The 144,179-nt window shown below is 43.3% G+C and overlaps 1 pseudogene; it reads left to right on the plus strand.

The window, feature by feature from the left end:
- The first annotated feature begins 105,985 nt into the window (after nt 1-105,985).
- Nucleotides 105,986-106,102, plus strand: LOC126261133 (5S ribosomal RNA; annotated as a pseudogene).
- The last annotated feature ends 38,077 nt before the right edge of the window (nt 106,103-144,179 follow it).

The following is a 144,179-nucleotide window of genomic DNA, read 5'->3' on the forward strand; positions in this document are numbered from 1 at the left end:
AATCCACAATTTTCTGCGCTACAATGATTCAAAATGAATATATATAGTGTATTGGGCCTCGTCTTGCGAGACGGGGGTAAAAAACGTCCGAAGCCTTCTGAAAGCATACAGAATAAACTGCTACGAAGCGTAGCATCGCTGGAAGACGGGCAGGTATGCAAGATTTCAAAGCCTGCTTGGACTCGGCGCAGTTTGGTTTGGATGGGAGTAAAGCAACCCGCTTGTTCCTCTGACAACGTGTCTGGGTAACAGGCAAGCATGGGCAGGTTGAAAGCGGAATGTGTACACCTTTGGTTGTTACTGCGATCGTTGAAATAGTGTCCATCTTCTAAAGACTTTAATTCACCGTAATTATAACCGGGTGTGTTATGCTGAGGAACGGTCTACAGATGTAAAATATGTAAGGCACAAAACATTAATCTCCCAGAGTAATGGCTTGGCTTCGTATTTTTGCGACCATGAAGATTTGCAGCATCTCAAGTGCGCTGATTTGATTGGCACTCTTTTAATCAAATGATATGTGCGTTCTAAGCAGTTACTACAATTCGTAGTTATCTCGTTGATACGGTCGTAATGGCGGCTATGAAAAACTCGCCCAAGACACTGACTACCGTTCATACAGCAAGACTCATCCTCATTTCGTTACAAAACCTTTTAATAACACATATAAAGGGTGACATTACAATAAACGAAAGACCATAACAAACTGTTAAGACAAAAAATAAATGATTATTTTCACTTAACAGTACAAGGCCAGGAGGAGAAAAGGTAAGGAATGAAGAGACACAAGAGGAAAGGCAGACAAAAGACGGAGGTCACGTCAAAGATACTGTAATTTATACCCCTTCCTCCAATTTCTGAAACACTGTGGATTCATATTTTAGAAATAAGACTCCTTTCTTTGTCATTATTGGCTCAAAGCATAATTAATTCGTTACAGTCAATAAAAGTAATTTTACCAACAAAAAACAAGAAAAATACTGTTTGTCGTTGTAAGATGCAACCGAATTCCTATCATGAGTTTCCTGTACATATCTGACTTCAATGGAATGAAGTGCGGTACATGTTTCAAATAAGATGGCGGCAGATTTTCACGCCAATAATCACTATGTACCGAAACCAACCGATGGAAGCGTGGCTCCTTCGGTTTTATTTCCTCAGTGCAGACACTTGGAGTGACTTCAGCGATAAACAGTGGTTCCTTGCAGCCAGCGTGACTGGGGAAGTATCGCTGACCATCCTACGCCGGTTCAGTCTGAGTGGTGGGGGAGCTGCCTGGCATTTAAGTTGGCCATTCTGCGGCGCGTCAGCCCAACACCCACTCGCCAAAAAGGTCTCGTGGCGCTGAGGTGAAGCAAGTTTCATGCGATGGCCACAAACTCCCTCTTTCAATGAACACGCCATCTGTTTTACTAAACTGGTTTCCAGAAATATAAAAATTATATGAGCCTTCTCATCCTATGCTCCTTATCGTTGGCGTCACGTAGGTCGATTCGGATAGCGGAGAAATTTAGTTTTGTGGGGGAAATTTTTTCTGTCAAATTTACTGGCTTTTTAATTATGTAGGCAATCAAATCGTGATTTCTGTTGTTTAGTTCTTCATCTCTTCTACAGGTCGAACCTGTACTTGAGTTCTATGTTAATTAACTATAGTAGTTATGGACACGTTGTAGAATGCCATTGAATATAGCATTCAGGATTTTGTTTTAGTTTAAATTTATATTATATTACAAATTTTCAGGAAACTTGCCCTAATGCCTGCTGTCTGGAAATTTGAGTTGAAATATAAAAAGTCAAGTAAGTTTCATTAAAAAAGAAACAAAATACTAACAAGCCAACAATTTCAGAAAGTTAAAAAGTATTTGGTACGAAACTTATTGCAATGTTTCTCAATATTTCATGGAATTATCACTACCTCCATTCTGCGCGCCATCGAATATAATATTTTACGGAGTATAAGACGCTACGGACTATAAATCGCACCTTACTTTTTAAGTAATTTTTTAAAATAACTAAAATTTTCATCATTTTTGTTATCAGACTGCAAAGCCAAACTAAAAGAAATTAGTTTATAAAACCAGACTGACCTTTAAAGTCCCTTAAAATCGCCATCTGAACTTTCTTCTCCTTGTTTTTCTTCCTCTTGGTCGTCATCGTTGTCCTCTTCTTGTACAAGATGGCCTTCACTGCCATCGGGAGCGTTACTTACGAGCCACATCAAATGTCAGAGGAGTTTCGTCCATATTCGCTATATGGCATGGTTGCACACTGGTTTTCTTTCGATGTTGAACAATAAAGCGATGGAAAGATAATATTTTCTCTTCGTACTCTTATCGTATTTTCTGAGATTTTTGGTTTTGTTCGCATGCCAAGTCCAAGATGCTTCATAAATCTGTAGCACCAAGCAACTTCAACCTCAAAGTCTGTTGGGTTCCACTGTAGCGTTAGCTTATGAGCGCGTGTATTTTAATCATTTTTCTATTAATTCCAATGCCATTTTGGCGATGTTCTTGCCTCTATTTCATTTCGTCATCTTTTAGTTTTGGTCATTTTGAATTCAATCCTGTATTCGCACATTTCGTCTTCCTCACTTTTTTCAGTTCGTCCTTACTAGCCCTCCAACAGCGAATTGTTTCTTCTGTTGGTGGAGGGCCGAAATGCTACACAGCTGCTCTGTTCCATTTTTCTGCATATGCTGTTACTTTCAATTTATAGTCCGCATCATATAAATACCTTTATTTTTCATTACGGAACTAGCTACTAACAAAAATATTGTGCTGTTAACAACTACTCAAATAAAGTTCATTGGCACCGTAGACTGCAGTAATGCTTCATAGGCTAGACAGTGTTCTGGTTTGTGAAGTCAGGGCGCGAGGGAGACAGTGTTAGTAAGCTTCTGAATCCTCGCAGCTCATGTTCGTCGCATCGGCGCATTGCTGCTGCCAGTTGAATCCAGTGTTGCCAGATAGAGATAGGTTACCCGCGGCATCGAATATACGGCCATTTTTAAGACTGGCGCGAATTTCAAATCAAAAACTGGAGGAGGAGGAGATTAGTGTTTAACGTCCCGTCGACAACGAGGTCATTAGAGACGGAGCACAAGCTCGGATTAGGGAAGGATGGGGAAGGAAATAGGCCGTGTCCTTTCAGAGGAACCATCCTGGCATTTGCCTGAAACGATTTAGGGAAACTACGGAAAACCTAAATCAGGATGCCCGGAGACGGGTTTGAACCGCCGTCCTCCCGAATTAGAGTCCAGTGTGCTAACCACTGGGCCACCTCGCTCAGTCAAATACTGGACATTTTACATTAATTTCGCGTATACGACGCACCTGAATTCTGATGGCAATTTTTCGAAGAAATAAGTGCGTCTTATAGTCCGTAAAATACCGTACCTAATGTTCTGCTTTGATCATTCTGAACCATGAACTGTCGATGGCCTGTAGCAGCCCCCACTAGTTACAGCGATTCCGTCGCGAAACCATAATTTTAAGTCCTGACGACAAGTTTCAATCGGATTGAGATTGGGACTGTTGCCAGGCCAAGTCAGCACACCTAATGCCGTGGTCAGTGAACCGTTTCCTAGTTATTCTGGCATTGTGACATGGGGCACAGTCTTTTTAAAAGATGCACTGATCGCTGCAATAAATGAGAGAAAGAGAGCAGAATTTCAGCTTTAAGACTTCTTCTTGGTACTTTTTGGTCTTAATGTTACCTGTTATGTTTGCAGACGCCAAATTCTATATCTCGCAATGCATCCCTACACCACGACACGAATGGGATGTTTCGCAATGGCAGTGGCCCATTCAGGCAATATGTCTTCGCCTAGTCAACGACGAGCAAACGTCGTTCAGAAAAAGCTTCTTTCTTGGAGTTCTCGCTCGCATTTTCACCTAATTTTTGTCTGACTGTTAGATCAGAAACTTCAGACCCTCAAGTTTTCAACACGGTATTTACACCTTTGTGATACGAAGACGATCTAGCAGAGAAAGACGGCAGATTCTACGACAGTCTTGATCAGTCAGTATAGTTTTAGGCCATTTCTTGAAGCAGTTTTGGCTGGCCCAGTTTCTTCATAATGCTTGCAGACTTTACGCGCACAAGAAATTGTAGCGACTCCACTTAGCAAGTATAACCGTCTTGCCCGAGTTTTATTGTGCTGTTCCTTTTAGTCGGGGACCAATCATCACGTTACGGTTCAAGAGACATTGTTTTCAAGACTGTCTTCCGTCTCAGCTCAGCTCCCTTTAAAAAAACTCTAAAGATAACTTCACAAACTCCAACAAACGCGGTTGGCAACTGATTTCAGCTCGAAGTTAGTTTTCATTTGTTATCGACTGTTTTTTTTTGAAATCACGAGTTGGGGGGAAGTTTTGTCTCAAATTTGTAGTTTATGGTCAGTGAGCAAAAACACGGAAGAGTTAAGTAACTGGTGCATTCACATTTCCGCGTCGTTTGTTTTGTTTCTTTCTTAATGTGTATACAATGGCGACTTCCGAGTACTTACTTTCACAAAATCCTTGAGTACATTCACGGTAACCCAGCACCATCTACGTACAGTTTCTCTAATCTAGGCTAGCAATAGTCCATGGCAGTACATTAAACTTGTGTAACTGTCACCTGTGGCCAAATACCTAAGGTTTGCAATCAGTACTGTAGCTCTAAAATCTTGGTCTTCCCATTGGATATGTGGTGCCACTACCCCCAAGAGTTCTTCGAATTACCCACGTGTCAGAATCCTTGAAGCCTTTCTGTCTTCAATATAAGAGCTCCCCCAACACAAAATTATAAGCTCCATGGGTTTCTCTTTGTAACAAAAACTTTCTGGACCACTTATGTCTTTTTTGGCTTAATTTCACTGATAAAATCCATTCCCATTACTGTAATGGTAATAGAAATGAAGAACGACGAATGTGTGTGCTTAGTAGAATTTGAAATTGTTCTCAATATAATAACTGCAGCAGTTAACAATAATTGTAAGTTTACCAATCTTATAACAGTTGCGAGTTAGCAACATTAACAACAGTTGTGTGTTTTTATTTGTAGGAGTTGGTTTTCAGTGGGAAAACGCATTTACGAGGGGCGTTTTAAAAGTCCGTGCAAAGTCCTAGAGATGGCACCACCGTCGCGTATCGAGGTCGTGTTTGGTTAGTAGCATCTTTGGAAAGAACGCAACCAAGTTTCAGCCATATTGGTCTATTTCCTTGTGTTTGTCATTCGTATGAATCAAGGAAGTCAAGTGATTCTCAAAAAAATGCACGAAAAAGAATTTTTTATGGTGATTAAGCATTACTTTATGAAAGGCAAAACGTCTCAGGAGACTAAAGAGAAGCTTCATAATCATTACGGTGACTCTGCACCTTCGATTAGAATAGTTTATAAGTGGTTTTAAAATTTTCGGAGTGGCCATATTGACACAAGTGATGCTGAACGTTCTGGACGGCCTGTGGAGGTTACGGCTCCAGAAATCATTGATAAAAATCCATGATATAGTGATGGCTGACAGAAGAGTTAGGGTGCGTGAGATTGCTAGTGCTGTGGGCATCTCGAATGAACGGGTACATAATATTTTGCATAAACATTTGGACGTGATAAAGCTATCCGCAAGATGGGTTTCGCGATTGCTCACGCTTGACCAAAAACGGAATCGTGTGAATTGTTGCAAGGTTTGTTTGCAGCTGTTCAGGAAGAATCCGCAGGACTTTAAGCATAGTTTCGTCACTGTGGACGAAACTTGGATACATTACTATATTCCTGAGACCAAACAACAATCTTAACAATGGGTTAACAAGGGAGAATCTGCACCAAAAATGGCGAAGACCATTCCTTCGGCTCGAAAGGTTATGGCGACTGTCTTTTGGGATTCGCAAGGGATAATCCTCATCGACTATCTGGGAAAGGGTAAATCTATTACAGGTGCATATCATTCATCGTTATTGGACCGTTTGAAAACCCAGCTGCAAGAAAAACGCCGGCCCGCATCTCGTGGTCGTGCGGTAGCGTTCTCGCTTCCCACGCCCGGGTTCGATTCCCGGCGGGGTCAGGGATTTTCTCTGCCTCGTGATGGCTGGGTGTTGTGTGCTGTCCTTAGGTTAGTTAGGTTTAAGTAGTTCTAAGTTCTAGGGGACTTATGACCACAGCAGTTGAGTCCCATAGTGCTCAGAGCCATTTGAAAAACGCCGGAGATTGGACCGCAAAAAAGTCCTTTTCCATCACGACAATGCACCAGCACACACCTCAGCATTTGTGGTCACAAAATTAAGGGAAATAGGATTCCACCTCGTTTCACATCCCCCCTATTCTCTAGACGTGGCTCCCTTGGACTATTATTTGTTCCCCAATTTGAAGAAATGGCTGCCGGGACAAAGATTTTATTCAACAGAGGAGGTGACTGCAGCAACTAATAGCTATTTTGCAGACTTCGACAATTCCTATTATTCGGAAAGGATCAACAAATTAGAACAGGGTTGGACGAAGTGTATAAGTCTAAAAGTAGACTATGTCGAAAAATAAGAGGTTTAGCCCAAACATGTAAGTAGTTTTTATTTTTGCACGGACTTTTCAAACGCCCCTCGTATACTTCAACAACAACAGTGTACTGCTGACTAATTACTAACAATGCATGTAAAACAGTGAAGTTTTTAAATCGTTGTCAGTCTCTTCATTTACTTCTAATATAAATACAAGATCTCTCATTTTCCAACAATGATAAATACATACTGCAAACAAAAAATAGAGGGATAACTCATTGATTTAGAACACCACAGCCAATGTACATGTGTTCTCTGTGTCTCATATTTGCAGCATTCTACCGCAAAAGGGCTCCGAATCACAGCATATAACGTGGCGGTGTGTGGCGTTATTAAGTCGATGCGTGAGAAACAGCGTGCTGTAATCTACTTTCTATGCCGACCATTGTGACCGAGCGGTTCCAGGCTCTTCACTCCGGAACCGCGCTGTTGCTACGGTTGCAGGTTCGAATCCTGATTCGGGCATGGATGTGTGTGATGTCCTTAGGTTAGTTAGGTTTAAGTAGTTCTAAGTTCTAGGGGACTGATGACCTTATATGTTGCCCATAGTGCTCAGAGCCATTTGAACCATTTTTCTACTTTCTACTTCGAAGAGTGCATCCTTCAGCATGACAATGCCAGACCACACACGAGCGCTGCGACATCAGCAACAAGCCGACGCTTTGGGTCATCGATCATACTCCATTCAGTCCGTAATTGGCTCCATCCAGATTTTCGTCTGTTTCCAAAACTTAAGGAACACCTTCGTCGACTTCGCTTCGACAGTGATGAAGCGGAGCAAGCAGAGGCAAGGTTTTCGTTCCGTCAACAAAGTGAAACATCCTACAGTGACGGTATCAACGAACTGGTCTCTCGTTGGGAGAAAAGTATTCGTTTCCATGGTGACTAAGGCGAGAAATAATATGTAAACATGAAGAATAAAAATGTAGAATTCTAATAACTTTTGGTTTACTTAAGAACTTTAGTTTTTACATAAAAAATTCAGAGACATCCCAGTCTTCAGGAAGTGTCGTCGAGCAGATGCGCAAAACTGTAGACCTATATCTCTGACGTCGATCTGTTGTAGAATTTTAGAACATATTTTTTGCTCGCGTGTCATGTCGTTTCTGGAAACCCAGAATCTACTCTGTAGGAATCAACATGGATTCCGGACACAGCGATCGTGTGAGATCCAACTCGATTTATTTATTCATGAGACCCAGAAAATATTAGATACAGGTTCCCAGGTAGATGGTATTTTCCTTGACTTCCGGAAGGCGTTCGATACAGTTCCGCACTGTCGCCTGATAAACAAAGTAAGAGCCTACGGAATATCAGACCAGCTGTGTGGCTGGATTGAAGAGTTTTTAGCAAACAGAACACAGCATGTTGTTCTCAATCGAGAGACGTCTACAGGCGTTAAAGTAACCTCTGGAGTGCTACAGGGGAGTGTTATGGGTCCATTGCTTTTCACAATATATATAAATGACCTAGTAGATAGTGTCGGAAGTTCCATGCGGCTTTTCGCGCATAATGCTGTAGTATGCAGAGAAGTTGCAGCATTAGAAAATTGTAGCGAAATGCAGGAAGACCTGCAGCGGATAGGCACTTGGTGCAGGGAGTGGCAACTGACCCTTAACATAGGCAAATGTAATGTATTGCGAATACATAGAAAGAAGGATCCTTTATTGTATGATTATATGATAGCGGAACAAACACTGGCAGCAGTTACTTCTGTAAAATATCTGGGAGTATGCGTACGGAACGATTTGAAGTGAAATGATGATATAAAATTAATTGTTGGTAAGGCAGGTGCCAGGTTGAGATTCATTGGGAGAGTCCTTAGAAAATGTAGTCCATCAACGAAGGAGGTGGCTTACAAAACACTCGTTCGACCTATACTTGAGTATTGCTCATCAGTGTGGGATCCGTACCAGATCGGGTTGACGGAGGAGATAGAGAAGATCCAAAGAAGAGCGACGCGTTTCGTCACAGGGTTATTAGGTAAGCGTGACAGCGTTACGGAGATGTTTAGCAAACTCAAGTGGCAGACTCTGCAAGAGAAGCGCTCTGCATCGCGGTGTAGCTTTCTGTCCAGGTTTCGAGAGGGTGCGTTTCTGGATGAGGTATCGAATATATTGCTTCCCCCTACTTATACCTCCCGAGGAGATCACGAATGTAAAATTAGAGAGATTCTAGCGCGCACGGACGCTTTCCGGCAGTCGTTCCTCCCGCGAACCATACGCGACTGCAACAAGAAAGGGAGGTAATGAGAGTGGCACGTAAAGTGCCCTCCGCCACACACCGTTGGGTGGCTTACGGAGTATAAATGTAGATGTAGACGTAGATGTAGATTAGGATGCCCTCTTAAAATGAATGAATATTGCAATAAATTTTCGAGAACTAATGCCAAAACTATTTTGTTAACTCTTCCTTAGTAAGCACTGGACTCTAGAAGAGTCTCCTGTTAATGGTCACAACCGACGCGCAACCGCGACGCAGGTAAAGTGTTACAGACACGTTCGCCCATCAATGGACCCGCAGAAACAGTGGTTCTAACCTGTAGCTGCACGGCGAGGCGGAGTGGCCATTGAGGCCGCCGCCTCGTCCAGTTTTGGAGTAAACGGAGCGCGCAGCTCGCGAGACCTGCCGCCCCAGAGCCGCGATATGCCCTTGTAGGGGCAGCGGCCAGCGCACGCACCTGCAAGCACGCACACACACACACACACACGCACACGCACACGCACACGCACACGCACACCTCCGATCACTGCTGCACCGGGGAACGCTGCAGCAGTAATTGGCTGCTGCAATTGCAGTGGAAGTTTCGGACGCAACGAACGTTGCGCAACGGCCAGGAATCGGGCCGCCTGCGCTTTGCGCCCGTAAGGAAAGCGGCGGGCGCCCGTTAACGAACCGAGCCGCCACTGTCTCCGGACACACCTGCCCGAGCTCCGTCCGCCAGATGCCGCCAAGAGTTCACTGCATTTGATTAGAGTCCCCGGCGCGCCAGTTTCGCAAGGCGTCAGTCGTGAAACCGCAGCTGACACTGCGGTAACCGCTTTTATTCTCCCGAGACCTTCCACTCTGCCGTAAATGGGGCCGGAATGTACGACAGAGCTCGTTCTCACGGGATCCTTTCTTTCCTTCTTTCTTTCCCCTCTGAGACATACATGTCCTGCGAGGAAGGACGTCGGGAAGTCCAAAAAACTTGAGAGTGGTTTGACTCATCTCAGAGTGCCAGTCTTCTCAGCACTCGCAGATTCTCTTCCCGCATCCACCACAAAAATATGAGAGACATTTTTCTTTTTTCCTGCCCCCTTCTATCTATCTATCTACATCCATACTCCGCAAGCCACCCGACGGTGTGTGGCGGAGGGTACCTTGAGTACCTCTATCGGTTCTCCCTTCTATTTCAGTCTCGTATTGCTCGTGGAAAGAAAGATTGTCGGTATGCCTCTGTGTGGGCTCTAATCTCTCTGATTTTATCCTCATGGTCTCTTCGCGAGATATACGTAGGAGGGAGCAATATACTGCTTGACTCCTCGGTGAAGGTATGTTCTCGAAACTTCAACAAAACCCCGTACCGAGCTACTGAGCGTCTCTCCTGCAGAGTCTTCCACTGGAGTTTATCTATCATCTCCGTGACGCTTTCGCGATTACTAAACGGTCCTGTAACGAAGCGCGCTCCTCTCCGTCGGATCTTCTCTATCTCTTCTATCAACCCTATCTGGTACGGATCCCACACCGGTGAGCAGTATTGAAGCAGTGGGCGAACAAGTGTACTGTAACCGACTTCCTTAGGATTCTTTCAATGAATGTCTGGCATCTGCTTTACCGACGATTAATTTTATGTGGTCATTCCATTTTAAATCACTCCTAATGCGTACTCCCAGATAATTTATGAAATTAACTGCTTCCAGTTGCTGACTTGCTATGTTGTAACTAAATGATAGAGGATCTTCCTTTCTATGTATTCGCAGCACATTACACTTGTCTACATTGAGATTCAGTTGCCATTCCCTGCACCATGCGTCAATTCGTTGGAGATCCTCCTGCATTTCAGTACAATTTTCCATTGTTACAACCTCTCGATATACTACAGCATCATCCGCAAAAAGCCTCAGTGAACTTCGGATGTTATCCACAAGGTCATTTATATATATTGTGAATAGCAACGGTCCCACGACACTCCCCTGCTGCACACCCGAAATCACTCTCACTTCGGAAGACTTCTCTCCATTGAGAATGACATGCTGCGTTCTGTTATCTAGGAACTCTTCAATCCAATCACATAATTGGTCTGATACTGAAGTGCTATACTATGAAGACGAAGCAGAAGGTGATTCAGTGGAAGATATCCCGATTAGTTAATCGCAAAATGGTCATAACACTTTGGAAATCTCCACGTCACCGGGAATATGTGCTTCATCTGTTTTCGATGAGTATTGCGAACCGGTTACTAAACGATTGGACTACGGCGCTATACACCTTGAAGTAAAAGTAAAGGCGGTAGCGCTAGCCAGGAATCATCCACATTGGTACTTACAAACACTGCAAAAGAATGGAGCAACAACAGCCCTGAAAAGGAAGAAGGACTTGAAATTGCGGGAAACTGAAACTGATATCGTTAAAGGAGGGACAAGATAAGACAAATACCAGGCGATAAATAAGTGGACATACGACCGATTTGTCGATTCTCGTTGTCGTAACGAGAATGTAACAACGAGAATACTTAAGGAGTGGGCTGCAGGTGCAGCGCTTCGATAACAGTACATTAAACTTGTATATCTGTCACTTGTTGCCAAATACCTAACGTTTACAACAGTACTGTAGCACTAAAATCTTTGTCTTCCCATTGGATATGTGATGCCACTACCCTCAACAGTTCTTCGAATTACCCACGTGTCAAAATTCTTGAAACCTTTTCATTCGCTGGGAAACCCTGTTCGGGAGTAGTTCGGCCGCCTGATGGAGGTCTTCCTATTTGACGCCACTTGGGCGGCTTGCGTGTCGATGAATATGAGATGAAATAACTAGGACAACGCAAACACTCAACCCCCGAGTAAAGAAAATCTCCGATCCGGCCGGGAATAGAAACCGGGGGCCCGCGATCTAGAAACCGCGACGCTAACAACTAAACGTTTGGCTGAAGAGCGGTTTTTCCGCTGCCAGCCCCTCCAACCCTTGGGAGAAACTGAAATAACAATAAAGAAAAAAAATTCACTGTCCTCCTTTCTTTCCCTCCTTTTCCCCTTCACTCCCTATCTTTCCTTACCCATTTTTCCCTTTCATATTATGGCCTTACCAACAGTTACAACTACTCACCTGTCTCCCTAACAACCACACCTTCTCCATCGATACTACCCACTAGTCCTTCAAATGTATAACGACACACTACTACCCTATTAAATGCCTAACCTTTTGCTCTCCGACGACAGATGATTTTGCTCACAGCTGATCCAGTTTAGGGCTTCATTTTCAAGATCACAGTTTTCTGCATAATATTTCAAATGTATTCTTATTGTTTTCTTTGCACATTTCAGTATTTATGTTTTAATATTTTTTTTTATAAAACCTTCATTTAACTCATCTTTACAAATTTTAAAATCACTTGCAAATATATCCCTTTTAATTGATTGGTTTTTAGTCTTTGTGTATATTACAATTCCCTTGGCTGGAGAAGAGATTGACTACTCCGCTGATAGTCCCTACCCCCCCCCCCCCCTCACAAACTCCCATAAAGGGATGAAGTCGACTAATTAACAATAATACATTAAATGAATTCGCAATTCCGAATGGAATGGAATGACGACAATGAAAATTTGTGCCGGACTGGGACCCGAGCTCGGATTTGCCACTTATCGCGAGCGGTCGCCTTACCATTTGGCTGTCCGTGCATGAATCACGGCCACACCTAAATCTCCATATGTTGTCAACGGATGTATGAATTCTCCGCCCTGCGAACTTTCCATCCCACTAGAAACCTGTGAACTCTCCACCTCATACCTGCGTCCAAAGTGTCCCATCCTACCAGCAGCCGGACCGTCCTAATCACCTAACTCTACCTGTCCCTGGACTCGGCCAAACTCCGCCCGCACAGTCCCGTCTGCCTGTTAGCATTGCTCAGTTTTCGTAGGCTTCAGATCGTGCCACTTGGATATTACCATCTCAGTAGCTGCGACATGGTAGTTTCAACGACAATTCGTGGTAAGCCTAGTTGCCACTATGAAGGTTATTCTTACACAGTGAAGAAAACGAAGGAAGATGGGACTGTGATTTGGCGCTGTTCAAAGTAGAAGGAGAAGCATTGCCGAGGAAAGCTTAAAACCAAGGATTCTACAGTGCTCTTTTCGCACGAGCTTCAATGTAGAGCTCCGGATGACGCAAGGTTGGAAGTGCATAGGTCTCCGAACCAGGCAAAGAAGAGGGCACGAGAGGAAAATACGTCTATTTCCAAAATGTATTCAGAGCAGCTAGGTAGCTTGCATAATCGAGGGTACAACTTTGTCACAGAAATGCCAGAGCAGCGAACAACAAAGAGGAAAATACGTCTATTTCCAAAATGTATTCAGAGCAACTAGGTAGCTTGCATAATCGAGGTTATGGCTTTGTGAAAGAAATGCCACAGCAGCAGACAACGAAGGGGACGTTATACAAGCAAAGGGCAAAGTCGCAGGGAAGTGAGAGGCATCCAGAGACAAGAGAAGAGACTGAAAGCAGAGCTATTAACTATGAATGATGGCAGCAGCTTCCTGTTAAACAACGATAAATCAGGAAGAGCAGGGACAGGGGCTCTAAGAAGTAAACGAGACTTTTTTTATGGAAGGTACGTTAAAGTGCTGTAGCAAACAGTTTTCACAGATATATGCAATTCATACAGATTTTGGAAGTAATAAAAATGAGACTAATATCTACCCAGTTGCATTTGCATTATTACCAAATAAAAGGAAAGAGAAATGCATCCGACTTTTCAGAAATGTGCTGGAAAATATTCCAGAATTGAACCCTGCAAGTGTGACTGTAGATTTTGAGTCAGCGGCGATTTCTGCAATTATACATATGTCACCAACTTCCTGAGTGCATGGATGCTATTTCCACATGAGAAAGACTCTCCGGAGGAAAGTACAGGATCTTGGACTTCCTCGCGAATATACAGAAAATGAAGAAGCGAGACAACAAATTCGCTTGTGTGTTGCGCTGGTGTTTCTACGGCCTGAAGATGTATGTGATGGCTGGCTGGAGATACATTCGCAGGCACCGGATGTTCCTAGGCTTTCTGACTTTTTCGACTGTATTGTAGAGAGATGGTTGGAAATTGAAGAAAACCCTGTCAGCCTTTGGAGCTGCTACAAACGGCTCCATCGAAGAACTAGCTCCGTAGAGGGCTGGCATAACAGAATTAATAATATGCTTTCCAATCCAAATCCTAAAATTAGTGATGTAATTACTTGCATGAAAACAGAAGCAGAAAATTCAGCGTGCGCGTTAATGAGAATAGAGCTAAATATAGAAGGTAAAAGAAAGAAAACAGTGTACATGAAACGGGGTAAAAGACTGGAGAAAATATTGAAATAGGACGAGGAGGATGGTGAGATAAGGGCTTGCTTGAAGGCTGTCTCTTACCTTCAGAAACTGGACTAAATAATGTATCAGAATATGTATATAAATAAAAAATATATGAAAAATAGCAATCTTTAAAAAAAATACAAAAAATTAAAACAAGATAAAAAAAATTACGAAGCTTATAAGCTGATTTTAGACACACCTAAACAACAATAAAATTACTTTTGCCATTTAGCCAGTCCAAAGCCTGGGTAAAGTGCGATGGGAATCAGATTATTTTTAAAAGTGTAGGTATGTGATTTCTAACGCTTCTAAACCCAAAACGCCACTAGTCCCATGCCTCAGTAGTGTTTACAAATTAACAGTTAAAATCAAGCTACACTACACATGTGTGAACATAATGGCACTTAATATTTCGGTGTATTTAATAAGTGCACTTTTATGAAAATATGTCTATTGACAATGACTGCTGTCTGGTGCTGTAAAAGAACTGAATCTTCTTTATCTACTGAAATATTCTAAAATCTATGTGAAGTCTTAAGTTGTTCTATCTACTGTCTTAATCGTACCAAGCGAGTTAGCGCAGTGGCTAACCAGTGCTCAATTATCTAGCCGTCCATAGTCTAATGTATTTGGTTTTCCTTGTTTAAGCAAATGCTGTGAAGGTTCCTTAAAGAGGTTATGGTAGCTTCCTCCCCCCTCCCGCACCACCGCCTCTCCCGTAACCAACAATCCGAGCGAAATCTAAATCTCTAATGACCACAACTGTAGACGTGACATGAAACACCAAACGCAAAATTGGCTTTCTCTAGGTTGTGATGATGAATAATCATATACTGAGCTAAAATTAAGCGTATCTTTGGAATGTAATCTTGCTTTTTGTGAGTTCCCATTCACCTTAGAAAGACGCGCACTAATGATGCAAAGATGAGACACCTGAGCTATTTAAATATTAAGTCATTGAATGACTTGGCTATAGTTGCCGTGATCAATTTCGAGCTCACACATAACTGTATAAATTTCCTATTTTGTTACCTACACCTCGAATATTTTGTTCTGCTTCAGACTGACGTTTACGCAGTGTTTTAGCTATGTATTTTGGAACCCATCGCGGGCTTCTGTCATCCTCACCAATTACCATCCTCACAAAATCATATATTTATTTACTAATTCCGATAGGACCATTCTTCCGTTTGAGGTGCTGTCTAGATAAGGTATTTCTGTTTACAGTTACACTTGTTCATAAGGTTTTAAGGTTTAAAAATTCAACCATTCTCGAAAACTTTGAACATATTTATATGCGTTGTTCGAACTTGTGTCTGTGGTAAAGAGATTACAACAAGAATAGTACAAGCTGTGATTTTTAATTGAATGTGTGCCATCCAAGTTCTAGAAACATTCTCACGCTGTGGCTGATACAGAACGAGTCAGACATTAACTGTTAGTTAACGCCTATTTTATCTCATTGTCTGTTAAACAAAAACGAATGATTTATGTTTGTTTTTAAATTTTTTTTCACTTCCTATTTTGTTGATTCAACTGTTAGATTTCCAAGACAGTCAAAGGCCACTGACAGATGTCAAAAAAGCAAATATTACTACTACTTTCATTGGATTCTTCTTCCTTTGCTCTTTCTTCAACTAATACACTTTCTTCTTTTGCATGACAGTTGTGAGCAAGATTTTCTACGTTTTCTTTAAGTCCTTCAGTTTTATCAAGTACCGCCTCCTTAATAGGTTGTTAATTTTTGTTACTCGTCAATTTTTTGATCATCTACAAATGCACTCTTGAGTTATAATGTTTTTGTGCCTTCTTTCATGTCCTTTGGGTCGAGTGCTTCTCTGACGTAAGTTTAACAAATTTTAGCATTGAACCATCCAACAAATGACCCTTCAAAAACCTGACCACAATTTATATGTTTATTTATTTATTCATTAATTTTGTGTTCCACTTCGGCAACGTCGCTGTGTATGTGTTCTAAACCAAATTTCTGCTTATTAAGAACCATTTTTTTTTTACGTTTAATCAGTAAAAACATAAACATATCAGAACTACTAACACTGGAATTGTTACATGTAACATATAGTGTGCCTAGTACCGTACGGCTTGAGCATGGTAGCTCGTGACCCCAGGGGATTAGTGGGCCCTTCCTCGACCTTTTCTGGGCCGAAATTTCACAGGGTAGAAATTTCACAGGGCGGAGAATACACGACACCGTCGTCAACCATGCTTCTGCATTTGGGTCTGGCTTTGAGTCGTGCACAGGCAGCCAAATGGTAAGACGACCGCTCGAGATAAGCAGGAAATCCGGGTTCGATTCCCTGTCCAGCACAATTTACATTGTCGTCATTCCATTCTACACCTCGTGGTTGTCCTTATTCGCAACTGAGAATTCATTTAATGTATTTCATAACAGCTGTAGTCGCCGCAGTACCTGTTTGCATCGTTAGCAGAATAACACAGGCACTGCAATATCGTAATTAACAATAAGGAGAAAAAGCTTTAATGTCAGCTTGTCGAGTCACTCGAAGATGGCGGCACAGTTTACAGTCGAAATATTATTGGCAGACAAAGTATGGTTATGGCAGAATTCCCGCAACTTTGTGGGTCAGTTAATACGCCGTGAGGACATTAAAATTCACCCGTCGCAAGAGTTCAAACGACCTTTCATCGGCATAACCGTTACGGCTATGTTCTTTCGGAAAAAGAAAGTTGTTGGCTTCGTACCGGTGGAAAAGACGCGTGTTGTGACACACTGCGAATTGTACACCGGTCGTCGAAAGAAGAGGCAGGTTACCGTCTAGTATCGTTCTCCTGCCTGACCACCAGCTGCTTCTTTAACTTGATAACTTCCACAGTGGTTCAAATTTGAGGTCATGGATCATCTATCCTGCAGACCAGATGTAATACCAAGCGTCATATTTTTCCATAGATGCAAAGTGATCAGGAGATTGATGTTGCGCTTCAAAGATGAACATCAGTGCGCCGTGACGGCATGGTACCACACACTGTCCAAGGACTTTCCGGAAGAGTGAGCAGAGAAACAATAACCTTATTACGACATGTCTATCAATCGCCTTTTTTGATTTTATTAGAAAATAGTCAATATAAGCAGCTGTGTGAAATTTGTATACACGCTCTTCGCGATATGCACAATGAAAATAAAATCGAGCTCTACCAGCTAATTTTGTCGATTTTCTTACCTTTTACTACAGGGTGTTCCTGCTGCCTGTTTGATTTCACTCCATCATGTTCGTTTCTTGCTTCCATCAGTTCCAAAATATCGTTACCGCTCTCCATTCCGTGAAGCTGTTGACTCTCTCATTGATGTTAAACTCACTCATTTTTCCCTTTATGTTGCGATAAAATGGCGCTACTGCAGACATCAGATGCATATTAAACACCGAGCGAGGTGGCGCAGTGGTTAGACACTGGACTCGCATTCGGGAGGACGACGGTTCAATCCCGCGTCCGGCCATCCTGATTTAGGTTTTCCGTGATTTCCCTAAATCGCTCCAGGCAAATGCCGGGATGGTTCCTTTGAAAGGGCACGGCCGACTTCCTTCCCCATCCTTCCCTAATCCGATGAGACCGATGACCTCGCTGTCTGGTCTCCTTCCCCAAACCAACCAACCAACCAACCATATTAAACAGAAAACGCCCAGTGGCATTCAAATGACAAGCTTCGCAATGATGACCGCAATTTCCCACATAGCTTTCTGGCGCTAAAGTTTACGGCCACGACGTTAGTATCTCATTAGCTTGCTTTGCTGGTGAATGCTGTCAGCTGTCGCTAATTACAATAAATCACACGTGAAAAATTTGCCTAATTATCTGCGAGAAGGGAAGCCTTTTTTTTCTTGAATGTTACAACACAATGAGTCATCTATTGTGGTGTCAGACATTGTGACACAATTTCTTGTCTTGTAGCGCTATAAGAAATAGTTGATTTCCCGTGGACAAGAGTAGAACCTACATATAGATACTTCATCATAATCGTTTGTAGATTCTGGTGTGTAAGATTTACACAGAACGATGTTTCTTCTCTTTCTGGACTTTCAGTCCACTTGCACCAGATGGTCAGTAGATATTTCTACTGCAGATAAATTTTGACTTTAGCTGATATGTGAGCCAATGGCAATCTTAGCTCAGGTCATCGCTGTAGTAAAATATTGCTGTGTCTCTACGATATGTTGTCTGTTAAATTTGCCAGATGTTGATAGTAAAAATCTCTCACCTTCCAAAGCGTCCATAAGCTAAAATCGCAGGCTGCCGATCCGAAGGTGAAACGGCAGCAACGGACGTTTGGATTTAAACATTGCCATCTACGACAAAGTACTTAGCAGAATTGACGTCACAGCCGCCAGCACGATTCTGTAAGGACAAGACAGACAATACTTGGCAATGGCGGAGAAGTAGTAGGCCGGAAGATTGTAGAATTTTAAATAAGTGACTCGGCCAGAAGCCCGAAAGAGATTTTAATAATACATACGGCCCCGAGACCACGGACTCCTACCGCCATTTCTAATACATTGATAGACAAGCTCACAGCGCAAAGTAGTAGTCATCCCCTTAAAAGAACACATCGGTCGTTTTGCAGCTATGTATATGACGTAGAGCTGGTACCAGGCCTTATTGTGAGCCTGCAACTGGTAACGTAACTCATGGCAGTGAAGTGGTTTCAAACGTGCCTGTAGTTTGCATGGAATCAGTGCAGTACTTCAAAAGGAGCTATCTTACACTGACGTGACAAAATTCATGGGACAGCCCCTAATATGATGTCGTCAGACCTCCTTTTGCCCGGAGTAGTACAGCAACCCGACGTGGCATGGTCTCAACAAGACGTTGGAAGTCCCCTGCAGAAATATTGAGCCATGCTGCCTCTACAGCCGTCCAAAATTGCGGAAGTGTTGCCAGTACAGGATTTTGTGCACGAAATGATCTCTCGATTATGTCCCATAAATGTTCGATGGGATTCACGATTCATGACGGGCGATCTGGGTGGGCAAACCATTCGCTCGCGTTGACCGGAATACTCGTCAAATCAGTCGCGAACAACTGCGTCCCAGTGAAACGGTGCACAGTCGCACGTAAAAAATTCCGTCGTTGTTTGGGAAAATGAAGTCCATGAATGCCTCTAAAAAGTCTCAAAGTAACCTAACATAAACATTTACATTCAGTGATCAGATCAGTTGGATCGGAGACATAGTGCTCAGAGCCATTTCAACCACTTTTTTTGGATCGGAGAACCCAGTACATTCCATGTAAATACAGCCCACACTATTACGGAGGCGTCACCAGGGCCTTGTCGACAACTTGAGTCCACGGCTTCTTGGAGTCTGCACCACACTCGAATCCTATCATCAGCTCTTACCAACTGAAATGGGGACTCATCTAACCAGGTCACGGTTCTCCAGTCGTCTACAGTCGAACCGATATGATCACGAGCCCACGAGAGGCGCTGCAGGCGATGAGGCGATGTCGTGCTATTAGCAACGGACTCGCATCACTCGCCTGCTGCCATAGCCCATAACGCAAAGTTTCGCCTCACTGTCCCGCCAGATATGCTCATCGTACGTCCGCTCGCCAGTCTTCGGAATGGTTTGATGCGGCTTGCCGCGAATTCCTCTTCTAAGCCAACCTCTTCATCACAGAGTAGCACTTGCAACCTACGACTGGATGTACTCCAGTCTCTGTCTTTCCCTACAGTTTTTGCCTTCTACAGCTCCTTCTAGTAGCATGGAAGTCATTCCCTCATGTCGTAATATATGACGTATCATCGAGTCCCTTCTCCTTATCAGTGTTTTCCACATATTCCTTTCCTCTCCGATTCTGCGCACAACCTTCTCATTCCTTTCCTTCTCAGTCCACCTAATTTTCAACATTCGTATGTAGTACCACATCTTAAATGCTTCCATTCTCTTCTATTTCGGTTTTCCCACAGTGCATGTTTCACTACCATACAATGCTGTACTCCAGATTTGTCTGATGTGATAGAGGAAGATTCGGGAGTCTATTTAGAAGTGATAGGGGATCGAGCATTAGAATCAGAATTTAAAAGAGCTTTAGAGGACTTAAGATCAAATAAGGCAGAATGGATAGATAACATTCCATCAGAATTTCTATAACCATTAGGGGATGTGGCAACAAAACGACTATTCAGGTTTGTGTGTAGAATGTATGAGTCTGGCGACGTACCATCTGACTTTCGGAAAAGCATCATCCATACAAGCAAGAGGCGACATGTAGGAGAATTACCGCACAATCAGCTTAACAGCTTATGCATCCAAGTTGCTGACAAGAATGGAAAACAAAATTGAGGATGTACTAGATGACGAAAAGTTTGGCTTTAGGAAAGGTAAAGGCACGAGAGAGGCAATTCAGACTTTGCGGTTAGTAATGGAAGCAAGACTTAAGAAAAATCAAGACACGTTTTAGGATTTGTCGACCTAGAAAAAGCGTTCGACAATGTAAAATGATGCAAGATGTTCGAAATTCTGGAAAAAGTAGGGGTAAGCTATAGGGAGAGACGGGTAATATACAATTCGTACAACAACCAAGAGGGAATAATAAGAGTTGACGACCAAGAACTAACTTCTGGGATTACTCCCCTACTTTTCAATCTGGGCATCGAAGAAGCAATGATGGAAATACAAGGAAGGTTCAGAAATTTCTTTCTCAAATTAAGGCAATGGCCGGCCGAAGTGGCCGAGCGGTTCTAGGCGCTACAGTCTGGAACTGCACGACTGCGACGGTCGCAGGTTCGAATCCTGCCTCGGGCATGGATGTGTGTGAGGTCCTTAGGTTAGTTAGGTTCAAGCAGTTCTAAGTTCTAGGGGACTGATAACCTCAGAAGTTAGGTCCCATAGTGCTCAGAGCCATTTGAACCATTTTTTTAAGGCAATGTTTGATACTAGTGGACTTCTATTGGCCAGGAATGCCCTTTTTGCCATTCCTACTCTGCTTTTGATGTCCTCCTTGCTCTGTCCGTCATTGATTATTTTACTGCCTAAGTTGCAAAATTCCTTAACTTCATCTACTTCGTGACCATCAATCCTGATGTTAAGTTTCTCGCTATTCTCATTTCTGCTACTTCTCATTACTTTCGTCTTTCTTCGATTTACTCTCAATCCATATTCTGAGCTCATTATATTGTTGATTCCACTCAGCAGATCATGTAAACCTTCTTCACTTTCACTCACGATAGCAATGTCATCAGCGAATCGTATCATTGATAGCCTTTCACCTTGAATTTTAACTCCACTCCTGAACGTTCCTTTTATTTCCATCATTGCTTGTTCGATGCCCAGATTGAAAAGTAGGGGCGTAATCCCAGAAGTTCGTTCTTGGTCGTCAACTCTTATTATTCCCTCTTGGTTGTTGTACGAGTTGTATATTACCCGTCTCTCTCTATAGCTTACCCCTACTTTTTTCAGAATTTCTAACATCTTGCATCATTTTATATTGTCGAACGCTTTTTCTAGGTCGACAAATCCTAAAACGTGTCTTGATTTTTCTTTAATCTTGCTTCCATTATTAACCGCAACGTCAGAAGTGCCTCTCCCGTGCCTTTACCTTTCCTAAAGCCAAACCGATCGTCATCTAGCACATCCTCAATTTTGTTTTCCGTTCTTCTGCATTTTTCTTGTTAGCAACTTGGATGTATAAATTGTTAAGCTGATTGTGCGGTAATTCTCGCACTTGTCAGCTCTTGCTTGTATGGATGATGCTTTTCCGAAAGTTTCCAGACTCATACATTCTACACACAAACCTGAATAGTCGTTTTGTTGCCACTTCCCCTAATGATTATACAAATTCTGATGGAATGTTATCCATTCCTACTGCCTTACTTGATCAAGTCCTCTAAAGCTCTTTTAAATTCTGATTCTAATACTCGACCCCTATCACTTCTAAATAGACTCCTGTTTCTTCCTCTATTACATCAGACAAATCTTCCTCCTTATACAGCCTTTCAATGTATTCTTTCCATCTATCCGCAATCCCCTCTGCTTTTAACAGCGGAATTCCCGTTGCACCCTAAGGTTACCAGCCCTGCTTTTAATGCCACCGAAGGTTGTTTTGAATTTCCTGTATGCTGAGTCTGTCCTGACAATCATTTCTTTTTCGGTGTCTTCACATTTTTCCTGTAGTCCTTTCGTCTGAGCTTCCCTGCACTTCCTATTTATTTCATTCCTCAGCGATTTGTATTTCTCTATTCCTGAGTTTCCCGGAACGTTTTTGTACTTCCTCCTTTCATTAATCAATTGAAGTATTTCTTCTGTTAGCCATGGTTTCTTCGCAGCTACCTTCTTTGTACCTATGTTTTCCTTCCCAACTTCTGTGATGGCCTTTTTTAGAGATGTCCATTCCTCTTCAACTGTACTGCCTACTGCGCTATTCCTTATTGCTGTATCTATAGTGTTAGAGAACTTCAAACGTATCTCGTCATTCCTTAGTACTTCCGTATCCCACTTCTTTGCGTATTGATTCTTCCTGACTAATGTCTTGAACTTCAGCCTACTCTTCATCACTACTATATTGCGATCTGAGTCTATATCTGCTCCTGGGTATGCCTTACAATCCAGTATCTGATTTCGGAATCTCTGTCTATGATATAATGTAACTGAAAGCTTCCCATACCACCCGGCCTTTTTTAAGTATACCTCCTCCTCTTGTGATTCTTGAACAGAGTATTCGCTATTACTAGCTGAAACGTTTACAGAACTCAGTTAGTCTTTCTCCTCTGACATTCCTTGCCCCAAGCCCATATTCTCCTGTAACCTTTCCTTCTACTCCATCTCCTACAACTGCATTCCAGTCTCCCATGACTATTAGATTTTGATCTCCATTTACGTACTGTATTACCCTTTCAATATCCTCATATAGTTTCTCTATCTCTTCATCTTCAGGTACGTCGGCATGTACACCTGAACTATTGTTGTCGGTGTTGGTTTATTGTCGATTCTCATAAGAACAATCCCATCACTGAACTGTTCAGAGTAACACACTCTCTGCCCTACTTTCCTATTCTTAACGAATCCTACCCCCCATGAACCATGGACCTTGCCGTTGGTGGGGAGGCTTGCGTGCCTCAGCGATACAGGTGGCCGTACCGAAGGTGCAACCACAACGGAGGGGTATCTGTTGAGAGGCCAGACAAACATGTGGTTCCTGAAGAGGGGCAGCAGCCTTTTCAGTAGTTGCAGGGGCAACAGTCTGGATGATTGACTGATCTGGCCTTGTAACATTAACCAAAACGGCCTTGCTGTGCTGGTACTGCGAACGGCTGAAAGCAAGGGGAAACTACAGCGGCAATTTTTCCCGAGGACATGCAGCTTTACTGTATGATTAAATGATGATGGCGTCCTCTTGGGTAAAATATTCCGGAGGTAAAATAGTCCCCCATTCGGATCTCCGGGCGGGGACTACTCAAGAGGACGTCGTTATCAGGAGAAAGAAAACTGGCGTTCTACGGATCGGAGCGTGGAATGTCAGATCCCTTAATCCGGCAGGTAGGTTAGAAAATTTAAAAAGGGAAATGGATAGGTTAAAGTTAGATATAGTGGGAATTAGTGAAGTTCGGTGGCAGGAGGAGCAAGACTTTTGGTCAGGTGATTACAGGGTTATAAAAACAAAATCAAATAGGGGTAATGCAGGAGTAGGTTTAATAATGAATAAAAAAATAGGAGTGCGGGTTAGCTACTACAAACAGCATAGTGAACGCATTATTGTGGCCAAGATAGACACAAAGCCCATGCCTACTACAGTAGTACAAGTTTATATGCCAACTAGCTCTGCAGATGATGAAGAAATTGATGAAATGTATGACGAGATAAAAGGAATTATTCAGGTAGTGAAGGGAGACGAAAATTTAATAGTCATGGGTGACTGGAATTCGTCAGTAGGAAAAGGGAGAGAAGGAAACATAGTAGGTGAATATGGATTGGGGGGAAGAAATGAAAGAGGAAGCCGCCTTGTAGAATTTTGCACAGAGCATAACTTAATCATAGCTAACACTTGGTTCAAGAATCATAAAAGAAGGTTGTATACCTGGAAGAATCCTGGAGATCCTAAAAGGCATCAGATAGATTGTATAATGGTAAGACAGAGATTTAGGAACCAGGTTTTAAATTGTAAGATATTTCCAGGGGCAGATGTGGATTCTGACCACAATCTATTGGTTATGAACTGCAGATTGAAACTGAAGAAACTGCAAAAAGGTGGGAATTTAAGGAGACGGGACCTGGATAAACTGACTAACCCAAAGGTTGTAGAGAGTTTCAGGGAGAGCATAAGGGAACAATTGACAGGAATGGGGGAAAGAAATACAGTAGAAGAAGAATGGGTAGCTCTGAGGGATGAATTAGTGAAGGCAGCAGAGGATCAAGTAGGTAAAAAGACGAGGGCTAATAGAAATCCTTGGGTAACAGAAGAAATATTGAATTTAATTGATGAAAGGAGAAAATATAAAAATGCAGTAAATGAAGCACGCAAAAAGGAATACAAATGTCTCAAAAATGAGATCGACAGGAAGTGCAAAATGGTTAAGCAGGGATGGCTAGAAAACAAATGTAAGGATGTAGAGGCTTGTCTCACTAGGGGTAAGATAGATACGGCCTACAGGAAAATTAAAGAGACCTTTGGAGAGAAGAGATCCACTTGTATGAATATCAAGAGTTCAGATGGCAACCCAGTTCTAAGCAAAGAAGGGAAGGCAGAAAGGTGGAAGGAGTATATAGAGGGTTTATACAAGGGCGATGTACTTGAGGACAATATTATGGAAATGGAAGAGGATGTAGATGAAGACGAAATGGGAAATAAGACACTGCGTGAAGAGTTTGACAGAGCACTGAAAGACCTGAGTCTAAACAAGGCCCCGGGAGTAGACAACATTCCATTAGAAATACTGATGGCCTTGGGAGAGCCAGTCATGACAAAACTCTACCATCTGGTGAGCAAGATGTATGAGACAGGCGAAATACCCTCAGACTTCAAGAAGAATATAATAATTCCAATCCCAAAGAAAGCAGGTGTTGACAGATGTGAAAATTACCGAACTATCAGTTTAATAAGTCACAGCTGCAAAATACTAACGCGAATGCTGTATAGACGAATGGAAAAACTGGTAGAAGCGGACCTCGGGGAAGATCAGTTTGGATTCCGTAGAAATGTTGGAACACGTGAGGCAATACTAACCTTACGACTTATCTTAGAAGAAAGATTAAGAAAAGGCAAACCTACGTTTCTAGCATTTGTAGACTTAGAGAAAGCTTTTGACAATGTTAACTTGAATACTCTCTTTCAAATTCTGAAGGTGGCAGGGGTAAAATACAGGGAGCGAAAGGCTATTTACAATTTGTACAGAAACCAGATGGCAGTTATAAGAGTCGAGGGGCATGAAAGGGAAGCAGTGGTTGGGAAAGGAGTGAGACAGGGTTGCAGCCTCTCCCCGATGGTATTCAATCTGTATATTGAGCAAGCAGTAAAGGAAACAAAAGAAAAATTCGGAGTAGGTATTAAAATTCATGGAGAAGAAGTAAAAACTTTGAGGTTCGCCGATGACATTGTAATTCTGTCAGAGACAGCGAAGGACTTGGAAGAGCAGTTGAACGGAATGGACAGTGTCTTGAAAGGAGGATATAAGATGAACATCAACAAAAGCAAAACGAGGATAATGGAATGTAGTCGAATTAAATCGGGTGATGCTGAGGGAATTAGATTAGGAAATGAGACACTTAAAGTAGTAAAGGAGTTTTGCTATTTGGGGAGCAAAACAACTGATGATGTTCGAAGTAGTGAGGATATAAAATGTAGACTGGCAATGGCAAGGAAAGCATTTCTGAAGAAGAGAAATTTGTTAACATCGAGTATCGATTTAAATGTCAGGAAGTCGTTTCTGAAAGTATTTGTATGGAGTGTAGCCATGTATGGAAGTGAAACATGGACGATAACTAGTTTGGACAAGAAGAGAATAGAAGGTTTCGAAATGTGGTGCTACAGAAGAATGCTGAAGATAAGGTGGGTAGATCACGTAACTAATGAGGAGGTATTGAATAGGATTGGGGAGAAGAGAAGTTTGTGGCACAACTTGGCTAGAAGAAGGGGTCGGTTGGTAGTACATGTTCTGAGGCATCGAGGGATCACCAGTTTAGTATTGGAGGGCAGCGTGGAGGGTAAAAATCGTAGAGGGAGACCAAGAGATCAATACACTAAGCAGCTTCAGAAGGATGTAGGTTGCAGTAGGTACTGGGAGATGAAGAAGCTTGCACAGGATAGAGTAGCATGGAGAGCTGCATCAAACCAGTCTCAGGACTGAAGACCACAACAACAACAACGAATCCTATTCCTGTTATAACATTTTCTACTGCTGTTTATATTACCCCATATTCATCTGAACAGAAATCCTTGTCTTCTTTCCATTTCACTTCACTGACCCCCTACTATATCTAGACTGAGGCTTTGCATTCCCCTTTTCAGATTTTTCTGATTCCCTACCACGTTCAAGCTTCTGACATTTCACTCCCCGACTCGCAGGACGTTATCCTTTCGCTGGTTATTGAATCTTTTTCTCATGGCTACCTTCCCCTTGGCAGTCCATTCCCTGAGATCCGAATGGGGGACTATTCCGGAATCTTTTGCCAATGGAGATTATCATGAAACTTTTTCAATTACAGGCCATATGCCCTGTGAATAAAGGATACGTATCTTTAATGGAATGGTTTCCATTGCCTTATGCATCCCCATGTCGTTAATCATTGCTGATTCTTCCACCTGCAATGGCCTTTCCCCACCCCAAGGACTTCTTTCCGCTCCTCCGCTCTCTTTGACGAGGCCGATGGCAGAATGAGGGTGACTACTTATGCCGGAAGCCTTCTGCCGCCAATGCTGATTATTAATCAAAAGTTATGCGGTGGCGGGATTGGAACTCAGGATGGAAGATGTTTTGTTTACTGATCAAAGACGCTATCCCTAGACCACGGGTGCAAATCTTCTCGAGTGTTAGTTCCTACAATTCTACGCAACCACCGCTGCTCTCGGTCATTAAGTGAAAGCAGTCGGCCACTGCGTTGTCCGTGGTGAGAGTTAGTACGTGAATTTGTATTCTCAGCACATTCTTCACACTGTGGATCTCGGAATACTGAATTCGCTAACGATTTCCGAAACGTAATGTCCCACGCGTCTAGCTCCAGCTACCATTCCGCGTTCGGCATCTGTCATTTCCCGTCGTACAGCCATAATCACTTCGGAAACGTTTTCACTTAAATCAGCTGAGCACAAATGACATCTTCGCCAATTCACTGCCCTTGTGTAAGCGATACTACCGCCATCTGTACATGTGTAAATCGCTATCCCACGACTTTTATTATCTCATTGTATTTGGATGTGTTTATGACCACACCAGGAGTGAACGTAGGCGATTTGTCACTGCTAGCTGTCCAGTGTGCCCTACGTCGTGTCCCACTCGCAGCCACGTAACACGTCGTAAGAACGTTGGCCATAAAGAGACCCTAACTGACAGGTATGGGAGATGAGTGTCACTTGCTGTCAAGGTCAGTCGGTTTCACGCCTGTCTGGAATTGCTGCTGCCAGAGAATGCTGGTCCATCTCAACCAGTTTGCGAACGAGCATTATGGAGGGAACTGCATGTAACGACTAGAGTTCGGATTTTATGTAATTACATCTTCTTTTTCTTTACATGTTGTTATAATAAAAACTAAAATGTCGACGAAGTACACTGAAAAGTCACTTATTTCAAAGTGTTCAGATGGTTCAAATGGCTCTGAGCACTATGGGACTTAACATCTGTGGTCATCAGTCCCCTAGAACTTAGAACTACTTAAACCTAACTAACCTAAGGACATCACACACATCCATGCTCGAGGAAGGATTCGAACCTGCGACCGTAGCGGTCACGTGGTTCCAGACTGAAGCGCCTAGAACCGCACGGCCACACCGGCCGGCTTCAAAGTGTTAAAAACATATTTTTACATATTGTATTTCACGGAGTATAAGACGCTACGGACTATGAGACGCACCATAATTTTAAGCAGTTTTTTAAAAAAATAACATTTTTACCATTTGTATTGTTAGATTGCAAAGCCAGACTAAAAAAGATTCTTAGTTTATAAAACCTTTAAAGTCCTTGAAAATCGTATCAGAACTTCCTTCTTCTCCTTCTTCCTCTTCTTCCTCTTTGTCGTCATCGTTGTTCTCTTCACTGCTATCGAGAGCGTTACTTATGCCTCACTTCTTGAAATATGTAACGATAATCTCTTCTCTCATTTTAAATCGGGACATCAAGAGGTTGCAGTTCTTAAGTAATTCCTCCCGGAATAACAGCAAGCTCTGAATTTCCTTGCTTCAGTTTCTCTTTCACAGAATTTTTCAAATGACTACTAGACTGATCTATCACAAGAAGAAAACTATTATTCAATAAAGCACTTTTCCTTGTCTCCCACACTCTGTTAATCCATAATTTCATACCAGCCTCGTCCATGCAACCCCTGTATGTAAGTGAACAAAAACACCTGGTGGTTCAAAAATGGCTCTGAGCACTATGGGACTTAACTGCTGAGGTCATCAGTCCCCTAGAACTTAGAACTAGTTAAACCTAACTAACCTAAGGACATCACACACATTCATGCCCGAGGCAGGATTCGAACCTGCGACCGTAGCGGTCGAGCGATTCCAGACTGTAGCGCCTAGAACCACTCGGCAACCGCGGCCGGCCAAACCTGGTGGTATTTCAGCTTTTGGCATTGTTTAGCGCTTGAAAATGATCCTTGGATTAAGTTTAGAGCGTGAAAGGACAACAGTGTAGTGCATTTTTTCATGTCCACTTGTTTTTATAGTTACATTTTAAACACATTTGCCCGCATCTCGAGGTCGTGCGGTAGCGTTCTCACTTCCCACGCCCGGGGTCCCGGGTTCGATTCCCGGCGGGGTCAGGGATTTTCTCTGCCTCGTGATGGCTGGGTGTTGTGTGATGTCCTTAGGTTAGTAAGGTTTAAGTAGTTCTAAGTTCTAGGGGACTGATGACCATAGATGTTAAGTCCCATAGTGCTCAGAGCCGTTTTTTTAAACACATTTCATGGCAACAGTTCTGTTACTGTACTCAGCACATCAAATGTCAAAGGAGTTTCGTCCATATTCGCTATTTGGCTTAGTTCCACAATGTTGAACAATAAAGCGACGGAAAGACAATACTTTCTCTTCATACTCTTGTAGCATTTTGTAAGATATTTTGGTTTTGGTTTACAGACTAAGTCCATGATGCTTCTTAAACCTGTTGCGCCGTCCAACTCCACCCTTAAAGTCTGTTATGTTCCAATGTTGCGCTGGCTTATAAGAGTGTATTTGAATCATTTTTGTATTAATTCCAGTGCAATTTTAACGGTGTCTTTGAATCCACTTCAATAGGTCATCTTCTAGTTTGGGTCTTGCATTCACTCCTCTATTTGCACATTTAGCCTTCCTCATTTTTTTCTGTTCTTCTTTACTAGCCCACCAAACATAATGGTTTTTTTTCCGGAGGTGGAGCGCCGAAATGCCGCTCAGCTGCTCTGTCCAAGTTCTTCTGCATATGTTATTACTTTCAATTTATAGCCCTCATCACATGAATCCTTTAATTTTTTACCATTACTAAATTAGGTACTAACAAAAATATTGTACTGTTACCGATAGCACAAATCACTTTCAATTCTACACACATTAAAAAACGTTTTGCATCACCACAGTTTCCAGAACTCCTAAAAATAGACGTTGACTGTGGATATCGTATCACAGACACAGTTCCTCTGAATGTTCAGAGATGTCACTAACCCGCAGAAAGATGTAAACAACCATGCATGAGCAGCGCCTATTAGACTGAGGGACCCGACAGCCGATCATTTCCAATCATTCCACCAGGAAGGAGGTACACGGCTCTTGTTGTCTGTAGTTCAACCATGCCTAGACGGTCAATATCGTGGTTCGATCACATCCGCGTTGTCACTTTGTGCCAGGAAGGGCTCTCAACAAGGAAAGTGTCCAGGCGTCTCGGAGTGAACCAAAGCGATGTTGTTCGGACATGGACTCACTATATGCAATTCAGAACCTGTAAGAGGTTTCCACCCAGCATATGCATAAAATACGAAGAAGAGCAGATAGAAGAGGTTGACAGTCTTAAATTCCTGGGATTACAACTTGATAATAAATTCAGTTGGGAAGAGCACACCACAGAACTGCAGAAACGCCTTAACAAATCTGTATTTGCAATTCGAGTGTTAACAGACATAGGCGACATAAAAATGAAAAAGCTTGCGTACTTTGCCAACTTTCATTCCATAATGTCATATGGTATAATATTTTGGGGTAACTCTTCAAGTCAAACAAAAGTTTTCAGAGTCCAAAAGCGTGTAATACGTATTATTTGTGGAGTAAATTCACGGACGTCCTGTAGAAACCTCTTCAAAGAACTGGGTATACTAACTACTGCCTCTCAGTATATTTACTCATTAATGAAATTTGTCCTAAATAATATATCTCTTTTTCCAAAAAACAGCTCAGTTCATACATACAATACCAGGAACAAAAATGATCTGCACAAGGACGTAAAAGCACTTACTTTAGTTCAAAAAGGGGTCCACTACTCAGGAACACTCATCTTCAATAATTTGCGAGTAAACATAAAAAATTTAGTTACAAATAAAGATCAGTTTAAAAGGAGCCTGAAAGACTTACTAGTGGCCAACTCCTTCTACTCCATTGACGATTTTTTTAATAGAAACAAATGATGTATTGTAAATATTCATACTATTAGTATTGTTATTTCAGCTTAAAAAAAAAATAAATTGACATGTTCCACATCCACGAGGATCTCCTCAGCACGGATCTATGGAACGAAAATCTAATCTAATCTAATCTAATCTAATCTAATCTAATCTAATCAGGAGGAGATACAGAAAGACAAGAACTGTCGATGTCATGCCTCGCTCAGGTCGCCCAAGGGTTACTACTGTATTGGATGACCGCTACCTATGGATTATGGCTCGGAGGAAACCTGACAGCAACGCCAACACGTTGAATAATGCTTTTCGTGCAGCTACAGGATGCCGTGTGACGGCTCAAACTGTGCGCAATAGGCTGCATGATGCGTAACTTCGCTCTTGACGTCCATGGGGAGGTCTATCTTTGCAACCACGACACCATGCAGCGCGGTACAGATGGGCCCAGCAGCATGCCGAATGGACCGCTCAGGATTGTCTTCACGTTCTATTCACCGATGAGTGTCGTATATGCCTTCAGCCAGACAATCGTCAGAGACTTGTTTGGAGGCAACCTGGTCATGCTGAACGCCTTAGACACACTGTCCAGCGAGTACAGCAAGGTGGAGGTTTCATGATGTTTGGGGATGGCATTATGTGGGGACGATGTACGCCGCTGGTGGTCATGGAAGGCGCCTCAACGGTTGTACGATACGTGAATGCCATCTTTCGACGAAAGTGCAACCATATAGGCAACATACTGGCGAGGCATTCGTCTTCATGGGCGACAATTCGCGGCCCCATCGTGCACATCTTGTGAATGACTTCTTTCAGGATAACAACACCGCTCGACTAGAGTAGCCGGCATGTTCTCCAGACGTGAACCCTATCGAACATGCCTGGGATAGATTGAAAAGGACTGATGACCATAGATGTTAAGTCCCATAGTGCTCAGAGCCATTTGAACCATAGATTGAAAAGGGCTTTTCTGGACGACGCTACCCACCAACCACCCTGAGGCATCTACGGCTAATCGCCGTTGAGGAGTGGGACAATCTGGACCTACAGTTCCTTGATGAACTTGTGGATAGTACGCCACGACGAATACAGGCATGTATCAATGCAAGAGCACGTGCTACTGGATATTAGAGGTACCGGTTCGTACAGCAGTCTAGACCCCCACCTGTGAAGGTCTCGCTGTATGGTGGTACAGCATGCAATGTTTGGTTTTCATGAGTGATAAAAAGGGCGGAAATGATGTTTATGTTGATCTCTATTCCAGTTCTTTGTATTGGTTCCAGAACTCTCGGAACCGAGGTGATGCAAAACATTTTTTGATGTGTGTAGTTCACTGGTAACATAGGCTATACGGTGTTCTGGGTTTGTGATGGCGGAGCGGAAGGGAGGCAGTGTTAGCAAGCTTGTGATAGCCCGTAGCTCATGTTCGTCCCATCGGTGCACTGCTGCTGCCGGCCGGAGTGGCCGAGCGGTTAAAGGCGCTACAGTCTGGAACCGCACGACCGCAGTCAACAATTGTACACGAGTAGGACTTCGAAATGGTTCGCACGCTGACACTTGTTGATGGCCCCGCATTGAAATCTGCAGCCATTTCCGGAATGCTTGCACTTCTGTTACGTTGAACGATTCTCTTCAGTCATCGTTGGTCCCGTTGTTGCAGGATCTTTTTCTGGCCACAGCGCTGTAGGAGATTTGCTGTTTTACCGGATTCTTGATATTCACGGTACACTCATGAAATGGTCGCACGGGAAAATCCTCACTTCATCGTTACCTCGGAGATGTTGCGTCCCATCAGTCGTGCCCCGACTATAACATCACATTCAGAGTCACTTAAATCTTGATAACTTCCCATTGTAACAGCAGTAAACGAACTAACAACTGCGCCAGACACTTGTTGTCTTAAACTCGTATACGCGCTGCCGACCGCAGCGCCGTATTCTGCCTGTTTTAATTATCTGTGTTTGAATACGCGTGCCTATTACGGTTTCTTTGGCGCTGCAGTGTATATAATATTAAATTTTATAGAAATTATTTCTAATAATTTCATAGGCAAGTTCCACAACCTTTTAGAAAATGCGAAGATGAAATGAAAGTTATACATAGTGAAACTACCTCATTAATTACTTTTTTTTACTAAACACTGACCTACAGAATTTTCACTGACAAAGATAACTTACACTTAACCTATTCATTTATGACCCACAGGATAGAAGCCCAACGCAATCTGACCGTATACATTGACAACATGACTTCCAGTAATTAACACAAAAGAATGGCCCTGAACTTCAAGAAATCCTAACAATAATACACATCCAAAAAATATGTAATTAAAGAAATATAAAACTACCTTCAACTCTGTTAACTGCCTAAACTCATTTCAATCACGAATCCCGATAGTGGAAACCCAATTCTTTTTCATAAGTTATTACCTCACAGAAAATCTTTATAATAAGAACTACAGCAATTACAGCAAGTAGCAACTACACCCAGCTAAATATAAAAATTCTAACTACTACAGACTCTAACTACTAGGAGGCATATGATTAGCAAATGAAAGATTTTGTTGAAGAGCAACAATGTATTTAGAAAATTTTACCTTATTCATGTGACATCCAGTTCCAAAAATTATATAGTTGTCAATAATTCCACTACCCAAACACTATCAACAACATCCATCGTCATACATTTCCTTGCATATTTTCTTATAAACACATCATTTCATCTCACTTTACATTGCGTGTCCTACCAACACAAAGCCACCACTAAGAGAAACATGTCCATACACTTCCATATCCACTCGTTAACTGCTAATCCGTCCAACCACGGAATCTCTTGCCGAGAGCACAGAGCGTTGTCAGCGACATTGACACAGTCTATAGCGCTGCAAACATACAAACAGGCTACCTACAATAGCAAGACCCGAACCGTATAGAGATCCACCTCCGTTCTATAATGTGGCGCCACAACCAACTACACTATGGTTTAACTTTCTAGCTTGCGACCTTATATTTTATGTTACAGTCTTCTAAAGGCTTTAATCGCCGAAATTTTATTAGCTGAATTTTAATTGTAAAAAATCCTGACAAGAACAACACGATTTCATGAATCTTCGATGGATCGTTGCGTTAAAACGGCTCACTCTCACTAACAAGCGAGCTGTAACGAGAAAATAACCAAATACAAAAATTATTTAACCGCTAAAATGACGTCTCCCGTCATTGTATTACAAAAAATCGTACCAAATACGATTCACCCTCGAAACATTTCATGTGCTGATTGTTAGAAACAGCATATATTCATAGGATGTAACGTATAACATAAAATTCACTGATAAAATTTTGACAGCGTACGTGTCTTTATTCAGAATGTGGTCTGACTTCCCTAGCTGCATATCGACTGGTGAGTGCTCCTTATGGTACCTAAAACTACTGCCTGACCTAAAAAAGCTTCATGTGCACTCCATAAGTACTCTGCTATCCGGACAGCTGCTTTCTCTGTGTAGTGCACACATGACCTATCATGGGGAGTCATACAAATTTCAGTCACAGCAGTAATATCTTACTGTACAATACAGACACATTTTAGAGTACAAACACTACAGTCTACTTTCGTATAAATTTTTTTAGTGTATCGATGTTTCATTTTGTTACTGCTTCAGCATGTAACAATATTTCAGACAGTATTTCCATTTGAAAATTGAGGTTTTACTGTACTATATTGTGATGTTACGAGTCAAATTTTATCAGTTTTCTTACTTAGAATTGGTTCTACTTGAAGTGGCACGTTGCCAAAAATCGCAGCCTCATTTTGTGTTTGACGTGAGGAACTGGTTCCTCAAACGGAACGAAGTGACGCAATATCCACAATGTACTCGCATCCGGGAGGACGATGGTTCAAACCGCGTCCATCCATCCAGATTTAGGTTTTCCGTGATTTCCCTAAATCGCTCTAGGCCAATGCCGGGATGGTTCCTTTGAAAAGGTACGGCCGATTTCCTTCCTCATCCTTGACACAGTCTGAGCTTGTGATCCGTCTCTAATGACGTCGATGTCGATTGAACCTCAAACACTTTTTTTTCTCCTCAACATGAAATAGCAGAAAGAGGCGTCACGAAAATCGTAGGGAGCCACGTGAACGGTAGCTATCTCGCCCCGTGTGCCGACGGCTGTAAGGTGTCTCGCGCAGTACAGAAGTAGACGCAGAACTCTTTTTGTGGCCGGCCAGCGGGTAGCAGGTAGCAGGTAGCAGGGAGCTGGTAGCGACCCAGGTACCGCAATGTGCGGGGGCCGTCCTCGGCCTCCCCAGCTGCCAGTGGTCGGCCTTCCCGGCGGGCGTTCCGGCCGCGAACAAAGCCCGGGCGACGCTCCTGCCGGCAGGCGGCCTTGCCGCTTTCACCGCCCCGGCCGCCCCCGCTCCGCCCCCCGTCAGCCTTGCCGCTGGCCGCCCTTCTCCTTTCCCCGCGGTCGCACCGCCATGACGCGTTGTGTCGCAGCTTTACGTCGCCACGCTCCACTGCGGACCGCCGCGCCCTCTCCAGTAATTGCGCCGCGGTGACTGTCAGTGGCGATGGAGCGTATCAAGGAGGGCTCTGTACTTCTTATTATCCTACGTGAGCATGCTGAAAACTAATGGATCCGCATTTTTATGTGAAACTTCTTTAAGCTTTTTAAATACAACAAACGTTATTAACATTCTACACTACTGGCCATTAAATTGCTACACCACGAAGATGACGTGCTACAGACGCGAAATTTAACCGACAGGAAGAAGATGCTGTGTTATACAAATGATAAGCTTTTCAGAGCATTCACACAAGGTTGGCGCCGGTGGCGACACCTACAACATGCTGACATGAGGAAAGTTTCCAACCGATTTCTCATACACAAACAGCAGTTGACCGGCGTTGCTGGTGAAACGTTGTTGTGATGCCTTGTGTAAGGAGGAGAAACGCGTACCATCACGTTTCCGACTTTGATAAAGGTCGGATTGTAGCCTATCGCGATTGCGGTTTATCGTATAGCGACATTACTCCTCGCGTTGGTCGAGATCCAATGACTGTTGGCAAAATATGGAATCGGTGGGTTCAGGAGGGTAATACGGAACGCCGTGTTGGATCCCAACGGCCTCGTATCACTAACAGTCGAGATGACAGGCATCTTATCCGCATGGCTGTAACGGATCGTGCAGCCACGTCTCGATCCCTGAGTCAACAGATGGGGACGTTTGCCATACAACAACCATCTGCACGATCAGTTCGTCGACGTTTGCAGCAGCATGGACTATCAGCTCGGAGACCATGGCTGCGGTTACCCTTGACGCTGCATCACAGGCAGGGGCGCCTGCGATGGTGTACTCAACGACGAACCTGGGTGCACGAATGGCAAAACGTCATTTTTTCGGATGAATCCAGGTTCTGTTTACACCATCATCCGTGTTTGGCGACATCGCGGTGAAAGCACATTGGAAGCGTGTATTCGTCATCGCCATACTGGCGTATCACCCGGCGTGATGGCATGGGGTGCCGTTGGTTACACGTCTCGGTCACCTCTTGTTCGCATCGACGGCACTTTGAACAGTGGACGTTACATTTCAGGTGTGCTACAACCCGTGGCTCTACCCTTCATTCGATCCGTGGGAAACCCTACATTTCAGCAGGATAATGCACGACCGCATGTCTTACGGGCCTTTCTGGATACAGAAAATGTTCGACTGCTGCTCTGGCCAGCACATTTTCCAGATCTCTGACCAATTGAAAACTTCTGGTCAATGGTGACCGAGCAACTGGCTCGTCACAATACGCCATTCATTACTCTTGCTGAACTGTGGTCTCATGTTGAAGCTGCATGCGCAGCTGTACCTGTACACGCCATCCAAGCTCTGTTTGACTCATGCCCAGGAGTATCAAGGCCGTTATTATGGCCAGAGATGGTTGTTCTGGGAACTGATTTCTCAGGATCTATGCACTCAAATTGCGTGAAAATGTAATCACATGTCAGTTCTAGCATAATATATTTGTCCAATAAACACCCGTTTATCATCTGCATTTCTTCTTGGTGTAGCAATTTTAATGGCCAAATCTACATATTTACTTCTCAACATGGCCACCAGCGGTTAACACACTGGACTTGCATTCGGGAGAACGACGGTTCAACCCCGCGTCCTGCCATCCTGATTTAGGTTTTCGGACGTTTCCCTAAATCGCTTCAGGCAAATGCTGGGATGGTTCCCTAATCCGATGGGACCGATGACCTCGCTGTTTGGTCCCCTTCCTCAAATCAACCAACCAACATGCTCACTCTGGCGACGAACACAATTCTGCCGTCGCTGTAGACTTTGTTGACGGAACCACAGCGTCACCTTTGCTTGCAGCGGGTCATCACTGTCAAAGTGAAGTCCTCGAAGGTGTTCTTTGCGTTTTGGAAAGAGATGAAAATCGGATGGGGCCAAGTCGGGACTGTATGGAGGATGATCGATGATAGGACGCCAGTGTTCGTGTCTGGTCTGGTATTACGCTGAAGGAGAGGGTGCTCCATGTGTGGACGAACTCTTCGAATTCGTGCTATCAATTTTCTGAAAGTCTCGCAGTACCAGTACTGAATGACATAACCGATAATGTATGACGTATCGTACCCGAAGTATAAAAATAAGAACAATCACATACACGAATAAGGGCAGCCACACAAACATGGGAACAGGATAACTGGAACCCAGATGCTGAAACAGATACTGGTCTGTACCTAGATGAAGGAAAAGACTAGATTAAGGAACACAGAAATAGATGAACTGTCATAAAATACTTTAATATATGTACAAACTCCGTGTGTAATATGTGTAATTTAAATTATGTAATTGTTTATTTGGCTTAGGTAAATTCACATGATGAGAATGCTATAATTGCTCATTAAGATTAAATAAAGTTTTCCTTGCACACAACACGTACAAATAAGGAAGACAAAGATGTACAAGCAGTGCACCGATTACCTCCTGTCTAAGGCACATATGAACTGTAACAAATGTAATGTAATATGCGTATGGACATATAAATTTATCAAATGAATATTAAAGTTATATTTTGTATGCTACTTCGAATGTTACTGGCTCGATAATTTGCCGATCCCAAACATCCGAGACATCTAGGTGGGGTCTCTGATACAAATCTACTTACTTTCCCTTCATCTTTTATTTCTCCATCTTAAGTGCAAGAATGTTTATAGTTTAGAAATTTTTTCCGACTGTAATACGTCATAAAGCAATAACATGTCATAACTTCTTCTCTACCTTCCTAAGTTTCTATTTTCTATACACAAATCGTTAATTTTAAGAGTTTCCGTTTGATAACTACTCATAAACCAATACGTATTTACAGCTACAACATTGTTAAACCGTATAAAAAATAAAAAAAATATTTCTTAAGTTCCTCATTCCTTTGAAAGAGCACGGCCGACTTCCTTCCCCATCCTTCCCTAATCCGATGAGACCGATGACCTCGATGTCTGGTCTCCTTCCCCAAAACAACCCCCAACTCTAGTGATTTGCCACTGTTACCTGAGAACTGTCTCTGTGTTATCCAACGATTTTCTTTGATGAGTTGATTAACCCGATTTCGTCACGACGGTTGACGTTCGCGGTCGTCCACTCTGTTATCTGCCACAGACGTTGAGGTTAGCACCACTGTTTCTTTCAGTACGACCAAGAATGACCCAGCGCCGCATGTTGTCGGTACAATCATTATTATACACCACTTTCATGTTTCTATGGAATTCAACTGGAGGCGCTTTTTCTACTGTAAGAAACAAGGTTACAGCGCGCAGTTTCTCATGCACCTGCATACTTAACGTAACACACTGCCATGTTGCACACTGCAATTCGGAGCCCTCTAGCGGCCGATTGTTGCAGCTTGCGCCAGCGAAACGGGAAAGTCGACCTAGTAATATGCATGACGTGTAAAACCTCAACCGATACTGAGAGCAGAATAAGAAGTTTGGAGGCATCGCTTTTCAGCACGTCCCTCGTATATTAAACCACGCCATCCATTAGAGCTGGTAGTAAGACAGGGCGCTGCCATTTCAATAAAAAGTGAAAGCCGTCATGAACTCGAAGTTTTTGCAAGCTGGGTTCACAATTTTGGCCCCGAAAACAAGAGAGCATCAATGGATTTATGCCACAAACAACCATCGACGCCGAAAACGTTCAAAAGTGTGAACACTAAGAGCTTTTAGAACGCAGTTTTTGACGGTGACCTTCTGGGATGAATGTTTCTCGGATTGCTTGCCGCATCATATTTACTTGTAAACTCAACCTTTCAGCGACCTCGTCTGTGGTCGTCGTCTGGAGTAAACTGTTAAGTAAGAGTTCGTATTTTGTTGACCAGACTGTGCCATGGAGACGTCACAAAGACAAAGAACTTCCGTATTTATGTTATTAAACGGGTAACACAGTGCACGGTTGCAGTTACAGGTTGGCTATCTAACTACATCCAGGGGCAACAGTATGTTGAGTTTCAATCTTTCTTACAATTAATGAGTAAATTTACTTACTTTTAAGGATTTCTCCACTTTTCATCAGTTGCCCTATGTTCCCATTCGCCATCTTTCACGTTCATAGCAGTCTTCCTCTTTCGGGTCTCTCTTCCTCATCATTCCAATTACTCCCGCTCTTCATGTCAATCTCGGCTGTCCACGCATCCTTATTCCTGACGGCGATCATTCCAGGAGTGCTTTCGGCCATCGTCTTTGTTCCATTCGCCGTACATGGCCATGCCATTGAAGAGCTCTACTCTCAGTTCTTTGCGCGAATGAGTGTTCCGTATCCACTACCTCCCTAATTTCCTCATTTCATCTCCTCTCAGTTTTGAACATCCTGGCTGCCCTCCATATACCATTCAACTCTACTGACTGCATTCTTTTTGTCTGCCGCTCCTCCAGGGTCCACCCTTTTCCTCCATTGGTTAGAAAGCTTCCAACTAGTATTCGCAGAATCCTCTTCATTGTTTCTTTTGATACTGCCCTACTCCAAAGAAATCCACATCTTAATTATTTCCCTTGCCTGAAGGGTCTTGCGTTACACAGCTGCTTCACAGCTTTCAGAGGAATGGATAATGGATACAAGTATTCAAATTGATGTACAGCTTAAATAGTTTCTTCCGACTCTCCTATATGCCTTCCATCACCTCTCATTACTAAGTATTCTGTTTCGCTGACAAACCGAAGACCCAAAAAAACTGGTACACCCGCCTAATATTGCGCAGAGCCCCCGCGAGCACACGGAACTGCCGCAACACGATGCGGCATGGACTCGACTAATGTCTGAAGTAGTATTGGAGGGAATTGACACCATGAATCCTGCAGGGTTGTCAATAAATCCGTAAGAGTACGGGGGGGAGAGGGGGGTGGAGATCTCTTCTGAACAGCACGTTTCCAGGCATCTCAAACATGCTCAATAATGATTAATTCTTCTGGCGAAGATGATGGGTACGAAATTCATTGCAACGTTGCGACGAGACGACGCCACCACTCGGCTGATAACCCGAGAAGAATTCATCAGTGGAATACGCCGGGAAAGACTAAAATCGCATATGCTCAATAATGTTAATGTCTGGAGAGTTTGGTGAGTAGCGGAAGTGTTTAAACACAGAAGAGTGTTGCTGGAGCTGCTCTGAAGCAATTTTGGACGTATGGGGAGTCGCATTGTCCTACTGGAATTGCCCGTTCTAATGCACAATGGATATGAATGGATGTAGATGATCAGACAGGAAGCTTACGTACGTGACACTTGTCAGAGTCGTATCTAGACGTATCATGGGTTCCACACAAATCCAACTGCACGCGTTCCACACCATTACAGAGCCTCCACCAGCTGCAACACTCCCCTGCTGACATGCAGGGTTCATGGATTTATGAGGTTGTCTCCATACACGTACACGTCCATCCACTCGATACAATTTGAAACGAGACTCGTCCGACCAGGCAACTTCTTTCCAGCCATCAACAGTCCAATGACGGGCCCAGGCGAGGCATAAGGTTTTGTGTCGTGCAGCCATCTACGGTACACGAGTGGACCTTAAGCTCCGAAAGCACATATGGATGATGTTTCGTTGAATGGTTTGCACACTGACACTTGTTGATGGTCCAGCACTGAAATTGCAGCAATTGTGTTACGTTGAACGATTCTCTTCAGTCGTCGTTGGTCCCGTCCTTGCAGGACGTGCGGTCAAAGCTTTACGCTTCGCCTGCGCCCATTAACACCGACGTTGGACTGTTGATAACTAGAAGCATTTTGCCTGGTCGGACGAGTCTCGTTATAATTGTATCGAGCGGGTGAACGTGAATCCATGGATCCTGCATGTCAGCAGGGGACTGTTCAAACGCCGGCCGGGATGGCCGAGCTGTTCTAGGCGCTACAGTCTGGAACCGCGCGACCGCTACGGTCGCAGGTTCGAATCCTGCCTCGGGCATGGATGTGTGTGATGTCCTTAGGTTAGTTACGTTTAAGTAGTTCTAAGTTCTAGGGGACTGATGACCTCAGAAGTTAAGTCCCATAGTGCTCAGAGCCATTTGAACCACTGTTCAAACTGGTGGAGGCTCTGTAATGGTGTGGGGCTTGTGCAGTTGGAGTGATATGGGGCCCCTGATACGTTTAGGTACGACTCTGACAGATGACACGTACGTAAGCATCCTATCTGTTTACCTGTATCCATGCATGTCCGTTGTGCATTTCGACGGACTTGGGCAATTCCAGTAGGACAATGTGACTCCCTAGCCGTCCAGAAATGCTACAGAGTATCTCCAGGAAGACTTTTCTGAGTTAAACACTTCCGCTGGACAGCAAACCCCCCAGAGATGAACATTATGGAGCAAATCTGAGATGCTTTTGCAACGCGCCGTTCAGAAGAGATCTCCAACCCCTCGTACTCTTACTGATTTATGGACAACTCTGCAGGAACCACAGTGTCAATTCCCTCCAGCACTACAGATATTAGTGTAGTCCGTGCCACGTCGTGTTGCGGCACTTCTGCGTGCTCGCGGGGACTCTACACGATATTGGGCAGATGTACCAGTTTCTTTGGCTCTTCCGTGTAAGTGCACTTTCAGTCGGGAGTACGTTTCTTTCATTTGATAAACTTATATAATCTGATGTCCTTACCGTGTGGACATGTATCTTCCATTTCTGTCTTATTACACATTCATAATTATCGAAGTTTTTATTCATGTATGCTACAGACAGAACAACATGGCATATCGTCAAGGAAGGTAATGTGCGTTTTAATTCAACGCACGTCCATTATCGTGGACAAACTGTATGATTTGTGAGCCAAATAAAACCAACAACTGCCGCTTGAGACAGCTGAGAGCGCAAAATTGTGTTAGCCAACTCATGCTGTGTGCCAACGGCGCTGTGTCTCGTGACGTTGGATATTCCGTCTGCGTGCACGTCAATGTTAACTCCCTCGTCCCATGTTCCGACGGCTGAAGTCGTCCTCACACGGGACGAGGCAGCTAACGTTGACGTGGACGTGGACATGGACGGAACATCAGATCTCACGAGAGTCATCACCGTCGGCACAATGGACGAGCTAGTGAATGTGATTTGCACTCTCCAGCGGCCGCTGTCGGTTATATTCGGCTCGCAAACCACACATTTACTTTACGAAAATGGACACGCCTAGAATAGCTGTGTTAGCTCTGTTAGTGATTGTCGAAGAAGGGCGGAGAAAATCGCGAAGAAGATTCTGGATTCGTGGATGTTTTGAATAGTGAAATGCTGGTAGAGAAATACTACATAATGCTCTGAAATACATTTTAATAGAAGTTATTCGCTAACTCAACTGAATTTTCGGCCCCTTTTCGGTTTCAAATAGAATGTACAGGGTGTTTCAAACATGACCGGTATATTTGAAACGGCAATAAAAACTAAACGAGCAGCGATAGAAATTCACCGTTTGTTGCAATATGCTTGGGACAACAGTACATTTTCAGGCAGACAAACTTTCGAAATTACAGTAGTTACAATTTTCAACAACAGATGGCGCTGCGGTCTGGGAAACTCTATAGTACGATATTTTCCACATATCCACCATGCGTAGCAATAATATGGCGTAGTCTCTGAATGAAATTACCCGAAACCTTTGACAACGTGTCTGGCGGAATGGCTTCACATGCAGATGAGATGTACTGCTTCAGCTGTTCAATTGTTTCTGGATTCTGGCGGTACACCTGGTCTTTCAAGTGTCCCCACAGAAAGAAGTCACAGGGGTTCATGTCTGGCGAATAGGGAGGCCAATCCACGCCGCCTCCTGTATGTTTCGGATAGCCCAAAGCAATCACACGATCATCGAAATATTCATTCAGGAAATTAAAGACGTCGGCCGTGCGATGTGGCCGGGCACCATCTTGCATAAACCACGAGGTGTTCGCAGTGTCGTCAAAGGCAGTTTGTACCGCCACAAATTCACGAAGAATGTCCAGATAGCGTGATGCAGTAATCGTTTCGGATCTGAAAAATGGGCCAATGATTCCTTTGGAAGGAATGGCGGCCCAGACCAGTACTTTTTGAGGATGCAGGGACGATGGGACTGCAACATGGGGCTTTTCGGTTCCCCATATGCGCCAGTTCTGTTTATTGACGAAGCCGTCCAGGTAAAAATAAGCTTCGTCAGTAAACCAAATGCTGCCCACATGCATATCGCCGTCATCAATCCTGTGCACTATATCGTTAGCGAATGTCTCTCGTGCAGCAATGGTAGCGGCGCTGAGGGGTTGCCGCGTTTGAATTTTGTATGGATAGAGGTGTAAACTCTGGCACATGAGACGATACGTCGACGTTGGCGTCATTTGGACCGCAGCTGCAACACGGCGAACGGAAACCCGAGGCCGCTGTTGGATCACCTGCTGCACTAGCTGCGCGTTGCCCTCTGTGGTTGCAGTACGCGGTCGCCCTACCTTTCCAGCATGTTCATCCGTCACGTTCCCAGTCCGTTGAAATTTTTCAAACAGATCCTTTATTGTATCGCTTTTCGGTCCTTTGGTTACATTAAACCTCCGTTGAAAACTTCGTCTTGTTGCAACAACACTGTGTTCTAGGCGGTGGAATTCCAACACCAGAAAAATCCTCTGTTCTAAGGAATAAACCATGTTGTCTACAGCACACTTGCACGTTGTGAACAGCACACGCTTACAGCAGAAAGACGACGTACAGAATGGCGCACCCACAGACTGCGTTGTCTTCTATATCTTTCACATCACTTGCAGCGCCATCTGTTGTTGAAAATTGTAACTACTGTAATTTCGAAAGTTTGTCCGCCTGAAAATGTACTGTTGTCCCAAGCATATTGCAACAAACGGTGTATTTCTATCGCTGCTCGTTTAGTTTTTATTGCCGTTTTAAATATACCGGTCATTTTTGAAACACCCTGTAATAATGGTGTAATATCTAATGTCAGTTTGCGCATGCTTAATGTCTATATTCGCGATGTTGCACTGACTAACACAACTCTGAAATTACGTACTTCTTCACATAGATTTCAAGATCGAAATTCGCTTCATGACGGAATTAGAAGAATTTTTTCGAAGCGGCCCTCTATCACTGATAAAGATATTCATAGCGTTGTGAGCTCATGAGTTGTGAAGAGATAAGTAGCGGGTTTCCAACGACTGGAAAATTTCCGCCGGTATCTTCTTTAATATATATATATATATAGGGTGAGTCACCTAACGTTACCGCTGGATATATTTCGTAAGCCACATCAAATACTGACGAACCGATTCCACAGACCGAACGTGAGGAGAGGGGCTAGTGTAACTGTTTAATACAAAAATGCACGGAGGCATGTTTTTTAACACAAATCTACGTTTTTGTAAATGGAACCACGTTAGTTTTGTTAGCACATCTGAACATATAAACAAATACGTAATCAGTGCCGTTTGTTGCATTGTAAAATGTTAATTACATCCGGATATATTGTAACCTAAAGTTGACGCTTGAAACCTCCGACTTTCAGTTGCGTGTTGTAACAAACACGGGCAACGGCCGGAGAGCAGCATCTGCAGGGACATGTTTACGATGACGACCGTGTTTACGAGTGTGGCTGTAGTGCACTGTTGTGGTTTGGTCTAGCTGTCGCAGTGTCCGCATGTAGCGCTTGCTGCTATTGTTATTCTGCATTCGTTTCCGCACGCAGACCAACTGTAGTACACCGTGTTACCAGACGTCTGTGATAGTGTAGTGTTGTAGGAACTGTGACCATGGTGTATTCGAACTCTGAAAAGGCGGAGATGATACTCATCTATGGCGAGTGTCGACGAAATGCAGCTGAAGCCTGCAGGGTGTATTCAGAACGGTACCCGGACAGAGAGCATCCAACGTGCCGCACATTGCAAAACATCTACCGCCAACTGTATGCAACAGGTATGGTCATAGCACGCAAACGGGTCCGTAACTGGCCCGTCACAGGAGAAGCGGGTGCAGTTGCTGTGTTAGCTGCTGTTGCCATGAACCCACACATGAGTACACGGGACATTGCGAGAGCCAGTGGACTGAGTCAAAGTAGTGCCATGAGCATACTGCATCGTCACCGCTTTCACCCGTTTCATGTGTCGCTACATCAGCAATTACATGGTGATGACTTTAATCATCGAGTGCGATTCTGTCAATGGGCATTAACAGAGAATGCGTTGCAGTTCTACCTGTTTACCGATGAAGCGGGTTTCACAAACCACGGAGCAGTGAATCTACGGAACATGCATTACTGGTCCGTGGACAATCCTCGCTGGCTCAGACAGGTAGAGCGACAGCGACCGTGGACTGTAAATGTATGGTGCGGAATCATTGGCGACCACCTCATTGGTCCTCACTTCATTTGCAGGGGCCCAAACAGCTGCAACATACATCGCGTTTCTACAGAATGATCTGCCAACGTTGCTCGAAAATGTCCCACTGGAAACGCGTCGACGTATGTGATATCAGCATGATGGTGCACCTGCACATTCCGCAATTAACACTAGGCTGACCCTTGACAGGATGTTCGACGGGCGTTTCATAGGACGTGGAGGACGCATAAATTGGCCAGCCCGTTCTCCTGATCTTACATCTCTGGACTTCTTTCTGTGGGGTACGTTAAAGGAGAATGTGTACCGTGATGCGCCTACAACCATATGAAACAACGTATTGTGGCAGCCTGCGGCGACATTACACCAGATGTACTGCGGCGTGTACGACATTCATTACGCCAGAGATTGCAATGGTGTGCAGCAGATGATGGCCACCACATTGAACATCTATTGGCCTGACATGTCGGGACACACTCTATTCCACTCCGTAATTGAAAACGGAAACCACGTGTGTACGTGTACCTCACCCCTCATGGTAATGTACATGTGCGTCAGTGAAAAAGACCAATAAAAAGGTGTTAGCATGTGGACGTAATGTGCCGTTCCAGTCTCTTCTGTACCTAAGGTCCATCACCGTTCCCTTTGGATCCCTACGTAATTCGGTGCTCTCCGATACACACGATCGAACAGCGGAGGAGTGGTACTCAAGCGTCAACTTTAGGTTACAATATATCCGGATGTAATTAACATTTTACAATGCAACAAACGGCACTGATTACGTATTTGTTTATATGTTCAGATGTGCTAACAAAACTAACGGGGTTCCATTTAGAAAAACGTATGTTTGTGTTAAAAACATACTTCCGTGCATTTTTTTATGGTTTGTATTAACCAATTACACTAGCCCCTCTCCTCACGTTCGGTCTGTGGAATCGATTCGTCAGTATTTGATGTGGTTTACGAAATATATCCAGCGGTAATATTAGGTGACTCACCCTATATATATATATATATATATATATATATATATATATATATATATATATATATATATATATATACTCCTGGAAATGGAAAAAAGAACACATTGACACCGGTGTGTCAGACCCACCATACTTGCTCCGGACACTGCGAGAGGGCTGTACAAGCAATGATCACACGCACGGCACAGCGGACACACCAGGAACCGCGGTGTTGGCCGTCGAATGGCGCTAGCTGCGCAGCATTTGTGCACCGCCGCCGTCAGTGTCAACCAGTTTGCCGTGGCATACGGAGCTCCATCGCAGTCTTCAACACTGGTAGCATGCCGCGACAGCGTGGACGTGAACCGTATGTGCAGTTGACGGACTTTGAGCGAGGGCGTATAGTGGGCATGCGGGAGGCCGGGTGGACGTACCGCCGAATTGCTCAACACGTGGGGCGTGAGGTCCCCACAGTACATCGATGTTGTCGCCAGTGGTCGGCGGAAGGTGCACGTGCCCGTCGACCTGGGACCGGACCGCAGCGACGCACGGATGCACGCCAAGACCGTAGGATCCTACGCAGTGCCGTAGGGGACCGCACCGCCACTTCCCAGCAAATTAGGGACACTATTGCTCCTGGGGTATCGGCGAGGACCATTCGCAACCGTCTCCATGAAGCTGGGCTACGGTCCCGCACACCGTTAGGCCGTCTTCCGCTCACGCCCCAACATCGTGCAGCCCGCCTCCAGTGGTGTCGCGACAGGCGTGAATGGAGGGACGAATGGAGACGTGTCGTCTTCAGCGATGAGAGTCGCTTCTGCCTTGGTGCCAATGATGGTCGTATGCGTGTTTGGCGCCGTGCAGGTGAGCGCCACAATCAGGACTGCATACGACCGAGGCACACAGGGCCAACACCCGGCATCATGGTGTGGGGAGCGATCTCCTACACTGGCCGTACACCACTGGTGATCGTCGAGGGGACACTGAATAGTGCACGGTACATCCAAACCGTCATCGAACCCATCGTTCTACCATTCCTAGACCGGCAAGGGAACTTGCTGTTCCAACAGGACAATGCACGTCCGCATGTATCCCGTGCCACCCAACGTGCTCTAGAAGGTGTAAGTCAACTACCCTGGCCAGCAAGATCTCCGGATCTGTCCCCCATTGAGCATGTTTGGGACTGGATGAAGCGTCGTCTCACGCGGTCTGCACGTCCAGCACGAACGCTGGTCCAACTGAGGTGCCAGGTGGAAATGGCATGGCAAGCCGTTCCACAGGACTACATCCAGCATCTCTACGATCGTCTCCATGGGAGAATAGCAGCCTGCATTGCTGCGAAAGGTGGATATACACTGTACTAGTGCCGACATTGTGCATGCTCTGTTGCCTGTGTCTATGTGCCTGTGGTTCTGTCAGTGTGATCATGTGATGTATCTGACCCCAGGAATGTGTCAATAAAGTTTCCCCTTCCTGGGACAATGAATTCACGGTGTTCTTATTTCAATTTCCAGGAGTGTATATGTGTGTGTGTGTGTGTGTGTGTGTGTGTGTGTGTGTGTGTGTGTGTGTGTGTATGTGTGTGTGTGTTTATGTATTACAGGCAGTTTCATAACAGAAAAACTTTCAATTTGTAGCTCCTATTTACTCTCAGACACAGAATGGCACTCACTTTAAAATTTTTAGCCACAGGGGGAAATTAACTTTGCACCAAGAACTGCAGCAAATACATTATTTATAATAAATAACATCGAATTTTGAGATAATACTTCTATTAAATAAATAAGAAAGACCCAAAATCTTTTAGAAAAGAAAATGTGAAAAAAACTTGAAGGTGGTGGACGAAAACCTGCGCATGGGCTCACAACGCTATCAAATGCGCTGCAGCTTCGACATGGAAACGAGCTCTCCGTATATGGTGCACAGTGTCTATAGACCGCATCTACAAATATCATTATTTGATATTTAAATGCAAATGGCACACATTTGTTATGCATCATCGTTGTGCTGTAGCACTGAAACAGTATACGAGATCTGTTTGGAAACTTCCATAACATTCGTAATTTCACGTCAATGGTGGGTTGGACCGAAATGCGGTTGACGTCACTGCACACGCTTGTGTTTAATGTGTAACCGCCGCAAATTTCATTGTTGTATATCTGTTAGTTATTGTTCAGTGCTGTATTGAGTGGAACGTTGTGTCGCAAAGTTTGGAATTTTCCAGATGGCAGAGTTAGAGGAGCAACGTGTCTGCATTAAATTTTGCGTGAAACTCAAGAAAATCTTTACAGAGACTCATCAAATGATGCCTACGGTGATGAGTGCTTCGGTCGTACTTGGTGTTACGAATGGTACACTCGATTTAAAAATGGCGGACTCAAGTTAAAGGGGATCCTCCTTCAGGACGCCCTTCGGCGTCTACCGACGTCGTTCATGTGAAGAATGTCAACGAAATTGTGCGTCGCCAAACGAAGACTGACTGAGATTGAAGAAGAATGCAACATTTCAGTTGAATCATGTCATGAAATCCAGACATAGCCTCTTTGGATGCATCGTGTTGCCGCCAAGTCCATTCCACGGCTCACGAGTCAAGACCAGAAAGACCTTCGCCTCACAACCTGTGAAGAGCTATTGGATCACGTAAATGAGAACGAGATGTTCCTTAAGACAATCATAACTGGTGATGACACGTGCGTCTGCGGTTACGATGCCGAGACCAAGGCTCAGTCTTCACAATGGATCATGGAATTTCTCCAAGACCAAAAAAAAGTTAGACGGGTCAGGTCAAATGTCAAAGCCATGCTGATAGTTTTCTTTGGCTGAAGGATTAGTTCAGCATGAATTCGTGCCACAGGGACAAACTGTTAATCGACGGTACTATCGGAATGTGCTGCAACGCCCGTGAAAATGTAAGAAGGAAATGTCCTGAAATGTGGCGAGACAATTCATGGCTTTTGCATCACGATAACGCACCTGCACATTCACACAGAAAACGAAATGTTCAAATGGCTCTGAGCGCTATGGGACTTAACAGATGAGGTCATCAGTGCCCCAGAACTAATAACTACTTATAACCAACTAACCTAAGGACATCACACACATCCATGCCTGAGGCAGGATTCGAACCTGCGAACGTAGCAGTCGCGCAGTTCCGGACTGAAGCGCCTAGAAGCACTCGTCCACAGCAGCCGGCGAAAACGAAATCAATGTGCTGCTTCATCCTTCGTACTCTCCGCACCTGGCACATACGGACTTTTTTTTATTTCCAAAAATGAAAATCCCGTTGAAAGGACGAAGATTTGCAACGACAGAAGAAATAACGGAAAAATCACAGGCGGCGCTTATCGTGATCTAGCAAGAGGCGTATCAAGACTGCTTCCGGAATTGTAAACGGCATTGGGAGCGGTATATCAATTGTGGAGGATAGTATTTTGAAGGAGACCATGCACAATAAGTAAAAGGTAAGCGTAGAAACATTCTGTGGACAACGTTTCGGAATGTTTTGAACGGACCTCGTACTTTCTTGGCACACAAGCTGTAGCACTAAACCGACAACCATAGGAAACCTTTACCTACCTATATGTAGTTTCCTGTTATTTTATTATAACAAATCATATCTAAAACGACGCGTTTTCGAGAGATCCTCAATTTGCTGATGCTTAGAAACAGCTTATATTCAGACCTACCACATAATCTACAGGAAAGAAAAACCAAATAGGATATTTAATGCCACTCAGTATGGCGGCTCTTATGTTACGCTTGTGACGGAAAACGACGTCTCATCTCATTGGCCAAGTTCCTGTCCACGAGGCAAAAGTCTGACACGCCAGATTTTTCATTTTCCGCTCCGCAGTGTAGCGCAACGTAGAATTCCACGCTGTGACGTCACCAGCTCCTCATTCACGTGTGTTTTCACGTCTCATGGGATAACGGCTTTACAATGTGTGGCTGGAGGGTATTTGTGGTACCACTATCATTTCTCCCTTCCTCTTCACTTGGAAACAAGCAGACGATATCATCAGTCTACGTTGCACGCCCCACACCATTATAGAGCCTCCACAAGCTTCAACAGTCCCCTGCTGACAGGCAAGGTCCATGGATTCATGAGGTTGTTTCCATACCCGTACACGTCCATCCGCTCCCCCTCATACAATTTAAAACGAGACTCGAACGTCCAGGCAACATATTTCCAGTCATCTACATTCCAATGTCTGCGCTGACGGGCCCAGGTGAGACGTAAAGCTTTGTGTCGTACCGTCATCAAGGGTAAACGAGTGGACTTTCGGTTCCAAAAGCCCGTATCTATGATGTTTCGTTGAATGGTTCGCACGCTGACACTTGTTGATTGTCCAGCATTGAAATCTGCAGCAATTAGCGGAACGGTCGCGCTTCTGTTACGTTGAACGATTCGCTTCAAATTTCGTTGGTCCCATTCTTGCAGGATCTTTTTTCGGCTTGGGCGATGTCGGAGATTCGATGTTATACCGGATTCCTGATATTCACGGTACACTCGTGAAATGGTCGTACGGGAAAATCCCCGCTTCATCGCTTCCTCGGAGATGCTGTGTTCCATCGCTCGTGCGCCGACTGTAATACCATGTTCAAACTCACTTAAATCTTGATAACCTACCATAGTGGCAACAGTAACCGATCTAACAACTGCACCAGACAGTTCTTGTCTTATTTAGGCGTTGCCGACTGCAGCGCCGTATTCTGCCTGTTTACACATCTCTGTATTTGAATACGCATGCCTATACCAGTTTCTTTGACGCTTAGTGTATAACAGCACCCATTCCCTCCGTGTTAAACTGTTACCACGTATAAAATGAAAACGCGCAGGCTATATATCGAGCATAACGCGGGCTTTAGTAATACAGCTTGGTGTGCATAGAAGTGCCCCCTACTGGAAATCAGGAAGAAACAGAGCGACCCTCACTGCTGTACCATTAGTCTGTTGGGCATGCTCCACGTGAGGTCAAAGAATCGTGTGTGCGTCCGACTTCACTGTGGAGGCCGGGAAAGAGGGACAGCGAGGTGTTTTGTGGTTTTTGACTACAGATGGAGTGTCAAGAAGTGAAATTCTCGGCCGGCTGCGGTGGCCGTGCGGTTCTAGGCGCTACAGTCCGGAACCGCGCGACTGCTACGGTCGCAGGTTCCAATCCTGCCTCGGACATGGATGTGTGTGATGTCCTTAGGTTAGTTAGGTTTAACTAGTTCTAAGTTCTAGGGGACTGATGACCTCTGATGTTAAGTCCCATAGTGCTCAGAGCCATTTGAACCAGTTGAAATTCTTGCCTGAATCTCTGCTGTGTATGGCGAACACAGTACGTCACATGCGCGTGCGTGGAATAAACCGTTTCGAGAAGGTCGGCTGTTATTGAAAGACAGCAGCCGGCCAGGACAGACCCGTTGTGTCGTTGCCGCGGTGGATGCTGTCGTCAGAAATGACCGACTGCATACGGTGTAAGACATTCGGCTCATGTTGCACGTCAGTCACGGCCCCTCTCACACATCGTGACACAGCATCTGGAGTTCCGCAAAATGTGCTCGCAGTGTGTTCCCCGCAGCCTGACGGAGGAGAGGAGCCGGCCGCGGTGGTCTAGCGGTTCTAGGCGCTCAGTCCGGAACCGCGCGACTGCTACGGTCGCAGGTTCGAATCCTGCCTCGGGCATGGATGTGTGTGATGTCCTTAGGTTAGTTAGGTTTAAGTAGCTCTAAGTCTAGGGGACTGATGACCGCAGATATTAAGTCCCATAGTGCTCAGAGCCATTTGAACCATTTTTTTGGAGGAGAGGAAGTTAAACAGAATGTCGATTTCTCTGCAGTGCATAGAACTGTATCGCGATGAAGAAGATTGTTTTTTGTCCCATACTGTAGCGGGAGATGAAACATGGTGTCATCATTTTGAGCCGGAGAGCAAGGGTCAAAGCCAGCACTGGATGTACCCGGATTCCACCCACCGGCAGCTGCGGGAAAGTCATGATAACCTTTTTCTTTGCCTTGCAAGGCCCCACTGCTCATTGACTTTCTTCAGCACGGCGCCATAATTAACGCACAGCGGTACGTGGGCACTTTGCAAAAATTGAAGCGCACCATCAAGCCCAAACGCCCAGGAGTGTTTACAGACTGTTTCATTCCGTTGCGGGATGAAGTCTGAGCTTATGTTGGCAATATTGTTTCAACTATGCTGTAGAAGTTTCGCTGGGAAGCCCCTACATGTCCTCCATGTAGCCTCGATTTGTTCCCATGCGATTTCCTTCCTTTTGGAGTCCTGAAGGAAGACATTCGTGGCCGTCGTCTTGTTCCGGAGGAAAAGGTGCACGCATGCAATCATGTTTCTGTGGGCAACCGCAGACATTTTTTCGTGAAGGCGCCGTCCGTCTTGTCTCCCAGTGAGATAAGTGTATTAACAGTCATTAAAATTACTGACGGTATAATGAACAGCTTACCTTTTTTTTATTTGTCTCGTTTTCGTTATACTATCTCATGAGCACTGCAACGACGGAGGTAAAAGTATCCCACCATAAAACTACTAGTGCTCGTTTGGGACCCAGGCCACGGGTCACCGAGCGTTGCCGTCGCCCACTTGTGCAGTGCAGAGGGAGAACATTATTAATCTTTCATTTACACTCAGGTGACAAATGCCATGGTATACCTGTTAATATCGTGTCGGACATCTTTTGCCTGGAGTAGTGCAGCAACTCGACTTGGCGTGGACTGAACACGTCCCTTGAAGTCCCCTGCAGAAATATTGGGCCATGCTGCCTCTATAGCTGTCCATAATTCCGAAAGTGTTGCCAGTGCAGGATTTTGTGCAAGAAATAGCCTCTCGATTATGTCCCATAAATTGTCTATGGGATTCATGTCGGGCGATCTGGGCGGCCAAATCATTCGTTCTTATTGTCCACCATGTTCTTTAAGTCAATGCGGCGCAGTGACCTAAAAATTCGATCGTTGTTTGCGGACATCGAGTCCATGAACAGCTCCAAATGGTCCTCAAGTAGCGGATCATAACCATTTCCAGTCAATGATCGGTTCAGTTAGAACAGAGGATCCTGTCCACTCCACGCACACACAGCTTACGGAGCCACCACCAGCTTGCAGAGTGCCGTGTTGTCAACCTGGGTCCATGGCTGCGTGTGGTCTGCGCCACACTCGAATCCTACCATCAGCTCTTACCAGCTGAAGTCGGAACGCATCCGACAAGGCCACGGTTTGCCCGCCATCTAGGGTCCAACCAATATGGTCTCGAGCTGCAGGTGCTGGGGTGTTATCAAGGGCACTTGTGTCGGCCGTCTGCTGCCAGGGGATATTAACGCAAAATTTCGCTGCACTCTCCTAATGGATACATTTGTTGCACGTCCCACATTGATATCTGCGGTTATTTCACGCAGTGTTGCTCGTTTGTTAGCAGTGACAACTCTACGTAAATGCCGTTGCTCTCGGTCGTTAAGTGAAGCCGTCGGCCACTGTGTTGTCTGTGGTGAGAGGCAATACCTGAAACTGGATATTCTCGGCACACTCTTGACACTGTGGATCTCGGAATACTGAGTTCCCTAACGATTTCCACGCGTCTAGCTCCAACAACCAATCCGCGTTCAAAGTCTGTTAACTGCCGTCCTGTGGCCATAATCGCGTTGGAAACCTTTTTACATTAATCACCTGAGTACATTGAAACACGTATGTTGTGCGGCAGCGATGCTGAGACATTGTAGAATCTCTGACCAGAGCAGTTGCGCTCGACTCGCAGTAGCGAGCAGTCAGTCAGTGTGCAGTAGTCAGTCCTCAGTAGTGCTAGGAGTCTGTGAGTAGCAGTAGCGGAGAGCAGTCGGCGGGCGTCGGCATCGCAATGGTCGAGATTCAGGACGAGGTATAATTTATTTAAATAAATAATCATGCAGCTTTGCGCTCATCAGATAATGTAACGAACAGTCATTGTAATTTAACTTTCAAAAATCGCCCCCAATAATAATTTTGAGTTAAAAGCAATTTTAGAGACAATCATTCAAATTTCCTTCCATTTCCTTTTAACAAAGATTTTTAAAAGGTACTTCCAATGCTTTTCATGCAAGCGCCAGAGAACAATAAGAGCAGAATTTTGACATGCAGTTTCACTAAGGTAAGAAATTTATTCTCGTTTCGCACAGGGCAAACACCGACTTTTCGGTTGAATTGAGTTTAGGTTATCATTACAGTTTCATTATCATGGGATTAGCGTTCATTATTTAATGGGAACTTGTACTTGAGTCAGATAGCGAGCTTTCATTTAATTGTCTTTGCCATTAATATGGGAACTTGTACTTGAGTCAGATAGCGAGCTTTCATTTAATTGTATTTGCCATTAATATTTTTGCGGGAAGGTTACACTTGGTTCTATTCCGATTAACATTTGAGTATTGACTTCTAAATCTTGTGGGGAGGTTACACTTGGCGACACCCAGTCCAGGATCGTATTTCGTGAGAATCTTTTGAAAAACAATCAGATATCTGCTCTTATTTGCTTAGATATAATTAGAATTGGCGCAACGCTTTTACTAATTTGTGACTTTCTTTCCTTAGATCATCGGCAATTCGTTGCTCTGTTGTGTTTGTGTGTTGTTTTTGCATTGTGCTTATTTGTTTTTGTGAATAATTTTGACTATTGTGAAAATGCCGCGAAAGACTGTGAATAGTGTATCGCGAGGTATTTTGAATGAAATTTCCGACTTAAACATGACCGATAGCAATTGTGACGCGCAGAGTAGTGATGACAATGCTGTGTTCACTAACAGTCAGTGCGTTCCAACCGCTAATGACGACTTTTACCTTAATGATGAACAAACGAACTCAATTGTCTCCTCTATTAATTTGACGACAATTGATGACGCGGGGAGCTCTATTGTAATGAGCGCTGCCCAACTTAACACACCCAGTTTGGAAAATTTAAATAACGTACAGACAAATTTCTCAAATGAAAAAGAACAGGATACACAAAGTACGCCGGATTTATTTAATTCCGAAATAATGTCTGACAGTACACATCCGACTGACAAACCTTTTAGTAAATCTCAAAATAACCAAATGGTTACAGAAAGCGAAACAATTCCAGATCTACCATTAAACAGCACAGATAATAGGATAGGTAATGTTACTGAGGATCCAGTCATGGCATTATTGCGACAAGTTCTTGAAAAACAAGACAAACAGAGTGAAGAGTCCAAACAACAGAATGTAAATCTCAAACAACTTAATGAACAGGTCAGACAACAGAGTGAAGATTTCAAACAACTTAGTGAACAAAACAGACAGTTGAATGAAAAATTAGACAACAATTCCAGACAGTTAAATGAAAAATTAGACAACAATTCCAGACAGTTAAATGAAAAATTAGACAACAATTCGAGACAGCTTAGTGAACAAATTAAAGCCGTTGCCGCGCAGTGTCATGACACTAAGGAACAGTTACGCGAGGAAATTGAGGCTTGTTCAAAAAAAAGTAGCGAAGAAATTAGGTCTGTTGCTCATGAATTAAGAGAAATGCAAACAGCCACAACAGAAACACTTAGAGCGGAAATCAGTACAGTCGCGAAACAATGCTCTGAAAAAGCTACACAATTACGCGACGAGTTTAAAATAATGACGGTAGAACTTTCGCGCACAATGGATGAAAAGATTGATGCGAAGTTCGAACAACAGAACACACAAATTAACGAACGTCTTAGTCTTCACATAGAAAACAGTGATACGCGTTTCCGCAAATTTATTGAGGATCAAAATAAAGTCAAACGTCAAGTTATGGAAACAATCACTGCTCAGAGACAGGAAGACAAACGTAAAATGTTTGCGAAAGCAAAAACATACGTAGACAACAATATTGCTACAGTGTCCGACAAAATTAATACCATCGAACAGTCAAACACAGAATTAGGTGATGAGATTTCGGATCTTAAATCAAAAACAGATACACACGCAGTAGATATTCAATCAGTGACCGATAGACTCGAACAGTTAGAACTAACACAGGATTCCGATGTTACAAAACTGAACGAAACTACACGTAAATTGCAAAAACAGATTAAGGCCACTGACACTAAAACCGAAGATCAGGTTAAAATACTGACTGAAAAATGTGATGAATTGGCCAGTCGTATTGATATCATTGAAAATACTAATGACAGTAAATCAGACGATACTACACCGGTTTCATTTAATCAAACACCGGAATTTCAAAATTTACAGCAGACGATTAATGAGATCGATTCATCTAACAACACTTTACGTAGAAAATTGTCTAGTTTACAACAGGAAGTAACACAGATGAAAAATATTTCGGTTAATAACGCATCACAGCAGACGCCACTTTGCGAACATTTATCAGATTCGCGCAACGCGTGTAATTTGGGTAATCCACAAAGAGGACACGACTACGATTCCGAACAATCACAGTTCAACAGATTCTCTTACAACCATGAACCTGTTCCGTCACACAGAGACGATAATTTCGATTACAAACATTTTCTGTCAGTGAGAAAGTTTAAAGTGTTTAAAAACGACAGAACACAGATTCACCCGCTAGATTGGATCCAGCAATTTAGCTTTGCTTTTCCACCGACTTGGCCTGTAACACACAAACTGGAATTTATTTGCAGCTTTTTGGAAGGCGAACCGGCAACTCGTATGAGGCCGATCGCGAGGCAATGTTACACAGTAGAAGAATTTCAGAATGCTTTTCTATCAGCGTATTGGTCGAAGACGACACAGCGCGGAATTAAAGATCAGTTAATCAGTTTACCGAATTATGAGAACTCCAATTTTCCCAGTGTGACGCAATTTTTTGAACACATGGTGCAACAGAACCAGTACCTAAGTGAACCGTACAGTGAATCCGCCCTCATACAATTATGCATCTCTAAATTACCGCGGTCATTAAGAGTGTCACTTCTAACCGGTCAGCAAAAGGAAAATATTTCAGCATTCAGAGATCTGTTACAGCTCTTGGAAGTACAACAATCTGATTATTCTTTTGTAAATAAAAACTTTTCGTATAATAACCAAGGTCAACAAACTTACAGTAATTATGATCAGGGACGTAATTTCAATAGGAAAAATAACAGACGCTTTAGGAACGACAACTACCAGAACTTTAACAGCAGACAAAATTCTCATTATCAACATCATCAAAACTTTCAGCAACAGCAACCACATTTTGGTAACAATAGATGTTTTTCACTACAACAGCATGAAAGTCAGCCGCTTAGCATACCTAACCAACAATGCAGTCCACAAGGTCAACCAAACTTTAATGTTTCGCCGCGTGCACGTATAGTCCCAGCTACAATAAATAGTAACTCACAGCAGAGAAATAACTACGTACAGAAAACACAATATTTCGACTCGTATCGCAATGCGCCGTATAGAAGTGACTATTATGACAGACGTAAAATTAACGAGCACAATTTTCAGCGTACATTTCATTACAGTCGATCTTTTCAGCAGCAAGAATGTCAGCAACAACATATAATCATGAATGAAGCAGACAATAGGTGTCATCTATAGCGTAACATGTCAGTAAGAAACAACAGAGCAGTTTAAATAGTCAAAATACCACAGCATCGTCCCGTAAATAACAGCACGTACGACAGAATTTGACCAGACACAGTACAGGTAGCCTATTCCAGTAACGTAAGCAATACTTATTGACACGCAGAATTTTGTTCACGAGAATGTTATTTGAAACATGCTTTGTTGAATGCTCCACTTTTATCGCACCCAGATCTTACCAGAAATTTTTCTATTGCCACCGACAGTTCCAATACAGCTTTAGGTGTACACATTTTTCAGGAAATTGAAGAAGATGGTTCTACAGTAATTAAGAACATCGCATTTGCAAGCCGCATTTGTCACCTGCTGAACGAAATTATTCCGTTACTGAACTAGAAACATTATGTGTTGTATGGGCTTTTACGAGATTTCGGCACTTTCTTTATGGCAGACATACCACCGTTTACACAGATCACAGAGCTATACAATTTTTACTTTCAGCTAAATTTACTCACGACAGATTAAGCAGATGGAAACTGTATTTACAAGAATTTAATTTTACGATTGTTCACATTCCCGGCACACAAAATGTTATAGCAGACGCACTTTCTCGTTCTCTCAGCAACAATCAGCAAGACGTAGCAACCAACTTTTGCAAAGCAAATTTCAGCGTCATGTACATTCAGCAAGTTGCTTTTGAAAATTTTATTTCATCGTCATTACAGGACATAGCACGAGAGCAAAGCAAAGATAACGTGTGGAAACAAATTAAACACCTTTGGGAAGATAAGAATAATGTTACGATTAGGAACCACTACACTGTACGCAATGACATTCTGTTTCGCCGCTCTCATCCTGACAGCAACAATTGGTTATTATGCATTCCTGACGAACTGGTTAACAAATTAATCTGGTACACGCATTTAAGCTACGCACATTACGGAGCCAGAAAATGTTTTCTTATACTGAGACAGAACTGTTATTTTACAAATATGGAAAAACGTATACGACGAGTTTTAGTGTCATGTAAAATTTGCCAGAAAGCTAAGTCTGACACCACTTCACATATTCCTCCATTATATCCCATTGTACCTGTTAAATTAAGACATATGGCCGCAGTAGACATTTTTGGTCCAATTCCGAGAACTAATAGAGGTTTTTGCTACATCTTTGTCGCTGTTGAACTCACTTCAAAATTTGTTACCTTCACTCCGTTACGCAAAGCTACTGCTAAAACTGTTTCGCAAGCATTTGTAAAGCATTTCTTATTTCATGTAGGGCATGTGAAGAAAGTAATTTCTGACAATGGATCACAATTTCGTTCTGCTATATGGACACGCATGTTACGAGCTAGAAACATTTCTCCGATCTATATATCCAAGTACCACGCTTCTTCGAACCCTTGTGAACGACTAATGAAAGAAATTGGTAAACTGTGTAGAATATACTGCCACAAAAGACATGTTAATTGGGACACACACATACACTCATTCCAAGATGTAATTAATTCCATTCCAAATGAATCCACTATGCTATCTCCGTCTGTTATACTGAAAAACGTTGAACCACCAAACAAAATCAAAGAATTAGTAACATTTCCTACATCTCGTCGATTGCGACACCACGAAATAATTGATATTGCGCTGAACGGCATCGGGCGTGCCGCGGAGCGCCGGAGAAGACAGCAAAAACAGGTTTGTAGACACCGAGACTTTCACGTTGGACAGAAGATATTAGTACGTACACACTATTTATCCAGCAAATTAAAAGGTAAGTGCAGTAAATTTGAACTTCTATACGCAGGTCCATATCGGATTCGCAGCATTCCTCACCCCAATGTTGTACACGTCGAAACTCTGAGAACCAGAAAATCGAAAGGCAACCATCATGTGTCAAACATTAAACCCTTTATCGAATGAAACCACTTTACGATGTAACATGCTATGAGGCCGTTTACACATTTTATGACCACTTATGCAATTATATTGACATGACTAATTACTGATGATGACTATCGTATTTTTTCTTGGCAAGTGCCCGGCAAGGTAAGGTTAACAGGTCGCTTTTCTTGTCGTTACACATCAGACTGTGGACATTTTTCATTTTTTTTTGTGTGTACGATTGTTTTCAAGTTTTGTTTGTATGCACTGTGAACGAGTTAAGGTATAACACACACCAGTTGACTTTGACATTTTGCCCTATGATATCTCAACATCGTGACTGTTTTACATTTTTCTTTTTTTTTTACTGCTGCATTATGATATTCTCTGTACATTTTTTGCCTTTGAACACTGTCTATGCTTTTGACATATTACGTTTTCTGTCATGTTATGCTGTATGCTTAATTGTGTCACTATTAACCAGTCACTATTTAATGGGTATATGATTTAAATGCAAGACATTAATCTTTGTTCATCAATTTCAGAAATAAATGATGCGTACAGGAAATGAATTAAACAGAAGTGGGAATTTCACCTATGGAATAAACGAAAGAAGATGCAATAAGCTAATGAGGACGAGTAAATGGATCAGAATTAACAAGCATTAACCAGAATGTATTATACACATCGCAGAATAGCAGTCTTAACTAATTTTTTCTTTCAGAATACAAAGCGATTGATGCAAGCTGTCAGACAGAACTACACATTTTAGTTTTAAGTGATGAAATATGTTAGGGATTAGGAATAGTTGTGTGATGAATAATGAAATGATTTTTGCAGATGATAATGAATGCTGATAATGAACAATGATGAAGAATATGGTACTATGAATAATGAAGTTTCTGTTTACAGGTGATGATAATGATGAAGTTATGATGATATGAATAATGAAGTTTTTCTTTACAGATGAGGATAATGTTGAAGTTATGTATTTATGCTATGTAGTTATTTAAGTATTTGTTGCAGTTTACTTTGACAGCAGGTGTTATATTGCGTAGTAGGATGACTGAAGGTTTTGGAAAGGACAGCTATGGAACACATTTTTTATACACATTTCACTACCTGTTAATTCGAAGTTCACTACTTTTCAGCATAGTCTGCGTTTCTTCTTTCAGCTCAATAATCCATTTTGTATTTTTCTTTCAGGAGAAGCTTTTTATGATACTTACTAAACTTGTTACTTATTATACCTGTTCTAGTACTTGCATTTTTCTTACCCACTTGTGTCTATCATTTATAAATGTGATAACCTTGCTACAGCTGACTCATGACGAATGACGTTACACAATCTTTTCATTTATAGGAACAACCTAGAAGCAATTTTTTCTCTTATTTCTTCTTGCTTTCCCTTATAATTACCCAAAGCAATGCATTGCTAGCAGAAAAAACAAAATGTATTAACAGTCCCAGATAATGTCACTAGTTTATGATAATTCTGAATAACACTGATCAGCTCTGAATAGTATGTCACTTGAATAATGACTTCTTAATGTTACCAAAACATAATTGCCACTATCTATCGTAATGAGAGTACTTATTATGCCCATGCTTATTAATGCTAATAATGTTTTATACTATTCAATACTTGCTGGCCACTGAGTGCCCATAATTAATGTAACTTATAATGCCCATGCTTATTAATGATATGACTGTAATTAACTGATTTTTCTAATAATGATTTCTTAATGATATGAATAATACTGAATGATGAATAATGTTTTGTACTATTCAATACTTGCTGGCCACTGAGTGCCCATAATTAATGTAATTACTTATTATGCCCATGATTATTAAGGCTATGACTGTAATTAACTGATTTTTAATGATTTCTTAATGATATGAAGAATACTGAATGATGAATAATGTTTTATACTATTCAATACTTGCTGGCCACTGAGTGCCAATAATTAATGTAACTTAACGTTTTGTTAGTGTTTTCAATGATGACTTCCCATATTAATACTGAATGATGATAAATATTTTGTACTAATCGAAAGTTGCTAGGCCACTGAATGTTAATAGTTACTTGTAAATATGTCATTTGAATGAGGAAACATGTTTTGTAATACTCAATACTTGATGGCGATTGATTACCACTCTTGTCTTTAAATTAATTAATGAACATTTTTCTGTAATACTACATTCATGGTACAGAAATGTTCAATGACTAGAGTATGGATACCGCAAACTACTTATGTAATCACTAATCAAGACTTGTGTGTTAGTTAATGTCCTTCACCTTCTGACCTAACTACCTGAAATTATTGTAACATCCATTTGTCTTGTCCATCCTCATTATCATGGAGCACTATATTTGGTTTTTGCACTAATTCTACGTTGGTGTGCCGCCTCTTAAAAGCGTGGTGTTGACACGACATGCTGTCCACCACTGTAGGCGAAGAAACTACTTATGTAATCACTAATCAAGACTTTGTTATGGAGCACTGTGTGCCGCCTCTTAAGAGCGTGGTGTTGACACGACATGCTGTCCACCACCGTAAGCGATGAAGACGTTATTCTGGTCCCACTGTTTGGTGTACCTGATGTACTGCCAAATGATAGTATGGAATACTACTACGACGTTTCACTGTCTTGATACGCTGATAAATACTTCTGGGAACGGAACTGCAGATTGTATCACTTAGTTGTGATTCTGTGGAAAGATATGGACTTTCAGTGCAGCTATGTGCAAACTAAAGTGCTACAACCATGATGCAATCCTTCCTTTCCTATCCTAATAGTGAAAATCATTTTTTTACTAACACCATTTATGTTCATGGCCTATACATTTTTTTTCTCGATTTGTTGAACTCTAATGCGAGTACACTTGTGTCACTTGTCGACATGATTTTTGCCATTTGTTGTCAAAATACTAAAGACATTTTCGATTTGTTTTGAAGTGCAGTATGTGTGCACTCTTGTCATCTATATTGTATATACTTTTTGTGATTTGATGATTTTTTCTACTCTTGCGTTTATTTGTTATAAAAATGTTCAAAAGTTTTCAGTGCATGTGCACTTATGTGAATATGTTTTCAACTGAACTATAGTGCCTGTGCACTCTTCTCAATTTTCGATATGATTTGTGTTCATTCTGTATACTTTTTATGATTTATGTCATTTCGTCTTTTGCTGATATGTTCTCCACTACAGTGCATGTGCACTCATGTCACTTGTCAACATGATTTTGTTCTGAACATGCTACAGAATCTTACAGTGCGTGTACACTTTGTTATTTGTCAAATAACTTGTATATACATACGCTCTCTACTCATTGTACTTATATTTTGTCTTGTCTGTAATGTTTTGTAATCGGTGCATGCGCACAACATTTAATTCATGTGATACACCTAAATATTTTGTAAATGTTAATTAATTAAAAGAAAAATTTGTTACGATGGCAAGTCCAAATGACTCACCATCGCTGCCAAATTTTTGCCCCCCCAGTGGAGGGTTATGAAACACGTATGTTGTGCGGCAGCGATGCTGAGACATTGTAGAATCTCTGACCAGAGCAGTTGCGCTCGACTCGCAGTAGCGAGCAGTCAGTCAGTGTGCAGTAGTCAGTCCTCAGTAGTGCTTGGAGTCTGTGAGTAGCAGTAGCGGAGAGCAGTCGGCGGGCGTCGGCATCGCAATGGTCGAGATTCAGGACGAGGTATAATTTATTTAAATAAATAATCATGCAGCTTTGCGCTCATCAGATAATGTAACGAACAGTCATTGTAATTTAACTTTCAAAAATCGCCCCCAATAATAATTTTGAGTTAAAAGCAATTTTAGAGACAATCATTCAAATTTCCTTCCATTTCCTTTTAACAAAGATTTTTAAAAGGTACTTCCAATGCTTTTCATGCAAGCGCCAGAGAACAATAAGAGCAGAATTTTGACATGCAGTTTCACTAAGGTAAGAAATTTATTCTCGTTTCGCACAGGGCAAACACCGACTTTTCGGTTGAATTGAGTTTAGGTTATCATTACAGTTTCATTATCATGGGATTAGCGTTCATTATTTAATGGGAACTTGTACTTGAGTCAGATAGCGAGCTTTCATTTAATTGTCTTTGCCATTAATATGGGAACTTGTACTTGAGTCAGATAGCGAGCTTTCATTTAATTGTATTTGCCATTAATATTTTTGCGGGAAGGTTACACTTGGTTCTATTCCGATTAACATTTGAGTATTGACTTCTAAATCTTGTGGGGAGGTTACAACATATGACAGCTCCGCCAATGCTCTTTTATATCTTGCGTACACGATACTACCGCCATCTGTATAGCTCCCTGCTTAGCACTCATATACAACCGCTCGCTCACCGATAGATCTGTACCTACAGATTGGTGGTTGTGGTTAGTGTTTAACGTCCCGTCGACAACGAGGTCATTAGAGACGGAGCACAAGCTCGGGTTAGGGAAGGATTGGGAAGGAAATCGGCCGTGCCCTTTCAAAGGAACCATCCCGGCATTTGCCTCCTACAGATTGGAAAATTGTGCAGGTCGCACCAGTGTTTAAGAAGGGTAGTAGGAGTAATCCATCTAACTACAGACCTATATCATTGACGTCGGTTTGCAGTAGGGTTTTGGAGCATATACTGTATTCAAACATTATGAATCACCTCGAAGGGAACGATCTATTGATACGTACGTAATCAGCATGGTTTCAGAAAACATCGTTCTTGTGCAACGCAGCTAGCTCTTTATTCGCACGAAGTAATGGCCACTATCGACAGGGGATCTCAAGTTGATTCCGTATTTCTGCATTTCCGGAAAGCTTTTGACACCGTTCCTCATAAGCGACTTCTAATCAAGCTGCGGGCCTATGGGGTATCGTCTCAGTTGTGCGACTGGATTCGTGATTTTCTGTCAGGAAGGTCGCAGTTCGCAGTAATAGACGGCAAATCATCGAGTAAACTGAAGTGATATCAGGTGTTCCCCAGGGAAGCGTCCTGGGACCTCTGCTGTTCCTGATCTATATAAATGACCTGGGTGACAGTCTGAGCAGTTCTCTTAGATTGTTCGCAGATGATGCTGTAATTTACCGTCTAGTAAGGTCATCCGAAGACCAGTATCAGTTGCAAAGCGATTTAGAAAAGATTGCTGTATGGTGTGGTAGGTGGCAGTTGACGCTAAATAACGAAAAGTGTGAGGTGATCCACATGAGTTCCAAAAGAAATCCGTTGGAATTCGATTACTCGATAAATAGTACAATTCTCAAGGATGTCAATTCAACTAAGTACCTGGGTGTTAAGATTACGAACAACTGCAGTTGGAAAGACCACATAGATAATATTGTGGGGAAGGCGAGCCGAAGGTTGCGTTTCATTGGCAGGACACTTAGAAGATGCAACAAGTCCACTAAAGAGACAGCTTACACTACACTCGTTCGTCCTCTGTTAGCATATTGCTGCGCAGTGTGGGATCATAACCAGGTGGGATTGACGGAGGACATCGAAAGGGTGCAAAAAAGGGCAGCTCGTTTTGTATTATCACTTAATAGGGGAGAGAGTGTGGCAGATATGATACGCGAGTTGGGATGGAAGTCATTAAAGCAAAGACGTTTTTCGTCGCGGCGAGATCTATTTACGAAATTTCAGTCACCAACTTTCTCTTCCGAATGCGAAAATATTTTGTTGAGCCCAACCTTCATAGGTAGGAATGATCATCAAAATAAAATAAGAGAAATCAGAGCTCGAACAGAAAGGTTTAGGTGTTCGTTTTTCCCGCGCGCTGTTCGGGAGTGGAATGGTAGAGAGATAGTGTTATTGTGGTTCGATTAACCCTCTGCCAAGCACTTAAATGCGAATTGCAGAGTAATCATGTAGATGTAGATGTAGATGTATCGCTGTCCCACGGCTTTTGTCTCCTCAGTGTACAACGCCGTTTGTCAGGGCGCGGACCGCCTACAGATTCCCACACTCTGCAGCACACGGTGTTCGGAGCTCCTCCGTCGATCTCAGACGATGGCGACATGCGGCAGTGCCACGCAAGACGAGAGCCGCTCGTTGAGGGTAAGGAAGGCCGTGCCCCGCATCTCTAGCAGTCTGGCGCTATAAGCGGCCGACCGGGGATAAGATCTCCGCGCCTGATGGGCAATCCAATTCGCACTTCGCAACCCGCCGCCGCCTCTCCCGCATTTACACAACCTGAGCACGCGTCCTCGTCTGTGGTTCTGTTTACGTCTTCCGCCGCTTTTGCCATCGAGGGCAGCATCCTTGTCAACCCGTCCTATTGCCGTAATTCTGCAGAGGACGCGGTGGGCATGTCTACGACTGACCTCAAGTTTTCCCGAGTGAAATACGCTATGTTCCGTAGCCCAACATGTAGGGGAGACAGTGGAACGTTTGCGCAGGGCACATTTGTAGGGAACCATTTTTGCTTGAGCGCTACCGACAATGGAAAATTACTACTGCCACCTGCTGAGAGCTCTCAGATTACACCACTTGAGCCAAGGGCTCGCGTACCATAGTTGGTAGGGGGGACTCTGGAAGGTTTGGCCTACACCAGGAGGTATGGTATATTTTCAATATTTTGGAAGACGAATGGCCCTTGAGTTGGCCTACCGTCTGAAAGCGAAGAACATATTTTTGTCCTTGTGCAAGGTGGCTAAATTTTGTTACTGAGGTAGCGAAGCTCCGAGGTAGCATACCTTTTAGAACTGAAAACAGATGAATGTATGTTCGTTTACAGGGGATTATTTTACTTCACCAGATATAGTTGTATAATTTGAAAGCATGAAAGTTGCTACTGTGGCTTAAAAACTAATTCAAACATGGCAATGGGACACGTTTCCACTGTTCTGTTTGGGCATGTTTACGCACTATTTTGCATTGTCATCCTAACTGATACTGCAGTCCAATAGCAGCTGGTAACACAATGTAAAAAAATGGTGGCACAGACGAATAAGAGAAATTGCTAAAAAAGCTATTTGAACGTATTGAATGTCAAGGAGAAAGAATTAATTCAATGAGGACTGTTGCGAGCAGGAAACTGCTAAAAGCGAGAACAAGGGAAAATGGGGCTAGATCTATGATATCATAATTAGTGTTCTTCCCAAAGAAAAATTTTCATATCGAAACTCTTCATGCATTCCTGTCTTCTGTCATCTTATTCGGGTCTGCATAATTTCAGTTTCCCTTTATGTCATCTATCATCTTGTATCTCTCCTTCCTTCTACCTCCTCTCACAAACTAGTCCTTCCAACGCGTTTGTTAGCAAGCATTCCCGTCTCGACGAATGTATCATCCAGTTCTTCTTCCTTTCTCTTATAACCTGCATTAGTCTGGTAAACATAATGAAAATTGCCTTTGAATTTATTGTTTGAAATCATACAACTGTTCAAAAAGATATCAAGAATGAGTCTAATGCCTTAGATGTGGAAGGTGTGCTCACGACGATTATGGTACATGAAATACATAATTGTCTGTGTGCATTAATTTCATATTGAACAATCATGATGAATAGGTCTTTAATTAGCATTCAACTAGATTATATTATGCTAACAGGTGAAAGTTCCCCCAAAAATTAGTTTACTATTACTAAAATTGTTGTTTTACCATGTTAATTGGAGTAAGTAAGACAGCAGTTTTATTTACTGCCAACAAAACGTAGTGTGAAAAGTTTGCTACAGTGTTTTGTTTACTCATTACTGTGTTCTATGATATGCGTACGAGTGCCATCATAAGTGTGTCAGTCACACTCGACTTGAGCTACATAAAATTATTTTGCGCTCTTAAAAGTAATGTTGAGTTAAAAGTATATATATATGAAGTTAGTTTTAATAATCACATTTTAAGACTAAATAAAACTAAAAAAAATTTAAACAAAATCTAAAATAAATCCGCGTAAATGTGCCCCGGTCTCCCCTAAATGTTCCAGTTGCACTACAGGACCTTCAGTGCCCTTCGTATTCCCACAATGTTAGTTTGCGACAATAGTTATCTCGCCTCACCGCCGCCTTAAAGCACGGCAGTCGAACGATGGGTGAAGTAGTAGATGGATATTCGTGCTCTAACACGCGGAAATTTCAATCTGGACAGCATTTTATGTCTTCGGTAACTTCATAAATCATCGTATGTTACTGCTGGGAAGGGTCCCTTAGGTAAAAACAACTATCGTTTCCTTCTTTTGCGCTTGCCTAAGTTCATGTAAAGTATCTCGCCTATTCTATGTCTGCTCCTGTCTACCACAGGAAAGCGAACACAAATGTGTGATGGAACATGTAATAGGAACAATGGGATTGCAGACATTAATACACACCATTTTTACATGTGATGTTTTTTTTTTACTGTAAAGAAGTTGAAACGTCCCCTTAGAAAAATTATACATGACTGTGCTTAAACTGACACACAATATTTTTTAGCGCAACGCAATCTGACTTTCAATAATCCCTACAAAAGAATGGCCCTGACTAACATTAACCTATACCTTTCACAAATCACTTACCTCACAAAAATCTTCGTTACTCGAACTACTGCAATACAGCGAGCGCCACTACTACCAGCTAAATAAAAGATTCCAACTACTGAAGGCACTATCTACTGATAGGCATAGTTAGCAAATGAAAGATTTTGATAGTGAACAAACAATGTATTTACCTTGATAGTGTTCAAAAATATAGCAGTTCATGACATCCAGTCTTACAAATGTACTGTCTCTGATGGACACACGTCCAGATCATCCGCTCTCAAAACTCCGCCATTTCTCTCCCCACATCCACCACTGCTGGCGGCTCACCTCCAACTGCGCAACGCTACGCGCTGTTAACAGCCAACAGCCCAACACTACGATAGCGAATATTCAACAATGCCACCCAGCCACAGACTGCACACAGCACAGCCAGTGATTTTCATACAGAGCGCTACGTGGCGTTACCAATATAAAAACCTAAACAGCCTACTTACAAAGTATTTGTAATTTATGATGACTGAATAATTTGATATACATTAGAAAATAACGTATGAAGAGTGTTGCATTACAGATGTTTACCTCCTCTTCTTCTTCTTCTTCTTCTTCTTCTTCCCCTCCACACATCTACATATGAGCGGCAGTACTAAAGCTTTAACTATCAAAAATGGCTCTGAGCACTATGGGACTTAACTGCTGTGGTCATCAGTCCCCTAGAACTTAGAACTACTTAAACCTAACTAACCTAAGGACATCACACACATCCATACCCGAGGCAGGATTTGAACCTGCGACCGTAGCGGTCGCGCTGTTCCAGACTGAAGGGCCTAGAATCGCTCGGCCACTCTGGCCGGCCCTTTAATTATCGCGGTAGCGTTCTCGCTTTCCGCGCCCGGGTTCCCGGTTCGATTCCCGGCGGGGTCAGGGATTTTCTCTACCTCGTGCTGACTGGGTGTTGTGTGACGTCCATAGCTGTTAAGTCCCATAGTGGTCAGAACCATTTGAACCTTTAATTATCACATCGAATGAAAAAGTTACGTAATTAACTTTTTATTTGGTTGAAGATTTTTGTTTTTATTCCCCTATTGGCGTGCTACGTTAATGAGGCACGGTGATTAAGTCTATATCAGTACTGGGGACGTGTACCTTAAAACAAACAAACCGCTATAACAGTCCTCTTAGAATCCACATTTGGGTGGTCACTCGCACCAACATTACGGTAAGTCTTGAAAACCGTTTCAATCAGTATTATGTATTAATACCTTCAGCTGTTGAAGGGCGTTTATATATATCAACGAGGACAGGTGAAAATGTGTGCCCCAACCGGGACTCGAAGAGGGGATCTCCTGCGTACATGGCAGACGTTCTATACATCTGAGCCACCGAGGGCACAGAGGATAGTGCGACTGCAGGAACTATCTCGCGCACGCCTCCCGCGAGAGCCACATTCTCGCCTTATATGTCCACACACTACATTCGTAGTGTCCCTACCCAACACATTCATTAGTCGTGGAAGACATTCTTACCAAGTCCCGTAAGAGTTCGGCGAATATGTGTGCGTCCGCACAGAAGAAGAAGGTCATGGCCGGTGTTGCCAGAACTATATACTTAGAACAGACACCATATCCATATAAGTTTCAATCAGTGGTCGCTGAGCTGACTTATCTTCTCTTCATTCGCAGCGTATATTGTCTAGCCGGAATGTAAGCATGCTGACGTGTGGCTGAATTCCTCGTGAAGTCGTCTTTGGTCTTCCTGGATACTGCGGCTGCAACATATGCTCTGAATCGGCCACACTGCCGCAAGTACAACTATCATTCATATGTCTTTTTATTTTACAAGTGTACGTCGCATACGGGCCAATGAGCGCCGAGTTAATGTAGCATTGTCCTCGACGGGTTAATAAATCTCATTTTTAATCTCTTCCTGGTGTTAGGGAGAAATTAATATGTTCTCCTGAATGTGTCGGAAGCGTTCTTTCATTTTACCACAGTTGCAATCTTGTGTTAACTTTCTCGTAATGGCCTCAGTTTCAACTAGCTATCGGACTTTTACTTAACTGTCTTTTTTAACCAATAAAAGGCTCCTCTCTTCATGATTCACAAGTTCAAAGGCCATAATCGTAGACTTACAGCAGCTACCGATGTAATGTCCTTTGTAATCGTTAAGTTTTAATGTTTTCTGCTTGTAGTTTATAGATTTATAGTGTGCGTAGGATGCAGTTTTTGGAATGTGGAGCAAGTGTTAGCTACGAGTTTCGATTGGCTGCCACGGGTTGCTATGTGGGAAGATGTATTAGTGTACATTATGTTATCTCTTTTCTCAATAGGTTCAAACGTTGTAACACACGTGAGATTGTTTTTAGGATTTGCTATGCCATGACAAATTAACTTTCAAGTATTCGACAGCGGAATAGATGGTGACCTTCGTTAATAGAGCTCTGCGAGAGTGTTACGCGCCACTGATTATTACGAGCGTTGTATTATGAGGTGTAAAAGGAAAAGTCTTAAGATGTTTGACAATGCATGTTTCCTGCTTTACTATTATTTTTCACTGTACATCTACATCACACTCTGCAATCCACCTAACGGCCTGTGGCAGAGGCCACTTCTGGTACCACCAACTGGTCCCTCCTGCCTTGTTCCTCTAGTGAATAGCACTTGGGAAGAATGACTGCCGGTAAGCCTCTGTATTATCTTTAATTTCTCGAATTTTCTCGCTGTGGTCATTTCGCGAGGTATGTAGTGGAAGTAATATGTTCTCCGACAGTTCCCCGAAAGTGCTCTCTCGAAACCTCTGTATGATGGACGCCTCTCTTCTAACGTCTGCCAATGGAGTTTCTTGAGACTCTCTTTAACACTGTCGCCCAGACTAAATGATCCCGTGACGAAACGCGCCGCTTTTTGATGAATCTTCTCTGTCTCTTTTGTCGGTCCTATCCGATAAGGATCCCAGATTGAAGAACAATACTCAAGAGTTCGTCGAGTAACCGCCTTGTAAGCCACTTCTTTCGTGGATGAGTTACATTTCCTTAAGATCTGTCTGGCATCTGCTATTCCTGCTATTTGTTTTATATGGTCATTCCACTTAGGATCGCTGTGGATGGTTACTCCTAGATATTTTACGGTAGATACTGGTTCTAGAAATTTATCACCGATAGTGCAGTTATACAGCAGTGGATTTCTTTTCCTGTATATGCAAAGTATGTTACATTTACTTACGTTCAGGGTCAACTGCCAGAGCCTGCACCATCCATCAATCTTCTGCAGGTCATTCCGCAAATCGATACTGTCCTTCGACGTTGCTACTTTTTTTTATAGACAATCGCGTAATCTGCAACAGTCTTAAAGAGCTTCCGACGCTTTCTACTAGACCATTTACCTGTAAACAATAACAGTCTTATCACACATCCTTCGGGTGCTCCAGAAATTACCTTTATTTCTGTAGATTTTGTTCCTTTAAGAGCGATGTACTGAGTTCTGCCTGCAAGGAAGTCTTGAATGCAGTCGCAAATCTGGTCCAATACTCGGTAAGCTCATATTTTTTTCACTATATGACAGAGCGGGACAATGTCAACTTAATGGCGCATTAGTTTTAACGTAAGTAATACTACATATTAGTATAGACAAATTTCTGTTACGTGTACATTAGTAGCGCGAAGTAACCATTTGTGTTTTCATTTTTTTATAGAACTTGGTAATGGGATAATGTAGCCCGAAAAATTGTGTGTTACGTAAACCACACATTATGGACAACTTGTAGCATTTCCTCTGCCGTCCAATAAATGACAAGGGAAGAAGTGTTCCCGCCGCGACGCTAACTAAGCAATCGTAGTTTGCGAAAGGTTGCACGTCGACCGCGAAGGAACAAGTTTCACCTGATTCTTCCCTCAATCATAAGGTGGAGGCTTGCTTATCTCCCCGGGCTCCCAGGTTCGATTCCCGGCGGGGTCAGTAATTTTCTCTGCCTCGTGATGGCTGGGTGTTGTGTGCTGTCCTTAGGTTAGTTAGGTTTAAGTAGTTCTAAGTTCTAGGGGACTTATGACCACAGCAGTTGAGTCCCATAGTGCTCAGAGCCATTTGAACCACTTGAATCTTGCTTATCTCGTTCCGTCTAAAACTGTCTCCATGTCTCCATTGAATTTCTTCTCCCAGATCGTGGCTCCTAACATGCTATCTAAAGTGAATTTTGAAGTGGCTCTCAGAAATACTTCTACGATGCTACAATACAGTGTCAGTACATGGAATGCGACCACATTTATTAACTCAAAAGTAAATGGGAAAAATGAATTATCACAATCAACAATGTCTGATAGACGATCTGAAATCTTTGAACACAGTAACGATTGCAGAGTCTGATCTCAACCTTTCGAGCACCATAATATTAACAGAACAATACATGGTGTCTGTTCCCATGTTTTTTATTTCAATTCTAATCATCCCAATAGTCACCATAAAACTTCAAATTAATTCTTCAAGTGAGAATTACATTCGTGATTTGTGTGTGCACACAGTCTTGATGGCAGTACTAGACTGGGATGCGTTAGCCTAACTCTTTTCTTGTAGCACGCACATGACACACTTTCGTGATTGGTCACTTAAGTTTGTCAATTAAATAAATTCTCTCATAACTCTTTGCAGGTCAGTTTTGAATAATTGCATTTGTAGTGATGTAGAAACCAGTGTGCATAATGTGCTGCCATAAGCTGGCGCCAGCAAACCATGTGGCATAGAGGTTACAAGAAGATCGATTCAGACCAACGACAGACTCGCTGGAAACACCCTCTCTGCCAACAGTATTTAGATAGCCACCGAGGACTGGAGGGCCAGTTAGTTCGAGTTGGTTGCACCTAGTGAGTCCCAGCATGTCATTGAATCGGAGCCACAGTCACAGCTGCTAGCACACAATCAGGCAGCACATAGCGAACAGAATAGAGTACATAGCAGACTTTGAAATTCACCTGCAGTGAGGCAAAAGTGGACAAGATCAGAGAGTTTGTACCACAGCACATGGAAGCTTAAGTTAAGTAGCTCTTTGTTTATGAATAAAGAACCCAGTTAATAACTGCATGCAGTTTCCAGAATGAGATTTTCACTCTGTAGCGGAGTGTGCGCTGATATGAAACTTCCTGTCAGATTAAAACTGTGTGCCGGACCGAGACTCGAACTCGGCACCTTTGCCTTTCGCGGGCTAGTGCTCTGCCAACTGAGCAACCAAGCACAACTCACGCCCCGTCCTCACAGTTTACCTTCTGCCAGTACAGCGCACACTCCGCTGCAGAGTGAATATCTCATTCTGGAAACATCCCCCAGGCTGTGGACGTGGCGTGAGTCGTGCTTGGGTAGCTCAGTTGGCAGAGCACTTTCCCGTGAAAGGCAAAGGTCCCGCGTTCGAGTCTCGGTCCGGCACACAGTTTTAATCTGCCAGGAAGTTTCATATCAGCGCAAACTCCGCTGCAGAGTGAAAATCTCATTCTGGAAACACCCCCAGGCTGTGGCTAAGCCATGTCTCCGCAATATCCTTTATTTCAGGAGTGCTAGATCTGCAGGGTTCGCAGGAGAGCTTCTGTAAAGTTTGGAAGGTGGGAGACGAGGTACTGGCAGAAGTAAAGCTGTGAGGACGGGGCGTGAGTCGTGCTTGGGTAGCTCAGTTGACAGAGCACTTGCCCGCGAAAGGCAAAGGTATCGAGTTCGAGTCTCGGTCCGGCACACAGTTTTAATCTGCCAGGAAGTTGCATGTAGTTTGTGTTATAGAAAGAGGATACTGGCCACCAGTCAACATCCTCTCCTTGCTTGCCACGGTATGGCTGTGCAAGACACAACGACACAAGGTAAAATATTAAGTCTTTAGTGTTTATCTTTAAACACTAAATAGTAATACTAGAAGTAACTGATATTAATATGCACAATCGATGCCAACCACACGCCTTTGTTGATCACTTAAAAAACGTACTTCCACAGAGACTTTGACACCGATTCAGTTCTGTGATGCCGTAGGGCTTGCTTCCGGACTTAGAGAATCTAAGGGGTGTTGAAAGGGTTGCCTGCTCACAGGTGCTATAGCAGCAGCAAGCGCCACTCACCTGAATGGGTATCGAAATCTCTGTAAAGGTACATTTTTAAAGTGATCATAAGAGGTGCGCATGTGGCACTGAGGGTGTTGCCGAATTGGGGGATGTTAGAGGGATCGTTTGCCATTTCATTTACATTCCTGTCAATGATACACCCCTCTGTAGTCACACAGTGGTACGGCGTTAAACATGAGAGATGAAAAAGCATGAACAACCCTTCCGATCACGTTAAAATTTCGCCGACTGTTTTTGAACGCTCCCAAGTGGTTTCACTCTGTATACCAGAACTAAAATTACAATCATGCTGTACACCAAGGAGGTAAAATTGCATTCAGTGGGGCTGCAGGCTCACGATTCCCCTAGAGAAAGGTTGAATGCTGTCAAGAGCGCCCTCTTGTTGCTCATCGAACTGCGAACTGTCGTTTTCGAGTGCAAACGTGTGGGAACCAATGCCCTTTATGGTACCCATCCTGAGGACTTTTCGTGTCGATTCTGAACGCCATTGTGTGTTAAGTGTTTTCGTCGGTCACCTGCAAGGAAACCGTGCGATTTTAGCACTGGGTGTAGCGATCCAGGCCCCCGTCGCAGACGCACCGAAAGAATTATGGTGAAATTTGATGCCAACGTGATACACACAATAAAAAATGTTTTGCATCAGCTCGGTTCCGAAATTTCCGGGGCCTGTACAGAAAATTGGAATAGAGATCAACATAAACAGCGTTTCCGCCCTTTTTATTGCTCATGAAAAACACACATTGCATGTTGTACCATCATACAGCGAGACCTTCAGAGATGGTGGTCCAGATTGTTATACACACCGGTACCTCTAATACCCAGTAGCAAGTCCTCCCGCGTTGACGCATGCCTGTATTCGTCGTGGCATACTACCCACAAGTTCATCAAGGCACTGTTAGTCCACATTGTCCCACTCATCAATGGCTATTCGTTGTAGATCCCTGAGAGTGGTTGGTGGGTCACGTCCTCCAAAAACAGCCTTTTTCAATCTGTCCCAGGCATGTTCGATAGGGTTAATGTCTGGAGAACATGCTGGCCACTCTATTCGAGCGATGTCGTTATTCTGAAGGAAGTCATTCTCAAGATGTGCACGACGGGGCCACGAACTGTCGTCCATGAAGACAAATGCCTCGCTCATATGCTACCGATATGGTTGCACTATCGGTCCGAGGATGGCATTCACGTATTGTACAGCCGTTACGGCGCCTTCCATGACCACCAGCCGTGTACGTCGGCCCCTCACAATGCCACCCGAAAACAGCAGGGAACTTCCACCTTGCTGCACTCGCTGGACAGTGGGTCTAAGGCGTTCAGCCTGACCGGGTTGCCTCCAAACACATCTCCGACGATTGTCTGGCTGAAGGCGTATACGGCACTCATCAGAGAAGAGAACGTGATGCCAATACTGAGCAGTCCTTTCGGCATGTTGTTGGGCCCATCTGTACCGCGCTGCATGGTGCTGTGGTTGCAGAGATCGACCTCGCCATGGACGTCGGGAGTAATGTTGCGCATCATGCAATCTATTGCGCACAGTTTGAGTCGTCACACGACGTACTGTGGCTGCACCAAAAGCATTACTCAACATAGTGGCGTTGCTGTCAGGGTTCCTCTGAGCAATAACCTGTAGGTAGCGGTCATCAACTGCAGTAGAAGCCATTGGGCGGCCTGAGTGAGGCATGTCATCGACAGTTCCTGTCTCTCTGTATCTCCTTCATGTCCGAACAACATCGATTTGGTTCACTCCGAGACGGCTGGACACTTCCCTTGTTGAGAGCACTTCCTGGCACAAAGTGACAATGCGTACGCGATCTAACCGCCGTGTTGACCGTCTAGGCATGGTTGAACTACACACAACACGAGCCGTGTACCTCCTTCTTGGTGGAATGACTGGAACTGATCGGCTGTCGGACCCCTTCCGTCTAATAGGCGCTTCTCATGCATGGTTATTTACATCTTTGGGCAAGTTTAGTGGCATCTCTGCACAGTCAAAGGGACTGTGTCTGTGATAGAATATCCACAGTCAACGTTAATCTTCCGGAGTTCTGCGAACCAGGGTGATGCAAAACTTTTGCTGATGTGTGTATTTTTTTCATTTTTCATTTGATTTAGAGCATATTTACAGACCTGCTTACTAGTAGTTTAAAACACGTCGTACGTTTTAGAATGTTTTCATATAATAACATAAATTGTTCCATTATTCAAAGCAAACATTCTATTCAGGAAAAAAACTGAAGTAATCATAATAATTTACAAAGGAAATAAAATAATTAACGGAAACCGAGAGTACAAGGCAAAATTATTAGTAAACTGTTAAAATTTATGGAAGTTTAAAGATGATAGGGAAGTTTAGAGATGATTTGAGGTTCCTGCTACGGTAGTCCAGTAAGGGGACCATCTCAGAAAGACATTGAATCATTCGCCCACTGCTAATTCTTGTTGTTACTAGTTTATGTACCAATATCTGCTGTACAGCTTTTATATTCACCAGAGAGTTCGGCGCCTAATTTGAATTTTGTTTGCATTTTATCTTTGTGTGTGTTTGTGTGTGTGTGTGTGTGTGTGTGTGTGTGTGTGTGTGTGTGCGCGTGTGTATGGGCGTGCGTGTGTGTGTGTTTCCTGTGCACTCCTTAGCCGTGTGTGTTGTTTTTTTATATGGTATTACTTTTGTGTGTAAATGATGCGTCTTTGCAGATTTTAGTGTGTCTATTGTATCTAGTGTACAAATGAACACTGACTGGGCTGGGACACACAACAAACCACAATCACAATGTTTTGGTGAAGTGAAAAGCGTTTTACTACGTTATTTGTAGAAAATACTTGTTATAGTTACTTGCGCATCACAACACATCAGCATGATGCGGAGAATGGAAGTGCTTGCCACACGAAAACGTGGTAAAAACGAATATCGGCGCGAAAACATCGCGACAAACTAAATTACATTCTAGAAGATAGGTTAATTCCCAGGAAACAATTTTCTCATCATCATCGTTTGGTTGCAGATGACAAGCTACCTGTAGTAATTAACACGCAAGTGATCCAGAAAATTCATGCACACCAAATGTAAAGGTATTTACAAAAAGAAACGATCTGTTGTTTGAACTAAAGATGCACCTAATTTTATAATTATTTAACGAAAATGTTCACATTGCAGAATAAATAACAACGAAAACCCACTGATGATGGCACAGTGGTGCCGAAACATGTTTGGGTACGGAGAAAAAAGGGTGTTTTGCTTAACTGGCGGACGTCACATCCAACCATTTTAACTGAAAACACGGCCAACACAAGGAGATGCAAATCAAAATGATAAATATATCACCATTTCAGTCTAAATTTCAAAATCTTCCCATTCTGATTGGGACACATTTCACATATCGGCACGACACCATAGCATCGAACGACAGAATTTGTCTCGCCTTTGTCCACTGTCCATACGGCCTTTGCTAATGATTCTCCCCGCCAAGCATTTCTGTCTCCCGGTTCACCAAGAATTTAGGCGACTTGCTAGCTAAAGACATGCCTTGCAGATCCACCCAAACATAAGCTGCTCTAGCAGACGGGTTAGTGAATAAGGTTCTTTCAGACAGACAACTACTTACCGACCCGCATGAATATATGGCATGAAATATGGCTGACAGCAGACAACATTCAATGGTTGTAGTAGAATTTGATTTCTATAATGAAATGCTACTTCACTTGGCTGCACTGTTTACGCACTAATATCATATGCTAGCGACTAATTCCTCGTGAGCATAACGATATTTTATCCGTCGCCATAACCACTCAATTCAACTTGAGATATCACGATAATAAGTTCGCAAAGAGCATAAATCGCACAACACATTACTTGCCAATTAATCATTGTAGCTCAGATCATAGATCTATACACATGTAATAAACGTGCCTCGGGATATAATCTCGAATATAAATCACTCCCCGCACGAATGGTGTCAAAACAAATGCAGAATTGCGTCGCCTGTTCCATTCTGTGGTTTACTTGTACACAAACTGATAATTAATTATTTATTACCACCATAATACAAGGTGTCCGCATCAGACCTCCCTGATTTCCAAATTTAGTTTAAAAAAAAGACTATGAGACATAAGAACTTGCGGTTTGTCGCATGACGTAAAGTAAGAAGTTTTGTACAATAAAAGTAATACAGTTCTGCGTGGGATCCTCTCGTAGCCCGTAAAGTGTCTATACGATATTGTACCTCAACCCATGCGTGCACAAGCATGTCTGGAGTGATTTTTGCATCTACAGTTATTCTGTGGAGATCGTCAAGCCCACGAACAGGTGAGATATACCGTGTCTTTCACATGAGCTCACAGGTAGGAATCCACAGATTTTGAACCCGGAGATCTCGGGGGCCTCTTCGTTGGTCCGTCACATACTATTCATCGCTGTGGAAATGTTCGGTCCAGGAAGTCACGAATACGTACACTTCGATGCGATGATGCACCATCCTATTTGAAGCCATATTTGACTGAAGGGGAAGAGGTTGAGAGATAGCAAACTGCTGAACCATGTCCAGATAGACGGCTCCTGTTACCGTCTGCTCGATGAAGAAAAACTGCCCAACTATGCTGTCTTTCATCAGAGCACACTACATGTTCACCTTTTCTCTCTCTCTGACATCTTCCCTAAGACAATGGTGGTTTTCCGAACCCCAAATGCGACAGCTCAGTCGATTAACTTTCCTACATATAACAAGTTTGTTTGTGTGGCCATCCTCCGCAGCTATCATATAAATACTTGTTTTGCAAATCAAACTGCCTTCTCCTGCTGCTAGTTATTTTATTTATCAAATACGAGTTTCGCCTTCCCCTGTTCCCAGGCGTCATCAGTGGCATCTATAATGATACAGTTTTGTTAGTTATAGATTATCAAACAGTTCACTTCGCGATTTTTTGTAAAAATGTAGTTACTTAAGATTTGCTGATCTGCGTTTCCTCACATCTGGTCTGGAGGTCGCACTATCACTTTTATCACTGTTCTATATTCACGTCTTTGTTTTTTCGCCATCCACATACTGTTCACCATGTTTCTCACTCGTTTTTGTAGTGGACTATCATTCTTTTGTCACTCTACAACACTATTTCGTCGTACACTTCTTTTCACAGCGTAAATATTGCGTCTCCATTACGTGTTTCATCGTCTTTGGTATGTTTACCTATTTGTTGCCAACCTAACGAAGTATATGTTCGTTACTAACTTCTGTTTATGATGTTTATACCGTGTGTGTGCGTATGAGTGAGACAGAGAGGGGAGGATAGAGCTCTTTTTTTTGGGGGGGGGAGGGGGCGTGTTGGGGAGGGGGCGTGTTGGTTGTACTAGCTGTTAGCGAGTGGATGAAAACTTTGGTGACAGCTGTTTCGACTTTTCGTTTCAGTATTCTGGGGAGAGGTCATGGATGAGTGAGTTTAAAGATGTTGGGTTCTATTATTATTACATTGGACAGTATTATTATATTTATCATTTTAGCGAACATTAGTCTATTATTTTATCTATTAATGTAAATAATGAATTGCTTAGCATGTGTACTTGGTCAAATGGTTCAAATGGCTCTGAGCACTATGGGACTCAACTGCTGTGGTCATAAGTCCCCTAGAACTTAGAACTACTTAAACCTAACTAACCTAAGGACAGCACACAACACCCAGCCATCACGAGGCAGAGAAAATCCCTGACCCCACCGGGAATCGAACCCGGGAACCCGGGCGTGGGAAGCGAGAACGCTACCGCACGACCACGAGATGCGGGCATACTTGGTCATTCAACAGCCTTTTCCCCTCTGCTTTGGTTTTATGTATGTGGTAATTTTCTTGAATGGTCAGAAGGTGCTTTTTATTGTTGATTCTAATTAGTCTCATGTCGTCTTCTCTAGTGGTTGGTTTGTGGTCATTTTCTCTTAGGTGTTCTGCAAATATGGAGTGGTTTGTCCCATATTTCCATGCTCTCGTGTGTTCCTGACATCAAATGTTCTCCCTGTTTGCCCTATGTATGTTCCTTTGGAGCTATAACAATCAAAAAATAAAACAATAAGCATATGTTTGAAATTTACTGTAAATCCACAGCAACGGACATTATCATTCCCCAATCCTCGAACCACCCACACGCACAAAAGCAAGCAGCACTTCGACAGATGCTCCATAGACTCAGCACAGTACCACTCACCAAAGAAAGCTACCAAAAAGAACTGGACATAATAATGCAGATAGCACAAAATAATGGTTACAATAATAACACAGTCACAAAGCTAAACAACAAAATTAAAAGTAAATTAAAAGCAGAAAGCTCCAAACCACAGATAACAACACAACAGAACCAAACACAAACACGCACTCCCATAACAACTACACAGGATAATCAGAAAAAGATGAAAGAAAACAAAAGATGGTACACAGTGACATACAAACACAAACTCACCCATAAAATCACCAACATTTTCAAAAGACAGGGAATAAACATAGCATACACAACAGACAATTCTATACAAAAATACACCCCAAAACTGACAAAAACAGAAACATATACCAGAAAGCAGGTATATACGAGTTACAGTGTAACATTTGTGAACGCACATACATAGGGCAAACAGGGAGAACATTTGATGTCAGATACAATGACACATGAGAGCATGGAAATATGGGACAAACTACTCCACATTTGCAGAACACCTAAGAGAAAATGACCGCAAACCAAGCACTAGAGAATATGACATGAGAATAATTAGAATCAACAATAAAAAGCACCTTCTGATCATGCAAGAAAATTACCACATACATAAAACCAAAGCAGAGGGGGAAAAGGCTGTTGAATGACCAAGTACACATGCTAAGCAATTCATTATTTACATTAATAGATAAAATAATAGAATAATGTTCGCTAAAATGATAAATATAATAATACTGTCCAATGTAATAATAATAGAACCCAACATCTTTAAACTCACTCATCCATGACCTCTCCCCAGAATACTGAAACGAAAAGTCGAAACAGCTGTTACCAAAGTTTTCAGCCACTCGCTAACAGCTAGTACAACCAACACGCCCCCTCCCCAACACGCCCCCTCCCCCCCCAAAAAAAGAGCTCTATTCTCCCCTCTCTGTCTCACTCATACGCACACACACGGTATAAACATCATAAACAGAAGTTAGTAACGAACATATACTTCGTTAGGTTGGCAACAAATAGGTAAACATACCAAAGACGATGAAACACGTAATGGAGACGCAATATTTACGCTGTGAAAAGAAGTGCACGACGAAATAGTTGTGTAGAGTGACAGAAGAACGATAGTCCACTACAAAAAAGAGTGAGAAACATGGTGAAAAGTGTGTGGATGGCGAAAACACAAAGACGTGAATATAGAACAGTGATAAAAGTGATAGTGTGACCTCCAGACCAAATGTGAGAAAACGCAGATCAGCAGATCGTAAGTAATTACATTTTTTAAAAAAATCGCGAAGTGAACTGTTTGATAATCTATAACTAACAGAACTGTATCATTATAGATGCCACTGATGATACCTGAGAACAGGGGAAGGCGAAACGCGTATGGGATAAATAAAATAACTGTTGTTGTAGTGGTCTTGAGTCCTGAGACTGGTTTGATGCAGCTCTCCATGCTACCCTATCCTGTGCAAGTTTCTTCATCTCCCAGTACCTACTGCAACCTACATCCTTCTGAATTTGCTTAGTGTATTCATTTCTTGGTCTCCCTCTACGATTTTTACCCTCCACGCTGCCCTCCAATGCTAAATTTGTGATCCCTTGGTGCCTCAGAACATGTCCTACCAACCGGTCCCTTCTTCTCGTGAAGTTGTGCCACAAACTCCTCTTCTCCCCAATTCTATTTAATACCTCCTCGTTAGTTATGTGATCTACCCATCTAATCTTCAGCATTCTTCTGTAGCACCACATTGCGAAAGCTTCTATTAGCTTCCTGTCCAAACTATTTATCGTCCATGTTTCACTTCCATACATGGCTACACTCCATACAAATACTTTCAGAAACGACTTCCTGACATTTAAATCGATACTCGATGTTAACAAATTTCTCTTCTTCAGAAATGCTTTCCTTGCCATTGCCAGTCTACATTTTATATCCTCACTACTTCGACCATCATCAGTTGTTTTGCTCCCCAAATAGCAAAACTCCTTTACTACTTTAAGTGTCTCATTTCCTAATCTAATTCCCTCAGCATCACCCGACTTAATTCGACTACATTCCATTATCCTCGTTTTGCTTTTGTTGATATTCATCTTGTATCCTCCTTTCAAGACACTGTCCATTCCATTCAACTGCTCTTCCAAGTCCTTTGCTGTCTCTGACAGAATTACAATGTCATCGGCGAACCTTAAAGTTTTTTATTTCTTGTCCATGGATTTTAATACCTACTCCGGATTTTTCTTTTGTTTCCTTTACTGCTTAAAATAACTAGTTAAAATAACTAGCAGCAGGAAAAGGCAGTTTGATTTGCAAAACAAGTACTTCCTACATATGTTGAAGGTCATTTCATCAGAGAAAATATTTCCTACATAGTTGGGGTTTTTTCCTGTACGTCCAACATCTCGGTATCAGATTTTTGGCGAAGGGTCAAGTCGTTTCGCTTCAATGCTTGAACTTTCGCACGCAAGCGATGTCCTTCATACAGCATCTTGCGACCTGTTAAGAGAGGCATGTCAACTCTCTTGATGCTCAATGGAATGTCTGTTTACATTGCGAGAGGTTGGAAACTCGTCATACCAAGCCTTAATTGTCTTAACCGTTGGTCAGCATCAAAACAATACGAAGGGGCCTCCAGACGCAGGTAATTGCAGGGCGACTTGCAATTCCAAACCCACTCGTGAATGATGCAAATGTCGGTAACAGGAAAACGTGGTGCTGAAGCGGTAAAACTGGGGGAACTGAAGAGTGCCATTTGTTCGGATGAGTCTTTATTCACACAGTTTCCAACTTCTGGCCGATTGTACGTCTCAAGAGTGAAACATGGCGTGGTTTCGGTGATGGTTTGTGTAGCCGTACCGTGACAGTCCATGTGCTCCATGGTCGCTCTGAAAGGTCGCATTACTGCCAAGGATTAAGTGACCATTTTGGCTGATCAGGTCCGTCCCGTGGCACAACGTCTGTTCCCCAATGGCGATGCTGTTTTCCAAGATAAAAGGGCTGCTGTTCACACAGCTCGCATCATCCAGTGCTGGTTTTGTGAGCAGGAAGATGAATTTTCGCATCTCCCCTGGCCACTGTACTCACCAGATAATGTTTCTGAGCCAATGTAGTCAACTTTGGAGAGAAGTGTGCATGACCGCTACCCACCCCATCATCATTAGCTGAACATGGCACTATTTTGCAGGAATAATGCTACAATATTCCTTAAAAACCGTACGGGACCTACATTTACCCATTCCGAGGCGGCTGGAAGCTGTTTTGAATGCCAACGGTTGTCCTACACCGTATTAGGCACGCTTATGTGTTGTGTCTGTGATATTTCCTTGCTTTTATCCACTCGCTGAAGATGTGTCAACTCCTAACACATAATTTTATTTCCTTTCTCCAGGCTTCTTTGGTTGCTTGGTCTGGTTGCTCATTTCATCAGATTCTCATGTGCGTTTGACTAATCATTCACCAGCTGAGTTGATGAGTTGGCATATGGTAATACGTATTGTGTGAGAGCGAGAGGGAGGAAAAATGGGATTTGGGATCGGGTTAACTAGGATAGAGATTAGGCCATAGTTACAGAGATGGTAGAAAATAATCAGATGGGAAAGGAGGAGGGAACTCTGATGGGAGAAAAGATTGAGAAGAGTGTATTAAATACGAAAATTAAATGTCAATACGCAATTCGTTGAAACTGCTCTGAGAAGGGATGTGGAGGCTGTATAGGTGCAGGTTCAGTTAGATGTATCCTTATTGCATCGGCAGTATGTAACGATTAACTAGGAGAAAAACAGCGGAGTTGTTGGTGTCGAGCTTGCAGGATGTTTGAGATGTATCATGACGTGCAATGAGGATGAAGCGGGAGGCAAATTTGATGTATTAGTAAGGGATTGGAGTACAGGAGGGTAATTAGATGTGATAACGAAATGGGGTAGAACGCGCTCACGTACCCGAATGGACTAACAGAAAGTGCACGTAGCGGATATCCAGATAACGTTGACATCCTCTGTACTGTGGGAATGGTGGAAGAATTCAGTCCCTCAGCCATAGTTTTAGTCCACTCTTTGCTTTCTTTTGGATGATTTTTAGACTATGTTTCTATGTCAGTTTACTGTTCATGGTTTAGCCAAGTATTTTAATGTGACCAATCATTGGATAGGACAGTCAAAAGTGGTTTAGTGGATGTCATGGCAGGGGAAGCCACCGGTGGTTTGTCGTATGACTATTGGCTACGTTTTGGAGCGGAATGCTTAGAGAAAAAAATGTGAAGAAATCGAGTAAGAAATTATTGTCAGAAGGTCTGACTCAGCATATAGGAAAGTCAAAACAACCTTCGGTGAAGTTTTAAAGCGACGGCGTTAACATTAAGAGTGCAATGGGAATTCCACGTTAAAGGAAGAGAACAGAGCGGATAGGTGGAAAGAGTACATTACGAGTCTATCTGATGACGCAACAGAAGAAGAAACAGGAGTCGATAGGGAAAAGATAGGGGATCCTGTATTAGAATCAGAATTTAAAAGAGCTTTGGTAGACTTAAAATTAAATAAAGCAAAAGTGATAGATAACATACGATGGGAATTTCTAAACTCATTGGTGAAAGTGGCAACAAAAAGATTATTCACGATGGTGTGTAGAATGTATGAGACTGGCGATATACCATTAGACTTTCGAAAAAACATCATCCACACAATTCCCAAAATTGTAGGAGCCGACAAGTAAGAGAATTATCACACCGTCTGCTTAACAGCTCCTGCATCCAAGTTGCTGACAAGGATGAATTCAGAAGAATGGAAAAGAAAATTGAGGATCTGCTAGACGACAATCACTCCAGCTTTAGGAAAGGTAAAGGCACGAGAGAGGCAGTTCTGACGTTGGGGGTTGATAATCGAAGCAAGACTAAAAAAAAGTCAAGACACGTTCATAGAATTTGTCAACCTGGATTAAGCTTTCGAGAATGTAAAATTTTGCAAAATGTTAAAAATCCTGAGCAAAATAGAGGTAAGGTGCAGGGAAAGACGGGTAATATACAGAATGTACAAGAGCCGAAGATCAAGACCGAAGTGCTACTGTTCAATCTGTACATCGAAGAAGCAATTCTGGAGATAAAATAAAAGTTCAGTAGTGGAACTAAAATTCAAAGTGATGACGTTGCTACTCTGGGTGAAAGTGAAGAAGAATTACATGATCTGCTGAATGGAATGAACAATCTAATGAGAACAGAATATGGACGGAGAGTAAATCGAAGAAAGACGAAAGTAATGAGAAGCAACAGAAATGAGAAAAACGAAAAACTTAACATCAGGATTGATGGTCACGAAGTAGATGAAGTTAAGGAATTCTGCTACCTAGGCAGCAAAATAACACATGATGGACGGAGGAAGGAGGACATAAAAAGCAAACTAGTACTGGCGAAAAGGACATTCCTGGTCAAGTGTCTTAGTATCAAACATAGGTCTTAATTTCTGGAAGAAATTTCCGTGAATGTACGTTTGGAGCACAGCATAGTATGATCGTGAAACAAGGACTGTGGGAAAACCGGAACAGAAGAGAATAAAATCATTTGAAATGTGGTGCTGCAGAATAATATTGAAAAATAGCTGGACTGATGAGGTAGGGAATGAGGAGGTTCTCCGTAGAATCGGAGAGGCTGGGAATATATGGAAAAGACAGACAAGGAGAAGAGACAGGATGATATGACGTCTGCTGAGAAATCAGGAACTTCGGTACAAGAGGGAGCCATAGGGGGTAAAAACTGTAGAGGGAGACATACATTGGAATACTCCCAGCAAATAATTGAGGATGTAGGTTGCAAGTGCTACCCTGAGATGAAAGGTTTGGCACAGGAGAGGTATACATGGCGGGCTGCGTCAAACCAGTCAGAAGACTGACGACTCAATACAACAATATTTATTGAATCCACTTGTTTATCGGGACATAAACTGCTTAAGATGAAATTGAATGGTCCATTGGGACTTCTAAAGCATAGGGTAGAAGGTCAAGAAAGTTATATGGCGTACAGAAGGAAGTGGTCTGGGCATATTGAAGGTGCGGAGAATATACAGCAGTGGGGAATAGCCTTGCTACGTATCTGCAGTGGGATCGAATGTACTGGGTTTGGTATTGTTAATGATGAGGAAAGATGGGTAGTTAGATACAAAGAAACCAATGAAGTGGACATAATTAACTGAAAATACATGTATATGGAGTGTAAACTGGAGACCAGCGTGCAGTGGCGGCCGGCGATCCTGTGCCAATAAGCTACAACGCACTATGAATATTTCACTACAATTATGCTATTTCCTTCGAGTGCAAGTTGAAAATTGCACTACAGTTACGCCATTTCCCCTCGAATGCGCGTTGGTTTGCAAAGAAAATGAACGAAAAGCTGTTTTATAGCGTCGCCTTCGTGATGCCTAGAAATCACAGTGTCAAGTTCTGAAACGATTTCAGACCACTACGATCCACTCAGAGAAGGGACGCAGCTGTCTGATTTGGCCTGTGCATTCTCTGATGTGACCTCATCTCTACAGGCACTAACAGTTCTACAATCCTCAGAACAGAGATAATATTGAGTTAGCAATAACCCCACCAAGCTGTCTGAGCTCTAACCAAGCAACCAATGAAATGTCAGAAGAGGAACGCCAATTGAAAAGAGCAATGTTTCACCCGTGTGAAGATGAATATTACTAATGTTATTTTTGGCTCTCTGAAGATTTATCACAAACACGTTACCCTTTGTGCGATTTCTTATATTTAAATGGCAATTAATGACGCACCGGCGGTAAAAGTCTTCAAGACATCCTAACATATACAATAATGTTGTTAAATGTGGTGTGTGTTTATTGTGGCCATGTGGTTAGAGACATCGACTTACGGAACTAAAAGCGGTAGACTGGAAATCTGTTGTATGTTAATATTCTTTTTGCTTCTTTGCGTTTGTAACATATTGTGGCATCAGCAATGACATTTGTATTTTTTTTTTGTCACAAATATTTGACCGTTTTATCCAGATACGCCGTAAATTCACAGGGTGTTGTTCAGCAGAAGAGTTGAGAAGAATGTGATAACCAATGTTGAGGATTTCAACCTCAAAGGTTACACATCAATTCTACAGCAGTAAAATGGGACGTATGGACTACAGTTTCAGTCACTGAGAGAGTACTACCATTTATTTTAATATATTTCTTGTGAATTTGTTTTCTGTTTGTTTTTGTGATGTTGTAACACATTGCTAAAATTTTGGACGAGTGGCCACTGGGAGAATGTCATACATTGTCGTAGATTTTTCGGATCAAGGGACACAAAATGGTTGATTTTCTGTTTGTAAGATAGTGGGATGGTAGATGGATGAAAGGCAGGAGTAAAACGAGACGTCGTTGGGGTGGAAGCCGGACTGGTTAACAGGAAGGAGTAGGTAGACGCCAGTTCATGCGCAGCCATGTTTTCTCCGCAACAAAGAAAAGCGAACTGTTGTAACATCGCAAAACCTACCATAAGCGAAGAGTAAAGAGCCACTCAGCGGCTAGCGGGCGAACTTAGTCGTACAGTTTATCTAACACGATTATAACGACGTGCAGATGCTTATTGACTAACCTTGGTGAGTGTTTTCCATTTTTGTATATTTACAGCGCTGAAGAAGATAAAGTTAATTACTTTAGGACAGGTGATAATTATGCCTCTTCTTGCGCAGCTCTTTGTCCTCCTCAGGAACCTCATCTCTGCTGTTTGAATTTTAGAGCAGTATTAAATATTTTCTACGAGAATGAACATTCAAAAGTATCGGGGAAATTGGAAGCAACACCTACAAGAGAACCATGTCATAGAATTCTCCAGAAGATTCTGAACTAAAATCCAAATAGGAAAAGAGATATTGTAAGATATCTGGAAAGGAATCTGAGGATGGCCAAATAATTATAACAAATGTCCACAAAGACAGTCGTAAAACATTGTTATGGACAGTCTTCTACAGTATTTCTATCAGTTATTATTATACAAGTGTAATTGAATTTACCTAACGTTTCTTTAGTGACAGTTTGAAATATTTCGGATACGTATATCAATCATATTTAGTTGATGGTGTTACAATACTCCTTCCCCTAAAAGAGAAGCAGTGTTTGCGCCAAATATTTTCATTAACAGTTGTGTAGCCCGAAAATGACTCCACATTATTCATTACCGACAGAGAAAGACCATTTGATAATACTCAGTATCCGCAATTTATAGATGAACTGTAATTGCAGGAGACAGTGACAAAGATATTTTTGCGAATTAAATTAGAACGTGAAGATAGTATTAGTTAAACTCGAAATGGTAGAACGACTACACGCGCAGAGATACATACATTCATCGTGTTTTGTTATTCCAGCAGTACACAGGAAATAATTTGAATGCAACTCTACAAATACACAAAACTAAACTAAACTAAACTCCTCCCATACAGGCTTAAAGGCCCAGCGGTACCGACCGGCCGCCGTGTCATCCTCAACCCCAAGGGACGTCACTGGATGCGGATACAAAATGCTACAAATGGCTCTGAGCACTATGGGACTTAACTTCTAAGGTCATCAGTCCCCTAGAACTTAGAACTACTTAAACCTAACTAACCTAAGGACATCACACACATCCATGCCCGAGGCAGGATTCGAACCTGCGACCGTAGCGGTGGATGCGGATATGGAGGGGCATGTGGTCAGCACACAGCTCTTCCAGTCGTATGTCAGTTTCCGGGCGCCGGAGCCGCTACCTCTTCTGAATATTTAGCAGATGCCGAAAAACGGAGAAATTCTTACGAAAGATGTATGAGATTAAAAAAAAGATCTCTACGCTGAGAAACTGAATTTTATCTCAGGGACACAGGGCGCTCATGCACCAGTAACCTACGCATATACGCCCAGCACCAATTCTTGGTACAGACTCAGCTACGTGTAACAGCAACCTATACTGCAAAACTTTGACCTGAAGATGGCTGAATAGTTGTCAGCCAAAATTTCATGCCAGGATGTCGACGTAATGCGGCTGTAACCTCGAAACTTTATGTAATCCTACTTACACGAGGAAAATTGCAAGAATCACATGAGATAGGAACTTATTAACAAATCATTGAGTATGCCTGCCCACAAGCTCACTGAAAATCTGGATTCTCAAGAGCACACACACGACCATTGCAACTGTTCATCATTCCGTCTCCGGTGAAGCAGACTTCATCTGAGGAAACTCACATAGGCAGGAAAGCGACGATCGGCCATGCTGCACTCCAGCACCCATTTTGGCTCAACGCAATACGGGTCCAAACCAACAGGAGCTATAGCTAGCACTTCCTACAGTTGTCATGGGTGCCAACAACGGCAGACCACAAGTTCACTATAAATCCTGCGAAAGAAAATCCACTTTACGCTTCGTCACGATCTGGTAATGTCACTGAACTGTTTTGTGCATTACTTACTCTCTAGTTTATACAAAACGAAGTAACTGATAATATTAACGGACATTTTTATTTTCGTGAGAGTACCTTGGCTATTTATGAGGGCTGATCGGAAAGTAACATCGACTGGGCGCGAAATGGAAACGATAGTCGCTATTTTCCGTTCAGAGCCCACAGTGACCACGTTAAGGTGCCCAGTACAATAGTGTCTCCAGCCAAATATGAAGCCCTGAAGAGAGATTTCGCCTACTGTCATGCATCCCACATAACACAATTGTCATGCGTTTACTTCTTCATGGAAATTCTCCGCCGCACTCTGTAGGGGCAGTGAAGATGTTCCTGTAGCGCTTTCATGGGAAATGTTTGATCTTTGATCACCCACAATACAGCCCTTAACTGGCTCCCCCTGAATTTCATCTCTGCCCACATGAACCGCTGGCTATGGAGACAACATTTTCACACAGACAACGAGCTGTAGACCAGCGTAGAGAATTGGCGGAAAGTCTAGGCGGTTGCCTTCTATGATGAGCATATTCGAAAGTTGGTACAACGCTAAAACAAATTTTTTAAGTCGGAGCGGCGACTACGTTAAGAAGTAGCTGGAAGGTATTGTTAGCTGTAGCAAAAAAAAAAAAAAAAAAAAAATCCACACTGCTTTCCTTTTCGCAACCGATCGGACCTTACTTTCTGAATAGCCCTCGTATGTAAACCTGAAATACAGTTTCATTCCTAGGTGCGTACTACATCGTCGAAACATTAAGCAGCTTTGTTATTATTAAGTGCTCCAGCGAGTCCTGGATTCAGTTATAGGCGGCCAGGGCGATACAACCCGCTCTGTCCTTGGAGTCGCAACCTTGAAAGAATGCCCTGGGGCAAAGCTCATTGGCTGCGTGTTGGAGCGGAACGTCGGAGCAATTCGCGAATTCGCCAAGGCTCTGCCAAATCTTACACGTCTGCGTTGTAGCGCTAGCCTTAACGGCTGTTATTTTGATATTACGCCACCCGCGCAGGTGGAACTTCGTTAGATACAAACAGAGAGAGATAGAGAGACGTGCAAGTAAACAGATGGAGGTGCATGTAACAAATTTCTTAATTACTACACCACGAAGATCACTTGATACAGAAGCGAAATTTAACCGACGGGAAGCAGATGCTGTGATATGCAAATGATTAGCTTTTCAGAGCATTCACGCACCGATTTCTCATCCACAAACAGCAGTTGACCGGCATTGCCCGGTGAAACGTTGTTGTGATGTCTCGTGTAAGGAGGAGAAATGCGTACCATCACGTTTCCGACTTTGATAAAGGTCGGATTATAGCCTATCGCGATTGCGGTCTACCGTATCGCGACACGGCTGCTCGCGTTGGTCGAGATCCAATGGTAGTTAGCAGAATACGAAATTGGTGGTTCAGGAGGGTAATACGGAACGCCGTGCTGGATCCCAATAGCCTCTTATCACTAGCAGTCGAGATGACAGGCATCTTATCCGCATGGCCGTAACGGATCGTGCAGCCACGTCTCGATCCCTGAGTCAACAGATGGGGACGTTTGCAAGACAACAACCATCTGCACGAACAGTTCGACGACGTTTTCAGTAGCATGGACTATCAGCTCGGAGAGCATGGCTGCGGTTACCCTTGACGCTGCATCACAGGCAGGAGCGCCTGCGATGGTGTACTCAACGACGAACCTAGGTGCACGAATGGCAAAACGCCATTTTTTCGGATAAATCCAGGTTATGTTTACAGCATTATGATGGTCGCGTCCGTGTTTGGCGACATCGTGGTGAACGCACATTGCAAGCGTGTATGCTTCATCGCCATACTGGCGGATCACCCGGAGTGATGGTATGTGGTGCCATTGGTTACACGTCTCGGTTACCTCTTGTTCGCATTGACGGCATTTTGGACAGTGGACGTTACATTTCAGATGTGTGACGATCCGTGGCTCTAGCCTTCATTCTATCCCTGCGAAACCTTACATTTCAGCAGGATAATGCACGACCGCATGTTGCAGGTCCTGTACTGCCCTTTCTGGGTACAGAAGTGTTCAACTGCTGCCCTGGTCAGCACATTCTCCAGATCTCTCACCAACTGAAAACGTCTGGTCAATGGTGGCCGAGCAACTGGCTCGTCAGAATACATCAGTCACTGCTCTTGATGAACTGTGGTATCGTGTTGAAGCTGCATGGGGAGCTGTACCTGTACAAGCCATCCAAGCTCTGTTTGACGCAATGCCCAGGCGTATCAAGGCCGTTATTACGGCCAGAGGTGATTGTTCTGGATACTGATTTCTCAGGATCTATGCACCCAAATTGCGTGAAAATGTAATCACATGTCAGTTCTAGTATAATATATTTGTCCAGTGAATACCCGTTTATCATCTGCATATCTTCTTGGTGTAGCAATTTTAATGGCCATTAGTGTATGTGTCCAACCTTCGCCTATATGAAGCCATGTTCTCTCCTGGGGACACCTTAAGTGAAGTGTCTGTAATTATGTGGGCGAATAGCAGCCCATTATTCCTCAAGAGCCGGTAGTGATATTTGGCGCTTGGCTATAGACCGAAGTCGACGACGTAGCACATCCCAAAGATGTTTAAGTGGGTTGAAGTAGGGATTCTGCGCAGCCCAGTCCATTTCAGGTATGTTATTGTCCACAAACCATTGCCTCATAAAGCTGCTTTACGACAGGATGCACTGTCGTACAGAAAGAATCATCATCTCCGAACTGTTCCTCTACAGCACGCAGTATACAATGGTGGAAAATTTAATGTATTCTTGCATTTGGCGTTTCCTTAGGCCCTGTAACGGGACCACACTCTAAACGCGAAAAACAGTCACGTACTGTAACATCACCTTCCTGGTACTTAAATGTTGGCACTGCACATTAAGGCAGATAATGTTATCCAGGCGTTCGCCAAACCCAAACCTTTCCATCGCATTGCGACAGGGTATGGCGTGATTCGTCATTCCAAATCACTCGTTTCAAGTCATACACTGTCGAATGGTGTCACACTCATCGCTAAATATTGGCTCCAGCCGGCCGCGGTGGCCGAGCGGTTCTGGCGCTGCAGTCCGGAACCGCGGGGCTGCTACGGTCGCAGGTTCGAATCCTGCCTCGGGCATGGGTGTGTGTGATGTCCTTAGGTTAGTTAGGTTTAAGTAGTTCTAAGTTCTAGGGGACTTATGACCTAAGATGTTGAGTCCCATAGTGCTCAGAGCCATTTGAACCATTTTTATTGGCTCCAGAAGTGTGTGGCTTATGAGGAAAATTAAATGATTGTATGGCATTGTTGGCCGGAATGTCCCATTCGGTTAAAATAATGGCTCTGAGCCCTATGGGACTTAACTGCTGAGGTCATCAGTCCCCTTGAACTTAGAAGTACTTAAACCTCACTAACCTAAGGACATCACACACATCCATGCCTGAGGCAGGATACGAACCAGCGACCGTAGCAGCCTCGCAGTTCCAAACTATAGTGCCTAGAACCGCTCGGCCACTGCGGCCGGCTGTCCCAATTCGGGTTCGGCCTCCAAGTGCAAGTCTTATTTCATTCGGAGCCACATTAGGCGACTTGCGACCGATGATGCGGATGAAACGATGATGAGAACAACACAACACCCAGTCCACGAGCGGAGGAAATCTCCGAACCCGCCGGGAATCGAACCCATTGCATGGGAGGCAAGGACGTTACCACCCAGCTAAGCAGGCGGACGGCTTATGAGGAGTTGCTGCACTATTGGACCTGGTTATTTTTAACTTCATACGCACAGTCATTGTGTAAGATGGACTGCAATTCGCACTTTTGAAATCACGAGTAAACCCTTCCTTTGATTTCACGCGACTTTTTACACCCTGCGCAATACTCGACGGTTGCTGTCCGTCAGTACACGAAGTGTGTCTGCTCTTGGTTTGGTAGTGGTTGCTTCTTCGCGTTTCCACTTCCCAGACACATCGCCAACAGTCGTCTTTGGCAGCTGTAGAAGAGTTTAAATGTCTTTGATGCTTATGTTGCATCCAACAACCAGTCCATGTTCGAAGCCAGTGGGCTCTCCTGATTGCCTCACTCTCTTGTTACACCTGCTCTACTGGCGACACAATACTTCCCGCCTCCTTTTGTGCTCGCAGATGCACCTCTCACGACATGTTCTGGTCACTTCTGCGATACAGGCGTGGGTTCGAATACTTCAGACAGTGTATTTTTCTAGTCACAGGAGAGACTAATTACATTCATATAAAGTGTTTTTAGTGTTTCAGTGGATTGTCATAGGTGACAACTTTATTCCAGGAGCACTCGCCCAGAACATCTGTTTTCAGATTTGTTACCTCTACGCGGATCAAGAACTGTCGTTACTTATTAGCAAATTATTCGACAAGACCGTAATTTGTGTGGTGTTCGATATTTAATTGCTTCCCTGACTGACTACCATACCAAGAAGGGGTAACCACAATTCCTCATTATAAAAAGTTGTGAAGTTGGCAGAGAGCTATTAAGCCAGTGCGGTGAACAACAAAATTGGAAACGGATGTTAAAACCGTAGCTACGTAAACATATCACTACTGAAGTAACTACACTTTAAGACAGAAAAAGCCCGCCCGGTTAGCCGTGCGGTCTGACGCACGACTTTCCGGGCGGGAAGGAGCGCCTGGTCCCGGGCACCAATCCGCCCGGCGGACTTGTGTTGGGGTCCGGTGAGCCGGCCCGCCTGTGGATGGTTTTTAGGCGGTTTTCCATCTGCCACGGCGAATACGGGCTGGTTCCCCTTATTCCGCCGGCCGAAGTGGCCGTGCGGTTAAAGGCGCTGCAGTCTGGAACCGCGAGACCGCTACGGTCGCAGGTTCGAATCCTGCCTCGGGCATGGATGTTTGTGATGTCCTTAGGTTCGTTAGGTTTAACTAGTTCTAAGTTCTAGGGGACTAATGACCTCAGCAGTTGAGTCCCATAGTGCTCAGAGCCATTTGAACCCCTTATTCCGCCTAAGCAACACTATGTCACTATGTCGGCGATTGCTGCGCAAACAAGTTCTCCACGCACGCGTACACCACCATTACTCTACCACGCAATGATAGGGGCTATACTCGTCTGGTGTGAGACGTTCCCTGGGGGGAGGGGCCACCGGGGACCGAATCGCACAATAACCCTGTGTTCGGTGTGGGGTGGCGGAGAGGTGAAGTGTACTTCGGTAGTCGCTGTGGGTTTGTGGACCACTGCGGCTGCGGCGGGGCCGGAGCCTCTCCATCGTTTCTAGGCCCCCGGTTAACATACAAGACAGAAAAAACGTCCCATCACGATACGATGGCACAAAGCCTTTGCGAATTTCATTCTGTGTACACATTTGGATAGTAACTATGTCTCGCAGACAGGCGACTGGATAGCATACGCAGATGTCAGCATTCGAGAGAGGACATTTAGTTAGGCTCAAAGAAGCCGGTTAGAGTAATTGGTGAGCCGCTCGACATTTCAATAGGAGAGATGCCACTATTCGACGATGTTGGCAGCAGTGGGTGAACCATGACCAAACACAGCGTCAAGAAAGAGTGGTCGGCCGGCCGCTGGTTGCCGAGCGGTTCTAGGCGCTTCAGTCTGGAACCGCGCCGGCCGGGGTGGCCGTGCGGTTCTAGGCGCTACAGTCTGGAGCCGAGCGAGCGCTACGGTCGCAGGTTCGAATCCTGCCTCGGGCATGGATGTGTGTGATGTCCTTAGGTTAGTTAGGTTTAAGTAGTTCTAAGTTCTAGGGGACTGATGACCTGAGATGTTGAGTCCCATAGTGCTCAGAGTCATTTGAGCCAAAGAGTGGTCGACCTAATGAAACGACAGAACGTGATGACCAAACAGTCGTCAAAGAGGCACTTAAATCCTGGGATTCATCATTCATTATCATCGATCCGACGTGCAAGTGGTACTTCAGTGACCATGAGGGCCAATCACCATCATCGATCTGGCGTGCTACTGGTGCTGCAGTGTCCACAAGTACCGTCAATGGGCGTCTCACAGATAGGGGGCTGAGCTCACGACGCCCCTTGCGCCGACTACCATTGACCTCTGTAGACCAGCAGGCCAGTTTGCAGTGGCGTCGGGCACATTCGAGCTGGAATCTCACTGACAGGAGTAGAACTGCATTCAGTGACGCGTTCCGATTCGAACTGAGCCCCGATGACCAGCGATGAGGAGTCTGAAGACATTCTGGACATCAGTGGGAGAGCATCTGACTGTAGCCCGACATACGGCCGGACAACCAGAAGTGATGGTCCGGGGTGCCATTTCATTTGATGGGCGCTTCAGTCTGGAACCGCGCGACCGCTATGGTCGCAGGTTCGAATCCCGCCTAGGACATGGATGTGTGTGGTGTCCTTAGGTTAGTTAGGTTTAAGTAGTTCTAAGTTCTAGGGGACTGATGACCTCAGATGTTAAGTGCCATAGTGCTCAGAGCCATTTGAACCATTTGAACCAATTCATTTGATAGCAGGATCCCCTTGGTTGTCAGCCGCGGCACCCTTACAACACAGCGGTACGCCGACGATATGCTGCGCCTCATTTTGTTGCCCTTCGTGGCAATCCATCCTAGGCTTACATTTCGCAAGATAATGCCCGCCCACACCCGGCGAGTATTTATTCTGTTTGTCTTTGTGCTTTCCAAACTCTATCTTGACCAGCAAGGTCGCCAGATCTCTCCCCAGTTGAGAAGATTTGGACCATTATGGGCCAGGTCCTCCAACAAGCTCGGGCTTTTGACGATCTAAAACGTCAACAGGACAGAATTGGTACGATATCGCACAGGAGGACAACCAACAACTCTATCAAAAACTTTTTGACAACACAGTTGTGTGGAGATAACAACGATTAATTTACTTATAATAAATTATTCAAAAAGACAGTCACAATCGCATTATTTATTTTGCCGCCAACCGGTTTCAACCCGCGATGGGGTCATCTTCAGGGCAATTTACACCATTTGGTCGCTCGCTGGAGTCGTCACCCTGCATGGTTGGTTACCAACCGTGCACAGGCAGGGTGACGACTCCAGCGAGCGACCAAATGCTGTAAATTGCCCTGAAGATGACCCCATCGCGGGTTGAAACCGGTTGGCGGCAAAATAAATAATGCGATTGTGACTGTCTTTTTGGATAATTAACTCTATCAAAGCCAAGCTTATGCTTGCTTAAGGGTCAGAGATAGATCAACGTATTGTTGAATTGCTCCGTTTATGAAGGTCTCTTTGACGAATCACCCAATTTTTCTGAAATTATAATTACTCGTTTGTCAGTCCATGTATATCACATCTACCGATTTCCATCCCATTAGCATAATTCTTTCATGGTGAGCCTTTTTCTTGTCTTAGAGTGTATTACACAACAACCAGAAACGTAGGAAGGCAATAAAAGAGTACCGCTTCTCAACTATTGTGGTCCTTGTACATGATTAAAGCATCAGATTGGTACAGGTTCATCGGTTCATTGTGTTTTACTAAGTATGCCTTTAACACAGTAGTGCGGCCTATCATGAATCCCAATATGAAAGCCAAATGTGTACATATCTATGGTTCAGTGCGGAATATATGTTTTGGTACAGCTTAGTATAAATTACTCCCGTACAAAGTACAAAACTTGATTCTGTAAAGCTAGAGTTCTGACCTCGATAAATGAACTACACACTTTTTTGTGGCATTTGAAAGAAGCTTCTAACAGAACTTCTACGACTTAACATGTAAGGGACCTGATCAAACAGTATAAAGATAAAAGCGCCGCAAGGCACCGTCCCATCGGCAGAAGAAGAGGTTCCACAAACGTCTGTCCCATTATACCAAATGGCAGGAAGCACGTAACTCAGGTGCTGTTCTGTGTTTACTATCACGACTGTCATACATACCAAGTGCTAAAAATGTTGACCTTGAGCATTGCTAGACGCTATGAAGTGACTCTGGGAAACAACATTGCACGTTGAATTTCATCTGGTGTCAATGGTAGCACAGGCCCGTGTTGCAAGACATTTAACGCTTTCGGGAGTCGTCGGTGTTTCCGAATAGACCTCTAGTTTTAGTTTCCGCCAGATATAAAAGTATAGATACGTTAAGTTTGGCGAGATTGCAGGCCATTTCGAGTTCCCTGAACGACCAATCTAATGCTCCCCAAATGTTCTCTTAAGGGGTCTCTCATGACATGTGCGTAATTAAATGAAACGTGTGTGAAATCTTATGGGACTTAACTGCTAAGGTCACCAGTCCCAAAGCTTGCACACTCCTTAACGTAAATTATCCTTAGGACAAACACACACACCCATGCCCGAGGGAGGACTCGAACCTCCGCCGGGACCCATGTGCGTAACGGAAGGGACGTCCGTCATGTTGGCACCACAGTGATTGCCTTATGTCCGGTGCGATGTCGTCCAATAACTGTGACAGCAGCATATCTAGATAGTCAAGAGATTTGAATGTATTTAGATACCCATCAGTGAAACAGGGACAAATGATACTGGTCTTGGAAAACATGCTCCCAACATTGACAGACCAAGAGCATTGTTTTTATCGACTTCTTTGAGTCGGCGTGGATTGTCAGCTAACGATTAGTGCGTATTCTAAAGAGTTACCTGCCCATCCTTTGTAGCCTATGCTAATTCATTAAACAAAGTTTTGCATAGATTTGCTGCATCTGTTTGTTTTTTTCGTAGATAACATTCGGAGAACTGTAAACAATTTTGGAAGTCAGTGCCGTGAAGCTCCAGATGCATCGAAATGTGAAGCGGATGAAATGCTATGGACTGCAGTGTTCGCAGAATACTCGTTTGACTCATATCTCTCGTACTTCTTAAACGCCTCTTAGTGACATTTGCAATTTGTGTTATTGCTGCTTAAATGTTCGTTTCATTTCTTTCATTAGCTGCTCTTATTTTTCCTTGCCGTCTTTTATTCTCCACACTTTCTGTTTACAGAACTTTTTTTATCATGTTTTCAAAGATGGACTGTGAGTGTTTAGCGCGATGTGGGTACTCGTCAGCGTACAACCGTACAGCTATTCTAACAGTCTGGCGACATTCGCCATAAAGGATATGTACTTTTCCGACTGTAGTATTCATTGTGATACTGTATCTCAATAGCTTTATGTACAAGTTATCTGATTGCTACAACAGCAGAACACAGACTGACGGACTTCAAGAGCAGAGGTAAAAACTAGAATTAAATCTGAGTTACGTGTTTGCTTACATTTGGTATAGTAGGACACACGTTTGTGGAACCTCTTCTCTTGCGGTACTGTTATCTTGATGCTACCAGGTGGTTATAACTAAACGTTACCTATTTAACACGTTATAACACGGAAACTAATTAACGTACGAGGATCAGACTTGGTAGCATTAATGTCAAAGACATGGGGAAGAGAAATAATGCAGAATCAGTTCAATTGAAACATCAAACACTCATGTAAATACCTCAAAGTTCAAGAACAAAAGATTGAAACAGTAAAAGAATTCAAATATCTCGGAGAATGGATTAGTTGGAATGCTGGGGAAAACAAAGCAATGCAGTCCAGAAAAAATAAATTTGAATTGGCCTTCCAACTAACAAAAAATGCATACGACAAAAAATCCCTTTCATGGGGGTGCAAAATTACACATTACAAGGCAGTGATTAAACCAGAAGCACTGTATGCAGCAGAAACACTAAACATGAATTTCAAGGACCAAATGGAGAAACTTGAGCTAAAAGAAAGAAAAATTTTAAGTAAATCATAGGGCCAAAGTTTCAAGACAATAAGATTATATACATCAAAAATGAAACTCTCTACAAGAAAATTGAAAACTTTCAGATACTATGAAAAAAAGGAGAATAAATTTTTATGGTCATGTTCTCAGGATGAATTCCAACAGATTAACTAAACAAATCTTTGACTTTTTCTATAACCGCAAAATGAAACCAAAGTGGTTTAAAGAAACTGAGAAAGACCTAGTAGAATTAAAGATTTCAGAAAATTCACTTACTGATCGAACAGCTAAATTAATTACTAATGACGAAAACATAAGGTTCCAAGACAAATCTACACAAAAGTCCAAACCCTTCATCTCAAGAAGAGAGGAAAAGAAGATCAGAAAGAATGGAGAAATACTGGCCCCTAAGAAAAGAACAACGCATAAAGAAATGATTGATCCAGCGTATCCAAAAGAGGGTGAAACGAAAGAAGAAGAAGAAACACTTTTAATTTGCTGCTACGGTACATCATACCATTACATACCAGTACCATTACTGCTAAAAAAGAGGCTCGATATAGCGCCCATCAGTGTCCAGAAGAGTCTGATAGCGCAGGATTGTATTCTGCACAACAGAACGAACTATGTCCGTATGTATGCTGACTACCCCTCCTCATATGCTGCGCTTCAGATAGGCATATGTGTGAATGTTCCCCTGGTAAACCCTGTCCTTAATGTACCCTCACAACCACAAATCACAGGAAGTGAGATCAGGTGATCGTGCCAGCCAAGCATTTGGAAACATCGGCTGATAATTCGATCGTTTCCAAATGTGTTTCGGAGAAGTAGGTGAACTTGACGAGCTATGTGCAGTGGGGCCCCATCTTGCATGAAAACTGTTGAGTTCAATGAGTCTCTATCCTGTAGGACGAGTATGACATTCTGGCGAAGTATATAGCAGTAACGCTGACCAGTCACACTGCACGCCTTTGGACCCTGAGCGTCAACCCGTTAAAAATGAACGTAGCCGTGAAGTCACACCATACGGTGACACGTTCACCACACAGAGGAACTTTATCCACCGTGACTGGAGGTGAAGTTCCACACACTCAGCAATTCTAAGTGTTGACCTCATCCTTCTGTCCATAGGATGGTCCAGGTCCCTCGTCAACTTCAGTCTTAGCGAGAAAGTGGAGAGCGAAGTCAACACGTCGTTGTGCGTCCTGTGGTGCAAGCTGCTGTACGATATGGATCTTGTACAGATACCATTTCAGAATGATTCGAAACACCTTCCGTACAGTGGCCCAAGGAATGTTCAACTGTCGCGACACAGCACGCGCACTGCCTGACGGTCGGGAATTGCGAGAAGCGTTGTCTGCCATAGCAACAGCGATTTCACCAACCACCTGTGGTGCAACCGGTCGTCGGCCTCTTCCCGTAGCGACGCCCAGTTCTCCAGTTGATTCGCACTTCTTCATCATGCTCCGCATAGCAGGTGGAGAAAGATGAGCCTTCCGTAATTCTTTCGGCGGCAATATTCTCGAAATGCAGCTGCAGCAGTACTGTAGTTTTTATAATAAAGCTTCATCAGTAATGCCCTGCTCCTTTCGTCCAACTCATGTTGACACGTCAACAAGTGCACTGAGACTGGTCAGGTGTGTGAGACTATGAATCCCGATGACTGATCACGGCACCTGGTGGCCACAGTAAGAACTCGATGATGGCGCTGTAACGCATGAAATCATGCACTCCATACTCTCGACATTAACGCTACCGGTTTCTGTACTCGTACGGAAATTAGATTCCGTGTTATAGCGTGTTAAATAGGGAAGCTTAATTATAACCACTGGGTATTTGATAAAGTGCCCTACATGTTGTGTCACTGAAAATGTGTTAGTAGCTTCTATTAAGTACCACAGAAAAAAGTACACACATCAAAAAAAGTTTTCCACCCCGGTTCCCAGAACTCCTGAAGATAGACATTGACTGTGGGTATTGTATCACAGACACAGCCCCTCTGACTGTTCAGATAAGTAACTAAACCAGTCCAAAGACGTAAACAACCATTCATGAGCAGCGCCTATTAGACGGAGGGGGTCCGAAGGCCGATGGGTTCCAGTTATTCCCCCAGGAAGAAGATACACGGCTCATGTTGTCAGCACCGCTGTTCGATCGCGTCCGCATTGTTACTTTGTGCCATGAAGGGCTCTCAACAAGGGAAATGTCCAGGCATCTCGGAGTGAACCAAAGCGATGTTGTTCGGACATGGACGAGTCACAGAGAGACTGGAACTGCAGATGGCATGCCTCGCTCAGGCCGCCCAAGGGCTACTACTGCAGTGGATGACCGCTGCCTACGGATTATGGCTAAGAGGAACCCTGACAGCAACGCCACCATGTTGAATAATGATTTTCGTGCAGCCACAGGACGTCATCTTGCGACTCAAACTGTGTGCAATAGACTGCATGATGCGCAACTTCATTCCAGACATCCGTGGCGAGCTCCATCTTTGCAACCACGACACCATGCAGCGCGGTACAGATGGGCCCAACAACATGCCGAATGGACTACTCAAGACTGGCATCACATTCTCTTCACCGATGAGTCGTATTAGCCTTTAACCAGACAATCGTCGGAGACGTGTCTGGGGGGAACCCAGTCAGGCTGAATGCCTTAGACACACTGTCCAGCAAGTGCTGTTTTGGAGTGGCATTATGTGGGGCCGAAGTACGCCGCTGGTGGTCAAGGAAGGCGCCGTAACGGCTGTATGATACGTGAATGCCACCCTCCAACCGATAGTGCAACCATATTGGCACCATATTAGCGAGGCATTTGTCTTCATGGAAGACAATTCGCGCTCCCTTGGTGCACATCCTGTGAATTACTTCCTTCAGGATAACGACATCGCTCGATTAGAGTGGCCACCATGTTCTCCAGACATGAACCCCATCGAACATGCCTAGGATAGATTGAAAAGGACTGTTTATGGACGACGTGACCCACCAACCACACTGAGGGATTTATGCCTAGTCGCCGTTGAGGATTGGGACAATCTGGACCAACAGTGCCTTGATGAACTTGTAGAGAGTATGCCACGACGAATACAGACATGCATCATTGCAAGAGGACGTGTTAATGGGTATTAGAGGTACCGGTGCGTACAACAATCTAGACCACCACCTCTGAAGGTCCCGCCCCGCTGCATGGTGGTACAACACGCAATGTGTGGTTTTCATGAGCAATAAAAAGGGCGGAAATGATGTTCATGTTGATCTCTATTCTGATTTTCTGTACAGGTTCTAAAACTTTCGGAAACGAGGTGATGCAAAACTTTTTTTGATCTGTATATTTAATCGACTTGACTGTGTTCGAACATTATGGGCTTGTTTTCTCTACTAATTTCCATTAAGTTACAGTTTTTCTACATTTAGAGCTAGCTGCCATTCATCACATTAACTTTGTCTAAGTCATCTTGTATCCTCCTACAGTCACTCAACAACGACACCATCTCCTACATCACACAATCATCAGCAAACAGCCGCAGATTGATGCCCACCTTATTCGCCATGTCATTTATGTATATGGAGAATAAGAGTGGTCCTCTCACACTTCCCAGGGGTACTCCTGACGATACCATTGTCTCTGATTAACACTCGCTGTCGAGGACAGCGTAATGGGTTCTATTACTTAAGAAGTGTTTGAGGCACTCGCATATCTGGGAACCTATTTCGTACAATCGTATCTTCGCTAACAGTCTACAGTGGAGCACCGTGTGAAACACTTCCGAGAAATCTGGGAACATGGAAACCGCCTGCTGCTTTTCTTCCACGGATAGCAGGATATCTTTTTTTCCCCACTCGCTTGACGAGAGATGGGCGTTAAATAAAGTCAAGTAAGTCTCCAATGTGGCAGAGTTCTCTCTTTAAAACAGAACTGGGATTCCATTATGATCCCGAAACTTATTTGTTTTCAACTATTTCAGTTGCTTTTCTACACCAGGGATATCCATCACTATGTCCTCCATATGGAGGTCAGTGGGAGGGTCAAACGACGGCATGTTTGCATGATACTCCTGCGTGAGTGGTTTCTTAAACGCTAAATTTAAAACTTCATATTTATTTTTGATGTCTTCAGTTGTCACACCAGGCTCATCAACGAGTGACTGGATAGAAGCCTTCGATCCGCTTAGCGATTCCACGTAGGACCATATTTTTCTCCAGTTCTGGACAAGACCTTTTGCGAAGGTATGACAGTGGTAGTTGCATGCTTCACGCATCGATCGTTTTACAGACTCACGAATTATATCGATGTCTATCACAAAGGAGCATAAGTGTAGCTGATTATTTCAGGTAATGGTCACGCCACTTTTTTCTCTGAAACCTTAGTTTTTGATCGAAATTAGACTCGGATATTTAGGTTATTACTAAGATAGATGAGATTTTTGCGGATTATTAGGTTGAAGTAGGTGCAATCATACCTGAGAGGGTCACTACGAAACGAAATCCAGTACACGTATGGAACGTGGTGTGAGCTGCGCTTTACACGGTGCGCCGCCACATTTGCAGGTGAGCAGGAAATTCCTGTCGAACGCAGCGCAGCGCGGCGGCAGTCAGACGTAACGAAGGCAGTGACCCTGCCGGGCGTCGACTTCCGGACGCCGGCGCAGCGTCACGGCCGGCAGACGAGTCACTGCGCTGGCCGCTTCCGCCCGCTGGCGCCACCTCTGCAACAGGTCTACAAGTGGTGAAAAGAGAGCTATAAACCACAGTGTCAGCGTTTACTGCCGGCAGACAGCTGCCGGTGTAATTGCATCGCCAGTAAAACCCGAGTTATGACTCTCTTCCAATGCGCTTTCTTCACAAGTACAGCGCGTACTTCCTGAATCCACAGTGGTGGCAGAGCGAGTGGTAAAATGAAAGCAGTGCCTATATTATAGAAACTACTATCTGTGCGAGCAGAAGATTGCATCCCTCCAGCATTTTTTACTTCTACAAAAATTCACTCTGACCCATATTCTTCTGTTCAACGTTACCCAGATTTCCCTTACACGAAAAAATTTTCCCCAACTCCGTGATTGCAATTCACAGCATCTTGCGTGTTTTACCCTTCCCAACATGTATCCTCTGTCAGTTCTTAAATTTTCTATCCCTCGCCCTCAATGAACACCTATATAGATCACATACATCCCAGAAACTAGACTCCATATAATTATATTCAACATGCCACACATTTCCCCAATTATATTAAGTGTAGCTAAAAGGTACGGTCAAAGTTTCAGGACTCATTCCTCACTCATAAAGGAACATAAGATTTTATATGGGCTCCTGTAGGATTTCTTTTACCGTGAGAATTCCTTTTCCACAACTTGCTATTGTGCATTGGTTGTAAAATTTCTTTTACCTTTAGAATTCCTTTTCTACAGCTTGCTATTGTGCATTGGTTATAGGATTTTTTCGTTATAATTCCTTTTCTACAAGTTGCTATTGTGTATTGATTATGGGATACACACAGATTTTAATGTGAAAATAAATTTTTGCCAACAAGACAAAACGTTATGAGCACCTGGTTAGTAGTGTGTTGGTCCGCCTTTGGAATGCAAGACTGCAGCGATTCTGCGTGGCATGGATTCGACGCGTCCCTGGTAGATTTCGAGAGGTTTGTGGCACTAGCTGTCTACGCACAGGACAGGTATATTAGTCCAGTCAAATGGTAATTCTTAGTGGAAAATATTACAGAAGCTTCGTTGATAAGCTCTCTATATCTTTTCAAGGGCGTTGAATCAGAACTTCGGCCCGGAAATAGGCCAAAAATGAAAAAAAAATCACGAAAAGGGGCTTTTTTCGGGTTCTCGCTTATAGCTCGGAAGCAAAGCAATTTTCTGCGTTGACTATGGAAATAAAGAAGATAAAATTTCTCCAAAAATAGGTCTCTGTAACTTTTTTCGACAGACCAACCGTATGGCAAAGCGTAGTGTCAGGCGCCACCACCAAAACACAACCCCTCATCTCTTAATATGCGATGATGTTCTTTCAAATAGCAATATGAAAGCTTTCGTCACTCCTACAATTTAAAGGCTTTAAAATAACTTATGCAAATGACATAATAATTATTCCTTATTTGGAATTAGGGAATAGTAATAACCATAAGTGGCAACGGCCTTGCCGCAGTGGCTACACCGGTTCCCGTGAGATCACCGAAGTTAAGCGCTGTAGGGCGTGGTCGCACTTGGATGGGTGACCATCCAGGCCGCCATGCGCTGTTGCCATTTTTCGGGGTGCACTTAGCCTCGTGATGCCAATTGAGGAGCTACTCGACCGAACAGTTGCGGCTTCGGTCAAGAATACCATCATAAAGACCGGGAGAGCGGTGTGCTGACCCCACGCCCCTCCAATCCGCATCCTCCACTGAGGATGACACGGCGGTCGGATGGACCCGGTAGGCCACTCGTGGCCGGAAAACGGAGTGAGTGAGAGTAATAATCATAACATTTTGTTATTAATTAATAGTCTTACAGAAATTTCAAAGCTGACTCTTGCTCTTCGCATTTCGATCTCACTTCTCTCCTCTGCACTTGATTCATTAGCAAAATGAGAGTATGTTACAGATAAGTAAGATAATAGATTACTAATTCCTTTTATAAATGTAATAAATTAGAGCTGAAACCAATGTACACCGTTTCTTTCGATAACGTGATGAGATTTCACAAAGGCAAATTAGAATAACAGCAAAGTGCAATATGGCTTACCTTCGCCTACATCAGTCCTCGTTTCCGTCCCCTGTTCCTTCTTCAATTGCAACACAGCTTCTTCTGAAACTTGCGAATCGAGGTCGCTGACATTCTCGCAAACAGTATCGCAGTTGACGCACAGCTTCAAGCAGTTTAGGCCTATTATTCGGCAGTTATAACAGTATCCATGACGACCAGTTTTGCCTTTGCATGCGATACATGTCAGAATAACATCAGGTGCGGCCGGCTGAAGAACAGTGGTTGGAACGAAGCGATCCTTGCACCTCGTCCAACCTCTAGATTTTTATTTTCGCCCAGCGACTGTTGTACCCCATGTGTCCACAGCATCAGCGAGGTGGATACAAGAGCGTAGTACGATACGAAGTGAGTTCATACTGGAAAGATGGGCAGTTTTATTTTGTTGCAAGACACATGAGGCCACGACTACGTGACTGCTTGCAGACGCCTCTTATCAGCCGCAGATGACGTTTTTACAACGTATATAGCTGACTATCGATCTCGCTGTCTGCGGACACAGATATGGCAGCATCCCTTCCACCTTTAGCTATCATATAGGGTCGAAAATGTCCATGTCAACAGCAAGATCGACGTACCAGTAGAAGGGAGCGGTCGGGCCAGCTACGTATTCAATGTACATCTGAACTTTGGCTGGAGTCTGTGGTTGCACTGTGCCCCCTGCTTGTGGCAGGGGCATCATCGGGGTGCTGGAGCTGGCTAATGCTGGTTAATATGGTAGGAGCTATAAAGGAGTGGTAAGGTACTGGGCTCACATTGATTCAGACAGCCTTTAAAACAAATTTATTAACAACAATTCTTAGCCGCGCGGTGTAGCCGTGTGGCCTAAGGCACCTTGCCACGGTTCGAACGGCTTACCCCGTCGGAGATTCCAGTCCTCCCTCGGGCATGGGTGAATGTGTGTTGTCCTTAAAGTAAGTTAGTTTAAGTTAGATTAAGTAGTGTGTAAGCCTAGGGACCGATGACCTCAGTAGTTTGGTCCCACAGGAACTTACCACAAATTAAAAAAAAAAATCTTACTCAACGGTTATTAGAAACACATTGTCCTAGAAATTTTATTTATTTCTTGTTTTAAAGGATAGCCGTTACAAGGCTTACTCTTAATTAATAATAATTACACTGACCCAATGACAAGGATAAAATACCGGTGATACAATAGTATCGAATTTGAACTCAAAGCAATTCTAACGTCAATTAAAAATTTCAACTCCAGCTCGATAACTACCTGCGATAACAAATTTAAAATCTCTAATGCTATCTTAAAAATGCACGTAGTAACCCTTAAACAAATTTATTATAACAATCTGACAGCAATTCAAACCTAAAAATAATATTCAGATAAATCCAGTTTAGCAAAAGCACACAACAACAAATTACAGCGGGACCCCCTTATCACAAGTTTTGTGCACACCAGTTTTTCTCGTGCCAGAATTTAAAATATGCTCATTTACTGTACAAGAGTACCGAAAAATTACAAAACAAGTTTAGGTGCAAAACTCCTGCCGATGAAAGCCAAAATAACAGGCGTTCAATTACAAAAGGTAATTATTTAACTCAAGTACAAATCTGCAGCATTACTATTCATCCGCTGATACAAAAAAATGGTTCAAATGGCTCTGAGCACTGTGGGACTTAACTTCTGAGATCAGCAGTCCCCTAGAACTTAGAACTGCTTAAACCTAACTAACCTAAGGACATCACACACATCCATGCCCGGGGCAGGATTCGAACCTGCGACCGTAGCGGTCGCATGGTTCCAGAATGTAGCGCCTAGAACCGTTCGGCCACTCCGACCGGCCATCCGCTGATACCTCAGTCGGTTTACAGAGCCGTAATCTTGCAATTTCATTGTATTTTACACTCAGTCTTGTGGACACTTTCTGACAGTACATTACACACATCATTAAATAGGCGTGATAAGACCTGAAACACAAATAATTTACCACTGGTCCCACACAAGCATACAAATAATGGCCCCTACCAGGGCAAACCCAATGACAACCTTGTAACATGAACAGTCAAAACAAACAAATGATCAGTCACGAAATAGTGGAGCTAATGGCGGCCCACAAGGGCAGACTCAAATACAATTTTGCGAGACGGACAACTAAAGCACACTGATGGGCAGTTACGCAGTAACAAAGTAACTAAGCTTCACGTGGAGTTATCCAATACTCGTGTGTAAATGCAACCAGGCCACGGCGACAGTGACGGCTGTACAGACCTCCAACCGTTGCTTTAACCAGCGATAACCTTCAGGCAAGACAGTATTGTGCAACCTAAGCGCTCTTGCATGCAAAAGGGGAGCTGCTTTCGAAATAACAGTTTTACAAACAATGTCTCTCAACTACAACTAGGCGGCGCTATCACTACAGGTGCGGCCACAACGTTTTGCGACAGATACACGGCTGCTCCAAGCACAGGATCCCACTCGCCACCTTCCTGGTGCCGCTGCTAACTCAAGGCTCCCATCGCTGCCCGTCACACGCCACCTCGCGGACCACATTCGCACCACAAGCCTCTGTGTCAAAAAGAATGTCCTCGATGGTGAGTGTTCATCGGAGGTGAGGGTATAATCTGGAGCGCCCCAGGGAAGTGTGGTAGGTCCGCTGTTGTTTTCTATCTACATAAATGATCTTTTGGATAGGGTGGATAGCAATGTGCGGCTGTTTGCTGATGATGCTGTGGTGTACGGAAAGGTGTCGTCGTTGAGTGACTGTAGGAGGATACAAGATGACTTGGACAGGATTTATGATTGGTGTAGAGAATGGCAGCTAACTCTAAATATAGATAAATGTAAATTAATGTAGATGAATAGGAAAAATAATCCCGTACTGTTTGAATACTCCATTAGTAGAGTAGCGCTTGACACAGTCACGTCGATTAAATATTTGGGCGTAACATTGCAGAGCGATATGAAGAGGGACAAGCATGTAATGGCAGTTGTGGGGAAGGCGGATAGTCGTCTTCGGTTCATTGGTAGAATTTTGGGAAGATGTGGTTCATCTGTAAAGGAGACCGCTTATAAAACACTAATACGACCTATTCTTGAGTACTGCTCGAGAGTTTGGGATCCCTATCAGGTCGGATTGAGGGAGGACATAGAAGCAATTCAGAGGCGGGCTGCTAGATTTGTTACTGGTAGGTTTGATCATCACGTGAGTGTTACGGAAATGCTTCAGGAGCTCGGGTGGGGATCTCTGGAGGAAAGGAGGCGTTCTTTTCGTGAATCGCTACTGAGGAAATTTAGAGAACCAGCATTTGAGGCTGACTGCAGTACAATTTTACTGCCGCCAACTTATATTTCGCGGAAAGACCACAAAGATAAGATAAAAGGGATTAGGGCTCGTACAGAGGCATATAGACAATCCCTCGTTCTGTTGGGGAGTGGAACAGGGAGAGAAGATGCTAGTTGTGGTACGAGGTACCCTCCGCCAAGCACCGTATGCTGGATTGCGGAGTATGTATGTAGATGTAGATGTAGATGAAGATGAAGATTCTACACAACCAGCGATTCCACCAGAGATGCACAAAGTCGAATAATGCGAAAACTTTGCGGAAGATGTAGAACCACTGCACACTGTTGTTACTGTGTCGAGTCCCTACTGGGAGTCTTTGATGCTGGAGACGTCCCATTCCACAATCATGTGATTGTCGGCCTGTCTCTATATGCAACTCCAGTTGTAGTGAGCTGGCTCTGAGGTCATTGGTGGTTGGCTCGAGGCAAATTCCGCTAGATATGTGCGCAGCTGCTTTGTATGCCATACCACGTGGCACCATTGATTTTCATGGTGAACACCTGTTGTCCCAAGGCTGCTCTGATGACGTCTGGTAGCCGTGCTGGAACTTTACCAAAGGAGAAAGCTCATAGCTCCGTGCCCAGTGAATAGCAGGGGCAATGATTGGGTTGACATGCATGTGTTGTAGCCAGCAGCAGATTCCAGATTGTCTAGTACAGGCAGCCATGCAACAGTTCTGCCACAATGCATCCCTTGTCTGGTGTGCTCTTTTAGGAGCCCAAAAACTGGGTCTGTACCTCGGTTTTAAGTGCAACTGAAATCGTTTTTCGCATCTGTACCTTGAAGGTGCGAGCGAGCTGCTTGGCTTCATCATTGGAGGCTGGATGGGATTGAGCTGTCGTCAGATGATGTCCTCAGAGTAAAAATCTTGGAACATGCTGGATGAGAACTGAGAACCATTGTCCAAACCAATTGTGCCTGAGGCCTCTTCAACGCCAAATATTTTCTGCAAGGCGCTTATTGTTTCCCTGGCTGTAGTATTTGGCACTCGAAAGATGTATGAGAATTTGGAGTATCCATCGATGGTGATGAGCCACACCACTTGCAGCCATGGGCCAGACTAGTCCACATGCACATACTTCCACAGGCATTGCAGCATACGCCAGGTATAGAACTAAAAATGGTTCAAATGGCTCTGAACACTATGGGACTTAACTGCTGAGGTCATCAGTCCCCTAGAACTTAGAACTACTTAAACCTAACTAACCTAAGGACATCACACACATCCATGCCCGAGGCAGGATTCGAACCTGCGACCGTAGCTGTCGCGCGGTTCCAGACTTTAGCGCCTAGAACTGCTCGGCCACTTCGGCCGGCAGGTATAGAACTGTTGTGGGGGTGCTGACTAGGTTGACGTGAAAGTTGCATGAGAGTGTACCATACTTTCTGTTGTGTCTAGGAATCCTGCATACTCGATTCGCTTGACAAACAATCAAACTACTTTTATTAATGAGTTTTATTACAAGACATGGTCATCCACAAGTGTGAGTACACAGATGTGTCACAAATAAAGGGCGACATACAAAATATTCAGTCTTCTTCAGAATAGGCAAACACAAGTAACACCTCTGGTCCTAGCGACCGCTTCCAACAAAAATCTGTCAACTGAACTGCAGTGATTGCTGATCTCTAACTGTGCGACATAGAGATTGCTAATGAAGAGGCTATTATGCATCGGCTAACGAAGCGGCTAACGTTGAAGCTGCTATCCAAGTGGGCTGCCACCAGTCGGGCGTGGCACTTATGTCATCTTCATCTAGGCATCGCTGCTGTCGCCTTGTCGTCCTGGAGGGAGGTCGGTCAGCTTGAGATTGGCTGACCTCTTCTCACAGCCTTCTCTTCTCTGTCATTCCCGGTTGGCGTACCGGCACTGACTTTATGCCTTAACACTCTCTATGTCGTGGCTGATGCTGGAGCAGTAGGCACGTCGTCTTGCATCTTAAAGCATGTCATCTTGCAGTGTCAGCATGTGGGAGATTTATACCATGCGAATCCTATTTCTGAGAGAAAATTGTGTGCAGAGTTCTGTAAAAGAGTGGGGTGGGGAGTGTTCAGGTCAACCTTGGCGAATATATTTCATAATTTGGTTTAGAAGAGGATCCATAGCCATGTCCTTTGCCATTACAGCTGCTGTGAGGAGAAAATCTTGTAAGTGGCTTTGCAAGATGTCATCAATTTGGAAACACAATGTTAGCTGAGAGTCAAATGTGGAGTCTGGTCCCATAGGTAGTCTGAATAGGGGACCAGACTTATCATGTTGTGCTGTCGGCTGATTTTGAATTGTGTGACTATAATGGTCCGCGCAGAGGCCTCAGTGTTGGAGGCGTTGGAGCATTTCTGTGTTTTTTTTTTTTTTTGTTTTTTTTTTTTTGTTTTTCAGAAACCAGCTCTTAGAGTCGAATAAGTAAATCATAGTTTGTGGTCAGTAATAAGGTGAAATATATTTCATTTCTGAACGCCAAATATGGATTTATGGATTTATGCTTCGATTTATGAATACTTTGCTGATCTGAAATTAGCATTTTAGACATGTATGCTATGGGTTGTTCATGCCCATCAGTGTTTTTTTGAGAAAGGACAGGCCCTATGCCGTATTGAGAAGTGGTGATGGTCAGAGCAATGTATTTTGATGGTCATAGGTAGCCAGACAAGGAGTGGACTTTAGATATTGCAGTTGCTATACTAGACAGTGTAATGAAGATTCTTTACATATTACTTCAAGTTTTATAGAGGCTCCTGACGCTGCTGTAACGATTCATAATTCGGCCTTTCTTGCCAAAATTATTAAGAGGTCTGGTGATCTGGCCAGTATTTGGTATCAAATTGACATAGTACTTGATTTTGCCAATAAATAACTGCAGGTCTTTGAATTTGATAAGCACTTTCATTTTTTACTGTGGCTTTCAAATACTACTGTCTTGCTGTTGAAAAAATTCATACTTTTGCAAATTGCATTTTAATCCATCTTGTCGTAATGGCCGAAACGGTAGACGAAACTTAACAAGATGTTGCTCTATTCTAGCGCCACTTACTAATACATCGTCCATATATTTATTGTGTCTGGAAACTTTGGCTCAGTTGCTCCAAAACTGTTGGAAAAGTGGTGATGCACTTGCAATTCCGAAGGAACGCCTGCTATTTGGGCATCTGTTACATTAGATGTTAACCACAAATTGGCATGATTGTTCTTCGTGTGGCAGTTGCAGATATGCTTCGGTTAAACCAATAATTAGAACACTGGTCCCCTGATAGCTTTGACATGAGCTCTTGTGGCCTTGAAATGGTCTGATTAGTCATGTATGATTGCTTTAAAATCGCCACAGACATGGAAGGAACCATTCGGTTTGTTAAGCTACCAATGGTACTGCCCATTGATTTCACGTGATGGGTGTGAGGATTTCTTGTTGCACCAAGCGATCTAATTGCATCTTGAGGTTACACCGCAATGGCCGGCCGAAGTGGCCGTGCGGTTAAAGGCGCTGCAGTCTGGAACCGCAAGACCGCTACGGTCGCAGGTTCGAATCCTGCCTCGGGCATGGATGTTTGTGATGTCCTTAGGTTAGTTAGGTTTAACTAGTTCTAAGTTCTAGGGGACTAATGACCTCAGCAGTTGAGTCCCATAGTGCTCAGAGCCATTTGAGCCATACACCGCAATGCTACTGGCACTGGCCTAGTTCTAAAGCAGCGAGGACGTGCAGAAGAGTTGGTGATTTGATATATTTAATTTGTTGAATTTACTGGTGACAAAGTCAGATCTACTTTCATGACAATGATTTTCGAACGACGTGAACTCTTCCTCTTATAAGGCAAACCTGGCTAGCTTCCACATTCCTGTCGCACATATTATTCTCAGCTTCTGACCATTGTGTTGTGTGACGGATCAATTGTTTACTTTTCTCAATAACTACTATTTTATTCGCGAATCAAAAACGGCTCTGAGCACTATGGGACTCAACATCTTAGGTCATAAGTCCCCTAGAACTTAGAACTACTTAAACCTAACTGAGGACATCACACACACCCATGCCCGAGGCAGGATTCGAACCTGCGACCGTAGCAGCCCCGCGGTTCCGGACTGCAGCGCCAGAACCGCACGGCCACCGCGGCCGGCATTCGCGAATCACTCATTGTCATTTTGGCAAGCAGTAGGTGAGTAACCAGCATCTGGCATGTGCCTGTCAATCTGCCTGAAGGGAACGCTCATTATTTTAATACTGCTCAGATGAAGAAAAGGACTAAAATCCTTTGGTAAGTTTCCATTCCAGTTGTTCAGTGTCAAAAATACAGTGGGTTACGGGCATTCAAACAATATTCCAACAGAATACGCAATTTATTTTTGTGTTAATTGTTAACTTTTTCTGATGCGAAGAAGCATCAACATTTATGAGTAACGGCCACACTTCCCTTCTTGACAAGTTTAATTGATCTTCCTCTGCAAAACACAGTATAATTTGCACAAAATCATCTTGCAGCAGCTATTGCAACACAATTCTGAAATGGAGTGTCTCATTAAACAAATCACTGGCGACCAGAGAGCTCAATATCTTACGAAAAACCTCAATCTGTCGGTTTGCAGTAACATAAGAGAAGAAATTTGATGTTTATTTTCGTACTGGGAAACTCTTGTTTCACTAGCTGTCGATAACTCTTAAAAAAATACAGTCACTGGAGTGAAAAAAATAAAATAGGAAGTATAACATTTGATATATCGCCATAGATAAGAAATTTTCGTGTGTTTTCGAATTGGCAAAATACTCTCCTCCTTGTGTGCTATCATTCGGCAAAACGTCGTTTCGATGTCTCCAGTGGTTTAGGAGATATGAGGGATGTTGTGAATATTTCATTCTCCAAGCGTGAGATCGGGAGTGAACGCGGTACATAGGATCCATTTTCTGGAGATCGGAGACAGATAGAGACCTCCCCCGCAAGTCAAAAGAAAAATTCAACATGTTAGCTTAATTTCATACCCAGCAACATAAGGTTTAATACGCACCAAAAGCAAAATCATAGCGACCCCTATTTTACATTGCAAATTTTTCGCACTTTGCGTAGTGTTTCACTAAAATGTGTATATCACAAAAAAGTATGACCATTAGCGAGATGATGGGCACTTCGCTACGAATCTGACATATAGCGCTACAAGCAAGGCAAAAATAAAATATTTGTAATGAATAGTTTCTGTAAAATCGTTTGAGAAAGTTTACAGGGTACGCGCGCTTCGGTTCTGTCAGCGCAGAGCGCCACCAACTGGCGCGTGCTGTATATGTGTACTCGTCTCAATAAGCGCCGCTGGACTGCGCGGCGCCTGCGGAACGTGCGCGTCTCGCTGTAGTGTCGTGTCTCGTCACACGTGTTATACGCGTCTCAGTTTGCGCTTAGAACCAATTATCTATCTCTTGCAATTCTTAACTCGCGGGTTGAATGAGACGAAGTAACTTACGCAGAAGATACACTATGTGATCAAAAGTATCCGGTCACCTGGCTGAAAACGACTTACAAAGTTCGTGGCGCACCCCCCCCCCCCCCCCATCGGTAATGCTGGAATTCAATATGGTATTGGCCCACCCTTAGCCTTGATGACAGCTTTCACTCTCGCGGGCATACGTTCAATCAGGTGCTGGAAGGTTTCTTGGGAAATGGCAGCCCATTCTTCACGGAGTGTTGCACTGAGGAGGCGTGGCACGAAGTCGGCGTTCCAAAACATCCCAAAGATGTTCTATAGGATTCAGGTCAGGACTCTGTGCAGGACAGTCCATTACAGGGATGTTATTGTTGTGTAAGCATTCTGCCACAGGCAGTGCATTATGAATGTGTGCTCGATCGTGCTGAAAGATGCAATCGCCATCCCCGAATTGCTCTTGAACAGTGGGAAGCAAGAAGGTGCTTAAAACATCAATGTAGGCCTCTGCTGTGATAGTGCCACGCAAAACAACAAGGGGTGCAAGCCCCCTCCATGAAGCACCACACCAGAACACCACCGCCTCCGAATTTTACTGTTGGCACTACACACGCTGGCAGATGACGTTCACCGGGCATTCGCTATACCCACACCCTGTCATCGGATCGCCACATTGTGTACCGTGCTTCGTCACTCTACATAATGTTTTCGCACTGTTCAGTTGTCCAATATTTGCCCTCCTTACACCAAGTAAGGCGTCATTTGCCATTACCAGCGTGATGTGTAGCTTACCAGCAGCCGCTCGACCGAGAAATCCAAGTTTTCTCACCCACGCCTAACTGTCATAGTACTTGCAGTGGATTCTGATGCTGTTTGGAATTCCTGTATGATGGCTTGGATAGATGTCTGCCTACTACACACTACGACCCCTTCAACTGTCGGCGGTCTCTGTCAGTCAACAGACGAAGTCGGCCTGCACGCTTTTGTGCTGTACATGTCCCTTCACGTTTCCACTTCACTATCACATCGTAAACAGTGGACCTAGGGATGTTTAGGAGTGTGGAAATCTCGCGTACAGACGTATGACACAAGTGACACCCAGTCACCTGACCACGTTCGAAGTCCGTGAGTTCCGCGGAGCACCCTATTCTGCGCTCTCACAATGTCTAATGACTACTGAGGTCGCTGATATGGATTACCTGGCAGTAGGTGGCAGCACAATGCAACTAATATGAAAAAGTATGTTTTTGGGGCTGTCCGGATGCTTTTGCTCACATAGTGTATAATGCTGTGCACCAAACATACATTATCAGCAATTTCTTACTCAAATTGATGTCCATGTTTCATAACAGTAGACTCCTCCTACTCTGGAATGCCCTCTTTGCCTGCGCTAGTTCGCTTCTCGTGTTCTCCTTGCTTTGTTCGTCATGGGCAACTTTGCTTCCAAGGTAGCAGAATTCCTTAACTTCATCTACTTCGTGAGCACCTTCTCTGATGTTAAGTTCGCTCGCTATTCTCATTTATGCAACACCTTATTCCATTTGCATTTCTTCGTTTTACCCTCAGTCCATATTCTGTACCCATTAGGCTATTCATCCCGTCCAACAGATCCTGCAACTGTTCTTTACATTTACTTAGGATAGCGATGTCATTAGCGAACCTTATCATTGATATCCTTTCACCATAAATTTTAATCCCACTCTTGACCTACTATTGCCTTCATTGCTTTTTCGATGTATAGGCTGAACAGTAGGGACGAAAGAATACATCCCTGTCTTACCCCCTTTCCAATCCGAGCACTTCGTTTTTGATCTTCCATCTTATTTTTCCCTCTGGTTCTTGCACATAACGCACATATTGTCTAGATTCCTCCTATTTTTCTCAGCGTTTTGAACATCTCTCATCAAATTACATTGTCGAAGCTTTTTCTAGGTCGGCGAATCCTGTGAGCGTGTCTTGATCGTTCTTCATCCCTGCTCCCATAATCAAGTGCAACGTGAGGACTGCCTCTCTGGTGCCTACCCTAAATCCAAACTGATCGTCATCTAACTGATCCTCAGTTTTCTCTTCCATTATTTTGTATATTATTAAAGTAGGTATAGAAAATGGTTTCACTGAAGCAGAAACATGAAAAATCGGGAAGGCGGTTTTTCAGGAGGTTGGAAAGGAATCTTGGGTTAGTGGAGAGCCGATGTTGAAAAAGTATATCTCACTCTCCTACTACCGTCAAGTGTCAGATAAAATTGCTAATGCGTTGCGCAGACTCAACGTTACATTGGGTTTCCGGACAAACAATACATTGGACAAAATACTGCGACACAGCTTGGAGCCAGCAGAGCAGAGGTCTACAAGATCAACTGTGGCTATTGTGCGAAACATTGCACTGGGCAGACTGGGAGGGATTCTCAGGTCAGATATCGTGAGCATGGATACGCTACTAATGGTAGTGTATTAGGGGACCATCTAAGAGAACTGTGGCGCACTTGTTTCAAGAGAAATTAAAAGTTTCAGGTGGCTCCTTTTACATGTTGACATTTTCATCAATGTAATGAAAAATGACAAAACATAAAAATTGTTTCCGCTGATTTCATTTCTTAAACTTTGACGCATCATACGAGGTAGAGGGCGCGCAGCTTATGTACTCTGTGCTTTCATTATGGCTCCGTAGTGAGTCAGTCTCACTTCATGTTTTGGTGTCGGCTGATTTACGTCACTTACTGTATTCGACAACAAATGTTTGTCAGTTTTGTATGGACGTCATTATGCGTCCAATTTAACTTTGTTTTTAAGATATGGCATTTATTTCCTTTCGTTTAGTTGCCCTACTCATTTCCAACAAATTGAAATGCAATGTCACTGTATGTACTATTATTTGTATTGCTTTTTCGTATTTTTTACTATGCGCTCTGATGATGGGCTTTGCTCGAAACGCGTCAGCACAAGAAAGGATTTACCACCATGTGGATCTCCTTCATTTCAGCAGCCTACCAACATTTTTAGAATCATATTTGTATTGACTGTATATTTCTGTTATATCCTGTATTAACGGGAAACCGTGTGGCCACTTTTCTCTGCCACAATGTGGCTGCCTGTCGCGGCAATATGAGGGCTCTGTAGCTACTCACTTAACCACTTTTCCTCCAATGCTTGCGTGTTTGCAACGCATAGGAAGAGCGGCGTTGTGTACCAGAGAGCCACGGCTATCAACAGATTCTCACCGAAATTTATACATTTCAGCGTGAATGAGAACGGTAGAACTTTTCGGGCGAAAAAAAGTTAGTGTACTCGGTTGAATGAGAAAATAGCGCTTGCTGTCACTGGGATTTCGTGATTTCTAAGCCAGTAGAAAATCGGATGTGCAGCTCGCTGAAATAGTGTATACCGTATGATTCAGCAATGCTGTTCACCTCCCATACTTCCGCATCATAGATGAATTCATTACATTTGAATCTACGTCTACACCATGGAAGCCACCAAACGATGTGTGACAAAGGATACTTTGGTACCACAATCTAATCCCTCCTTACCCTGCTCCATTTGCGAATGGCGTGTGGTAAGAAAGATTGTGATTAAACCACTCCATTACCTCTAACTGTTTGGAGTTTTTCACTGTGCTTATTTCCGAGACGTGTGTGAGAGTAAGTAATATGTTTCTCCACTCGTCCCTGAACGTCGTCTCTCGATATTTTATTAGTAAACCTCTCCTTGATGCTCAACGGTTCTCTCGTTGCATCTGTCACTGGAAGTTGTTGATCAATTCCGTAATATTCTCGGGGCGACTATTCGATCCCTTGGATCTTGTCTGTCTCGTCTGTTAATCTAACCTGGTAAGGATCCCAGACTGATGAGCAGTACTCAAGAAACGGTCGAACAAGTTTTTTGTAAGCCACGTCTTCCTTGGATGAACTACATTTCCTAAGATTCTATCTATGAATCTCAGCCCTGGCCTCTTTACTATTTGTTTTATGTCGTCCTGCCACTTCGGGTCGCTTCGGATGGTTACTCTTAGGTAATATACGGTAGTCACTGTTTCCAGCGTTGTCGCAGATGTAATTGAACGAAAGTTGATGTCTTGTCCCATACATACTCAATTCCTTCCTTACTTGTATTTAAGTTCAGGATCAACTGCCAGGGCCTGTACGATTCGTCAATCCGCTGTAGGTCATTTTGCAAAACGATACCGTCTCCGGCGTTGCTACTTCCTTATTGGCAACTGCGTCCTCTGTGATCAGTCTTAAAGTTGATTCCGACGCTTTCTAGTAGGTCGTATATGTATATTGCAAATAGTAACGGTCGTATCCCACTTCGTCGAGTTACTCCTGAAATTACCTTTACAACTGCCGATTTTGTTTCGTTAAGAGCGACATATCGAGATCTGTAAGCAAGGAAGTCTTGAATCCAATCACGAGTCTCATCCGACACTCGGTAAACTCGTATTATTTCCCTAAACGACTGCGCGAAACTGTATCAAATGTCTTTCTGAGGTTGAGGAACACGGTATCAGCCTGAGCTCTATATCTCAAGGACAAACAGAACGAGCTGTGTCTCGCAACATCTCTGTGGCATCCATGTTGATTCTAACAGAGGAGATTTCCATTCTCCAACTACGTCATAATACGTGATTATAAAATATGTTCCTTAATTCTACAACAGATTCATGTCAGCGATAGAGCCCAAACGTGCATCTGCCCTACGACCCTTCTTGAAAACGGAAATAACCTGCGCCTGCTGCCAGGCGCTATGTTACTGCAGCGACCTACGATAAACTCCTGCTAAGTGGAGAGAAAGTTGTTTCGCATAATCTCTAAGGAATCTTACAGGTATCCCAAATCAGTTATTCCAATATCTACCGTTTCGGTGCTCTTCTGGTGACTGAAAGGAAGGACCGTAATACGATCTTCCGCGGCGAAACAGTTAGGAAGAGCAAATTCAGTATTTCGCCCACCTCTTTGTCAATTTCCGTCTCGATACCATTCCAGTCACCGAGCGACTGAATAGACGATTTCAACCTGCTTGTTGATTTTACATAAGACCAAAACTTCTTGGGGTTTCTAGTCAGATCGATTGGAAATAATTTAGTTTCAAATTGATACACCGTTTTTCTCATTGCTCTCCTTATGCTCATTTTCGCTTCGTTCAGCTTTTGTTTGTCAGCTTGGCTCTGACTTCGCTTAAATGTATGATAAAGCTCTCTTTGCTTCCGTGTATTGGCGACTTCCTTTACGCAAACGTGACGAGGTCAGAATTACCAACTGCATAAACCCGATAAACCAGAATCAGTTTGAAAAGAATTAACAGAACAGAGCAACAAATAAATTAATAAAGTCATATTTTTAAAAAGTTCTTACAATAAATCAGGTAGAAAAACATAATCACAATGCATCTATGAGAGACTTTATTATGCGACCTTTAAGGACTGAGCAAAGATAGAACGAAAGATCACGACGGAGATGAAGTGGCCCTTGGCGGAATAAAATAAGATGAACAACAACGAAAAAAAGTTTAAAATGTAAAACTGCGAGAGTAATTCAGTAAGTTGACGCAAAGGAAATATAATTAACTGATTAAGTTAAAGCAATTCATTCTACGACGAAAGTGTCGAGACACAGCGCTTCTAATGAAAAAATGAATGCTGCAGTGTACTCCAGATTACGGTTCGGCGATCTGAGGAAAATATCCCTCTGCAGCTGTTCTAATCCAAAGATAATCACATGTTTATTCGCCAAGGCCGTTAATCACACTACTAGTGACACGTTATTAGCAAACTTTAAAGATTCTGCTTGCGCCACACATCCCCGGCGTCGTTTCGAACGGCTGTCTGGCTGAGTGTAATTGCATTACGCGATCGGTTTCACAGACGAAGGCAATGAGATTTATTTCTCTGGAGAGATAGTTGTCGCAACAGACTGTAATCATCGCCAGGACAGTATCCTCATGTTTCCACAGAGATCGGAGCACAGATGAGTTTCTTTATCCATTCCTACGAGATTAACTTTTGGTTGTATTCCAAAAGCAGTAAGCAGGCAATACAAACTCACTAATGCAAACATAGTTCATGTATCAGTTCTCCCATTAATTCAAGGGATTGTAAGTAAGTACGCCATATGTGCTAATTTTCCAAATCAGATTAATCTACGTAAAAAACAAAATCGCGGATACACCTTTCTGCTTAACATATCACGAGTTACAAACGTAGAAAAACAAAATGTGGCGTGTGACTGTTCTACTGCCCGCGAAATATACCGGCAAGTTTTCACAGACTATCCAATCAATTTGCAGAACGTGTGCCACATTCCTTCCCTTAAGTTCAGTCGGACTTTTGGTCTAATCTCATAAAAATATAATTTAAGGTTTAAAATCATTAGGTATTAAATTACAGGGTAGAGCTGAACAAGTATTGATATGATCCCACGAGATCTGTCGACCTGGGAACTTGTCATGCAGCAAACTTACTGTCTCGACACCAAATTAGAGTGTGGCACCGTCATAGCACAGATCTTTAGTATTCATTCCAAACATCTATAAACACATCTAAAAAAGTTTTGCATCACCTCAGTTACGAGAGTTCCGTAATCTGTATAGAAAATTGGAATACAGATTAACATAAACATCATTTCCACCTTTTTTATTGCTCATGAAAACCACACATTGCATGTCGTGCCACCATACAGCGAGACCTTTGGAGTTGGTCGTCCAGATCGTTGTAGACACCGGTACCTCTAATACCCAGTAGCACGTTCTCTTGCGTTGATGTATGCCTATATCCGTCGTGTCATACTATCCACAAGTTCATCAAGGCACTGTTGGTCCAGATTGTCCCACTTCTCACCGGCGATTCGGCATAGGTCCCTCAGAGTGATTGGTGGATCATGTCATCCATAAACAGTCCTTTTCAATCCATCCCAGGCATGCGCGATAGGGTTCATGTCTGGAGAACATGCTGGCCACTCTAATCGAGCGATGTCGTTATGCTGAAGGAAGTCATTCACAAGATGTGCAAGATGGCGGCGCGAATTGTAATCCATCAGTCGGAGGATGGCATTCATGTTTCGTACAGCCATTACGGCGGTCTCCATGACCACCAGCGGCGTACGTCTGCCCCACATAATGCCACTCCAAAACAACAGGGAACTGCACTCGCTGGACAGTGTGTCTAAGGCTTTCAGCCTGACCGGGTTGTCTCCAAACACGTCTCCGATGATTGTCTGGTTGAAGGCATATGCGACAATCATCGGTGAAGAGAACGTGATGCCAATGCTGAGCGGTCCATTCTGCATGTTGTTGGGCCCATCTGTACCGCGCTGCGTGGTGTGGTGGTTGCAAAGATGGCCCTCTACATGGATGTCGGGAACGAGGTTGCGCGTCATGCAGCCTATTGCGCACAGTTTGAGTCGTAACACAACGTCCTGTGACTGCACGAAAAGTATTATTCGACACGGTGTCGTTGCTGTCGAGGCTCCTCCGAGCCATAATCCGTAGGTAGCGGTCATCCACTGCAGTATTAGCCCTTGGGCGGCCTGAGCGACGCATGTCATCGATAGTTCCTGTCTCTCTGTATCTCCTCCATGTCCGAACAACATCGAGGCGCCTGGACACTTCCCTTGTTGAGAGCCCTTCCTGGCACATAGCAACAATGCGGACGCGATCTAACTGCAGTATTGACCGTCTAGGCATGGTTAAACTACAGACAACACGAGCCGTCTACCTCCTTCCTCGGTAAGGACCCCCTCCGTCTAACAGGCGCTGCTCATGCAAGGTTGTTAACATCCTCGGGCGGGTTTAGTGACATCTTGTAAGTAGGCTGTTTATGTTTTCTTATTGGCAACGTTACGTAGCGCTCTGTATGAAAATCACTGGCTGTGCTGTGTGCAGTCTGTGGCTAGTTTCCATTGTTGTCTGCCATTGTAGTGTTGGGCAGTTGGCTGTTAACAGCGCGTAGCGTTGCGCAGTTGGAGGTGAGCCGCCAGCAGTGGTGGATGTGGGGAGAGAGATGGCGGAGTTTTGAAATTTGTAAGACTGGATGTCATGAACTGCTATATATATTATGACTATTAAGGTAAATACATTGTTTGTTCTCTATTAAAATCTTTCATTTGCTAACTATGCCTACCAGTAGTTAGTGCCTTCCGTAGTTTGAATCTTTTATTTAGCTGGCAGTAGTGGCGCTCGCTGTATTGCAGTAGTTCGAGTAACGAAGATTTTTGGTGAGGTAAGTGATTTGTGAAAGGTATAGGTTAATGTTAGTCAGGGCCATTCTTTTGTAGGGATTATTGAAAGGCAGATTGCGTTGCGCTAAAAAAATATTGTGTGTCAGTAATTGTTCAATGGGGACGTTTCAATCTCTGAACAGTCAAAGGGACTGTGTCTGTGATACAATATCCACAGTCAACGTGTATCTTCAGGAGTTCTTGGAACCGGGTTGATGCAAAACTTTTTTTGATGTCTGTAGCTACAAAAACTGAAAAGTCATTTCAGAGTAATTTACGCATTTTTTTGGCGCGTTCTAGTATTGTAATTCACAACATTAGTAGCCAAGATCGCTTTATGTGAAACAGCTTATTTCATAATCAGTTTCGACTGTGACTTCCATCTTCACACATCTCCCATAATTAGAAATACATATCAGTGTCATAGACATATTGAGAATGTTCTTACTATGTAGACTACAATGATGTGTAGTTATAGTTCTGTAGGTGAAAGCTGGTTAGTGTCGAAACTGGTCATGAAATAAATTATTTCATTTTAAGCGATCTTGGCTTCTTATATGATACATTACATCATTTCAAGGTAACAAGCCTCATGTTTAGTGAGAAGATATTCTTTCCCTTCCTCAAAAGAAAGCATGTGACGATGTCCCCTCCGCTTCTAACCCAAAAACCCTTTCTATGTCTTCATTTTTATTGCGTGGATGACTCGAAAGGTATCAGTTCCCAATATGAGGCCATTCTGCTTATTCAAAAATGTTTAAATGGGAATCTACCTTGTAAGTGAATGATTTTTCGAACAAACCTACGATCCGCTCCTCAGTTCAGTATAGGATGCTGAGAAATCTTGTGCAAATATATTAGGCCATCTTAATACTATGTCAGTTATTCTTAATTTCTGTTCCGTTTTAAGTGTGAAAGCCAATGGCCTTGGCGCACTGGTAATAACGGTTCCTGTCAGATCACCAAAGTTGTGCGCCGTCGGACTTGGCTAGCACTTGGATGGGTGACGGTCCATGTCAGCAGAGCGCTTTGGCAAGCTGGCAGCACTCAGCCCTTGTGAGGCGAACTGAGGAGCTACTTGACTGAGAAGTAGCCGCTCCGGTCACGAAAACTGACAACTGTGTGCTGATCACATGCGCCTGCCCCCTCCCGCCCCCCACCCGCATCCAATGACGCCTATAGGCGCTGGGTCGGTTCCTTGGGCCTTCCGAGGGCTCTTCGGACGGAGAGAGGTTAGGTGTAGAAAAGAGATACTAGCGGCCCATGCCCTGTTCAAATAGAGGGCTTTACAATGACGTATTGAGACATTTCAAAGTGGGAACCACTCATCAACAACCGCAAAATGGTGCAAGCGTTAGCCACATACTACGCTAACTTGTGGAATATTGCCAGTGAACAAGAGCTACCACCATACCATCTGCAGAAAACCCAGGCAATAGCAATGGAGGAGTACTCACGACAAGTGCAGTTTGTTCAATGGTACAACTGTTGCTTTCTCCAGTCACAATTACCGACTTTGGTGTTATTTATCGGTGAATATACGAACTTTTGTGACGGCATTGAGAATCTGCACAACTTCGATATTTGGACAGACAGAATACTGGGTGCATGCGTTGTTAGAAGTAGCCAAACACAGTTCCAGTGTGAAGTTAAGGTCTGTGATATTTCGTAATCTGATCACTTTGCCCTATCTCTTGCCAACCAGACTAACGAGACCGATCTGCCTCTTTTTCTCAGGGATGTTTATACTACCATACTGGACGAGGACATCAACAAAAGCAAAACGAGGATAATGGAAGGTAGTCGAATTAAGTCGAGTGATGCTGAGGGAATTTGTTTAGGAAATGAGACACTTAAAGTGGTAAAGGAGTTTTGCTATTTGGGGAGTAAAATAACTGATGATGGTCGAAGTAGAGAGGATATAAAATGTAGACTGGCAATGGCAAGGAAAGCGTTTCTGAAGAAGAGAAATTTGTTAACATCAAATATAGATTTAAGAGTTAGGAAGTCGTTTCTGAAAGTATTTGTATGGAGTGTAGCCATGTATGGAAGTGAAACATGGACGATAAATAGTTTGGACAAGAAGAGAATAGAAGCTTTCGAAATGTGGTGCTACAGAAGAATGCTGAAGATTAGATGGGTAGACCACATAACTAATGATGAAGTATTGAATAGAATTGGGGAGAAGAGGAGTATGTGGCACAACTTGACAAAAAGAAGGACCGGTTAGTAGGACATGTTCTGAGGCATCAAGGGATCACAAATTTAGCATTGGAGGGCAGAGTGGAGGGTAAAAATCGTAGAGGGAGACCAAGAGATGAATACACTAAGCAGATTCAGAAGGATGTAGGTTGCAGTAGGTACTGGGAGATGAAGAAGCTTGCACAGGATAGAATAGCATGGAGAGCTGCATCAAACCAGTCTCAGGACTGAAGACCATAACAACAACAATTGGACGCGGCGTCAATACAGGTCCGTCAGGTAATGCGAACAACAGACAACTGAATTCTTCTAGCTCACTGTACTACAAACGTGCGGCACCACCTGGACGCAGCATGCTCTAAAGCAGAGAGAAATGTCTGTCCTGTGGCTAGCGCGAACTGTCAGATATTACACCTCAAGATTAGTTTTCGCGGAGTTCCGTGAAGACTATGAGCTATAGTAATCCTGTAACAACACAAGATGAACTTATCAATTGAATCCCCGCTATGATGGAAATTCTGAGAGCGCACCTGGAGATATTTCAGTATCTACAATGTCGAAGTAGATTCATGAGTCAAGCTTTAGATCAAAACTTTGAACCTCTTTTGTAATTTACTGCACTGTGTGATAATGTTATCTGCTTTCTTTTGTGGAATACATATCCACCATAATCATTGCCCTGTTCTCAAATTTTGACTCTGGACACTGATAGATAATATTCTCAAAGACCAAGATAAATTTAATTAAATAAACGTTTATCTTCTTAAGAATGGTCTTTCTCAGAGCACATCAACAAAAGTTTTGCATCACCTCGGTGCCGAGAGTTCCGGAACCTGTACAGAAAACGGAATAGAGATCAACATAAACGCCATTTCCGCCCTTTTTATTGCGCATGAAAACCACACATTGCATGTTGTACCACCATACAGCGAGACCTTCAGAGGTGGTGGTCCAGATTGCTGTACACACCGACACCTCTAATCCACAGTAGCACGTCCTCTTGCGTTGATCCATGCCTGTATTTGTCGTGATATACTATCCACAAGTTCATCAAGGCACTGTTGGTGCAGATTATCCCACTTCTCAACGGCGATTCGGCGTAGATCCCTCAGAATGGTTGGTGGGTCACATAGTCCATAAACAGCCCTTTTCAGTCCATCCCAGGCACGTGCGATAGTGTTCATTTCTGGAGAACATGCTGGCCACGCTAGTCGAGCGATGTCGTTATCCTGAACGAAGTCATCCACAAGACGTGCGCGATGGGGGCGCGAATTGTCATCCATGAAGAAGAATGCCTCGCCAACATGCTGCCGCTATGGTTGCACTATCGGTCGGAGGATGGTATTCACGTATCGCACAGCCGTTACGACGCCTTCCATGACCACCAGCGACGTACGTCGGCTCCACATTATGCCACCCCAAAACAGCAGGGAACCTCCACCTTGCTGCACTCGCTGGACAGTGTATCTAAGGCATTCAGCCTGACCGGGTTGCCCCTGAACACGTCTCTGACGATTGTCTGGTTGAAGGCATATGCGACAATCATCGGTGAAGAGGACGTGATGCCAATCCTGAGCGGTCCATTCGGTATGTTGTTGCGCCCATCTGTACCAAGCTGCATGGTGTCGTGGTTGCAAAGATGGACATCGTCATGGACGTCGGAAGTGAAGATGCGCATCATGCAGCCTATTGCAGACAGTCTGAATCGTAGTACGACGTCCTATGGCTGCACGAGAAGCATTATTCCCCATGGTGGCGTTGCTGTCAGAGTTCCTCCGAGCCATAATCCATAGGTAGCGGTCATCCACGGCAGTAGTAGCCATTGGGTGGCCTAAGCGAGACATGTCATAGACAATTCCTGTCTCTCTGCATCTCCTCCATGTCCGAACAACATCGCTTTGGCTCACTCCGAGACGCCTGGACACTTTCCTTGTTGAGAGCCATTCCTGGCACAAAGTAACAATGCGGACGCGATCGAACCGCAGTGTTGACCGTCTAGCCATGGTTGAACTACAGACAACACGAGCCGTGTATCTCCTTCCTGGTGGAATGATTGGAACTAATCAGCTGTCGGACCCCCTCTGTCTAATAAGCGCTGCTCATGCATGATTGTTTACATCATGGGGCTGGTTTAGTGACATCTCTGAACAGTCGAAGGGACTGTGTCTGTGATACCGTATCCACAGTCAACGTCTATCCTCAGGAGTTCTGGGAACTGGGGTGATTCAAAACTTTTTTTGAGGTGTGTATAAGACAGCTCCATACAGTAATGCAAAACGTCCTCCAAAATCGTGCTTTCAGTTAATGATTTAAAAACTGCAAATTTTAGGGAAAGCTTGCAGCACTTCGATTGGGATAAGGTGTACTAGGAAAAAATGGTTGAAATGGCTCTGAGCACTATGGGACTTAACATCTATGGTCATCAGTCCCCTAGAACTTAGAACTACTTAAACCTAACTAACCTAAGGACATCACACAACACCCAGTCATCACGAGGCAGAGAAAATCCCTGATCCCGCCGGGAATCGAACCCGGGAACCTAGGCGTGGGAAGCGAGAAAGCTACCGCACGACCACGAGCTGCGGACTGTACTAGGAACCTAATGTTAACTTCACTTATTTGATGAGAACATTTTTCCTAAGCAAATAGCGAAATGTAGTTGTAAGAAACCATGTAAAAACGCTTGGATTATTAAAGAGATACAACATCTTGTACGAGAAAAGGAAACGTATCTAACAGCAAGAAAGAGTAATGACCCAGAAACAGTCAAATATTATAAAAACTACTCTACTTAAGTAGGAAAGTTATTAAAAATTGCAGAAGCATGTGTATTATGCCGGAGATGAGCACATCTGATAATAAAATTTAATAATTTGGAGTACTATTGAAAGGGAAATAGGCTAACCAAGAGCACAGAAAGACTGTACTACGATCAAAATGAATGAAAATTGTTTTAACAAAAAGTCAGAAGATTAAAATAGTTTTAAGAATCATTTTAAACGTTGTGGAAAAAAAAGGGTCCAGATGTGCATCCGAAAAGGGAAGGCTACGTATGGAAGACGCCATACCTAAGCGTCAGAGTTCAGTTCTGGAAAGTAACTTAGTAGTTTCTCCAAGCCAGGATCATGCATGGAATGTGAGAACTTAGTACCACCGACTGGTCCATCGCAATTTCTTCGACAATCGTCTGAATACAAGAGAAAGGCAAAACATCATATTTTGTAAAAACGTTAACCAGAAACAGGACAAAAGGGCGTAATGTTTTACATCAGTGTTATTATTATTACCATTATTTCGACTAACAAAAGTGCATTAGACGCTCCGACAAAGATAACGCCGAAGACAATGCAGTATTCAGCTGTACTGTTAGCGACACTCCTCTCGTTGCAATTATTGTAACCGATACCTCCACACGAGTCTCCTCGACAAAGTTGCCAAATTCTCTGTGACGGTGTTGCAAGCAAGATCCGTGTTACTTCACGGCCTTGAAATAAAAAAATGTTCAAATGTTCAAATGTGTGTGAAGGGCCTTGAAATACCTCTATATGAATTCCATTTTCGATATGTCGTCGTTAACCAACACGAATTCAATAAAGCTGCTCATTAACCAATGCGTAGGCAGATGTTTCATTCAGCTAGCCGTCTTCTGTGTTTATAACTCATTTTGAAGAGAAGGCAAAAACAAATGTCTTTAGACGTCTTCTTGTGAATTTCTCGGAATGGAGTGCATTATCCTTTTTTTACGTTAATTCCAACAGAAAAATATGTTTCGCATAAAGAGTGTTTCGCAATGCAGCTAAGACTCAGAAGTGAATTATCCTCGCTAAACGAGGTCCCAATGTATAGTTAATTTGTAAACAAGAAGATCTTTTTTCGAATTTCTCACAGTTACTGATTGGATCCTCTTCATTTAGTTATCGATTGATTCCTGAAAACAGCTTTCCAGTTTTGCGTCGATTTATGGTTAACACGGTGTATTTATTATAAACAGTCTACATTATGCTCAATTCAGAATTAATGTTCAAGGAATTACGTAATTTTAATAAAAAATAAATACCATTTCTCACAGGCCTAAGTTTTGAGACATGTAGCAGGATGGTTACTTCATTTACTTTCATTCAGTTTCAAAAGAAGACAACATTTCTTTTCAAATAATTGCGAGACTATGTAGTATATACTTTTACAAATGATGATACTAGTTTTTTGTAATATATTTTTCAACTCTTTTATGAAGCACTATCAAAAAAACAGCGATTCACTTTATGCAATCATACAATTAACTATAAGAAAGAAATAAGAAATTAACCAGGTGACCAGCAATGATGATTTTGTGGTAACCCCGATGAAGCCAAAAGCTAGGAAAATGGAAACAACGTCAACATGCAGGTCAACATTAAGGTCTGAGTTGAGCTCAGACATCCTATATCCGCTTGGTAGAAATTGCTGTACTTCGTACCTTGTCTCACTGCTGCCAATCCTAGCGATCTATTGTTTGGTTCGAAGCTTGTTACTGAAATGCATTCTAGTAACCGTGGTGCCAAATCTTGCGCGTGAGCTGTGTGTGTGTTTTTGCAGCCATTTTGTATCACATTTGAGCGTGGACATCTTTTAAATGTATATATACTAACAAGGGAACCTCCCCATCGCACCCACCCTCAGATTTAGTTATAAGTTGGCACAGTGGATAGGCCTTGAAAAACTGAACACACACCAATCGAGAAAACAGGAAGCAGTTGTGTGGAACTATGAAAAAATGAGCAAAATATATAAACTGAGTAGTCCATGTGCAAGATATGCAACAACAAGGATAATACAAGGAGTGGTGTGTCGTGGTCTCGTGGTCTCGTGGTTAGCGTGAGCAGCTGCGGAACGAGAGGTCCTTGGTTGAAGTCTTCCCCGAGTGAAAAGTTTAATTTTTATTTTCAGTTTATGTGACAAACTTTGATGTTTTCATCAGTTTTTTGGGAGTGATAATCACATCCACAAGAAAACCTAAATCGGGCAAGGTAGAAGAATCTTTTTACCCATTCGCCAAGTGTACGAGTTAGGTGGGTCGACAAGAAATTCCTGTCATGTGACGCACATGCCGTCACCAGTGTCGTATAGAATATATCAGACGTGTTTTTCTGTGGAGGAATCGGTTGACCTATGACCTTGCGATCAAATGTTTTCGGTTCCCATTGGAGAGGCACGTCCTTTCGTCTACTAATCGCACGGTTTTGTGGTGCGGTCGCAAAACACAGACACTAAACTTATTACAGTGAACAGTGACGTCAATGAACGAACGGACAGATCATAACTTTGCGAAAATAAAGAAAGTAAATTTTTACTCGAGGGAAGATTTAAACCAAGGACCTCTCGCTCCGTAGCTGCTCACGCTAACCACGGGACCACGGCGCTACTGAGCCTGCGCTTTCCTTGATGCTGCGTATGTTGCACATGGACAATTCAGTTTGTATATTTTGCTTATTTTTTCACAGTTCCACACAACTTCTTCCTGTTTTCTCGATTGATCTTTGTTCAGTTTTTCAAGGCCTATCCACTGTGCCAACTTATAACTAAATCTGACGGGGGTGCGATGGGGAGGTTCCCTTGTAAGATGGTATCTGTTCTTTCGGACATGTGCGAAATTGATGTGGCCCTTTCCCTCTGTCGGCAAACCTCTCAGAGGTAAATACTATCAGTACAAGACTTAATGACTCTCGCTGCCCTAGTTCCATTCCACAGAAGTGGAAAGAGATCAATAGACATCGTATTGCTTCTCACTGCTGCAAGTGCTTGGGTATTTGAACTCTTCAACAGATTTAAATTAAATTCGTATTCACCATTATAAATATGTACCAGACATGAACGTGAGCGAATTTGCAAGGTGCTTTCACAAAACATTGCGACATCTGTGTGACATTTATACCATAGCAGATGATTCTCATGAAACATACGTTACCAGCCATGCTGCAACTGCTTTCTCCTGCGACCGCAATCCTCTGAGTAAGGCTTTGCGACCCCCCAGGGAGTCGCAACCCACAGGTAGAAAAACATGGCGTAAATCATGGAATTCTTCTAAACAAGCTTAAGTATTGTGGTATGAGTGGGACAGTGCACCAATGGTTTAATTCATATTTAGCTGGAAGAATGCCGAAGGCTGAAGTAAACAGTTCACATAAAGCGCAAAAATCAGCATTCTCTTCAAGAGTGGGGTCCCACAGGGTTCAGTTTGGGCTCCCTTGTTGTTCTTAATATAAACTCTAAGACAAAATAACAAGATGCAACATGAAGGGATTATACGACGGAAATCAGTAGATCTAATGTGCATATATAGACAAGCAAACAATTGAAATTTCAGAAAAAATGGATGATTTATTCAAGAGAAAGGGCTTCACAGATTGAGCAATTCAATAACGTGTTGGTCCATCTCCTACCCTTATGTAATCTCCTGACGGATATCATACCAAACCCCGTCCAATTGCCGCGTTATATCATAATCCCAAGCTAGTTGATGGAGCTTGCCCATAACACTCCAAACGTTCTGAATTGGGGAGGGATCCGGCGACCTTGCTAGACAACGTAGGGTTAGGCATGCACAAAAACAAACAGAAGAGACTCTCGCCGTATGCGAGCGGGAATTATCTTGCTGAAATGTAAGCCACAGATGGCTTACCACGAAGGACAACGAAACGGAACGTAGAATATCGTCGACATAACACGGTGCTGTGAGACTGCCGCGGATGACAACGTAACGTGTACTGCAATGAAAAGAAATGGCACCCCAGACATCTATCCTATCTGTCGGGCTGTAATTCCTGGGACAATCTGGTTGCTATGACATATCTGTCAGCGTAGTCTCCAGACACATCTTCTCTGCTCGTCTGGGCTCAGTTCGAAGCAGGACTCATCAATGAAGACAGTTCTACTCCAGTCAATGAGATTCTAGGCCGAAGACGTGTCTGGGGAATCCCAGATGTTTAATAGGTGTCAGATGTGATATGAATATTGAAAAAATAAAATGTGTCAGGCTGAGAATAGTTTGACGCTTCTCAAGATTTGTTACTTCCACAGATCCTCCATGGAATGGTCCTCATGGATGTACAATAAGTCAAAAAGGACTTTTCTTTGAAGAAGTAATAACGAATAGGCCACAAATTATGTAAATGTATTATGCAATGCAGTGATGATTAATCTTAAACAGTTGAAGCAACGCATCATCAAACAAAAAATCAGTTTACAACACTTATTTACATTCACCACGTTACTGAACTGAAGGCATGCAGATGTTAGATTTTCCATAGCATTCACATGGGAAAATATTATTAATAATGTTGGTTCTATGAAGAAATTCGTTAATGGAGTGGAAGAACTTGGTCACTTATAAGTCTTTCGAGTTAATGATAAGGAAAATTTATTTGTAGTTACACTTTTGGTACCTGCTAGCAAGTTATTGAAAACGTGTTTTCCTGAATAACAGACACCTCTCTGGGCCAACGTAAGTGACTGCAAATATTTATGGCGATTATTCTTTATTGCTAGTACTGATTTCATGAACTGAGCTGTTTATGTTGTTGGTGACATTGAGAGAGAGTGAAGAGGGAGATATCTCATAGCCTCTACTCCTGTACAACGGCACCAAGAGGTCATAGAGCTTAGCGTCCCCACCGAGCGGACAGTATTACATAAGACGAAGTGGTTTGGAATATAATCTAGGTATGCAATCATGTCTCCTCCTCCTGTTGATAGCAAAATACTGGCCGTGAAAGCCCTCATCTCGTGGTCGTGCGGTAGCGTTCTCGCTTCCCACGCCCGGGTTCGATTCCCGGCGGGGTCAGGGATTTTCTCTGCCTCGTGATGGCTGGGTGTTGTGTTCTGTCCTTAGGTTAGTTAGGTTTAAGTAGTTCTAAGTTCTAGGGGACTTATGACCACAGCAGTTGAGTCCCATAGTGCTCAGAGCCATTTGAACCATTTTTTTTGGCCGTGAAAATTTCTTCCATTACCAGGGCTGGAACAGAATACCACCGAGTCTCATCGCACAAGCGAGCATTAAAATGTGGGTGTAGGTTTGTCACCGAATCGATAGCATGTCGTAGACGAGTGGGTATGCTGTGGTGGAGGATGCTGGTTCGGGGTGAGCCAGAAGCTGCTTAGGAAATGTATAATCCTTTTGTTGCACGCAGCAGTTCGTGGTACAATTCAGGTCTACATCAGGCGGTTTTTGAAAGCAGGCCTAGACCAAAGGACCACAGCAGCGAAGAATTGTTGTAGGACTTCAGCCACTGTGATGCTTAGCGCGGCCCAGACTTGGCGCAACCTCGTGTAGTAGTAGTCAACCGTGCCTATCATAGCTGAGCTACGAAGCAGAAGACTGAGACCAGGGGCACACAGTGGGGCCAGGTTGATGCCAACAGTGTTGGCCCAATTTGTGGCTATATGCAATATCACTGGAACCTTGAAAGAAAACGTTAATAAAGTAAGATCCTGGCAGGGAACGCCAATTGAAAACCTTCTACTTGCGTTTCAAATCTAGACTTTAATAATAAAATGGGAAGGTACTGTTAATCATAACTCAGGGATAAGTTGTGATCTAAATGACAATAGATTTATTCAGTCTTGACATAACACGACAAAAAATGACTAAAGAAACGTCACACAAACATCTTTATTTGACGAGCGCTTTCACTAACATGGGCTCTATGATGGACAAAGTGATCAGCTGGGGGTCGACACACGACACTAACCGGAACACTAATCTCTTTATCTCACTTCATACATGTGAATCCTGGATATGTCACAAAAACTACGTCACCATCAAGAGTCTATATTCTGTTGTTGTTGTTGTTGTTGTGGTCTTCAGTCCTGAGACTGGTTTGATGCAGCTCTCCATGCTACTCTATCCTGTGCAAGCTTCTTCATCTCCCAGTACCTACTGCAACCTACATCCTTCTGAATCTGCTTAGTGTATTGATCTCTTGGTCTCCCTCTACGATTTTTACCCTCCACGCTGCCCTCCAGTGCTAAATTTGTGATCCCTTGATGCCTCAAAACATGTCCTACCAACCGATCCCTTCTTCTAGTCAAGTTGTGCCACAAACTTCTCTTCTCCCCAATCCTATTCAATACCTCCTCATTAGTTACGTGATCTACCCACCTTATCTTCAGCATTCTTCTGTAGCACCACATTTCGAAAGCTTCTATTCTCTTCTTGTCCAAACTGGTTATCGTCCATGTTTCACTTCCATACATGGCTACACTCCATACAAATACTTTCAGAAACGACTTCCTGACACTTAAATCTATACTCGATGTTAACAAATTTCTCTTCTTCAGAAATGATTTCCTTGCCATTGCCAGTCTAAATTTTATATCCTCTCTACTTCGACCATCATCAGTTATTTTACTCCCTAAATAGCAAAACTCCTTTACTACTTTAAGTGTCTCATTTCCTAATCTAATCCCCTCAGCATCACCTGATTTAATTTGACTACATTCCATTATCCTCGTTTTGCTTTTGTTGATGTTCATCTTATATCCTCCTTTCAAGACACTGTCCATTCCGTTCAACTGCTCTTCCAAGTCCTTTGCCGTCTCTGACAGAATTACAATGTCATCGGCGAACCTCAAAGTTTTTACTTCTTCTCCATGAATTTTAATACCTACACCGAATTTTTCTTTTGTTTCCTTTACTGCTTGCTCAATATACAGATTGAATAACATCGGGGAGAGGCTACAACCCTGTCTCACTCCTTTCCCAACCACTGCTTCCCTTTCGTGCCCCTCGACTCTTATAACTGCCATCTGGTTTCTGTACAAATTGTAAATAGCCTTTCGCTCCCTGTATTTTACCCCTGCCACCTTCAGAATTTGAAAGAGAGTATTCCAGTTAACGTTGTCAAAAGCTTTCTCTAAGTCTACAAATGCTAGAAACGTAGGTTTGCCTTTTCTTAATCTTTCTTCTAAGATAAGTCGTAAGGTTAGTATTGCCTCACGTGTTCCAACATTTCTACGGAATCCAAACTGATCTTCCCCGAGATCCGCTTCTACCAGTTTTTCCATTCGTCTGTAAAGAATTCGCGTTAGTATTTTGCAGCTGTGACTTATTAAACTGATAGTTCGGTAATTTTCACATCTGTCAACACCTGCTTTCTTTGATATTGGGATTATTATATTCTTCTTGAAGTCTGTGGGTATTTCGCCTGTCTCATACATCTTGCTCACCAGATGGTAGAGTTTTGTCATGACTGGCTCTCCCAAGGCCATCAGTAGTTCTAATGGAATGTTGTCTACTCCCGGGGCCTTGTTTCGACTCAGGTCTTTCAGTGCTCTGTCAAACTCTTCACGCAGTATCTTATCTCCCATTTCATCTTCATCTACATCCTCTTCCATTTCCATAATATTGTCCTCAAGTACATCGCCCTTGTATAAACCCTCTATATACTCCTTCCACCTTTCTGCCTTCCCTTCTTTGCTTACAACTGGGTTGCCATCTGAGCTCTTGATATTCATACAAGTGGTTCTCTTCTCTCCAAAGGTCTCTTTAATTTTCCTGTAGGCAGTATCTATCTTACCCCTAGTGAGACAAGCCTCTACATCCTTACATTTGTCCTCTAGCCATCCCTGCTTAGCCATTTTGCACTTTCTGTCGATCTCATTTTTGAGACGTTTGTATTCCCTTTTGCCTGCTTCATTTACTGCATTTTTATATTTTCTCCTTTCATCAATCAAATTCAATATTTCTTCTGTTACCCAAGGATTTCTATTCGCCCTCGTCTTTTTACCTACTTGATCCTCTGCCGCCTTCACTACTTCATCCCTCAGAGCTACCCATTCTTCTTCTACTGTATTTCTTTCCCCCATTCCTGTCAATTGTTCCCTTATGCTCTCCCTGAAACTCTTTACAACCTCTGGTTCTTTCAGTTTATCCAGGTCCCACCTCCTTAAATTCACACCTTTTTGCAGTTTCTTCAGTTTCAATCTGCAGTTCATAACCAATAGATTGTGGTCAGAATCCAAATCTGCCCCTGGAAATGTCCTACAATTTAAAACCTGGTTCCTAAATCTCTGTCTTACCATTATATAATCTATCTGATACCTATTAGTATCTCCAGGATTCTTCCAGGTATACAACCTTCTTTTATGATTCTTGAACCAAGTGTTAGCTATGATTAAGTTATGCTCTGTGCAAAATTCTACAAGGCGGCTTCCTCTTTCATTTCTTCCCCCCAATCCATATTCACCTACTATGTTTCCTTCTCTCCCTTTTCCTACTGACGAATTCCAGTCACCCATGACTATTAAATTTTCGTCTCCCTTCACTACCTGAATAATTTCTTTTATCTCGTCATACATTTCATCAATTTCTTCATCATCTGCAGAGCTAGTTGGCATATAAACTTGTACTACTGTAGTAGGCATGGGCTTTGTGTCTATCTTGGCCACAATAATGCGTTCACTATGCTGTTTGTAGTAGCTAACTCGCACTCCTATTTTTTCATTCATTATTAAACCTACTCCTGCATTACCCCTATTTGATTTTGTATTTATAACCCTGTAATCACCTGACCAAAAGTCTTGTTCCTCCTGCCACCGAACTTCACTAATTCCCACTATATCTAACTTTAACCTATCCATTTCCCTTTTTAAATTTTCTAACCTACCTGCCCGATTAAGGGATCTGACATTCCACGCTCCGATCCGTAGAATGCCAGTTTTCTTTCTCCTGATAACGACGTCCTCTTGAGTAGTCCCCGCCCGGAGATCCGAATGGGGGACTATTTTACCTCCGGAATATTTTACCCAAGAGGACGCCATCATCATTTAATCATACAGTAAAGCTGCATGTCCTCGGGAATAATTACGGCTGTAGTTTCCCCTTGCTTTCAGCCGTTCGCAGTACCAGCACAGCAAGGCCGTTTTGGTTAATGTTACAAGGCCAGATCAGTCAATCATCCAGACTGTTGCCCCTGCAACTACTGAAAAGGCTGCTGCCCCTCTTCAGGAACCACATGTTTGTCTGGCCTCTCAACAGATACCCCTCCGTTGTGGTTGCACCTACGGTACGGCCATCTGTATCGCTGAAGCTCGCAAGCCTCCCCACCAACGGCAAGGTCCATGGTTCATGGGGGAAGTCTATATTCTACCATTCCAAAAATAAAAATATGGTTTGAAAGAACAGGGTGCTGAGAAGCATGTATTCGAGCCCAACACCATAGCAGTGAATACTGTACCCTCCTCCTGGTCAGGGCGGTACACCACGATGCGTTCGGCGACTGAAGTCATGGACGGCTCCAATTTGTTGTTAATGGCGCATGCCCGGAAAATGCAAGCACGCGGCCTCATGTTCGGTTAATTCGGAACGCAGGTACTTTCCTATGAGCCTCTGAAACCCCAGTGGATTCCAGTGTGCAGGTGGACCCATTTTCTGGTCTGCCAAACCAATTTGACTCCGTGTCATGACTATGTGTGACGGAATATGTCAAATGTTTAGACGGCCGACTCAAAACAAATAAGTACACCCACGCATCAGTCGTGTTCATGATGCTAGAAGCAGTACCTCTGACGTTTCAGAAGGTGAGTGGCACAGGCTCTAAGTGGTACACTAGCAAAGGACACAAGTCTCACAGTTTAGGTAGAGACCTGCAGTTCTTTACTAGCAAAGCGCCAGCGCAAGAGTGTCCTCTTCTCTTCCCGTCCACTTCCTCCTCAGCTCTGTAGCAAAGCACATTTACATCTTAGACTTCCCTCACTTTAGCACAAGCCAATCACGATCTGGAGCCTGGCATTCGAAGCTGGGAGAGTGGCCTTTGCTCCACATACACCGATTTGACCAATCAGAGACTTTAAAGTTAATTGAGAGAAAAGTAAAAAAATTCAGCTTTGCAGCCTCTTTCCCACGTGTTTGCCGTGTCTGTTGCTAACAACATGACCAGGATGGAACTGCATCCCTCCATAAAAGCTTATTATCTCCTCTGTTGCGTCCATTTCAAAGTTTCCATAGAACGGCCAAAACTCGCCAAAAGCCTCGTGCTTTGACAAACATGTCTCGTAACAGAATTTGGACATCTGGGCGCCAGTGACCCTGTCCCACAGAAATTCGCAGAACACTCACAGTTGTTTTGTCGGTTTCCTGCCTGGCGGTCTACAATGCTCTGGCCATTGCAGCTGCGACTTCTCAGCGTTAGTCAGTCTACCTGGTCGCGGCTGCCTCCCGACTGGCGCCAATCAAAGTACCTGCACAATGCGACCGCGGAACTCGGCCGTCTGGAAATGTCTCCCCCAGGTTCCGCAGAAAAAACGCGCTTCCCTCAGCCCACCGTCGCCGTGCACTTTTACTGCAGTTGTTTAAATCGGCACACTATTCCTTTGAAAGCAGGTAAAGCTTACCATTATTCCTTCCCTAGAGCACGCAAAAAAGAGCAGTAACTACTGCCCACCATCACCATGATGTATGAAGTCAAAATTTGCAATAAAGATCATATTCCCTAAGAACATGAAGCGGCATAACACCGAATTAGAAGTGAGAGTGCCCTGCAGTCTCTCAGCCTACATTGGCTCCAATATCGCTATGGCTCCGCCACTAGTCTGTATTTCGGCAACACAACAAAGGGCGTTGGAGCCAGTACCCGATATGTCGACCGCAAATTGGCACCAAAATACTTTTGATTGTCGTTTCGAAACACAATTTTGTTTGTCGCTTGCACAAAGGACAATCAAAAAGTTTCGTTTGAAGCCCACACAACCCAGTGTCGATATGCCAATAGGCAAAATCACCGTGAACATTGAGGGAATCATCCCAACAACGCTCCTTGTTGAAGATGCCCGTATGGTAAAACGCCGTGTCATGGTCTGAGAAAAAGTCTGTAACTGCCTGCTCCATATCCTCGTCTGACGGGGGTCGTCTAGGCTTCACGGCCTTTTTTAAGGGACTGAATGTGTAATAATCTCATGTGGAGAGATCAGGTCTATAGAGAAGGTGCTCGAGTGTCTCCAACTTGAGTTGTGCGTAACTTCTGCATTTCATTTGCGATATTGGGCGTGCATTATCATGAAGGAGCAGCACCCCCTTGTCGTAGCATTACACAAAGGTGGTTTCTGACAGACATGATTTCCCATACACATTTTTCATTCTCCGATGGATGTATACCAGTGTTTTTCCTTCGGCAGCCAAGAAAAGAATAACCGCTCGTTGGTCCTATTTGGAAGTATTTGGTAACAACGTCGCCATAGTCCACGTTTCCACATTTACCGCACGCATGTTGGAAAGGGACGAATACCACAGCAATCCCTTGTCTACATGTCGGTGCTTATGTACCCGCATCGGAGTCGCGCTACGTCGCATATATGCTACAGCAGCGCCCTCAGACAAAACTTTTTGATCGTCCCGTATACTTCGAGGTTGGATATTTGGAAGCACAGTGTCTCAGGAACAGTGGAGTACACGCATGTTCTTTAGTTTTGGAACTTTACCATCAAGCAATACGTTTTGTGCAATCCTGCTAGAAAGATCAAAAAAAATCCAGTGTCACAGCGGATGCATGGCACCCAGAGAGCCGCACAGTTGCTGAATCTCTTTTAGGAATCATACTTTCTCAGGGTATAAATAAATGCACGTACCTCATAAAAGATTGATTATTATTGATTTATATATGTTCAGTAACTGTGCTCTGTTTTCTGTACATCGAGGAATTTCTTTAATTGAGTAATAAACCTTGTTTCATCTAAGTTCGTACCATATACTTTAGCTGCACGATGTTCCGAGAATTTTGTGACGATGGAGAATCGTAACAAAGTCTTGCAGTATACTTTAATATTTCCGAAACGTCAGGAGCATAAGATCGTTAGTTTTTGTTGTGACTGAAATTTAGTATCTGGATAAAGGGGTATGGTGAATTGCGCCATTTTTCTATGCGTATTACAAAGTAAGTCTTACGGTTTTTGTAAAGTTACAATAGGCATTGTGTATTGTGTGTATTAAACCGGGGACCTAGAAACGACGGAGAGGCTTCGTCCCGCCGTAGCCCTCAGTGGTTCACAACCCACTACAGGCCACCGCAGTCCACCCATCCTACCGCCGCCCGCACCGAACCCAGGGCTATTAGAACAGGCATTACAACACTGAGTTTCTTTTTTCTGGAAATTTGAATGGAGTAAGTTTTTACATTAGAAATTATAGGTTATACAGAAAGGCCTGTTAATTCTTATGAGCAGATACATACTTGTTTTAAATTATAACTTTAAAGCCGGCCGTTGTGGCCTAGCGGTTCTAGGCGCTTCAGTCTGGAACTGCGCGACCGCTACGGTCGCAGGTTCGAATCCTGCCTCGGGCATGGATGTGTGTGATGTCCTTAGGTTAGTTAGGTTTAAGTAGATCTAAAATCTAGGGGACTGATGACCTCAAATGTTAAGTCCCATAGTGCTCGCAGTCAATTGAACCATTTTATAGCTTTAAATTGTACTAGGAGACCTTTGTAGGTTGAGGAAAGAAGTGCAAATTACTGTCTCAAACACAATCTTGATATGTCTTTGTTCATAAATAGTCATTTTGCAGAGTTTTGGATCTATATAAAGAATAGGTCTTTGTTCATAAATAGTCATTTTGCACAGTTTTGGATCTATATAAAGAATAGGGGATACATTAATTCAGGAGAAAGCTACGCCGATCACATTAACTACGTTGTATATCAGACTGGCTGGGTGGGTTAGGTCGTAATGATCTGATCCGTGAGTTAGAGTTTCCGTATTTGATCCACATAACACGCTGTTTATTCCAAACTGAAATACAAATTTAACGATATACTACATAACTATTTGTGTAAACTTTTTGAAACGATTAACTTCTAACTCTTTTCTCCTAAACTTGTGGGATACACATATCTCCAACTGATTCTGGAATTTTTCTGCATTGAACGTATCTTACGTACAGTAAAGGGTGCATTAGGCCTCACGAAGACTGATTCTTACTTAAATTTCCTAGATTATGTCTTATTTCTTAATGTTGAGAGTATTTATACGTGTTACAGTCACTGCCACCTTGTTTTACATGTTTTGGTTTTCAGTTTTGTAGTGACAAAATATAATTATTCACGTTCAAAACCGCAATTGCAACCACCGCGATCTGTCCGTCAGACATTCTTATACTAGCTTTCTACGAATTCAACTGAATGTTCGCTCCAGTTGTGGGCGCTGTCCCATAACTATTTGCAAGTGTTGACGCCAGCGTTGTCACCAACGTGTGGATGAAGGGTGACACGACTCGCTGAGTGTGGAACGCTGACAAGGGACCCCTCGAGTGCTAGGTTGCAAGTTCAATCTTTAGTAAGGTTCACATGAAAGTGTTATGTTAACAATTCTGACAGGAAAAATATTACCTGCTAATGACTCACCATGTGCATGAGGAGGGCGACATAAAATGAGTGTCTCGGAGGTGCAGAGACCAACCTTGTATGGGGTGTATGTATTACGCTTCACAAAATGGACATCGTCGTCATTCAAGAAATGTTCAAAATAAAGCTTTATCTTGTACCATGAAAGACGAATGAAAAATTGCACGCCACAGTGATCACAAACGTTCGCACCATCAAGATCAAACCGTGCAGGAGTTCAGCCAGTTGTCCACTCTTAATAATGCATGTAGAATCATATTGATGTAACGGGGAAATGAGAACTGATGGAATGTCATGGCAAGCAACTAAATGCGAAACAGTCTATGGTGGAGATTATCGTGAAACTAGCTGTGCTTTCTTCCCCATGAACCATGGACCTTGCCGTTGGTGGGGAGCCTTGCGGGCCTCAGCGATACAGATAGCCGTACCGTAGGTGCAACCACAATGGAAGGGTATCTGTTGAGAGGCCACACAAACGTGTGATTCCTGAAGAGGGGCAGCAGCCTTTTCAGTAGTTGCAGGGGCAACAGTCTGGATGATTGACTGACCTGGCCTGGCAACATTAACCAAAACGGCCTTGCTGTGCTGGTACTGCGAACGGCTGAAAGCGAGGGAAACTACGGCCGTAATTTTTCCCGAGGGCATGCAGCTTTACAGTATGGATAAATGATGATGGCGTCCTCTTGGGTAAAATATTCCGGAGGTAAAATAGTCCCCCATTCGGATCTCCGGGCGGGGACTACTCAAGAGGACGTCGTTGTCAGGAAAAAGAAAACTGGCGATCTACGGATCGGAGCGTGGAATGTCAGATCCCTTAACCGGGCAGGTAGATTAGAAAATTTAAAAAGGGAAATGGATACGTTAAAGTTAGATACAGTGGGAATTAGTGAAGTTCGGTGGCAGGAGGAACAAAACTTTTGGTCAGGTGAATACAGGCTTATAAACACAAAATCACATAGGGGTAATGCAGGAGTAGGTTTAATAATGAATAAAAAAATAGGAGTGCGGATAAGCTACTACAAACAGCATAGTGAACGCATTATTGTGGCCAAGATAGACACGAAGCCCACGCCTACTGCAATAGTACAAGTTTATATGCCAACTAACTCTGCAGATGATGAAGAAATTGAAGAAATGTATGATGAGATAAAATAAATTATTCAGGTAGTGAACGGAGACGAAAATTTAATAGTCATGGGTGACTGGAATTCGAGAGTAGGAAAAGGGAGAGAAGGAAATGTAGTAGGTGAATATGGATTGGCGCCAAGAAATGAAAGAGGAAGCCGCCTGGTAGAGTTTTGCACAGAGCATAACTTAATCATAGCTTACACTTGGTTCAAGAATCATGAAAGAAGGTTGTATACATGGAAGAATCCTGGAGATACTAGAAGGTATCAGATAGAAATGTTGGAACACGTGAGGCAATACTGACCCTACGACTTATCTTAGAACATAGAGTAAGGAAAGACAAACCTACGTTTCTAGCATTTGTAGACTTAGAGAAAGCTTTTGACAATGTTGACTGGAATACTCTCTTTCAAATTCTAATGGTGGCAGGGGTAAAATACAGGGGCGAAAGGATATTTACAATTTGTACAGAAACCAGATGGCAGTTATTAGAGTCGAGGGGCATGAAAGGGAAGCAGTGGTTGGGAAGGGAGTGAGATAGGGTTGTAGCCTGTCCCCGATGTTATTCAATCTGTATATTGAGCAAGCAGTAAAGGAAACAAAAGAAAAATTCGGAGTAGGTATTAAATTCCATGGAGAAGAAATAAAAACTTTGAGGTTCGCCGATGACATTGTAATTCTATCAGAGACAGCAAAGGTCTTGGAAGAGCAGTTGAACGGAATGGACAGTGTTTTTAAAGGAGGATATAAGATGAACATCAACAAAAGCAAAACGAGGATAATGGAATGTAGTCGAATTAAGTCGGGTGATGCTGAGGGAATTAGATTAGGAAATGAGGCACTTAAAGTAGTAAAGGAGTTTTGCTATTTGGGGAGCAAAATAACTGATGATGGTCGAAGTAGAGAGGATATAAAATGTAGACTGGCAATGGCAAGGAAAGCGTTTCTGTAGAAGAGAAATTTGTTAACATCGATTAT

This window comes from Schistocerca nitens, chromosome 5 (genome assembly GCF_023898315.1).
Source record: "Schistocerca nitens isolate TAMUIC-IGC-003100 chromosome 5, iqSchNite1.1, whole genome shotgun sequence".
In the NCBI taxonomy this organism is placed as follows: Eukaryota; Metazoa; Arthropoda; class Insecta; order Orthoptera; family Acrididae; genus Schistocerca; species Schistocerca nitens.